This window comes from Amblyomma mixtum, chromosome 10 (genome assembly GCF_055824585.1).
Source record: "Amblyomma mixtum isolate Tamu chromosome 10, ASM5582458v1, whole genome shotgun sequence".
In the NCBI taxonomy this organism is placed as follows: domain Eukaryota; kingdom Metazoa; phylum Arthropoda; class Arachnida; order Ixodida; family Ixodidae; genus Amblyomma; species Amblyomma mixtum.
The window spans coordinates 84,326,107-84,470,285 of record NC_143021.1 but is presented as its reverse complement, the minus strand read 5'-3'; the positions used below and the strand labels follow the sequence as shown (position 1 = coordinate 84,470,285).

The window sequence follows — 144,179 nt, the reverse complement described above, 5'->3', positions numbered from 1 at the left end:
TTTGCCCGAGGTGCCAAAGTTGCAAAACTTCTCTCAAAGCATCCAGTTCAGCCATTAAATGACGGCAGCATCACCTACCTCGAGGCCCGACGACTACCAGCAGCATCGACGTGACATTTGTTAGAAGTTCATTCGCCCACAACTTTGGTTGGTGCACTGATTTGGAGACACGCGGAAGCGACCATTACCCAATCCTCATATCGGTTTTCCATGCGCATAGGAACCCAAAGAAATTCCTTATAAAATCTACAGACTGGGACGCATACAAGGACGCTGTGAGCAGAGGAGTTACTGCGGCAACTGGCAATGAGGAATTAGCATCGACAATGGCGTATTGCCTGAGAGCGAGTACAGAAATTACAGCTAAAAATGATAGCCTACCTTCAAATGATGACACATTTCAAAGGCTTTGCGCTATACGCAGGCGAACTGAAAGGAAAGCTCTGCGCACAAAAAGCCTCGATGACCTACATGAATGCCGACGGGCACAACGTCACATTCGACGTTACATGGATAAACTGAGTCGGCAAAAGTGGCGTGACTTCTGTTCTAATTAAGCTGGATGTGCGCCAACCAGTGACCAATATTTGGCGGATAGTTAGAGGTGTGCGCACGCCACTTCAGCAACTTCACCCCTTCGCTGCACTCTCCCTTCACGAACAAAAATCTATAAAAAGTCTCAGAAGAATACTGCAGGCTACTGTCGGCAGGGTCAGGGCATTCGACACTCTCCGCAGATGGTCAAACAGGCATCCCAAAGGCGGCAGTGCCAGCGTTAGACCTGCCTTTCACAATGGAAGAACTATCCACAGCTATCGCGGAGACAAACAGACACACGTCTCCGGGTCATGATGAGGTGACCTATGACGCCATTGCAAAGCTACCCCACACCTCCCGTCTTCGACTCCTGGAGTATTACAATTCTTCCTGGATGGCTGGTGAGGTCCCCACGGAATGGAAGCTGGCGAAAATTGTGCCCGTTTTGAAATCCTGTAAGCAGCCAAAAAGCTACGCATCATTCCGGTCCATTGCCCTACTGAGCTGCGTAGGTAAGCTCATGGAGCGCATGATCTGCAAACGCATAACTTGGTTCCTAGAAAGCCGAAATGAGTTCCCCCAAGATATGAACGGGTTCCGTCAAAACAGGTCTGCGACTGACAATATCATCGCCCTCGTCTCATCACTTGAGGAGTACCTTCATGCTGGGTACATCCCGACAGCCGTTTTGGATACAACTTAAGTCTGTAGTGAAGCTCCGCCCACATTCAGCCTTCGCGCACATAATTCCTCCACGACGAAAAAGTAGTCCGCTGCTTAAACGCTTCTTGTTATGTAAACAAGAAGCTTGTGACAAGAAAAAATAATGAGTTCTAAAATTTTTATACACGGATGGTTTGATGTAGTCAAACATTAAAAAGCTGATTTCGTTTGCAGTTGCGTTTGGCCAGCGGAGTGATACAGGACGTCGCGGACCGCCGCCCAGTGTTAGCAACTGATGTTTTTTTTTAAGTTGCACCGGAAGTCCGCTCTCCATCTTGGTTGCGGCGAGTGTTGAGAGTTTGCATTTGAGCGAAAGTTTTTACGATGGCAAGTCCTCTCGTCGCATACCAGCCGCTATGCATTCCGAGTCGGAGCAGCTCAGGTTGGACGACGGATTTGACCGTCGTTCCGCATATTTCGGAGCGCACATTAGGATGGCTGTGCGACCAGAAAGGCCCCTCTGCTCGACAACGCAAGAAAGCGTACAGCTTTGCCATCGAGGCCTACTGTTCGCCGTCATCGCTTCGCACGAACGCGTGTGACTTGGGGTAAGCAACTTTTTGCTGTAGTGTTGCTATAGCGCTCTAGGCGTACTCTGCGAACGGCAGCCTTGCCCCGGCGCTCTGTACTCTTCCATTACACGCACACCCACATTTGTACCTCGCTCATTTGATATGGAAGTTCCGTCGCAACCGAATAGTGGGGGCTTCTCTTTCTTGGTTTCATGGAGCGTTTCTGGGCGGAAGCAACAAGCTCGAGTAACGTTATGTTGATAAGATGAGACCGGTTTCTATATGTTGAAGGGGCGGACGCCGAATCGCCGCAGAAACATTTTGCGAAACAGACGCACCGATACACAATCGAACGGCCGCGTGCCCAGAGCGGTGCATATTGCCCTGCAAATCGGTTCTCGCAGTTTTCTCTCACCCGCCGCGGTGGGTTAATCAGCTAAGGCTCTCTGTTGCTATGTGCGAGATTGAGGGATCGAGTCTCGCTCGCGGCTGCTTCGTTTCAATAGAGGCGAAATGCAAAAACGCCCTTGTACATTTACTTGCGTTCTAGGGCACGTTAAACAGCCGCAGGCAGTCTAAATTAATCTGGAGCACTCCACTGCGGCGTGCCTTGGTGGTTGCGGTACCCAAAGCCTAGGATTTGTTTTTTTTAGTTTCATCTCGTGATTTTTCATGTGGTTACGTTACCTATATAGAAACACCCAGAAAAGCGTTTATTGATTGCTAGAACCAGTTTTAATTGCAGCTTTAATCATGAAACAAACACTGGCCGTAAGGTCTTTATGCAAGAGTTGTATCTTACATGCATTGAGATGTCTTTGTTCTTGGGCACTCTCCCATCAGTGCACATACCAGTGTTATAGGATCACAGCACTGTTCTGTATTTTCTTTTCAGACTTGGTATCGTCTACGTGCATTGCACTTTTTTCCGAAGTCAAAAGAAAAGTGGCCGTCCCTACAATGAGCAGCTGTCTTTTCACATTGCCGCTAGCGTGCCTCGTACCACTACCTGCGAATGCCCCGCAGGAAAGAGTGGAGCCTGCAGTCATGTCCTTGCAGCAGTACGCCTGCTAGCCTTGTTGAAGCAGCAGGGATTTGCAGAGCCACCACCAGAGCTTGCCTGCACAGAGCTGCCTCAGCAGTGGAGACGCCCAAGACAGAAAGGCATCAAGCCTGCCAGTGTCCTTGACGTGGACTGGCCAGCCTCACGGGAAGGCGGTGCGCAGTTGCCAGTGACTGCTCGCCTTTTGGATGCAAGCTTGGACTACCAAGACGAAGCTAGCCAAGTAGCCGCAATCCAGTCACTTGGTACAGAGCGGGAGGCACTGGGCGACCTTCCTTTTGCCGCTGTCTTGCGGGACGTGCAGGTTCCACTGGTGAAGACAAAGGCAGGTCTTGCTCCAGTAGACTCGCCATTGACCTACCAGCTGTCGGACAGTCCGCATGATTTCAAGACTTGGTTGTCATCAACCATAGCCCCTGGTGCAGGCACCAGTTGTGCTGTCCCACGACTGCAGCTTTTCTCTGGTGCAGTGCCGCACACATTTCCTGCTGTCTTCATAGCTGACGAACAACAAATCCTGATGGTTAGCACATTAGTTGCTGCTTTCGTTCACTGCATTTACAGGGTGCTTTTGCAGGTTCGCCATGTGTTTATGGTAGCAAAAGTGTTATTTATTTGTCCAGCATATAGCGAGTGCTTTTTACATATGACAGTAAGCATGCTTGTTGAAATGCTTCTGCTGTCCTAACTGTGCATTAGTGCTTACTGTCTATTTACATTCAGGTCTGAGTGATTAAGAGCACATATTGAGCACCATGTCTGGTAAATATTTAACATTCGTTGACGAGGCCTTGCTGGCACTTACACACCATCTACATGCCAGGTCATGGAAAGTGTTGCTACTGATATTGTTAAAAGGTTTAAAATGTAACCTCCAAAAGTTCACTGGCTGTGATAGCACCATCCAGGCTGCAAGGCCATTTAGTCTGGCGATCGGCATGTGCTTTGACAGTGTTCAAAGCATGCATGTCTGACTATACCATACATTTAGACCTGCTGCTCTTAATCGGTGGGGCATAAAGTGCTCTTTATCTCATGAACTGGTTCACGGGAACGATTACTGTTTAAAATATTCTTGCCTCCTATATGCACAGCTAAAACTGCTCACTTTATTGACTGATTCACAGCCAGCTGCATGTTCTTGCTCTTTTTTTTGTTGTAGTTCCCGGTTTTTTATTGGTGCAATTTGTCATTCATATAATGTGCATTGAAAGTAATGAGCATCGGTCGGAGCTCACCTAGCTGCCATATTACTTTCGACGAGTGCCAGGGGCAGTCGTACAGGGTAAAGAACCAGCATGGGGATCGGAATTTTAATATGCTTATTTACCAACCATAGTAGTAGCCATGTTCAGCCATGCAATCAGCCCTTTGCTAAATGCACTGTAGCTTCATAATTCACCAAAAATACCAGTTGGTGGTGAAAGTGAACCTACATTTCGTAATGAAGCAGCACTTCTCTTTGACTGGTTGTGGGTGTGTACTTTCCCTTTACAGCTAAGATTGACCATCAGTTCATGGCTCGTGTTTTCTCTCAGAATGAAGTGCTTGAGAATACTAAGCCGTGAAGCATGCCGCATGTTTGCACAGACAACAGTTTGAACTTTCTGTTGCCATGGTCATGACCAAATACTGTACAGTGATAATTACGATGCCTGAGACACAGGATGTTTTATTTCTCCTGCCCCACCCCTTGTAGATGGTCTAGTGTAAGGTGGTGTCTTGTTAACACTTCATAAAATAGGCCAAAAATTAAAATAGCTCTGCAGCATGATATAACAACACAAACAGCTGTGCGGCGGCTCACACAAGGCATGAAAGATGTCTAGCTTGCAGCGAATTGTGAAAATTTCAGTTTGGCCATTGAATCGATCAACATTTTGCATGCTCACATTAGCGTCATCTGATGCACTTTTACGAGTAAAAGTCGAAATAGGCTGGATGTGCACCAAGCAGGATTATTGAGAACTGCTGAAAATCAATAAAGTGCAGACTTGCGGGAAATACATAATACTGTTTTTCTTTCCTAGCACCTTCAGCTTGCTCCTGAGGAAGCCCAGGACCTAGAAGCACATACCAGGAGCAGGCCCTGAGCGACAAGTGGCACTCAGCACGACGACACCGCCTCACAGCATCTACCTTTGGCAAGGTCATGAGGCGAAAAGAATGGACAGAGAAAGGTTTAAGGAATCTCTTGGACCCAAAAGATCTGTCCCGGGTACGGGCTATACAGTATGGAAAAAAAACGAGTCTGCTGCAGCGGAGCGGTATGCCACTACAATGAGAGCTGCAGGACACAACGTGACCCTGCAATATTGTGGCCTTGCTGTGCACCCTGGCTCTCCATGGCTGGGTGCAAGCCCGGATAGGTTGGCCTTTGACCCCGAAGAAGGCACCTATGGTGTCATAGAGATTAAATGCCCTTACTCTTTGAAAGACAGCGAAGCTGACACTGTACCTACAAAAAACTTTTGTCTTGAATTTGTTAATGGTACACCTCAGCTCAAGAGAGATGAATATTTTTATCAAGTTTTAGGACAGATGGCTATCACAGAATGCAAATGGGCAGACTTTGTTGTGTTCTCAGAAAAGTGGATGGCTGTGGAGCGCATTTACTTCGATCAAGGGAAGTGGGGCAATGTTAAGTCACAGTTGGATGAGTTCTTTTTCAGTACTGCTCTGCGTTACTTTGCTGCTCGCGATACTGCTGTGGTGTGAGAATTCTGAGAACATGTTGTACTGAAATTGCATTCATCTATGGTTTGACCATTCGTTTTTCTTCATTGTAGTGATCTACACATATTGCAGCTAGTGATTTTTTGTATGTATGGCTTCCTTTATATAACTGTCCATTCCTTATCTTGTCTGTTGATCACCCATTGTATATTTTTGCATTTCCTGAATAAATAAAATAAAGTCCCACGAAAGCTAATTTTAAGAAGTAACTCTTGTTGAAAGCAGGTTTTGTGGTATAGAATAAAACGGTTGGTTTTTGGGCTAGTTGGTGAAACATATATTGTAGTGCTGAATAGGGGCAAGAAAAAAAATGGACAGATGCTCACTTATTGATTTCTTGAAATTTCATCAAACTAACAGAGGCATGCCTGCATAGTCTGCAAGCCTAGATTTTATGGCCACTTGCCAAACAAAACGAGCCGAAATTCCCAACGCCATGATGGCACCAGCCCTTTTTAAGAAGCAAAATTTTGGTCATTCTTCTCGGTGCTAAGTGATCGCTTTCATGAGTGTGACCCATCAGTAAAGCACGGTAAATTTAGTGCATCTCTGTAGTTTCTCTTTATTACACTTGTGTTTCGTACAGGATTGCACAGAATCTGTTGCCATAATACTCTAGTCCTTGTGCCCTCTCCTGATTGCTGGGGTGAGGGAAGTTTCTGCACCTGTGCTATCTTGCTGCATGGTTTGAGGCAGCATTTATAGAAGTCATCCTCTAAGTTATTCACACATTAGCTATGGTGCAAGTTCCAGCTGTTGCGTGCTTGGTTGTGAAGGTTTGCTCAAAGGGCTTTGAAAGTTTGTGAGAATAGCAGCCACAGTCCAGATTTGATTGATTATGGGAGCCAGTGTGAGTGGGATCGGCTGGTCAAATATATGGAATGATTTGGCCCTTCTTATCCTCCTTTCTACATGGATCCTCAATGAAGCAATATCCTTTGTTTCCCTGACTTGTTGTTCAGAGAGGGCATTCCAGTGCAGAAATGGTGGAATGTTCAGCTTCACATTTTTGCTTGCCAAAAGGTCCTCAATCAAGAACCCCTTGTCTGCCATGACGGAATCATTTCTGTCAAACTTGAAGTTCAGAAATCCACTTTTCAGTACGGCCTCCCTGTCTGAAGTAGAACCTGTGTAGAGCTCTGACACAAAGCTCACTAAGCCGTTTGGTGAAACACCAATGAGGCCTTTAAAAGTACTTGAAGACTTGTAAGTAGAGTAGGAGCTTGATTGGAGAGAAAGTGAGGAGGGCACCTCACACTATATCTCTGTTGCATCCAAAATAACTCTTGTTGTTGGATACGTGCTGAATGCTGCCCAGAGTGGTAGTTTGCAGAGTCTTATGTACATGAAGTTAATCCATGACACACATGCGTGACACTGTTGACTGAGTGATCCCATATCTGTGTGCCAGGTCATGCTCGAAGAGGCCGAGACGAAGCCTTACAAGTATGAGTGACAGCTCATTCTCTGCTGTCAGCTTCCGCGGTCGGCCTCCGCTGGCTTTGATGCCAGCATTTCTCAAAACATTACTCCCATTCTTTCCGGGGTTGATGTAAGTCATCAATGCCAGGAAGTGCTGGTATGATGGTATTCCTGTGTAAGCAAGAAAGTCCTCATTTGAGTGTTTAAAACGGTCAATGCAAAAGCTTGTTCTAATTTCTTTTTCTTCAAGATGTGCAGCGAGGCGGCGATTTTCTTGCAGACATAGGTGCATATCCGTCTTCGTCTGGAGCAGCTGCTCCTGGAGGACTTCACATTTATACTTCAGACTGTCTATTTCATTCGGTGCGGGCAGGGCACTTTTTTTTCTTATTTATTTTTTAAGCCCACACTAATATCTGTCTATTTCATTGCCCTGTGTGGCAACCACACCTTTGAGACGTTCCACTTCATTGACAGGCTCACCACTACTTAATAAACAGGTTGTACCAGAAGCAGGTGGACAGCTGGCAGTGCCTCCCTCTTTTTCATGTGCTTCAAACTCTAAAGCTGCTGCAGATGATCGATCAGTAGACTGGTCACCAAAAAATCCTGCTTCACTGTCTTCTACAGCCGGTGCTTGAGCAACAGATAGATATGAAATCTCACGGGCCTGTGGAGAGGCACTCAGTGTCCGCTTCTTGGGTGAATTGCGAAGCTGTTGCTTTTTGCCAAAGCTGTACACACTGGGGCAGGCTGTTTCTCGCAGTAAGTTGCTGCCGCTGAATACACCGGGAATAAAGTCTGATGGCAGGAAATGCCTTGAACACACTCTTGTGCATTTTGTAACTTTGAAGTGTTTCCCTTCGTCACGCTTGATGACGATGATCCACTTTTTGTATAATGTGGCATCGCTTGGGAAGCGATGATATGAAACCTGCAAGTTTCAAAAGATTTACATGTAAGTACCCAAGCAACCACCGACGTCCGTCGGACGTCCGAACTAAAGCCGAACGTCCTTCGCCGAAATTGGACATCCGTCGGACATACATACGACATCTGGTTTCGGACATACGTATCTGTATGTCCATCGGAGGTACGGACTACGTCCGCTTTTGTATATCCACATGAGAGACGAGATGTACATCCGATGTATGTACGGACAAGTATGTTTCCAGGACTTATGTATGAGTAACTATTGCTGACAAAATTCTCAGTTTCCACATGTACAGAGCTGATCTCACTTGTCTTGAGTGCTCAAGCTGTGTCCTGGAGGTACATAAAACCTTGCCGCAACTGGTTTGCAAGGGGCAAGGTGGTTCTCGTGTATTCGGCTGCATTTCAGAGCAAGCGTAAGTGAAAGTCAGTACTTGCTTTATTTCCCAGAGCATTACTCGAGCACCTGAGATAAATATGATTGGGTCTGTCACCATGGGCAAAAGCTTTCACGCTGGTGACTTGCAGAAAAGAATTTGGTCCTGTGTTTGCTCTCTAATCGTTGGGTGGTATTCTTCCTGTGGAGGATGCACATTCTTTTTGCACTTCAATGCCTTGCCCAGCCACACTAAAAAATGTTTTTCCTCGAAATCACATCACACAAATTGTTATTCATGACTACTGTTTGCAGCTGTTTTACCAGGGAAAGATTCCCATTTTTTTCTTTTTTTTAGGGGGGGGGGGCAGTGGGTAATTGACATAGCCTATCGCATATACCTTTAGAAAATTATATAAAACTCATTCAAAGGGCAGCTCTGCTCCTGAGAACTTGTGCATCAGCTGCAGTAAAGATGTTTCTGGACTGGGGTAATTCAACAGTCTGATCAACAACGGCAGACGAGAGCATACATAAGCTGTGCGTAACTAATTTGTTTTAAAGAGCATTACATTAACAAAATTGTGTGGAGATTTCCACTTTTTCTTAAAACGTGCCATTGAAACCAGGATTTCAAGTAAATGTCATGTGGTTTCATCTCATGCATGCAATTGGCCTGGGCTGTGAACTGACATGTTATTGCATATGTGCCAGGAAGCTCACCATTCAACTGCTGTATTCATGACAAATTCAGCAGGAAATACAGAAGAAATCAATTTATTTATTGCATGTAGCAATTTACAGTGGTCCCTTGCCGCAGCGTTCCTTTGCACGCCGTAACCATTCACCAATTTGAATGTCCACGTCCTCATGGGTGGCACTGGAGTGGGACCTCGTCCTTTTCACAGCACCTAAAAGCATAACAGCATACAAAAATGTATGTGAGAAGTTCTTGGCACTGTCTTTACACATCGGCTTTGCACTGTCAAACCTGAAAGAATAGCAACATTAAAAAATGTATACGTGCCAAAAATGACCTTCCGCAGTCTAAGATCACGGAAGACCTCTTTCCCCTTTCTGCCATGCATACTGAATTGCGCAGCGGTGTGGTCATCCATGATGTGAGCAAGCATTGAGCTCACGGTGGCCTTTATGGTGCGAGCCCCATATGAACTTAGTTCAACAACCTAGAAAGAGAAATGATTTGGAGGTCAGTTCATTGTGAAGAAATGATACCAAATTAAGCTACTTGAATTCAGCAACTACGGAAAACAAGACAAAATAGAAAACAGAACAAGAATTTGAATGCCTATCACCTGAAAGGTTATACAATATGCAGTCTTTGTGGCTACACTTGCACTCTAGAATGCTGCACAGCTACAGTTAAAGTCAACAGCCCGAACATATAACTGCTTAATGTAGGCTGGCACTTACCAAGGCTTCACTCATCTGATCAGTTAGTTGAGTGTCAAAAGTCTGCACAGCCGCTGCTGAACCAAGTGGGCTCTCGAGGACTAGCTCCAGGTTTTCCGCCGTGTTGTCAGACTGCCTCCTCTCCAGCAGTTTTCCGACGCAATCCAAGATTTCGGATTGAGTATGCCGTAAAATATTTAATGAATTAAGCACCCGGCGCTGAAAATCTGCAAGAAAAATAATGTCACAAGCTTTGATAATTTACTGCAAGCAAAGCAGAACTCACCAGCACAGCTGAGACTTGTGTTGCAGCACTGCTGTGCACCTGAAAGTAAACGAATCATTTTTAGTGCTCTGGGAGCTCAAAGCACATTTCTGACAAAAAAAAATTTCTTACAACCACTTTTTTCCAGTGAAGGCTGAGTGCCCAGAAGTGCTGAAACAAAAAATAAATGTACTGTAAGCATACTCTACAGTTAGAAAACAATTATCTAAAGACCCAGGAGTGCTTACCCTGACTATCCAAAGCGCTCACGTGGGTTCCACTTTGCTCCATACAGGCAACATCACTTGTGCCTTAAGAAATATACAACATAAACAATTAATACAGTGAGATATGAAAGCAATTTGGCAAGCACAGAAGAAGAGCAATCGTGTCGAGACAACGCAAAAGGAGGACATGCTGTTTCCATATGCTTTATATTTAAAGCACCCTGTGAAAGAACAGTAAAGAACAAAACTTACAACGAAGTGTAGGAAGCAGTGACAGAAAAAATGACAAAAACAGCCATGCAAAGCTTGTTTCCAAGCTAACTGCCAAGTCCTGACCACTTTGGAGACTTGACACACATAGCACTAGGCATGCTTTGCATTAAGGTTAAAACATTTATCAAAATAATACAATGAAGAAGTGGCTTCCACACTTACTTGCCATCGCTGCCAGACCCTGCACCGTTTGACCGCCAGCTGCAGTGCAGCATTTTAAAATATTGATACTCGTACTACACAACATAAACAATAACTTGAATGCAATTGCTTAAGAAGAGCATATACCTTCTGTGGGTGCCACACGAGAGGAGGTTGCTAAAGGCGTACTCAGTTGAGTCTTTTGTCTTATTTGACTGTGAACTGTGGAGGAAAAGAATTTGACAAACGTGATGACCAGCACTCTACCAAGTCAGTGAAAAAGGAGAAAACTGACCACCTTAAAATCTGTCAATGTTTAATGCAGGAAAGAAAGCATATAACAATACACAGCACAAAAAAGTAATTGACCAGAACACATGTATTTTAGAAGACTAAGTAACGCAGAGTCCGGTTTCTGAAGCTGTGGTTGGCACCAGAGGCTTCCCTATTATAATATTCTGAGAACGTTGAAACCAATCGTCATATAACGTTTCAAAGCACTTTATCTGCATGCATCAAGGTGTTGTAAGATTACAAAGAAACGAAGCCGCCGACACGAATGGTATGTTCACAAACACGTGTGAATGCCACGCGTTATGAAAGTACGACAATGAAAAAAAAAGATACGTTACGTCGGTTCAGTTTGTTTGACAGAAGAGCCGGCGCTTCTGGAAAATCGTTGGAGTCGGAGTCCGAAGAGCTCCACCAGGTAGGCCGCATTCTTTTCCTCTTTTGACTACTGCCTTCGTCGTCGGACAAATCAGATGTAAACCGGGCCCGGTCTAGCATCTTTCGGCCCTCATCGTATGAGCCTAGCAAAAAAGAAATACATGTAAACGTTCAGCGCTCTTATATAAAAGTTGCATCGATTCTTACGGAATGTCCGCTTTACTGTCGCTCTGTATTCGACGTAATTTTGACCCGGCGGTCCGCCTTTCCTGACAAGCCTAGTGGCTTTGTCAGCTGGCACATTTGGCCATGAGCACGTGGAGCCATTCATCCACGTTAATGGGATGAGCTCCACTTCACGCGTCTCGTTAAATTCTACAATCGCGTACATCTGAAAAAAAAAAACACGGCTTGTGCAAGCGGAAATTCAACACTCCAAAACTCAAAAGCAACAGCCAGGATGCAAGCAATTACCTCCAGATGCGTCCTGCTGCTTGAAGGAGATTGCGATGGACTGCTATCGCTTTGGATTTGCGTCCTATCCACTTCGCAACACGTGCTGCATCTGTCAGCACTCTCCGCAGCTCCGTGGTTGAACATTTCACGTGACAATGGCCAAACAAACGTAGTCACGTGTTACCTACAGCGCCGACGGCTCCAGCTGCAATAGCGCTAAGATCGACATTAATGTCTTTAGAAGTGCAACTCTTTAAATAATTTTTTGTCGTTATTTTTGCCCATAAAGTTTATATTACTAAAACTGAAGTCGTACATTTGTTGCCGTTATCGGCGCAGTGCCATCGCAAGCCAAGCTCGTTCCATAGTCAAGTCAAAACAGGTTTATGGCGGGGCGGCGCAGTGCCCAGTCTGATAAGTTTTTCTTCCTCCATGCTGATAAATTCGGCTGTCGTTGAGCATCTTGAACAGCTTCCGACCAGCCCGAAACTTCACGTCATTCAACACTCAGCACCAGTTCGCAGGTCAGCTTTTCTTTTCGTTTTGGGGAAAGCGCGCCACATTGGTTGGAAAACAGGTCTGACTAGACATTCGAAGCGTGTCGGCGTTTGTCTAGTCTTTCTTTTGTGTGTGCTTTCATTTTTTCGCGACCAGTCTGCCGCATTTTTCTTTAAATTGAGTTCCCAACTAGCCCTATTGACGTTTTGGAGCCTTTTGGTAACGCCCATGCCCTTAAATCGCAGGTCATCATGCCGTACAAGGAAAAGTTGCATATACGCAAGAAGGCTTACAAGTTGACAAAGGCGACCATTGAAATCATTGGGCGACCGTGCCATAGCAGGGCAGAGGAGCAGGAAATGTTGGATCCAGCTCAGCATGATCTGGATTCTTCCGATGACAGGGACAGTGCCTCTAATTTTGACAGCTTGGATGCTGGTCACATCGATGTTGAGCTGTCACATGCATCTGATGGGGGCCACACAATGCCCTCCATGACAAATAGGCCTCCAGAAACATTAAATGACGTTTCAGGGAGTTCAGAATATGCTCCTAAAGGTTTGCCTGCATCGCCGCTAGCAAGTTTCCAAGTTTCCGAGGCTGATGGCGCGAATCCAGATTCATCTGCCGAATCCAGTGATGGAGTTGCAGCTTTAAGGCGTTGGGCACTTGATGAGAATATACCGCACAGTTCTTTGACGTCGCTGTTAAAGGTTCTAAAATCTAGCCCACTGGACCCAGCTACTCTTCCAAGTGATGCTCGCACTTTGCTGAAAACACCCCGCGACACGCACCGTACCTCGCAAGTAATTGAGATGCCCCCTGGCAGTTACTGTCATTTTGGTCTCGAGCATCAGTTGAAGCTCATTCTTGGTCAAGCAGCTCCCAAAATCTCATCAATCACCCTTTCTTTTAACATTGATGGACTGCCTATTTCGAAAAGCTCTAGAATGCAGCTTTGGCCGATTCAGTGCACGATTGTTGAGTTTGAGAAGATGACCCCTTTTGTTATTGGGGTCTTTGCTGGGCCGTCAAAGCCAGCTTCGGCTAAAGATTTCTTGACCCCATTTGTGGCCGAACTAAAGCACCTGATGTTACACGGGATGGGCATGCAAGGGAAAATAATCCAGGTATCTGTGAAAAGCTTCATTTGTGACGCACCAGCACGTTCTTTCGTGTTTCGCATTAAGGGTCACATGGGCTATTCCGGGTGCCCAAAGTGCATTGCGGAAGGAGCATACATAAACAGGCGGCTTGTTTTCCCTCCAAAAAGTTCAGTATTACGGACAGATGATTCCTTTCGGCAGCAAACTGACCCGGATCACCATAACGAGACTTCAGTATTAACAACACTTCCGATCGACTGTGTCAACACTGCTCCTCTTGATTATATGCACCTTCTCTGTCTTGGAGTCACCAAGAAATTGATACATCTCTGGCTATGTGGGCCCTTGCATGTGCGCCTCGGACCTCAGAAGAGGAGGAGGTTGTCAGCACAAAATGTTGCATTTGCTGCATATGTTCCAAGTGAATTTGTGCGGAAGACAAGGAGCGTCGCAGAATTTGAGAGGTGGAAGGCGACTGAGTTTAGGTTTTTTTTGTTCTATGCTGGGGTGGTGGCTCTTAGATCGGTCTTGCCCCGAGCACTGTACAAGAATTTCCTCAGCCTGCACTGTGGTGCTGTTCTTGTTGCAGCTTCAAATCGCTGGGAAGAACATGCTGACTATGCAGAACACCTTTTTTGCCACTTTGTGAAGATGTTTGCTTCAATTTACGGAGAAGACCAAGTATCGTACAATGTACACTGTGTTTTGCATCTCGCAAACGATGTCCGAAGTCAGGGGCCACTTGACTGCTTCAGTGCTTTTCGATACGAAAACAACATGCAATTCTTCAAACGCCTTCTGAGAAGCCACAACACCCCGCTTGCCCAGCTGTATAATCGCTTGAAGGAACGAGAAGGAAGACATGCACTGACCAAGTCATCTTCACCAGATGTAATCTTCACAAGAGAGCATGCAGATGGCCCTCTTCCGATTGCCTGCAGGCCACCCCAGTATAAACGAGCCCAGTTTTCAAATTTTGTGCTCACTGTTGGGATTCCAGACAACTGTTGTATGGTTAATGATGCAATCGTTGTTATTGACAATTTTGCAAGCCTGGCATCAACATCGGTACCATGCATCATTGGCCGTGAATACAGGGTCACAGAGAACTTCTGTGAAAAGCCATTCGATTCGGGCAATATTGGTGTCTTTGTCGTGTCTGAGCTTTCCGACACAAAGCACTGGCCACTCCACAACATCCAAAAGCTAGTGAGGCTTCCTCTGTCAAAAAATGCAGCCCAGACTCCTTTGTCAGAGAAGATGATAGTTATGCCCCTGCTACACACAGGTTAACTTTTAGAGGTTTGCCTGCCTCATTTCCATTTTGACAAATTTCCGAGACTGGATTCCATTATTGCGTAAACCCAGATTCAGCCCAGTGTCGCTGGAGATAACTTTGGTTTATGGGGTTTAATGTCCTAAAGTGACTCAGGCTAAGTGGAAATCTCCAGATAATTTAGACCACCTGAGGTTCTTTACCATGCACTGAGATCGCACAGTACACGGGCATCTAGAGTTTTGCTCCATCAAAATGCAACTGCTTCCACCTGGATCGTACCCCAGTCTTTCGGGTCAGCAGCTGAGAACCATAACAACGGAGCCACTGCAGCAACTTCTGGCTTGGGATGTCTGTTAGGCGTCTGCCCATACTTTCTGCCTTTGAAGACTGCACAACAACTTACATTATTCCTGCTTCGACTGGAAAACATTTCCTCTACTATGGGCCACTACTGAAGAAACAGGTAGATTGCAATATTTCCTGTAATATCGGCCCTTCTCATACCTTTTCCTCTCTCCCCTAGACGCACAATGTGCAGCACTTCTAGCCACGATGAGAATGACTGAATGCAAGCTAAAGGTGAGTTGCAAGGCTGCCACTTAGGCTGCTGGTCTTGACGTCCCTGTTCTATGTCTGGTTTTGTACAGCACCACTCATGTCGTAGAAGACGGCTGTTACGCCCCTACCACCTATATACTGCTTTTAAAGATGGAACAAAGCTATTCTGGATTGAACTGGGAAACGTTTCCTCAACGATGCCTCACTACTATTGCAAAGGGTAGGTCTCATTACTCTGCAGTGTCCGGCCTTCCTACACCTTTTCCTCTTTCTCCTCTAGACACACAATGTGCAGAACTTCTAGCCATGATGAGAATGACTGAATGCAGGCTAAAGGTGAGTTGCAAGGCTGCCACTTAGGCCACTGGTCTTGACGTCCCTGTTCTATGTCTGGTTTTGTGCAGCACCACTCATGTCGTAGAAGACGGCTGTTACGCCCCTACCACCTATATACTGATTTTAAAGATGGAACAAAGCTATTCTGGATTGAACTGGGAAACGTTTCCTCAACGATGCCTCACTACTATTGCAAAGGGTAGGTCTCATTACTCTGCAGTGTCTGGCCTTCCTACACCTTTTCCTCTTTCTCCTCTAGACACACAATGTGCAGCACTTCTAGCCATGATGAGAATGACTGAATGCAGGCTAAAGGTGAGTTGCAAGGCTGCCACTTAGGCCGCTGGTCTTGACGTCCCTGTTCTATGTCTGGTTTTGTGCAGCACCACTCATGTTGTAGAAGACGGCTGTTACGCTCCTACCACCTATATACTGCCTTTAAAGATGGAACAAAGCTGCCAGTATTCTGGATTGAACTGGGAAACGTTTCCTCAACGGTGCCTCACTACTATTGCAAAGGGTAGGTCTCATTACTCTGCAGTGTCCGGCCTTCCTACACCTTTTCCTCTTTCTCCTCTAGACACACAATGTGCAGAACTTCTAGCCATGATGAGAATGACTGAATGCAGGCTAAAGGTGAGTTGCTAGGCTGCCACTTAGGCCGCTGGTCTTGACGTCCCTATTCTATGTCTGGTTTTGTGCAGCACCACTCATGTCGTAGAAGACGGCTGTTACGCCCCTACCACCTATATACTGCTTTTAAAGATGGAACAAAGCTATTCTGGATTGAACTGGGAAACGTTTCCTCAACGATGCCTCACAACTATTGCAAAGGGTAGGTCTCATTACTCTGCAGTGTCAGGCCTTCCTACACCTTTTCCTCTTTCTCCTCTAGACACACAATGTGCAGCACTTCTAGCCATGATGAGAATGACTGAATGCAGGCTAAAGGTGAGTTGCTAGGCTGCCACTTAGGCCGCTGGTCTTGACGTCCCTGTTCTATGTCTGGTTTTGTGCAGCACCACTCATGTTGTAGAAGACGGCTGTTACGCTCCTACCACCTATATACTGCCTTTAAAGATGGAACAAAGCTGCCAGTATTCTGGATTGAACTGGGAAACGTTTCCTCAACGGTGCCTCACTACTATTGCAAAGGGTAGGTCTCATTACTCTGCAGTGTCTGGCCTTCTCACACCTTTTCCTCTTTCTCCTCTACACACAATGTGCAGCACTTCTAGCCATGATGAGAATGACTGAATGCAGGCTAAAGGTGAGTTGCTAGGCTGCCACTTAGGCCGCTGGTCTTGACGTCCCTGTTCTATGTCTGGTTTTGTGCAGCACCACTCATGTCGTAGAAGACGGCTGTTACGCCCCTACCACCTATATACTGCTTTTAAAGATGGAACAAAGCTGCCAGTATTCTGGATTGAACTGGGAAACGTTTCCTCAACGATGCCTCACTACTATTGCAAAGGGTAGGTCTCATTACTCTGCAGTGTCCGGCCTTCTCACACCTTTTCCTCTTTCTCCTCTAGACACACAATGTGCAGCACTTCTAGCCATGATGAGAACGACTGAATGCGGGCTAAAGGTGAGTTGCAAGGCTGCCACTTAAGCCGCTGGTCTTGACATCTCTGTTCTATGTTTGGTTTTGTGCAGCACCACTCATGTCTTAGAAGATGGCTGTCGTGCTCCTATCACCTATATACTGCTTTCGAAGTGGATCAAAGCTGGCAATATTCTGGCTTGAACTCTGAAACGTTTCCTCAGCAGTGGGCCACTACTATAATGGAAAAGGTAGGTATTACTCGAGCAGGGTACTGCATATAACAAGTGGGTTGTAGGCCTGATATCATCATGAAAAATGCTAAACTTCCTTGTTCTTGGCCTCTTTCAAGCATAGAATACCTTGTCGTGTCAAGGAGGATGACTATGTTGGGTTGCATGAGCTACGGGAATACCAAAACAAAGTTTCCGAGCATTTTTGAAGTTATCATGGTCTACTGGAATAACCTTTTTCTTTTTTTTCCAGAATGCTGTTTGCTTCCGCTTCATCATGGAAGATGGGTGTGCGCTCGAAGTTTTATATAATTCAGTCCTGTGCTGATGTACTACCCAAATAAAATATGCCCGGTGTACAATTCCTTTTACATTTTATTGCCTCGGGGGCGGGAAAAAGCATGCATGCGCCATATATGCAAACATCCGAGAAAGATCCGTTAACGGACGTCCGAAGTCGACGTCTGTTGGCCATACAAACATGTCCCTTTGGACGCCTGTCGGACGGCCGACGGACGTCCACCGGCTGTTTGCGGACGTCCATCGGCCGTACGGAACATCCGAAACGGACGGCCGACGGCCGTCCGATGGACATCTGTGGTTGCTTGGGTAAAACCTACATCAACAAATAATTCATCAGTAACCCATATGTGCAATACATGACTACTGTGACCTGCGCGCGACATTTAAAAATACTTCGGACAACAAACATAGTTTTACTGCAACGGTGCAAGTATTTGTTACCAGGCTGCATATCCGTCAAGCGGGCACCTTCGATCGCGATTTTTCGCGATACGGATATTGCGATCGGCCGCAATCGTAGGCGATCGTGTTGTGCGCTAGAGCTCGGCAAACTCAGTGCGGTTCGGTTAGTTGGACCACAGTGATCACGATCGCAAGTGCCCGTGTGCCACCGGCGCGAGAATGTGCGCCCATCGCTTTATCCGCACTATCCGGCATCTCAACTGCGGCGCGATTCATGCCGAGCGAAGCATTAATGCAGTCCTTGTGACCACGGGCTCACAAGAGCGAGCGCCATGTCCCTCCCAGTCAAAAAAAACCATTGAGATTTCCAATTGGAACCAGTTGATTTTTGGGCACCATTGGAACCAATTGGCTAGAAACCAATTGGAAAGACCAATTGGTTCCAGTTGGCTTTTGAGCCAGTTGGTTCCAATGGTGTCTGAAAACCAATTGGTCCCAATGGTTTTTTTGACTGGGTAGTGCCAATCAACATTTTTCTACGGAATTGAAATTAACATGCTTTTATGGAAATCAAAGCCAACAGACACACATACATCACACACAAGCAACACTGCACATTCAGGCACTAGTAGCATACATTAGCTCAATATGTACATCCAGAGAACACACTTCTGCTCCAACATATATACCCAATTTATTAGGCTCTCATGCTGGGGCCGGTGGTGCAGGTGACGAGTACAAATTATTAGGCTAAGCTGTTGATAGCTCTTATTGTAAGTACCATATTTTTCTACCTTTTTCGTCAAACATGCAAACATTCATTGGATAAATTGGGTGCAGTTCGGCGGACCAAGAGACGATATGCGAAATTGCTTGGCGGTCTGGCAACACCGCGCCCACAACTTCCGATTTCCATCTTGGCGCGGTCGAGCTGGTGCATCGTTTGCTATGCGTACTTTCTTCTTGCGAGTGGAATTTCAACAGGCAAGCTTCAGCTGCTGCGTTGTTTTCACAGCTGATCTTCGACCAAATGTAGGTGCTTTCAATAAGCGCCAGCTTCCTCCTACCGCATCCTCAGCTTCGCTTGAAGTCTGGCGCTGATGATCGTAATAATCCGCACTCGAAAGTGGGTCGGAAAGTCGAACCGTGACCGTGTGCTGTTGTCGTTTTAATGCTCGCATTAAAGCACCAGTTCAAGCATCACGCATTATCATGGCTATTTTATTCCCAGGTGGACGCGAATTCATCTGGTAGAGTAGCGAGCGGTTGTTTTGCGCTGAGTGCGCACGTGTGTTGACAAACTTCTCTGACAGTGCGAACTTTCGTTCGCGCCGACGCCAGGAGCTTCGTGCATTGCAGTATAATCACACAAGACCCCCGACCAGCTGCGTAATTCGATTCCTCTACTGTAATGTGCAATGCGCATCCGCGGTTTTCAACGTCACCGTTTCAGAGCCCGGCGTCGGTTGATTTTCACCACAATTCGTTGAAACCGCGTCCTGCTTAAGACGCAGTCAGTCGACATTAACAAGAGGAAAGTAGGCATGCACATATAATTCAAAATATTGTTAGCAAAGACGCAGCTTCTTTTTTTTTTCAGATAAGCACTGAGCCACCGCGGCGGCTTGATTAGAGAAAGATGTTACAGCTGTAGGTGCATGCACGGACTCGATACGCTGGTAAAGCTGTGTGTGCAGGGGCGAAATTAGCATGTTCGGTTTCTTCCGAATATTAATTAGCTTACTCCCAAACTTGGACAAATGGCTTTGTTGCGAAGCAAGCTGTTGGAGCTTGCCACAACGATAGTAAAATCTGATGGCCTGAAGCGTTTTCAGAACACTGTTGCACGTACTTTCTAGCTTCGAAATGCGTCCCTCCTTCATAATAAAGTAGCTATATTATTCGCTTCTTTATTTTTTTAAAGATTTTCGTCGCCGCAGATATCGAAGGTATAGGAATCCTCAAGAAATAAACCATTCGCACCTCAGTTTTTATACGTAGGGTGTATTGCTTCACAAAGACTCCTTAACGCGCATAACATATGCGTATATGGTCCAGAGAGTTTGCTCGCCCTTCTAAAACTAATTGAACACGGGAAAAACTTAACTGAACACGTAGCAAACTAAGCAGTAATCGGCGTATGGTTCTTCGAGTGAACTTAATCCGCCACGGCACGAGCGATTGGCCCGCTCAAAAAAATTACCTTCTCTATTACGTTGTTCAAGTATGCGTCTATATATATATATATTCACGCCCGACCAGAGAGTTGATAAATGCACGAAATCGGCTTCTAATTTTGATCAGAGACAACAAAGGCTGTGGTCCTTATCTTAATTTAAACGCAAATCACCTCGAGAGATTTGTCACAAATCAGCGCAGAAAGCGAGAGCTGCGCACTGATCCGCGTGCTGACACGATACCTCGCATGGCGTTTTGTGTTACTAAAACGTTAGGACGGAGTAAAAAATAGAAAAGTGAAAAGCTTGAACGCACCTAGTTCTGGCACGCATCGTAGTGTCTTTTCACAGTGGAGAGGGTAGCGCAACACTGCATCGGAATTTTACTTTTCAAACGAAGCGCAGCCGTTTTAACCCAACGCTGGGCAGCGGTTTCGTTTTCTGTACCGTGCCAACATGGAGGACTTAGTTCTCGGAGCGCCGAGAGATGGCGCTGCGCATTTCGCATATCGTCTATTGGTCTCACCAATTGGAAACCCAAATGGTCCATTTGGACCATCCGATTGGAACACGCGGACCTTTTTTGTTTACCCTCAGCCGTGGCAGCAGCCTTGTCGGAGCAAATTCAGATGCTGTGAATGTGCAGAGGCTGTGAATATTAGCCCAGTCAAAAAAAACCATTGGAACCAATTGTATTTCCAATGGGTTCCAACTGGACGAGTTCAGTTTCCATATGGTTCCAATTGGAATGGTGTTCCAATTGGACGGTCCAAATGGACAATCCAATTGGACCATTTGGGTTTCCAATTGGAAACCCAAATGGTCCAATTGGATTGTCCATTTGGACCGTCCAATTGGAACACCATTCCAATTGGAACCATATGGAAACTGAACTCGTCCAGTTGGAACCCATTGGAAATCCAATTGGTTCCAATGGTTTTTTTTTGACTGGGCTAATATTCACAGCCTCTGCACATTCACAGCATCTGAATTTGCTCCGACAAGGCTGCTGCCACGGCTGAGGGTAAACAAAAAAGGTCCGCAGACAAACACCGCGGGGTTGACGTGAAAAAGAAAGGAAGCCTTTCAAAACTTTCACTAACATCAGTTAAGGTACAACACGTTACTTCTCTAACAGGTAAAGTCATTTGTAGTTAACTCGAGGTTATCTTTTTTCAATGAGACGACTATTAACAAGGGTGCGTCCGATGTTTCCCTGCCTCTCGGGCACGGATTACGCGTGTGTGAAAGCAAATACCACGCACCTTGTTACCGCCTGGATCCTTGGGTCCTCGCTGTTTACACCAGGGGACACAGCAGTGTGTCGGCATTTTCGCTATATGATGTGGGTCGACCAGCGGATTGTGAATCCGCGCGGGCCTTGCGCAGTCTCCGCTTCCCATAGAGTAATGCCAGTTATGCCACTTCCTCGCCACAACCAAGATGGCGGACCTAACTCTCAGCTTGTAAACGAGATGGCGCTGCGCATTTCGCATATGTAGGTAGCCTGCATGTACCGGTTTTTAGGGTGGTGACATCTCTGAATATATCGCTGCAGGCCGCCCCCAAATCTGGCGGACAAACCGCCGTGAGACTATGGTGGCCAACATAGTGAGACGTATCCCAGTCAAAAAAAACCATTGGAACCAATTGGATTTCCAATGGGTTCCAATTGGACGAGTTCAGTTTCCAATTGGAATGGTGTTCTAATTGGACGGTCCAAATGGGCTACCCAATTGGATCATGTGGGTTTCCAATTGGTGAGCCCAATTGATCTTACCCATTGCACCCAATTTATCCAATGAATGTTTGCATGTTTGACGAAAAAGGTAGAACTAATATGGTACTTACAATAAGAGCTATCAGCAGCTTAGCCTAATAAATTGTACTCATCACCTACACCACCACTGGAGCTGAAATTAAATTAAATAACTGCGCTCAGTGGGCAAGCACCACCGGCCCCAGCATGACAGCCTAATAAATTGGGTATATAAGTTGGAGCAGAAGTGTGTTCTCTGGATGTACATATTGAGATAATGTATGCTACTAGTGCCTGAATGTGCAGTGTTGCTTGTGTGTGATGTATGTGTGTCTGTTGGCTTTGATTTCCATAAGAGCATGTTAATTTCAATTCCGTAGAAAAATGTTGATTGGCACTACCCAGTCAAAAAAACCATTGGGACCAATTGGTTTTCAGACACCATTGGAACCAATTGGCTCAAAAGCCAACTGGAACCAATTGGTCTTTCCAATTGGTTTCTAGCCAATTGGTTCCAATGGTGCCCAAAAATCAACTGGTTCCAATTGGAAATCTCAATTGTTTTTTTTTACTGGGATCGGCCGCTAAATTTGGCGCGCAGCCATTTTGATTCTCTGCAGGTGTTCAGGAGCGCTGGTACCGCTTGCATGTGCATGCATTTCCACACTCGAAACCGAGAGCTGTTACCGCAGTTCAATATGCCGCACGTTGCTACAATTTAACTTCAAAACGATGACGACGGAAGGTAGGAAGGCTGCATTCTCGGCGAAATCTGGTCCCAGCTCATTCGTTCGTATGGGTATTCGATGGGATCGGCACTGTTAATTTAGCGCTGTGTTTGTCTCGCCTCTTCTCGTCCGTCGTTTTTTCCTGCTGTGAGTATGTCCTGTGATCTAGCCTCTTCAGCTCTTTTTGCATGCTCTATTGCACCTGATTGCCGGCAGCCGCCGCGGTGGCTCAGTGGTTATGGCGCTCTACTGCTCATCCGAAGTTTTTTTGCAGCCATTCATGCAACGTGTGCAATGATGAGCAAGGTGCATGACCTCGCCACTATAGAAACACGAAGCCACATATAAAGACCATCACTACAGTATAATCTGCAATTTTGCACTGCCTGTTGCTGCTGTTCTACACTCAGAACGCATGGGGCAGAACATCTGGTAGAGAGAATCAGAATTTTGTTATCATTGTCCGTATTAATGGGACAAAAATGCATGGGTCCCAGTGGGCTCCGTGCATATTCACGCTGTCGATAGTCCGGACAGCGAGTTTCCATATTAATGAGGGGTAAATGCATTGAAAAGTTGGTCCCCAGAAAAGGTGTCCATAATTCGAGTCATCCATATCAACAGAGGTCCTATCAGTGTGGCACAACGGTACACCATTAACACAAAATGTAAGAGATTAGAAAGGAGAGTTAGGATTGTACTGTAAAGCAGCATGATGTGGAGACGTTTACATACAGTGAATGTAACGGTGGCCCATGCACAAATACAGCAGGTAGGTGTGCAGTGTGTTGCTCATCGAAGTCTTCTAACAGGAAGTTCACTTATGAAGTAACATATTTGACCTATTGTCTGGCTGATGGCTTTACACATTAGGCAAAACTTGCTTATGCGGCACAGTGGTCAAGTGCCTACTTTAAAATGTTTTATATTAATAACTACTGCCATGCAAAGTAAAAAAAGGAAAGAAATCAATATGTTGCATCCAGCAGACAACCCAGAAACAGTATGTATTCAGACTATGCCACTTGGTTCAGAATTAGAAAGAGCAGCCTACAAAAACCTTTCCCGATTCTTTTCCTTGACCTATGATAGGTTTATTCCAGCACACGTCTTGCTGGAATGTGCCTCAACACATCGAGCCATTTGCTGGCGAAGATGCATTCGCAAGCGTGAGCGAGCATACTTCTCCAAAAGCAACCTTTCAACTTTTTCTTTGTGACAACTACACACTCCTTCGAGATTAACCTCCACGTTTTCAGCCAGGAACCTTGATATGGTTCTGAATGGAGCCTTCATGTCCAAGATGGTATCAGCTGTGACAAAGGCCTTGAAATGTTCCTCAAAGTGAACCAGAACGGACGGCGCGAAAACAACAAAGACAAAGGAGACACGAACACAACAGGACGGGTGCCATTGTTCGTGTTCGTGTCTCCTTTGTCTTTGTTGTTTTCGCGCCGTCCGAACTACTTTCAAGATATGAACCAATTAGCCCAACTCAAAGTACTTCTTGAACCAGAACACCCATCACAGCATTGCTTGGCCTGATTAGGTTGTGAGCCCCCTTTACGCACTCCTTTAAGTTGATGAGGGCGTTGTAGCTTTCCTTTTCTCCAACTAATACTGCTCTGCATGGCTCGCAATTCCCAGTTGCTTTCAATACAGCCTTGAGAAGAAATCCTCCAAAGTAAGCGAGAATGTCACATTCAGTTGAAGAAACTTCCTCAATAATAAGGTCCTCTAGCTGCTCCTCGTCACCCTCAAACTCCACAAGCTGCATTCGAAGAGTTGGTCCAAGAAGGTCGGCGAGGTGCAGGCTGTCGTCAGTGTCATAGCTAGATGATTTCGGTGTATGCAGAAACTGCCCTACACAAACTAGCTTCAAAGCACATTTCACATCGTATGCACTTGGGGTAGGCTTTTTCATCCGCACGATTGAGAAACTGTTTTCCAGGCAGTCCTGGCTCAATCGATCAGGATGTATGTGTACCCACGGTGGTACAGAAGTTCTTCTGCAAGGCTAAGTACAACAGATGTGGAGATCAGAAGGCCTGCCTGGGACGGCTTCCAGTGTGCCGTTCCCATCTTCACATGTCGCAACGTATGTCGGGCAAGGTGAAGCGTTGCTATCGCGTCTTCATACTTGGCAACATCTATCTTGCTCAGAGCAAGCACAGGATGACGGGACGACATTAAACTATACCATCTCCAAAGTAGCTCCAAAAACCAAGCCGTTGCCTCTGCTTCTACTGGAAGCTTTCCTTTCTGGATTAGGTAGCGAAAACCAGCAGGGGCTTCTCGAAAAAGCTGTACAGCAATGCTTACTTTCATTTTGGTAAAATGTCCACTGCTCACATGGACAACAGACAAGCCATTTGCTATCTTAAGGTCGTTATCAGAGTCATGCTGGAGTACTTCCTCTACATCCTTAATGTCGACTTTGTTGCCAGGAAGACCCTGCTGGGTCACTGTGTTAGTGCTCAAGTAGAAAGAGCTGACCCGCAGAAGCTGAGCCCAAAGGTTTTTTTATAACATATGCTGGGTCTGCCATAAAATGAAGCAGCCTACCTTCAAGGTGAGGGTGAGGTATGCTGCTGTTTCAGAGCTTCGGTGGCTAGAAAGCCCTAGCAACCGCCACACTGCACGATTTGCTGATCCCATATCACTGGTTACAGCAAGGACTCGTAGTGATATGCTGTGGAGCCTTTCAGCAGCCGTCCATCAGTAGATCTGCCTGTGAGGTGGTATGCAACCACATGCTTATAGCGTTTATTTAGGCCACCTACCATAAACACTAACGCGTGATTTGCAACATTGTCTGGCATGTCGGGCAGGGTTGTGCTGCCAAAAAGGTACTCTAAAGCATGGTCATGCTCGTACCCTTGAGCGATTTCCATTTCATCCATGAAAAGGACACAGTCCTTTTCAATATCTTACATGGCCTCCACTTTCCGTTTTAATACATCGAACACTTCATCGAGGACGCCTGGAAGGAAGTGAATGTTTTGTAACCTCCTGATCAGGGTTCTGTTTGAAGGCAGGGGATACAATAATGAGCGCAGAAGTTCATAACCAGCTGCACCACATGCATGCTTGATTTGCAGCGATGTTCTGATTGTTTTTTCAGACCAAACGCATCCTGTTTGTTTTTCTGGTCATTACCTTCTTTTGGTCTTCATTTAGGAATGTCATCTTGGACATGGAGTCATGTTTTTGGCGTTCAGACTTAACTTGTCGTTTGAGGCTTCGAGTAGAGGCCTTTGCCTGGTTGTGCAGCATTTCTAGCCTCTTGTACTTCCGTGTTAAGTCGCTGTACCTTTTCTTCAGCTCTGCAGTGATATATTGCGTGCAGATTCTAGTTTTTTGCTGGTGTCGTTTCCAGACAAAGCGAACAAGACGGGACTGGAAGTTTCGGGGTTGGCACAGGACTCTGCCATTTCTTCTGGTGGCAGTTCTGGCACCAATATGCCATTGCACTCTGAATTAATGTCGTTCAGCTGTAGTGAAGGGAGCATGTTCTGAGAAGTGCTACCACTGAGGTTACCCAAAGTGTGGCTAGAGGGCTCAGTGGATGCATGGGGGAGGGATGAGGAGCTGCACTTATTTCCATAATCTAGACTGCTGGCAACAGAAATTTCCGGAGTGATGGTAGTGGCAGCATAAATGCTGCTTAACTTACTACACGCGGCAGTAGTAGTCCTCTGTGAAGGCTCCTCGTCCTCATCACTGTCAACACTGCAGCTGACAACTACACACCTTGGCAGGCGAGTGTTTTCCTCTAATGGTATCGAAGTTGGTGAACGCATGCAGGGCTGCAAAGTTGGTGAGCATGCAGAGCTGCTTGTTCTACAGCTGCCTGGCATATGACACACATTCGAGTTGTCATGCTGGTGCGGTGAGTGGACCTCATGACTGTCACAATTCTCAGAAAGCTGATCTTCTACATGTTCAGCTGCCATCTCATCAGGGCACAGGTTTGGTACGCCACCACACTGGCTTGTAGGTCCATTATTAGCAGCCAGTTCAGTTGCCTCCGCGTTGCCGAGGCTGCTTCTTGGAAGAGACGATTTGGTGGCTTGCGGCGTTTTGGCACAGCTGCAAAAAATTGTTAACAAGTAAGAATTTGGTTTCAGGTGCTTATGCATAAGTTGGTCGCTCGTGTCAAGGAACTCCCTCACCATATTTATTTATTTTGCCAGGGCTCTCACCATGACATGTGTCGCCCAGTCTGTGCGCTATATGTGAGTGAGTCTTAGATCAACTGACCCATCTGCTTTGGGGCCGAAAAAAAGTGGCAGCACTGCACTTCTCATCCGCAAATCCGAGTACACTTGTATTATTCAATTTGTTTGCATCAAGTGTAGAAAACAGCCAAACGCTGTAGCCAGTGCTCAAAACGTCCACTAAGGGCCAGCAGCCTACATTTGGTACAGCATTGCATGAACCTCGGAGACACTCAGAAAAATGTGATAACTTGTGTCAGCATATTTAGGGGGTGATAAATAAACCTCCTGTGTCAAACAGATAAAGTTAGGGTAATGCCAGGGCAATCAACAAGCAAAATGACCAGAATTTGGAACGGGTCGTGATTTTTCTCAGAGTCAATGCAGAACTGTTAACGCTGTTCAGTGACTCTGCCCTACTGTTCCTCATTGGTATGATAACATCTCACTCCATGTTAATGGCTTGAGTGCATGCCGATCTGAGGAAGGTACAGCCGACCTGCCTGTGAGTTAGCTAAAACTTGTCTTATGGCGTTGGTGTCGTGATATGTGAAGCAGATAGTAAGATTGCACACTATAAGCTCTGTAATAAAATGGAATGAAGCAGCAACATATTTGCAGTTTCCCCTAGCACAGCACAAGAGCCAGCCATCAACACAACATGCTGACTGTGCATATACTATAATAAGTGGAGAAAATACTGCCCTTTGGTGAATTAAAAAGGCGGTTGTTCTGTACGAGATTGTCAGCAAACTGCTACCAACCCTCGATTCTAGTGACGTGTTTTGCAGTTCTTGACGTACCCAATAACAGCAGCTTTATATTGTGTTTGTTGTTAACTCGGAAATCAAGTGGCAGTTTTTATGTTGAGGACTTAAAGGAATAGAAACCAACTGCTCGGCCATTCAGCAGTGGGATGGGCTAAATTATGGCATTCCAAGGAATTGTAAAGAATGCGATTGTGGCAACTTCTAATACCCTGAAATGGAATGGGCAACACTAGAATAAGATCATGATGCTGGTCCTCATTCTAGCGCAGAATGGTATGTCCTTCATGAGGAGCAAATCGCACTCCTCATGACCGTGAATGGTGCGAATAAGTGCACTCAGAACACATTAGCTGGCTTTCTGCAAAGTAGTACGAAGAATCATGGTTTTTTTCCCTACTGCAGCATATGAAAATATCACGGAAGACATAAGGTTTTACATATGTAATGGTGCCATGAAGACAACACACATCCTTATGTTATTTGGACTGGCTCTTGAAAGAACTTGCCCTTAGGCCTTCAATCAAAAGGTGACAGTATATTAAGTTTCCAGAAACTCTAAGTAATATCAGCAATTACGTAATTGATGCGGCCACAAAAACATAACAATCTGTACATTAACTTGATGTAAGCATCGAACGTACGAGCCGACAAGAATTGAAGGCACACTATTTTACAATCTGCCTTCCAGCAGTAACTTTAGTCGCCAGCAGCCCATCACACAAACTAGCCCCCGTGAAGTCCCAGGTGCAAAGTGGGAAAGCGCCTGGCAAGTCATTACCTATTTTCGCATGTCAATCTTTCAAAGGAACCAGAGCTGTAAGTTGTCTCTGCGGCACATATAATGCACACTGATGCATGGTTACTTAATTTTAGCCTGGTAAAAAATCTGCAGCTCTTTTTTGGTCGCCGAGAGAGGCCTAAAGCTTGGAATTGCTGCTACGTGAAGAAGTCGTGGCCAAATTTTGAACTGTACATTGTGGCAACCAGCATGTATTTTTTATGCATTAGTCATCCTCACCACCTGTACAAGAGTTGTGGTTTGGGCTTGGTTGGGTTGCATTGCCAGAGGAAGCAGTGCGAAAAGACGAGGACGAACACACAAGTTGACAGGACAGGTTTCAAACTGCCAATGATTTATTGAGAGCAATAAGCAGCTTTTTAAATACCAGCCAAGGCCCACGTGACACCAGAAAAAAAGAGTAAAACAAACAAAGCACAGATATCTGCATATCAAAACACCATCCATTGATAAGGGTCTTGATGGATCATGTTTTGATTTCAGTATTTTTTTTGCTTTGTTTGCTTTTACTGTTTTTGCGATGTCAGGTAGGTACTGGCTGGCATTTAAAAAGGCGCTCGTTGCTCTCAATAAACTGTTGATAGTTCAGCGCCTGTCCTGTCAGCTTCTGTGTTCGTCGTGTTTTCGTGCTGCTTTTTCCAGCCATGCTTCCTCACCATTGCTTTGGAGGCAATCCGCAGAGCGCAGCAAAACCGTCATGTTCCATGGGGTGCTGCCATCTCTGTTATCTTCATTTAATTGTTTTTATTCCTCATTTCACTTTTTCACACCTGCATAAGTGGCCTTATTACCAAAAGGTAGTGCCTGACAGTATGCATAAGCATATTTAGGCTGCAATGAGCTTGAATTAAAATTAAATATGGTGCAGACTTATATTTATTTGTCTAAAGTGATCGTCATTGCCACGTGCCCGATATGTTCACTTCTGTGGTGCACATTCACTGTACACCACTCTCTCTCCCACCAATGCACGTACACATGCACGCATACGCATGAATCCACACACGCAAAACACACGCACACACCTCCCGAATACCCATTATGCGTCGGGTTAAATTCTACATATATCCTTTCTGCCAATTGTGGAGGCCTGCTAAAGCTGTGATAAGCACCAACAAGCATGAATTTTCAAAAGAATTGAAAACCCACAATCCTACATCGATATTGGCATAAACACTCACGACGAAAAGCAAACAAACTTGGGATGGCATTTCTTGTTAGCTTCTTCCAGTTATCCTTCCTTTTCTGTTCAAAGCTGCAGTCCTCAAAGTGGGCCTGCAACACAGAAATTTAGTAAATATCACCAGTGTATCACCAATCCTTCGATTCTCATAGCACGTTGTGCCAAGCAGCTACAAGTGTAAGCGTGTAGAGTCTGAAAATATATTGTTACGCAGAAGACAACGAAGAAGCAGGCAGTGGCGCGGGACGGAGCGCTCGCGCTAGGCCTGCAGCCATTAAAATAATCTTTCACCTACCATCAAGTCGCCTGTATTCATCGGCTTGCCGCCACGTATCAATATCACTACTTATGCATCATGAAGGGGAAAGCTGTTTTTCATAGGCATCCTATCTATGCAGGAATGATAGCAGTGTGTACGACAGCCCTCCACTAGAGCACATAACATGTCAAATAGTAACCCCAAAATAAATTAGAGTTACTCGTAACTACGCTGGCATTAGCAAGGAAGTCGAACTTGTTTAAAAGGCCTGGAAATGCACCCACTGTAAATAAATGCACTGCTCAATATCTACAGCCTGCTGCAGCCGTTGCCTATTCCCTTTCACATGGCCTCTTGCAACATTTTGTATCGACAAATTTCTTGCTCTGGCCATGGGAGCACGACCATTTTCAGAATAACAGCAATCAAGCTATATCACTATGAATATAGTGCCATAATATCACACTATATTATTCCTAAAGCAGCCAACATGAACCCGGCCGAAGGTTCCGTTTTTTATTTATTCTGCGTCTGCGCGCGGTTTCCAGATTCACTTTTCCTCCTCTTTTGAACTTGATTATTGTGCTTGAATAAGTGCATGAGAACGTTTGCGCAGACATAGAATGCCAGCGAGATATATTTCAGGTTAGTGCCGTCGCCGCAACGTTCAAGGTGCAAACAGCAACAATTCCAAACCTTGCTGTGCGGGGCTCGTGCAGTTAAAATCGTTTTCATCTTTATGTGCTGCTTCTGCTGCTGCAGGCAATTATTGAGGCTAGGCAGTGCTGTTTACGAGGGCATTACGTACGCAAAATTCAGTGTGCTGTAGCACGAATCCCGACACACATTCGCTCGTTAGGCCGCCGCGGTGGCTGAATGGTGAAATGCTCGGCTGCTGGCCCGAAATACGCGGGTCTGATCCCGCCGCGGCGGTCGCCTTTCGATGAAGACGAAATGCTAGAGGCCCGTGTACTTGTGCAATGCCTGCGCAGGCTACAGAACTACAGGTGGCCGAAATTATACAAAGCGCTACACTATGTCATCCCTCATAGCCAGAGTCCCTTCGGGACGTTAAACCCTCATAAACCAAACCAAACACTGACTTGTCAGTCGACTGTTGATATTCTTGATGTAAGCATGCAACAAGACTTCATACTGTATGCCAAAAATCACTCTGGACCCGCATAAGGATTGGAGCAATATTCACACTGCATACGTACGTATGCCAAGGCGGTCGGTGTCCATCGGTCTCGCTTGATTTGTGCAAGCCAGCGTTTTCTTCTGGTAGGGCTGGCCAGAAAACGGAACATTCGCACGCCGTTGCGGCTGTTGTTCGAGCACTGTGGTACGCAGCAGCTGGTCATGATTCTCGTCGTTGTGGGAGCATCCCACACAACACAGAATTCAATTCTTTGCGAAACACGAAAGCAGACTGGCTGCCAGCTTCTTCACGTCGCTGTAGCGCCGACCGATCCACACAAAATAGGGAACGTCAGGCTTGGCAATGCGAGGAGTACCTATCGCACTCGCTGCGTCGCGTTGGACTGGCGGGTGGCAGTGGCCTATCTGAGAATCAAAATGGCGGCAGGGGGAGCTGGCAACAGCGCCGTCCGCGACCAACCGCGACATTCAGCGGAATTCTGGCGACCGGCGGCATGAACGCCTACAAAGGCTGGCACCACCCTAAAAACCGGTACATGCAGGCTCCCTAGCCCGATGTAGCATATACAGGAACTCTAGCTCGATGCGGCATCCAGCTCCCGTGGAGATCAGTGGAGAATACTGATGGTGCATCTAGATTGTTTCATTCGCGCTGCATTTGCTGAAAGCATAAATTAATTTCTTGTCTTTTTCCTCGAATGCCAAATACAATACTTATCCGGCAATCCCTGAACGTGGTAACGTTTGCGCGGTATCAGTGTTCGATGTGAGAAAACCCATGTCGCCGCAACGAATAATTCAAACAAGGTGCACAGATCAGTGCAATAGAAACATCCAGTAAACAAACGAAAACGGGAAAATACGACAACCACGCTCTTAGAGCGGAGGAGGAGAGGCGGCGCTGCGAGGAGGGTTATGCAACGCCAACGAGGAAAGAGCCCCAACTTACGCCCCAACGAAGCCGCCTACAGCACTGGGACCGTGACATGTGACGAGCATTGGCCACCGACGCACTCGCCTTACAATGATTTACTGAGAAAGCAAACAGCTACAAGCATTTCAGGAGACCGTGTTATGCTGTGAAAAAAAAGTGGCTGTCAAATTCTGATTCAGCGTCAGGAAAGTCTCCATGCAGACAAATCCGCCAGCTATTTTCGGCAGAAGCTGGCGCTGCCCTTGTAAACTGCATCGTTACTTGCTCTGCAGGTAGTGATAAGGTAATCTAACGTTTTCAGTGGGAAAAAAGAAACTGACTGCTGCTGCTGCTGCTGAAAAAAAAAAAAAGCAACAGCGAGGCGCGATCACTGTTCGGACCCACACGTATTTATCTTTCCGGCCGCAAAAAGAAATGCGTTCACAGGCGTGCAGGGAACCTTATCTTGCAGTAACAGTCGATACTCGTCTCAGGTAAGAAGCTAGTTCGAATAAATAAAGAATGCGAACAGCCACTTACGCTCCAAAGAGTGAGACGTCCATCTTGCTAACGTTGTTTATGAAAGGGGTTTCTTATGGCATATTCGATAAACAGCACTGGTGCGCACCGGTGCGCACCGGTGCGCACCGGTGCGAAGTGTTATGTTCGATAAATTGCACCGGTGCGCACCGGACATCTTCGATAAATGGGGCGCACCGTCTGGGGGCACTTTTTTGTTGCCCCAAGGCGCACCGACAAAATCGGCGGTGCGCATGGGAGCAATCCCAGCAGGCGTTGCAGACAAGCAGACGACAAATGGCGTCCGCACGAAAAAAGCCTGATCTGCTTGCCGCGATCCTTGATGATTGCCTTTCAAGAACTTCTGACAGCGAAGATGAAGATATACTGGCATTGATAAAAGATAATGAAGGCAATGAATGGCCAAACTTTGTGCACTTTATGGACAAATAAAATTAGGATGCAAAACCTCATTTCAAACTTGTACGACTAGGCAGCTGCGACCGCGGTCTATTGGAATATCGGCCCGCTGCAAGTAAAGCACATATACGCTCGAGATGCGCGGCTTGCAGTTGCTGCAGCGCGTTAAAGCATTATATGGTGTTGCCGTATGTAATCTATATCATTTCCTTAACATCATGAAATCTGGGTGCACTTGCATGCATATGCTGGATAGCAGATTTCAGTTGTCTTGTGACCACACATTGCCCAGAACCGGAATACGAGCGTGCCGACCTAGGGCGTACTGCGATTTTCTTGGGCCAAAAGCGACTCACCAGCCATCAGCTCTTTTAAAAGCTCATTTGACATGGTAAGACGGCGCTCCTTGCCGTCCATAGCGATATTAACGGTTACCGCTGACATTTCAGAACAAAAAGTTGCCACGGGCTGTCGCTGCATGCAAAAGCGCCAAGAATGCAGACGACGGTATTCGCAGCTCCGGGCCAACGCCACCTACGCACGCAAGGCGGCGCTCGGAACGGGCTCCGGCGCGATGCAGTTTATATTCGATGTTGCCCCGGCTTGGAGCTCCACTACCGCGGGTCCTTGAGCACCGCAGTGGTTTTGGGGCAATTCTGGTGCGAGTTTATCGAATATGCCATTATAAAGTCAACAGGTGGCGCCAGAGTGCAAATGCATTTTGTTATACAACTGACAGGTGGCGCCACAGGGCATCATACTGTAGAATAGTAGGAAACCATAGGCAAAGTTGATGGAGAATCTTAATGAGAATTGCCAACACAGTAAACAAAAAAAATAATAAATAAAGAAAAGCTGAGCATGGTGGCAATTGCCACCACCCCGTTTCAAAGGGGGCGCTCCTATCCATCCATCCATCCATCCATCCATCCATCCATCCATCCTGTCCACCATTCATACTAGGGCCATTTTTTTACCTACACTGGCTACACTAGTGTAGCCAGTGTTCATTGATTTCATTATACACTTGCTACACCAGTGTAGCCAGTGTAGGTAAAAAAAATGATCCTACTGTCCCGGTCTCCACGCGTGGCATAGAGTTTCTTACTATTACTATAGTGTACTAGAATATGGGGTAGTGTGTTCAGGGAGGACTCGCGGCTGTCGCTGTTGATGTCGAAAGCCACGAGATGGCGCCACCAGAGCATGGGCTGTCACTGCATGCATTCCTCCCGATACGCGGCGGTGCGTTCTGTACATCGCACAGTGTATTTTTGGTCCTTTCAAAAGCCAACACTTCAATAACGTGTCCTGTAAATGTTTGTCATTGTACATGCACGACAAATAAAATTAAATGCGATAGGACAAGTCGCACACGGAAGAAAAAAAAAAGAGCAGTGACTAGCAGATGGCCGCAAAACAGCCAAAATTTCGGAAAAGCAGCTCCAAATTCTTTTCCAATAGCTGCATTGTGTACAGGCGCAGATAACTTACAGCGGGTACTGCTGCCGAGGAAAGTTTGAACACAAGGTTGATGAACGAACTATTGTGCATACTGCAGCGAGCAGGAAACGCGACCTCGAAATCGTGACCAATTCATGATCAGACGGCCGCGGTGGCATACTTATGAACATCGTCTGATTTTCGCATGCAGTTTTTCCTTTTCGCCCTGCCTCTCGCAACTGTTTGATGCCCTTGACAAAAAATGTAGCTCGGGTCATTGGGAAGCAACGTCGGCACGGCGTCCGGCGTCAACTCTGGTTTCCCGCGTGGTATGCGGACTCCTCCGTTTATAACGTGAACGCAATCTCTGAGAATGCACGATGGCTCGAAGTGCAGTTTTCATACCGAGTACGTTTCATCCAGGGTCTTGTCTTTCCGGTGCAAATTCCGCTCGCGCGCTTCATCTTTTGGAACAGCGAAAAGCGACGGCTGCTCACCCTTAGTCCAATGGTAGCCTGTTGTGCACACAGGTGTAAAGCAGTGCCGTTGCCGCCGATGATCGGCGGCCGCCGATGATCGGCATTTCTTCACTGTCGGACGGCCAGCGGCAATTATAACACGAGAAAGGGATCACATGAAAAACTTTCTGTGAGCCGCGTACCGCGCAACCGCGTCAATGCACGCGTACGCGTCACTGACTAGCAGACGACAACGAAAAGCGCGCCTTTTCCCGGCAGCCCATGCTACAGCAGCGCCGACGCATGGCGGCGCTGCTGTAGCATGGGCTGTCGGGTAGCATGTCGGCTGTCGACGCGCGCTGCGACACGCCAATGCATGGTGAGCGGCGGCGCCTGAACACACTACCCCATATTCTAGTACACTATACTATTACCTAGAGGGAAAGCTGGCAAGCCGTCTATGCTGAGGTGGTCACGTGGGGTCTCCATGCAAAGTCCCATAGACGCATGGAGGAAGGAAAGAACAACCGCATATTACCCACCCGAGGAATATTATCAACATAAACTACGAGGAGGCAAGCGGTACGCCATGTTTCTCTAAACCGCGGAAAGAAGGGCTTCCAGTTTTTTCCGATACTTACAGCCAAGAGTTCAACCTCGAGCATCCTGCCTCCACGTACCCCAGACGTAGAGCGCACGCGGACTTCGCAGTTCGTAGAAGCAGCCGCCCCCGGCGCAGACGATGCGAGGCGCGAGCTAACGTTAATCATTCGCGCAGCAAACTGTGACCAAGCGCAGCCAATGGGCGCCGCGGCGTTGAAGACAAAATCGTGGCCTCTGAGATCAAGCGCGATGTTAAATTACCGATTGGCAAGCTGGTCACGGAGGCCATAGGAAAACAAACGCGGTACTCCCACCACTCGAGAGATGGCGCTCGCATCTCTTTACTTGCCGCATCTCTTTGGCTTGCCTCCTCGTAGTTTATGTTGATAATATTCCTCGGGTGGGTAATATGCGGTTGTTCTTTCCTTCCTCCATCGATTCTGGAAAAGGCAGATCAGGAAAGAATTTTTCTATGATAACTCAAGAGGCAGTGCCCTACTTTTTGAAGCTAGATCAGGGTGTCTTAGAACGCGCAGCTACAAAAAGAAATTTAACGAAGTAGATGACACATGTGCAGTGTGTGGTAGATCTGTGGAAACAATTGAACACCTCATAATCAAATGTGATGGTATCCATCCGGATGTCGATGCAGGCACAGTCACTCTTTCTGAGGCCCTAGGGTTTAAAGATAACAATGGTCATGTAAATAAATCTGCAGTGGAAGTCAGCAAAAAGCGATTGGAGGATTGGTGGCTGAAAAGCAGAGATGTGGCATAAGGTTAGAATAGTAGGAAACCGTAGGCAAAGTTGATGGAGAATCTTAATGAGAATTGCCAACACAGTAAACAAAAAAAATAATAAATAAAGAAAAGCTGAGCATGGTGGCAATTGCCACCACCCCGTTTCAAAGGGGCGCTCCTATCCATCCATCCATCCATCCATGAAATCGGCGACAGAAAGGGGCCCCATACCCGGAGCAAGTTTTCCAACTGTCTTTATCTAGAAACGTTGTCATGGGGCGGTGAGCTACTTGTTGCGGAACTGCAACTTTTGGCCAAAAAATAATAAAAAAATAAAGCTGTTTGGTGACTACAAACGTCCTAACATTCAATATCTTGTCTAATGATTGCAACAAACGAGCAGAAAAGCATTTAAGTGCAAAGTTTGCCTAAAATAAGAGAGGACTAGCTTTCCTATTGGCCAAGTGATGAACACTAAAAAAACTAATATTTCGTACTTAACAGGCGCACTTTTAAAAGTAAATATGTTTTAAAAAAATGTTGTTGTTTAGATACTTTAAGACGTTTTTTAATGGCATTTCGGAAGACTAAAACCTTTTATTGGCGTCGTGTGTCGTCGAGTTTTCACTACTATGGCTTTTGCACACTGCGCTCGCGCGAAAGTCGTCTGCGCACACACAAACAGCGTTTTCGCAATGAAACATCTTAGTAAAGCCACTCCGTGTTCCTAAAAAAATACAACTGTTCCGCAACAAGTAGCTCACCGCCCCATGATGCTTTGGGCGTCCATGGTGGCTGAAGTGCAGCGCCGCCAGCTTTCCCTCTAGGTAACAGTAAGAAACTCCATGACGCGTGGAGAATCGGGCCCCCGGGACCGGACCGACTGCGAGAGCGACTGCGTAAAATAGATGAGTACTTTCCTTTAATATTTTTAAAAGTGTGTCAAGTTTTTTTTTAGGCTATTAGGTGAAGTGCAGGTTAAGGAATAGAATTTAGGTCAGTGGCCTATATTCGGCCGGGACTATTTGGCCGCCAGTTTTTTTTTCAGTGCTTTTTTGTGCGTTAACTTTTAAAGAGATAGCTATTTTTTTCTAGCTGATCGATCGGCATTTGCGGTAGACAGAATTTTATTTTATTTGTGCACGTGTTTTCAAGTGTTTTTTTGTCTCGAGCCTGTAGATATCTTAGCATTTGGTGGAAGCAATAATCGAGTGTTCTACTGAAGGTTCGATGTATGGAGTGTGAGGCGTCGGTGAATTTAAAAGAAACGCGGTTCGATTCGGTGGAGGAGGCTGAAGGAGCAGATTTTATGTGCAAATTCTGCTTCTGCATATTAGGTGCACGCCTGGACAGGGCTGAACAGGCGAACAGCAAACTAGTGCGAAGGATGGATGCTCTAGAAACAGAGTTACAGATAGAGAGGGTAGAGAAGCGCAAGCTTCAAGAACAGCTTTGTCAGTTGGAGTCAAAAACGGCTGACATCGCCATTGGAAGCCACAATGGCGGGCATTCCAGCGCCAGCCACGTGGATGGGGCTTGCACTGGCATGGACAGCTAGAAGCCAGTAGGTCAGACATGTTCAGGCAGGAACAGCTACGCACAGGTGGCAGCTGGGAAGTCGAGAGGCGATGCTGAGAAGGGGAACAAGCTAATTCCAAGAAATGAGGTCACAGTCGCTGATAAGAGGCAGCAAGATCCTGAAGATAGGAGGGAGGGGCAGGGTACCCTAGTGCTTATCGCTGGTGACTCAAACATGAGGCGCTGCAAAAGAGCTATTTTAGACAGTGTGAAGGGTGATAGGCGGGTAGCAGTAGGGGTGTTTCCAGGAAGGACATTGGACGATGCTCTGAGAGTGACAAAAAGTGAACTTTCCGAGAAGGTTACAAGGCGTAACTTGGTAGTGGTAGCGGCGGGGCTAAATGATGTCCTGAATGGTAACGCCGCACAAGTAGGGAAAAGCTTAGCTGAGGGAATTGACGGTATAAGGGCGATAGCACAGCAAGCGCAGATCGTGGTGTGTACAGTGCCGGAGGTACAAGGAAGGAATGTAGAGGTTGCTAAAAACGTTGTGAATCTTAATCGAGAGATAAAGCAGTTAAGCCTCAAGAAAGTCTTTGAGGTGGTAGACATAAACAAGGAAGTGCACAGAGCAGGTTTGGGCAGAGACTTTGGACGAGATGGCATCAATTTCAGTGGAAAGGTAGGAGAAGAGCTAGGCTGGCGCCTGGGAGGCCGAGTGGTAGCTTTTTCAGGGGGTCCACGGTGGCTCAGGGCGTAGGGATAGGTAGAAGCGATGTAGTAAATGTAACAATGGCGGCTGAGCCCAACAAAATGGCCACTAGGAGGCCCAGAAAGAAAACTGCGAAAAAAAAATTTAACGCCAGGATCAGTTACATAAACATGCAAGGGGGTAGAAAGAGAGCGAAATGGCTAGAAAAGAACAGCAGTTAAAGGACGAAGCAGTAGGTGTGTACTCTCTATGCGAGACACATCTGAGGGATCTAGAAGATCCACCTTTAATTGATGGCTATGTCTGGGAAGGGTGCAACAGAACAACAACGCAGAAGAAGGGAGGAGGAGTAGGTATGCTGATAAATCAAGGAACAAATTGGCAAAGAATAAAATCAACTTGCAAAGAACATGTCTGGTTATCAGGTACAATTGCTGGCAAAAGGGCATGGCTAGGGGTAGTTTATTTAGGGACCGGGGACAAATGCAGGCAAGAAAACAAGGAGCTAGTTAAGTGCCTCAATGACGATATAAAGCAGGTTGGAGACGGTGTCGATATTATTTTGCTTGGAGACATGAACGGCCACATCGAGGATCTGGATAGATACACAGATTGTAATGGGAGGTTAATAAGTACAGAAAGTTGGGCTAGTTGGTGTGGATTCATACTTAGCAGTGAAAAAAAACGAGGACCAAAGCGAACGAGGAGACACAACACAAGCGCCTGCGCTTGTGTTGTGTCTCCTCGTTCGCTTTGGTCCTTGTTTTTTTTGCGCTGCTAAGTATGAATGGGAAGTTAATGCTAGACTTCTGTGAGCGGCACAACCTAGTTATTGTCAACAGAGAAACTAAATGTGAGGGACAAATCACGTGGGAGTCCCGTAACAGGCAAACAACCATTGACTACTGTCTAATGTCGCAGGGCATCTATAGCAAGCTCGCAATAATGGAAATAGACGAAGAGGGGAAGTACAGCCTAGGAAGTGATCATAAACGTATTAGTCTACAGTTGGGAGCCCTAGTCAAAAGAGAAATGCAGCGAAGTCAAAAAGACAACGCAAAATTAAACTATGAATAAATAGCGCTCATATCAGCTGATATAGACGAAGTAATCGAAAAACGCCCCATGGAAAAGGGGGATTATAATCAGTTAGAACTGCTCATCGCTACAAAAATGAAACAAGTGAAAGGAGTAAACCGATGGAGAGGAAAGAGGAAGCCTCGAAGCTGGTGGAATATGGAAATTAAGGAGGCCATCGAACAACGACGGGTGGCTTCAAGGGAACGCAGAGAAGCAAAGAGGGCGCAGTTATCTGATGAGGAAATAGGCGAAAAATGGGAATCTTATCGACAAAAGAAACAGCAAGTTCAGGTCCTAGTCCAGGCTAAAATGAAGCAGTCCTCTGATAAATGGCTAGCTGAACTTCGCTAGGCAAATAAAGGGGGGCCAAGAAAATTCTGGAACCATATAAGCTGGTTGGGAAAAACAAATCAAAGAACACAGGAACAGATTATAGATGCTGAGGGAAAATGTTTAGAGGGAGACGATGCTGTGAACAACATTACGTCATTTATAGCTGCGTCTTTTAGCAACGACAATGGGGTAATCTCCCCAAGTGAGGCGGCAACACATGACAGCACAATAGAGAACAGCTTACAATTGACTAGTCTTAACTGAGAAAAGGCGGAAGCGAATATTCCTAGAACCACATCCGCAGGTATAGACGAAATTCCAATTAAGCTGATTAATGAACTTGGCCCAAGAAGCAAGGAAGTGCTGATAAAAGCTTTGGAGTCAGTTATAACAAATCAGCAAATTCCGCACAGCTAGAGACAGAGTAAAATGAAATTGATTTATAAAGGGAAAGGAGATAAGATGAACATAAAATCCTTCCGTCCGATAACGATAACATCTGTTATGTACAGGCTGGCAATGCAGGCGGTGAAATTAAAAATGCAGTCATGGGTAGAAGGTAATCGGATACTCGGAAAAGTTCAGAATGGGTTCAGAAGGGGTAGGCGCTTAGATGATAGCCCTTTCGTGTTTACCCAATGCATAGAAATAGCTAAGGCGGAAAATAGACCTCTGTTTTTAGCCTTTCTGGACATAAGCGGTGCATACGATAACGTGAACAGGGAACTCCTGTGGAGCATATTGAAAGATTTAGGTATCGGTCATGAGGTAATTGATTTTCTACAGGAAATCTACTGAGATAATGAAGTTGAAATACATGGGAAGGGAAAAAAAGTACCACAACTGTGGGGGTGCACAAAGGATTAAGGCAAGAGTTGTCCTCTATCACCGCTGCTGTTCATGCTCTACGTGATAAATATGGAAAGAAGACTAGAAGAAAGTAATCTAGGTTATAATCCGTTGTACAGATTAGGCGGAAATGTAGTTGAGCAGCGACTCCCGGGTTTAATGTATGTGGACAATATTGTACTGTTAGCAGATAGCCAGGAAGGTTTACAAACTTTCGTTAATTGCTGTGGAGACGAAGGAGACGCTCTAGGATTCAGTTTTAGCGCAACTAAATCAGGTGTGATGATTTTTAACGATACAACTGATTAGGTGCTTACAATACAAAGCCACGAAATACCCAAAGTGGCCGAATACAAATACCTCGGGATATGGCTAAACGAAGGGCAGATATACACGGAAAAGCATGAACAGGCTCTTAGGGCAAAAGGACGAAGAGACGCCGGGATAATGAAACATAGGGCATTATGGGGGTACAACAAATATGATGTACTAAGAGGTATTTGGAAAGGAATAATTGTGCTGGGACTTACTTTCGGCAATGCGGTTCTGTGCTTAAGGGCAGAAGTTCAGTCGAGATTAGACGCAAATCAGAGAGCTGTTGGAAGATTAGCACTAGGTGCCCACGGCGAAACCACAAACGAGGCAGTGCAAGGGGATATGGGCTGGGCATCGTTCGAAGCACGGGAAGCTAATAGTAAGATACTATATGAAGAACGCCTGAGGAAATTGGACGATAACAGGTGGGCAGCTAAGGTATTTAAATATTTATACAGAAAGAGCGTTGACTCAAAGTGGCGGAAAAGAACTAGAAAACTAACCAGTAAGTATGCCGGTCATGAGGACAGAGAAAAAAAGAGCATTAAACGACAGGTTAAAAACGCGGAAGTTAAAAATTGGATGAATTCAATGGAAAAGAAACATAGTGTGGAACTATATCGATACTGGAAAAGGCAGATCAGGAAAGAATTTTTCTATGATAACTCCAGAGGCAGTGCCCTACTTTTTGAAGCTAGGTCAGGGTGTCTTAGAACGCGCAGCTACAAAAAGAAATTTAACGAAGAAGATGACACATGTGCAGTGTGTGGTAGATCTGTGGAAACAATTGAACACCTCATACTAAAATGTGATGGTATCCATCCGGATGTCGATGCAGGCACAGTCACTCTTCCTGAGGCCCTAGGGTTTAAAGATAACAACGGTCATGTAAATAGATCTGCAGTGGAAGTTAGCAAAAAGCGATTGGAGGATTGGTGGCTGAAAAGCAGAGATGTGGCATAAGGGTAGAATTTGTAGTAACATAGCATAGTGGGCGAGTTGGTATTGCATCTTTAAAGAATGAAACAGCGCAACTAAAACGAAGGACCAAGAAAAAGAGAGACACGAACACGCGCTGACTTACAACTGGCTGTATTAATCGGAAAACTACATATAAATAATCTCTAATCGCTGCGTCACAGCCTCACGTCGTCATCGCAAACTACTAACATAAAAAGAACGGAAAACCATTGGCGAAAAGTAAGCACCTACAGGCTCCCGCGCTTTTCCAACAGATATATCTCATGCTTAGACAAGGCCATCGAAGTGCTGCTCACACATGAGTCAACTTCTGTGCAGATATGATACGCCTCTACTACTTCCCGTACTAGTTGCTCTTTTTGTGGCGATACAGCACAACAGTGTTGTCAAAGTACGGAGTGCATAGGCAGCGCGTGTTCGTGTCTCTCTTTTTCTTGGTCCTTCGTTTTAGTTGCGCTGTTTCGTTCTTTAAAGGTTAGAATTGTAGGAAACCGTAGGAAAAGGTGATGGCGAATCTTAATGAGAATTGCCAACACAGTAAACAAAAAAAATTGTAAAGAAAGAAAAGCTGAGCATGGTGGCAATTGCCACCACCCCGTTTCAAAGGGGGCGCTCCTATCCACCCTTCCATCCATCCATCGTGATGCTTATAGTATTATTATGATATGCCAACTATTTTCATTTGTTCACAACAAAGCTCGAATTTTTCTCAGAACGTTTAAATGCGTAAACTCCCCATACGTGCGCGCCGCGCCTGAACGGGTATGTAAGGTTGTAACAAGTGCATTCCATGTCGTACATAGGATAATAATACGTGTCAGCATAAATTATTTTCAGCATCATGCATCATTTCTGGCTTCCCACAAGGTATAATTGGTAAAATTAAGCTGGTATCTGGACTACACCAGGTCCTGTCTTGTCCGCATGACTGTCCAACCAGGTTTAATAAAAATGTTTTACTGAATGACGCAGCCATGTATTGCAAAATTAGGTTCCCACAGCACTGAGCAGTGCGAAATTCCTCTCTTCATAAAGTTCCTGTCACTCGGTGCAGCAGTTCCTCGCCATTCATTGCGCTTTGCAGCTGCAGGCTGAAGTGTAATGTGCAGATGAATAAAAATAATGGTAACTATTAGCAACGAACAGTGCTGTACAAGAAGCATTGTACTGCTGTCTCTTTTAGCACATTTCTGGAAGTATGCACTAGTTTCAGTCAGAAGTCGCACAGCAATGGGCCTTTGGTAATGTATTTAACAGCAGTGCCCATGTTAACTTTTCACATTTTTACAAGTAAGCAATGCCTTTCGCAACAGCTTTAAGGAACACAAAGCAGCCTTTGTCTGTAGTTGCTCACAGCTAGCATACCACTGCAGTAGCTAATCACTGAGGAGTCTACACAGTATCTCAAAATCAGAACTGTTTATTTTCCAACTCCATGTAGCCCGGTTCCCCAGCAGCTGACAGCCGTCAATAGCTCAGGGGCACCAGGAGGATTTTATGAAAATCAGCACAAAACACTTCCAGGGCCTTGCACATGTGGGGAATGGGCATCGTTACAAATGGTAAGACCACAGCATGGAGCAGAGGAGCAAAAAAAACTGCAACAAAACATGTGTCTAGCAGTAAACTAAAATGAATGGTACCAGGCAATAGTACTGGGGGATGTGTAGTGATGGAAAAGTCAGCAAGGACCACAGCTTCGCAACACAAAACCATAGTCATGATTTCTTTACCACTGCACACATTGACATTTTCCACATCTCTATCTTTCAAATTCATTAAAGCACAAAAATCTAGGGCCTTTGGGCACAATGAACTTGCCATTTTGATGCTGAATTATCACACACAATAAAAGATGATAGTGAATTTTTATGGTGCAAGGGCATCTGTGGCCAAAGAGTGCCATGGCACAAGGTATTTTTCGTTTGCTCAAGGTGGGGCCAGAGACCCATTTCCCAAGCATTTCACCCTGATTAAGCCGAGCACTGGGCCAGGGGAAGCTTGAACCCATTGCATCACCGGTGGGTACCCGGGAGCACAGGGGATTGAAACCGGCACCTCCCGCATGTGAGGTGGATCCTGAACCACTAGGCCACCGCTGCGGTACAATAAAAGAATCATAACTATGTAAATGCAGCACTAGTAGTGCAGTTACAGACATGGAAGCATATGTATGTAAGATGTGCATGGGTGTAATCCCCATGTGGCAGAGGTTGAGACCCTGAAAAAGTGACCAGTTTCTCGATGTCATCGATTCAGCTACTTGCATACTTGCCAACAGCGCTGTAAATGCGTACTAAGTGCATGCCAATTCTGACTTGGGTGCCAACATCACAGATGTCGTAGGGGGATTTTGTTTTGAAACCGGAAGGCCTCAAGACAGCCGAAGGACTGAAGGGGCGAACGGAGGGAACAGAGGAAATTTGCTCTATATGGGTAGAGCAAATTCTATGCAACTATTACGTGCAAAGGAAAATGGTTGTCACCGACGTTCATGTCGTGAAAGCTCCAAGGGCTCCCCTATTGGGACAGGAGTTCTGGTAGTTAAAGCGCTGGTCATCACGCACTTTTTGGTCATCACACACAAAGACAACAATGCAAAAATGTTCCCAGGACTGCCTAGGAACTATGTGTGGAAAGTATACACGTTCGTCTGAAAAAGAAGGTGACCTCATGCAGAGTTTTGTTCCCCATGGGGCCAGCAATTGATAAGGAACTCCACTGGCTCAGAGCTCGGGGCTTATTATAAAAGCAGACAGTCATACATACTGGTACGCACCAATTGTTCTTGTGCAAAAGCCACCAGAAGGCATATGGCTCTGCATAAACCTGACCAAACTAAACCAGTCAATTCAAAGAGAATTACACGTCCTCCATTCAAGTTGCCGAGTATCTCTCCAAGCTTGATGCCAACTTTGGTTTCTACCAGATAAAGATAAGTGCTGACAGCCAGGAGTTTACTTTAAGACCATGTCCATGCCTTCCATACTAACAGAATGGGCTGACATATCAGAGACTGCTGGTTAGGTGTCAACGGACCAGTAGCCAATTGGCAATCCTTTTTAACTTGAGAAGCAACAACCACACAGAACCAAGGTCAACATCCTTGCAACTGCCATGAACAAGTGCCTTTAGCAGCACTGCATCTAATGCTTTCATATTTCTTCCCCGTATAAATTAACTTGACAGAACTCTTGACCAATAAACTTTACAGAACTCTTCACCATTACTGAGACCAGTCATGCAGAAGGCATCAACTGAACACTCTTAAAGGGGTCATGATGTGGTCTACCAACAAGTCATGCTTTTACATTGCACCCACGACATTATTATGCACACTTCAAAAAAGAAGTATGGCCCTACATACGCATTTCAGCTAGAACAGCCATATTGAAGCAGCCAGAGTGATATCATAAACTGACAGCACCGTCGTCTGCTGTAAAACTGCCGTGCGCTCGGTCAGTGAGGTGAGATGCTGCTCGCTTCTTGTGCAGTGGCTTCTTGGTCTATCTAAGAACTGTTTCTCGCCACTGCACTCTCTGCTGCACTCTCGGATGTCCGCGCAATCCTGAGGTCCCCCAGAAGGTGCTGGATTACTGGAGAGCACAGCCAAGAGCAGTGCAACAGGAAACAATTCTTCAGTGCCACTGAAAAGCCACTGCACAACAGACGAGTTACAGCTCGTACTTTCTCAAATGACGATGAGATGGTGAGTTCTTCTCCATCTCAAAAGAATCAGGAGAGACAACAATGACTACTGCATGCCAGACAATGCCATCAGGGAGGCCAAATTCACTTACAAGGTTCAGGTTAGGATTCAATGAACTGTTAACAGTTCACTGAAACTGTTCAAAGAACTATTAGAACCCAAATCTGAATCCTTCACATTCTCCACGGGGGTGTCTCTTGGCCCGATATAAAACACAAAACAGTGCTTGAAACCGGGCTGCAGCTTCCTCAGTCCTGCCATGATGCTCAGAACCAAAGAGGGCAGCCACTCCCCGGCTCTAAACAAAAGCCAGTGCTTGTATACTGCGAACACGGCATGCATGGTACCGGTCCAAAGCAAGCATTTCCAGGTTTGGCTCTTGCTGAGCTGTCAGGAAGAGGTGCTAGAAAAATAGGCATAATTTCGATCAGGTGGGCTATACAGGCCATTACCATTCAACAGTACCATTACATATATTTTGTATGAGCTATGTAATTTTTTAACGAAAGAGGCTTACAGAAAAATGGCAAGGTTTTTTAGGCCACAGGCATGCACCCATCATGCATCAGTAGCCAGAGACAAAGCAGGTGCAGTTTCATCACATGCAGATGAAAAGAGGAACTTCATTGAAAGAAATATTCCAAATAGTAATTGCGGGGGTGCAAAACTAAAGGGCGCAATCTTTCGCCCACACAATGCCTTATAAAGACTGCTGATGCATACAGCTGCAGACATAAGAATGTGAACAGAGTTAAAAGAACACCAAGGTAAAAGTGAAGTATGCCTATATCGAATGATTGCTGTGTTCTAATAACAAAACAGCAACTTCGACTGAATAGAGCTTTCATAAGCTGGAAATGGCCAAGAAACTAAATACAGCTGTCACTGCCACAGGCCATTTCTACCAGCCAACTGCAATGATATCGATCCTTCTTTTTTAAATCTTCTTCAGGCACTGTGTCCACATATGCAAACATGACCGCAATGCTATCAAATCTCGTCTATACAAGCAAAAATTTCCACAAACACGGAGGATGTAATTAAATGTGCTGAAGTCATTTGCGTAGAGAGATACCACGACATGTATACGAAACAAATGCCAGAATTCATTTATTTTCTTAATGGATGCCTTTGGTTACAATAGCCCTGCGGCTTTTCTGGTGAGTGGCAATTTTAGTTTGCTGGTTTTGCAAGCATAATAGCTATAACATGCCTAAAATGCATCGATTTGTTTACATAATCACGGCTGGGTTTACTTCTAATCTATGTGAAAGCAAGAAAGCATGGAGTGGTGCCACAGCACATTCACAAAACCAACCAGGTTGCACATGGAGTGATCTGCAGGCAAATTGATGTTGACTTTATTCTCGGTACACAAGGGCCTGATATTAAAACAACACATGCTTAGAGGAGGCAGTGTGACTATCTACACTCAGCTCAGGGTCAGGGTCAACTCGAGCCTGCTATTCGCTGGAAATGGCACTGGCTGCCAACAACAGTCTCCGTCGCGACTATTCTACGCCAAAAACTGCTTCACAAACTGGGTCAACTATCGAGGAAGTGCAGTTTTGGGGCATCCCACATCCATCGTATTCGACCAACCTCACCTTCACCTACACCTACACCTTCACAACATCATGTACCAACTAGGCCCAACCCAAGTTTTATTGAAGTTCACACCACCAAGTTTGCTTGTGTTTGTCCTGCTTCGAAATGTGTAAAGCGTAATAGGTCCCACAACAACAAAGCTCACTCAGGTGCTAACCAATTGCTAACCAATGAACGGTGCTAACCAATTTGAAATAATGATTTTTCCTCACAATATATGGGCACTTGCCAAGAACTGGCAAAAAAAACTTAAAAGAGGGCTGTGTTGAGTACTAGCAGTGTAATTATTTTAGTACCTTGATTAAACCTTCTGTAAAAGAAATTTAAAAATCCAGCTCCAGCTTACCACTGAATGCACCTCATATCTACGTGCACAAAGGAAGCGAAAGTGTCAGAGGTGCTCCTAGAATCGAAGGTTAGGTACGCAATACTGCCGAGAAGAAGCAGAGGTATGTAAAAATGATGACATGTATGGAGACTAGAAACCAGTGGCTATCAGATGATTTCTAGGACAAGCAACATAAAACAAAAACGACCAGAACAACTCGGTAAAAGTCATGCAAGCTGTCCAGCTTCATTGCTGTCTGCTGGCAGTACACTGCATTGGTAGATCTGCAACACTGCTTTGAGAACATGAACCATCCTAGGCTATACATAGCTTGGGCATGACGTCACATCATTGAGATCGCTGCTACGGCAGCCATGTTTACGAACCACTTGGCTGCCACGCATGTTTCAAGACGCGGATAAACAAATGCGTTTTGTGCTGCAACCAGCTCCTTTGCTCTCTGTGCATGAAAATGCCTGCTCTTCTGAATGCACAGTCCTTTCACAAGGGCTCAAAATTGCAACTGATCGTGTCAGTGCACGTTCAGTGCGAGGAAAAAGTTCGACAGTGTAAGAAAATTGGCCCCTTATGACTGGAAGCCGAGAAGAGCGCAGGCATTAGCCTGTTTGCGGACATCAAATACACACATTGTCAGCTACTTTGCGACTGTCGATTGAAAGTACACAAATCACCATAATCGCACAATTCCTATGTTAGTGCATAGGTGAGAGCTTGTCAGCAATGCAAGCTCAAGGAAGGCGAAGTTCTACTTTAGATGTCAGTGGAAAACCTTCTTTACTTTTAGGCTCTTTGAGCTGGGTTAACTCATATCGAGGCGCTAATGTTGCATTGCCAGTAAATGTTAGTTCCTTTTTTTGCTGCAAAAAGAAAAGACTTCACGAAAACATGTATTTGTGCCGTCAGCTGTGGGCGGGATGAAAAAAGATCAGCGCATAGCTAGGGTGCCTCAATATTGTTGCGGGAAAGAATATATTTACAGTTATTTATGCAAGCGAAGGAAACAGCTCCAAGCGGCACCAAGAACACAGCCAGAACTTCGTTATTGTCTTCGTCTCCTTCCACTTGTTCAATTGCTCATTGTCATCACCTACCTGCTTCAATATGGAACGATGCATTAAGGCACCCTACGCACGGCTTAATTGGCGTCCCTGCTACGTGTTCCTGCCATGCGGCGGCGCTGCCGGCGAGGGCGCATCTTCAGTGGCAGTTGACAGCCGCGCTGAGCGGACGCATGTTTAGATGTTTAGGTGCTCTTCGGATCATGCGTGGAGACCGGGACTGACTGACGACTGCGATAGCGGCTGCGTAAAATAGATGAGTACTTTCCTTTAATATTTTTAATGTAGGGTGTGTTTAGTTTTTAGGCTGTTAGGGCAAGTGCAGGATAAAGAATAGAATTTAGGGTCAGTGACCTATATTTGGCCGGGTCTATTTGGCCGGCAGTTTTTCAGTGCTTATTTTACTTTTACTTATTTTACTTTTTAGAGAGGTACTTATTTTTTTCCAAGTGATCGATCGGCATTTGCTGTAGGCAGAATTTTATTTTATTTTATTTGTGCACGTGTTTTTCAAGTGTTTTTTTTTTTTGTTTTGAGCCTGTATATTTCTTAGCATTTGGTGGTAGCAATAATCGAGTACTGCTAAGATGGTTAATCTACTGAAGGTTAAATGAAAGGAGTGTGAGGCGTCGGTGAATTTAAAAAAAACGCGGTTCGAATCGCTGCAGGAGGCCGAAGGCGCAGATTTTATGTGCAAATACTGTGTATTAGGTGCACGCCTGGACAGGGCTGAACAGGCAAACAGCAAACTAGCTCTAAGGATGGATGCTCTAGAAAGAGAGTTACAGGTAGAGAGGGAAGAGAAGTGCAAACTTCAAGAACAGCTTGGTCAGTTGGAGTCAAAAATGGCTGACACCGCCATTGGAAGCCACAATGGCAGACATTCCAGTGCCAGCCACGTGGATGGGGTTTTCACTGACATGGACAGCGATAAGCCAGTAGGTCAGACATGTTCAGGCAGGAACAGCTACGCACAGATGGCAGCTAGGAAGCCTAGAGGCTATACTGAGAAGGGGAACGAGCTAATTCCAGGGAATGAGGTCACAGTCGCTGATAAGAGGCAGCAAGATCCGGAAGATAGGAGGGAGGGGCAGAGTACGCTAGTGCTTATCGCTGGTGACTCAAACATGAGGCACTGCAAAAGAGCTATAATGGACCGTGTGAAGGGTGATAGGTGGGTAGCAGTTGGGGTGTTCCCAGGAAGGACAATGGACGATGTTCTGAGAAAGACAAAAAGTGAACTTTCCGAGAATGTGGCAAGGCGTAACTTGCTAGTGGTAGTGGCGTGGCTAAATGATGTCCTGAATGGTGACGCCGCACAAGTAGTGAAAAGATTAGTGGGGGGAGTTGACGGTATAAGGGCGATAGCACAGCAAGCGCAGATCATGGTGTGTACAGTGCCAGAAGTACAAGGAAGGAATGGAGAGGTTGCTAACGACGTTGTGAATCTTAATAGAGAGATAAGGCAGTTAAGCCTCGAGAAAGGCTTTGAGGAGGTAGACATAAACAAGGAAGTGCACAGAGCAGGTTCGGGCAGAGACTTTGGACGAGATGGCATTCATTTCTGTGGAAGGGTAGGAGAAGAGATAGGCGGGCGCCTGGGAGGCCAAGCGGTAGCTTTTTTAGGAGGTCCACGGTGGCTCATGGCGTAGGGATAGGTAGAAGCGAAGTAGTAAATGTAACAATGGCAGCTGAGCCCAACAAAATGGCTACTAGAAGGCCCAGAAAGAAAACTATGAAAAAGAAATTCAAAGCCAGGATCAGTTACATAAACATGCAAGGGGGTAGAAAGAGAGCGAAATGGCTAGAAATAGAACAGCAGTTAAAGGACGAAGAAGTAGGTGTGTACGCTCTATGCGAGACACATCTGAGAGATCTAGAAGATCCACCTTTAATTGATGGCTATGTCTGGGAAGGGTGCAACAGAACAACAACGTAGAAGAAAGGAGGAGGAGTAGGTATACTGATACATCAAGGAACAAATTCGGAAAGAATAAAACCAACTTGCAAAGAACATGTCTGTGTATCAGGTACAATTGCTGGTAAAAGGACAAGGCTAGGAGTAGTTTATTTAGGGACCGGGGACAAATGTAGACAAGAAAACAAGGATCTAGTTAAGTGCCTCAATGACGATATAAAGCAGTTTGGAGGTGGTGCCGATATTATTCTGCTTGGAGACATGAACGGCCACATCGAGGATCTGGATGGATACACAGATTGTAACGGGAAGTTAATGCTAGACTTCTGTGAGTGGCACAACCTAGTTATTGTCAATATAGAGAAACTAAATGTGAGGGATGAATCACATGGGAATCCCGTAACAGGCAAACAACCATTGACTACTGTTTAATGTCGCAGGGCATCTATAGCAAGCTCGCAATAATGGAAATAGATGAAGAGGGGAAGTACAGCCTAGGAAGTGATCATAAACGTATTAGTCTACAGTTGGGAACCCTAGTCAAAAGAGAAATGCAGCGAAGTCAAAAAGGCAATGCAAAATTAAGCGATGAACAAATAGCGCTCATATCAGCCGATATAGAAGAAGTAATCGAGAAATGCCCCATGCAAAAGTGGGATTATAATCAGTTAGAACTACTCATCGCTACAAAAATGAAACAAGTGAAAGGAGTAAACCATTGGAGAGGAAAGAGGAAGCCACGAAGCTGGTGGAATATGGAAATTAAGGAGGCCATCGAACAACGACGGGTGGCTTCAAGGGAACACAGAGAAGCAAAGAGGGCGCAGTTATCTGAAGAGGAAATAGGCGAAAAATGGGAATCTTATCGACAAAAGAAACAGCAAGTTCAGGTCCTAGTCCAGGCTAAAATAAAGCATTCCTCTGATAAATGGCTGGCTGAAGTTCACGAGGCAAATAAAGGAAGGCCAAGAAAATTCTGGAACCATATAAGCTGGTTGGGAAAAACAAATCAAAGAACGCAGGAACAGATTATAGATGCTGAGAGAAAATGTTTAGAGGGAGACGACGCCTTGAACTACATTACGTCAGTTATAGCTGTGTCATTTAACAACGGCGATAGGGTAATCTCCCCAAGTAAGGTGGCAACACAGGGCAGCACAATTAATAGAGAACAGCTTAGAACTGACTAATCTTGACTGGGAAAAGGCGGAAGCAAATATTCCTAAAACCACATCCGCAGGTATAGACGAAATTCCAATTAAGCTGATTAATGAACTTGGCCCAAGAAGCAAGGAAGCGCTGATAAAAGCATTGGAGATAGTCATAACAAATAAGCAAATTCCGCACAGCTGGAGACAGAGTAAAATGAATTTGATTTATAAAAGGAAAGGAGATAAGATGAACATAAAACCATTCCATCCGATTACGATAACGTCTGTTATGTACAGGCTGGCAATGCAGGCGGTGAAATTAAAAATGCAGTCATGGGTAGAAGGTAATCGGATACTCGGGGAACTTCAGAATGGGTTCAAAAGGGGTAGGCGCTTAGATGATAGCCTGTTCATGCTTACCCAATGCATAGAAATAGCTAAGGCGGAAAACAGACCTCTGTATTTAGCCTTTCTAGACATAAGCGGTGCATACGATAACTTGAACAGGGAACTCCTGTGGAGCATATTGAAAGATTTAGGTATCGGTCATGAGGTAATTGATTTTCTACAGGAAATCTACTGAGATAATGAAGTTGAAATACATGGGAAGGGAAAAAAAGTACCACAACTGTGGGGGTGCACAAAGGATTAAGGCAAGAGTTGTCCTCTATCACCGCTGCTGTTCATGCTTTACGTGATAAATATGGAAGAAGGCTAGAAGAAAGTAATCTGGGTTATAATCTGTCGTACAGATTAGGTGGAAACGTAGTTGAGCAGCAACTCCCAGGTTTTATGTATGCATATGATATTGTACTGTTAGCTGATAGCCAGGAAGATTTACAAACTTTGGTTAATTGTTGTGGAGATGAAGAAGATGCTCTAGGATTCAGTTTTAGTGCAATGATTTTCAACAATACAACTGATCAGGTGCTTACAATACAAGGCCACGAAATACCCAAAGTGGCCGAATACAAATACCTCGGGATATGGCCAAACGAAGGGTAGATATACACGGAAAAGCATGAACAGGCTCTTAGGGCAAAAGGACAGAGAGACGCCGGGATAATGAAACATAGGGCATTATGGGGGTACAATAAATATGATGTACTGAGAGGTATTTGGAAAGGAATGTTGGTGCTGGGGCTTACTTTCGGCAATGCGGTTCTGTGCTTAAAGGCAGAAGTTCAGTCGAGATTAGACGTAAATCAGAGAGGTGTTGGAAGATTAGCACTGGGTGCCCACCCCAAAACCACAAACGAGGCAGTACAAGGGGATATGGGCTAGGCATTGTTCAAAGCACGGGAAGCTAAGAGTAAAATACTATATGGAGAACGCCTGAGGAAATTGGGCAATAACAGGTGGGCAGCTAAGGTATTCTTATACATTAAGAGCATTGACTCACAGTGGCGGAAAAGAACTAGAAAACTAACCAGTAAGTATGCCGGTCAGGAGGATGGAGAAAGAAAGAGCATGAAACGACAGGTTAAAAACGCGGAAGTTAAAAATTGGATGAATTAATTCAATGAAAAAGAAACATAGTGTAGAACTATATCGATCTAGATCTGAAACAATTGAACAGGTCATACTCAAATGTGATGGTATCCATCCGTATGTCGATGCAGGCACAGTCACTCTTCCTGGGGCCCTAGGGTTTAAAGATAACAATGGTCACATAAATAAATCTGCAGTGGAAGTTAGCAAAAAGCGATTGGAGGATTGGTGGGTGAAAAGCAGAGATGTGACATGAGGTTAGAAGTGTAGAAAACCGTAGGTAAAGGAGATGGGAAATCTTAATGAGAACTGAAAACACAGTTGAACAAAATTAAAAAAAAAAAAGCTGAGCATGGGGGCAATTGCCACCACCCCGTTTCAAATGGGGTGCTCCTATCCATCCATCCATCCATCCGTCGTTTCGCGCAGCGTCTGCATTGCTTGAGCCCGGCGAAATGATTTGGTCGCGCGTATTTTTATCTGCTTGAATGCTTTAGATACTGACAAGTATCTTTTTTCAGCAATGTAGACACTAAGATAATTTAATTTAGTGCTTTACTGCTCTCATTCCACGTGAGAAACTGGCAGCACCGACCACACAGCTGATACAGCGAGGGGCTTGATCTTCAACGCTTACCGCCAGCGCTCTTAATGCGGGCACCATTGCCGAGGCTGGCGCACTTACGCTTTGCCGAGAGTACAGTTCGTCATAGGAATTACTGTGGAAAGGTCAGCGCGCTGGAACTTCCAGACCTTGAACATGTCCCCCGCGCATTTGTCACATATTTGGGATTGTGATAGACATATTTGGGATTGTGATAGTACTTTAAAGGGACGAAGAGATTGGTGCAATATATACATTCATTATGGTACAGTCGTTAAAAAGATTATAAAGTACAAAACGTTGCAGGCTCAACACAAGTTTATTACAAATAGTGCAATTATTGCAGAGCACATTTTTACAGAGCACAGGGCTTCACCTTATTGACTTTGTTGTGATTATCCTGGTTTACACCTTTGAGTAAAAAGTGAACACGCGTGATGCAATAAAATCTAGCCACCGATTCTGTTAAAGTAGTGGAATTCTCCCTGCAGCCAATCTGTGCCACATTCGCTGCTAGACTCAAGAATTCCTTAACCACTTTTGCATGAAGCCTTGTAGTGCTAAATGCACGACTGAGTCTGTCTTCAAGGGTCTGTATGAGCTTGTACAGGGACTCTGATGGGTACAGAAGCCCCTCCATGTCCCACTGTTTTGCAAGCTTCTGCTGGCAGTTTTTCAGGCACACCTTCTCTTGTCACAAGGCAGGCATGCCTGCACGCCTTACAACCAGTTAACAGGATGCGCTTCCTGGCAACATAGCCTGAGGTATAATAAACCAGGCGGGCATCACTGTGTCGTTCCACATAGTCTGCATGGTCTATGGCCACTTCTGCTGCCTCGTCAGGTAGTGCGATGTCGTCCAAGACTGCTTCTTGATTTTCCTGGAGTAGCTGCTCCTCGGACAGGAGGGACTCCAAAAGTCCAGGAGACACATTTCCTGCCTTGGAGCTCTTCGCCAAGCTGTAAAAGCTTATACACCTGCATGTATACAAGCAAGTTAGAAGAATTTGCACTTTGGATTACATACTTTGTATATCAAAGGGCAGTACTGAAATGGAAGAGCATACTTCACGATTATGATGAATTGTGCAGGAGTTGGGTGGTCATCAAGAACCTGAACCCAACCTTTTGAGTAAGGTACCTCAAGAGGTCCTTAGTGGAATGAATGGACACACGCAGACCTTCTGATGTGCTTTTGCTCAAGAAGCCGAGCCCTCTTGTATAGGTCTCCCATTCATCTAGAAATGTCAGCATGCTGTCGAGTGCAGTTTCTTCAGCACTGCCAAGTTTGAAACAACACAAAAAGAAATTTACTACCGGCACATGAAAATGAGCACAGTTGCTGTATACATACCTCAAAGCTTCTGCAGGATGCCGCGATGTCATGGCTTCAATTGCTTGAGCCATCATTTCAATGAACACCCTTGTTGATGCCAGATTCGAGTATTCTTGCTCAATTTTTTCCTTGTGGAGATCCATCGCATGTACAGCTGCACTGTTGAAAATATTTAAGGCCAAGTTGACTTGCATCTTTTCAAATCCACTTGGATATATGTGTGAACGTGTCATCTTGGGCGCAACTTTCAAAGTGATGGCACTGCTGTCAACCTTCCATGTCGTTGCAACATGTTCCCAATGAGCCTGCAAGATTTCATAATGGTTGTTAAACTGGCTGCTTACCAGGTGCTCAACAAAATAATAAAGAAAATAAAGTAGCATGCGTACTCGGCCCTTGTGTGTGTTGAAGCCGTGACGCATCATAGTGTTTCGCACACATTTCACAAGATGTGGGAAATCTGAGATGAAATGCAGCAACCGCTGCTTGTCGCATGAATGGGGAGCCTTGCATCGCATGTGTTTAGCATTTCTGTGCACACCCATGGTATGTCACATGGCACGGTTCCATGATGCATCATCAGTACAGATCTAGTCCACATGTAGACTAGCTTGCTCGCACAGAAGAGATGCCTCCAAAATTATCTTTGTCAGTGTCGGTGCCTTGACCTTCCCATTGGAAGCAAAGACACCTGAAAAAAAAATCGAGAAAGCAGGTATGAGTGTGGTTACAAAAATACATTAGTGCTTTGATGAGTGCTAATTACCTATGACCTGCATCCATTTTCTGACGAAAGGTTGAAACATGACAACCAGGCCATGATCAGCTTTTTAATGCTTGTCTTGTGCTCCGGTGAGCTGCCCTCAATATCCGTTGAAGATTTGAGATCCAGGTGTGCAGAAAGTTTCATTTCATCTAAAACTAGCCTGCCATGCCTGTTCATTTCATCCATTTCACTTGCCTTCTCCTTGACACACTCCAGAAGTTTATGGCTAAAACCATAAGATGCTTTGAATGCCTGCAAATGTAAGGTAGGAATTATTAAACTATATTCAATAAGAAAAAAGCGTAGTCTCGTGCCTTGATGTACTTTTGGAGGCAAACACGGCTGGGAAGTACAAGGATTTTACGACCCCTCAAATGCTCATATAAGCGTGGGCTCTTCATCTTTAAGATCATGCACTCCAAGAGCCATGCTTTCTCATATTGATATCCCCGCAGGGATCGCCACTGGGATGCCTCGAAGCATGCTCGGACTGCACACTGCTGCTTTTTCGGAAGCTGCTTGATCTGAAACAAAAGCACAAAGAGCAATGCTTATTTACGGTCTCAGTTGTGAAGAAGTACAGTACCTAACCTTTGCCTTAAAACCAGTTTTCTTTATAGACGAATTCTTTTCTCTTAACTTCCGGACGACTTTATGTAGGGAGAGCATTTTCCTGTTCCGCTGTCTCAAAGTGCGACCAGCACACTTCAGTCGCCTTCCTGCAGTTAGCACCAGTGGGCGTCGTGTTTTATTCTTCAAACGCAGCAAGCGGGCCATTAGGATTAACCTCACTTTTCTGCACGTCAAACAACGCTGAGGCATCTGGGTCGACATATCTACAAAACAAATGAGAAATAGGTCAAGCATGAAGCACCTAATGTAAGTTCTCATACTTGTGATGTTTGAGTGAGTGCCATGTGCCCAAAAACCACATAACCTGTGACATTGATCCATCACATTCAGTGGAATGCAGGCCATGTCGAGATAATGTTGTGCAGTCAGACATCTATTAACTTGAACTCGCTCGTCTCTCCAACTCCATAACACACAGAGACTTTCCCCGCATACACCAGCAGCTCTTGGGCCTTTTGCTCAGATTCAATAGTACGCTGGCAGTGAAGCTGACCAGCCAGGAAAATGGTGCAGCTTGGTGCGGTTTCTTCCTGCACTTCAAACAGCTACCTTGTGGAAGGCAACTGAGGGTATTTTGTTTTTATTATATTGAGCTGTTTGGTAGCACACTACATTTTTGTGATGAAACGTCTGGCGTGACCAGTATTCTGATGATAGCTGAAGGCCAAAAATGAAGTGCTCCGCAGGTACTTCATCAATCGTTCTGTCCAGTTCGTCATCTGGAGCTCAACCGATTCGCATGCCAAATTGTCAGGATCTCTGCAGCACTTTTTTGCAGGCAGGGAAGGGTACTGTCCCACTCTCCTCTTCCTTTCTTTCGGCAGACTTTTGATCATATATTTAGGAAGGTTAGGAAAAATTGTTGGAACAGCGCCATCTCTCAGGGCAGGTACATCGCGTGGCATGAAGACTTCTTCTCCGTTCACGACGTGCACGAAGTGTCTCATGATGAACCTGCAGAAATATAAAAAAGTGAGCATAGCCCCTGTTACAGGAAAATTGCCGGATTTAAGCACAACGACACAACAGCGCAACTGCTACTCGCCGCGGTAGGGAGTACCTGGGTTCCATTCCGGACACGTTTCGATGGTGGCGAAACACAAAATGCCCTCGTGTGCTGTGCGATGTAAGTTCACGTTAAAGAACCTTAGATCGTCCGAATTAATCCGGAACTCTCCACGACAGCTACCGTGATGGCCTGTTCATCGCATCGGGTTGTTAAAACTTCAACTTTTGACAGGAGCTTAAACATGTACCTTGCGTCGAAGTGCCTTTCACAAACCGCAGAATTGTCTTGCAGCAGCTTGTCGGCCCTTGGGATAGCATGTGCCCACTTTTCATATTCACCTTTGCAGGAAGGCGCGCGGAACAGAGCCAGCTTTTCGCTGCACGACTTGCAGCTGGCATCGCAACCTGGCACAAAATACAACGTTTGCGTTTTTTGTTAGTAGTGTAATGGCCAGTCACGAGATGGCGCCATGTATTTGTTGGTGCACCGTAGCTGTTTCACCTTTTTCTTTGCTCTGTGTGTGTGTTAATAAAAAAAGTGGGAGCTTGACAGTGTGTGTCGTTTCGTTAGCTTCATGTCAAAACCACTCAATCCGCGACTCCCAAAGATCTGGTCACCCTGCGTACTCAACAAAACCAACAGGTAATGGGCCCAGGACGATGCATCGACAGCATTTTTGGAGGAAATGAGACAGATTGCTTTGATTGAGTGATGAAAGGGTGCGACCACGTTGAAGAAGAGAACGTCAAGCTACACCACCTTCACTACATCGTGCCGATGTCTTCGGAAGTTTTAGACAGGCGTGAGCGTCGTGAAATTGTCAGGAAGAAGTGACTGACAAGTGGTGTGTGGCCGTGAAGTGAGAAGTGCATTTTTTTTTTGCAAGAAATACTGACCGTCACGCGACATCGGCATTGCTGCAGACTCCATGTTGGATCTGTACGGAAGACGCTTCGACTCATCCGGCGTGAGTACAGCAAAATTTTCAGGAAGAAGTGACTGACAAAATGTTTTCAGTGGATGTTAGTGGCGAAATTTTTCGGGAAGAAGTGACCGACAAATGGTTTTCGCGTACACTAACTGAGAAACAGCTATGAAAAAGAAGTGCATTGTCCCTCTTGCATTCAAGGATCAGTGAACATGTCGGCATTAGACGAGTTTAGACTGCCGAAGTTGTCGTCAGATAACTATCACACATGGTCGATAAGGGCAAGAGCAGCTCTCGTTCAGCAGGGATGCTGGGAAGCGATCGACCCCGGATTCTCGAAAAGAGAAATGAACGAGCGAGAAAAGCAGACTGACAACAAGGCCCTGACCTTTCTGTTTCTTATCGTCCAGGACAACTACCTGGATGACATCGGGACTTGCAGAACTGCAAAAGAAGCCTGGAATACGCTATAGGAAATGCACTCAAAGTTTGGACTCTTGCATATACTCCAGTTGATGCGCGTTTTTTCAATGTAAAAATGAAGAGAGACGAGTCAATGCAAGATTACCTAGGAAGATTGATGTTGCTGCATATATGCAGGCTATGCATTAACAGACAGAGAGGTTGCCATAGTGATGCTAATGGGGCTTCCTGACTCATATGAACTGCTAATTCTGAACTTGGAGCAAGAGGAACAAACCATTTCTACCAAAGCAGTGAAGACAAGGCTGCTGATCGAAGAAAAGAGAAAGCTGCATCGTGATAAAGATCAGTTAAGCAACGAAGGGAGTCAGACAAGGGCTCTGGTTACTAAAGCTCGATTAAGGACTGACAGCAAGCAACCCAGTGAGAAGGTGCATCATCAACTCACTGTCAAGAAGGACGACAAAGTTCGTCAGTGTACCTCAAGTATGCAAAAGAAGAAGGTGCGATGCTTTGCTTGTGGCAAAATTGGTCATATAGCCACAGAGTGTGACCAGCTTCAAGATGAAGGGGATGACCAGAAGAAGAGAAACTCATCACAGGCAAAGATTGCAACACAGATGGCTTTATGTGCCAAAAATGTGATAACACCGCCTCCCCATGTGTGGCATCCTGATAGCAGAGCTACAGATCACATGACATCGCACAAGGCAAAAATCACTGACTTCAAGCCATGTGAGTCAGGAGTGGAAACGGCAAACAAAAAAGAATCCATGAGTGTCATGGGGAAAGGAAGAGTTCAGGTTCAACTATCTGAAGAGTGTGGTGGGTCATTCATCACGCTAGAAGATGTCCTTTATGTGCCCGAGTTGAATGGCAACCTACTATCAGTCGGAAGAATTGAAGAGCGAGGTTTGCACATGACGTTCGACGGGGGCAAAGCCGAAGTTACAAAGGACACTGGTGAACTGATTCTCACTGCAACTCGAGAAGGACGACTGTACTCTGTTAAGGAAGAAACAATGTCAACAAAGATGGAAAACACCAAGGACACAGCTCTGTGGCACAGACGACTAGGCCACCTTCACCAGGATGCTGCTCGACGTCTCTGCGGAGCTAGTGAAGACCCTGTGAAGGACAAATGTGACACATGTTGTCTGGGGAAGCTAAGGTGAAGCAGTTTCCCAAAGGGCAAGACAACACAGGTTAAGGTTCCACTGGAGCTGGTGCATTCAAATGTGGTTGGAAAGATCACACCAACGACCAAAGGAGGCTCCAATTACTTTGTTACCTTCACAGACGACTACTCCAGATACACTGTTGTGTGCCCCATGAAGGCCAAGAGCGAAGTGCTTGATAAGTTTGACCAGTACAGATGCATGGCGGAAAATCTGCACAACACGAAGGTGAAGACCTTGCGCAGTGACAATGGAGGAGAGTACACAAGCAAAGAGTTCAACGAGTACCTGGCCAAACGGAAAAAAACCAGTCACACAAGATGACGGACAAGAAGAGTGTACACACCACAACGACTGGACTAACAACTTGTTGTTAGTCCAGTCGAAACAGTTGTTAGTCCAGTCGTTGTGGTGTGTACACTCTTCTTGTCCGTCGTCTTGTGTGACTGGTTTTTTTCCGTTTACAATGTACCAACTGGCCCGCATTTCAACCCTTTTGCATACCTGGCCAAGCATGGCATAAGGCACCAGCTGACCATTCCTGGCACACCTCAGCTGAATGGCATAGGGAATGAACCAAACGTTGCTTGACATGACGAGGTGCCTTCTGATCGAATCAGGTGTCACCAAAAGGCTCTGGGCTGATGCTGTTGTCACTGCAGGTCACATGAGAAACAAGTGATCATCGAAGCCGATTGGAGGAGAGTCACCAGAAGCTCTGTGGACAGGGGGAGAAGTGAAACTGGACAACCTAAGAGTGTTTGGGTGCAGAGCATGGAGTGTGCGAAACAGACGGTGCAAGGGGAGCAAGTTGCACCCGAAAGCAGAAGAGTGCATATTGGTCGGCTACCCAGAAGGAGTGAAGGGGTACAAGCTGTGGAACCAGAAGGAAGGTCTCTTCATTGTAAGTCGAGACGTTACCTTTGAAGAAGAGTCCTTCCCATGCAAGCTTACCCAAGTTTCAAGTAGCAAGACTGAAGAAGCACATAGCGACACTGATTGCACAGTCATGTTACAAGTTGAAGACAGCTTGAGCGAGCCACATGATGTTGGTAGTTCAGATCGCAATGATACTGATTACAACTATGCTGAAGTTGGCTCATCAGCTGATGAAGACGAGGCAACTACACAGGACGAAGGAGCTACGCAGCAACTGTCCAGCGTGGCAGATTGTGGTACACAGGCACTAAGACGGTCGGAGAGACTAGCAAACAAGAAACCACGTCAAAAGGAATATCACGGCTGCTGCATAGCCAGGCAAAACAGCCAAAGAGATCCAGAAACTCTACATGAAGCCTTATTTATTTTATTATTTATTTAAAGATACTGTCAATCCACTGGGGATTTTAACAGGAAGGGCGCTGGAACAAGGCCCATCAAAGTAAAAACTACAACAACGTCATGAATAATGGACACAAAGAGTGAACAAGAAGAAGGATTGAAGGGCAATATAAACGACTACAGTGTCGCACTTAATTAAGGTTCAATACATAAAAGTCACGGGTACAGCAATAGGATCGTCGGATTGTACAGTTAGTTCAAGACAAGATAACATAATCAAAACATGGGATATATATAACATTATAAATGAACAAGCACTGGTAAGAAAAATAGCAAGGCAAAAAAGGAAGTTGTCAACAAAGGTTCAGAATTCAAGTGTGTTTACGAGTGAAGATAATTTTCTACTGACTGAGTGAAGATATCTAGTGATGTGCTGCGGGTAATAGAGTGGTCAAGGGTGTTCCATTCTCTTATTGTGAGTGGAAAAAAGGAGTATTTCAGGCAGTCAGTACAAAATGTGTGCTCTTTTAATGTTTCTGAATGTCTGTGACGTGTAGGTCGTCTCTGGGGCCATAAGGTACCTAGTTTTATCAAGGTTAAGCTGGTTATGGAGTAACTGGTAAAGTATTTTTAGTCGTGCAAGTTTAGCTCTATTTTCCAGAGTGAGAATGCCGGCTGTCTTGAGTAGTTCGGTGGGTGAGTCAGTAGGCCTGTATTTATTAAACAAAAATCTTACTGCCTTTCTTTGGATTGCTTCTAATTTTCCTATGAGATATTTAGTATGCGGAAACCATGCAACGTTCGCATATTCGAGTACCGATCGTACGAAAGCGTTGTATGCAATTAGTTTTGTTGGAGGAGGAGCTTGTTGAAGATGCCTTTTGAGGAACAGGAGTCTTTTAACGGCGGCTGATGTGACATAGGTAATATGTGAATCCCATCTGAGATCATGGGATATTATTATACCGAGGTATTTATAGCTGTTAACTCGAGTGAGGGGGGCATTGTTGACAACGTAAGTGTAGGACGACTGATGTTTTTTTCTGGTTATTGTGAGGAGAGCGGAGGAATGCACCAGACAAGGAGGAATGGAAAGCAGCTCTACAGAGTGAACTGGACAGCCTCGAAGCTTCCAATACATGGGAGCTAGTGCCACGACCGAAAGACAGACAAGTCGTAAAATGCAAGTGGGTGTTCCGCAAGAAGTACAGCGAAAATGGTGACCTAGAGCGATACAAAGCACGGTTGGTTGCATGCGGATATTCACAAGTGAAAGGTACCAATTAAGAGAAAACCTTCTCTCCTGTAGTGAAGCTGAAGTCCATCAGGACACTGCTGGCCATAGCAGTGTAGAGAAATTGGAAGATCCACCAGATGGACATCACGGCAGCATACTTAAATGGTATTCTGAAGGAGATCGTCTACATGGTACTACCACAGCCTTTGAATGACTGTAAGAAGGATGAAGTCTGCCTTCTGAAGAAGAGCCTTTACGGGCTACGACAGTCTTGAAGGGAGTGGAACCTTGCTTTCGACAAAATGCTCAAGTCAGAAGGGATGACAAGGTCAAAAGCAGAACCCTGTGTTTATGTAAACAAGAAGAAGAACCTCATCGTAGGAGTCTACATTGATGACTCGCAGAAGATGAGAAAGAGATTGCCGACTTCAAGAGCCGCTTGGGTCAAGTATTTGATGCAAAAGACTTGGGTGAGGCTAGCCACATTCTTTCCATACGACTGAAGAAAGAAAGAGATGGAAAACTAACACTGGACCAGACGGCCTACGCTAATGGCATACTGGAGGCGTTTGGCATGTCAGACGCAAAGGCAGCATCGTCCCCTTTGGATTCTGGAAGCAAGTACCAAAGAGGAGACAACAGTGATCCATCAAGTGAGGACCTACCTCGCAAATACAGACAAGCAATTGGTGCGTTGCTTTACCTCGCTGGAGGCACAAGGCCGGACTTGGCTTTTGCGACTACTTACATGAGCTAGTTCAATGAACATCCCACAGAAGAACATTGGAATGGGATAAAGCATATTCTTCGCTACGTGAAACATACAAAGAATAATGCACTAGTCTACCAGAGAACTGGGAAGTGCATACAAGCCTTTTGCGACGCAGACTGGGCTAGTGAAAAGGCTGACAGGAATTCAACGGGCACTTGTTCACGCTAGCTGGTGCTGCGATTTCCTGGAGTAGCAATAAGCAGCAAAGCAATGCATTGTCAACAGTCGCAGAATATGTAGCAATGTGTCACGCTACAAAGGAAGTAATGTAGTTCCAAAATTTCATGAAGGAACTTAATGTGCACGAATTCATGCACGAACCACAGATTTTAATGGCTGACAACCAGGGTGCAATTACGCTTGCGAAAAGCCAAGTTACTTCAGAAAGAAGCAAACACATTGACCTCAAGTATTATTTCGATCCTGAGAGAAAAGGTCACAGAGGGAAAGTTACAACTCCAGTACGTCGAGTCGTCGAACAACTGTGTTGACCTCTTCAGGCCTTAAATGGAAGAATGACTCTCAAGCACTGTGAATGTTTGGGCATCAAAAATGTGGGTGCAATGACTGTTCATTAAGGGGGAGTGTTAGTAGTGTAATGGCCAGCCACGAGATGGCGCCATGTATCCATTGGTGCTAGAGTTACTGTATATGCTACCAAAGGTAGCTCTAGTTGGTGCGCCGTCACCGTTTCACCTTTTTCTTTGCTCTGTGTGTGTGTTAATAAAAAAAAATGGCAGCTTGACAGTGTGTGTCGTTTCATTAGCTTCGTGCCAAATCCACTCAATCCGCGACTCCCAAAGATCTGGTCACCCTGCATGCTCGACAAACCCTCCCCCCCCCCCCCCCCGTGGCAGGAACGCGCAGCGGAGTCTAGCTAGTCACTGGTGGCGGCGCCGCGGTCTTCACACCTCATATTCTAGCCACCCTACCGTTGGCGTGGACCGCTTTGCTAGCTCAGCATTGCCCCCCTGCGCAAAATAATTTATGATTGAATTTCTTGTTCATGCTGTTTCGATTTCAACGACCAAGCGATGGCTGTGAGCTGCGGCGGCGCGCCGAGAGAAAACGTCGTCGGCGGCGGCAGCGCGCCGACGTCTCGGCGCATGTTCCCGAAAAAATCCGACCGTAGCTCACCGGCCCTTGATAGGGTGCCTCGATGCCAGCGAAAAGCAGCGCTGGCTTCGAGGCACCCTAGCCCTTGATGCTTTGAGCGCCCATGGTGGCTGAAGTGGTCTTGAGGGAGCTCCATGCCAGCTTTCCCTTAGTAAGAAACTCTATGCTTAGTACACTACTAGGGCCATTTTTTTTTTACCTGCTACACTAGTGTAGGTAAAAAAAATGGCCCTACTGTCAGAAACATGGTTGCTGCTTGTGAAGCCTGTGTAACATGGAGGAATGCTGTGTAAACATGGATGTGTGGAAACAATTGAGCATCTGAAGGTACCGGTCATGGCAAAAATCGATAATCGAAACCGAAACGCGAGCAGAAAGCTCAAACAAAAATATTGAGGAAAGAAGCAAATAAATATCAATTGTTGGTTGCTTTTAAAACTGAGTTCATAAATTTAATAGTAAAGAAAAAATTTTAAATATTGGTGAAATTAAAATATATTTACACGCAAGTATTTGCTACTTTTGACCATCGGCCTTGTCAATTTGTCGTCTTGTGTAGCTGCTAGCCAATACAAGCTAGAAAATTTGGGAAGGAGCGTGTTGGTGGCGGTTGTCATGCGTGAGCGTCTCTATATCTTTCAACCACGCTTTTGGCTGTCGTTGGCAATGGTCCACATTCTTATCAAATCGACGGAGAAAGAAAAATGGTTAGTGTATCCTAGCGTAATGCACAATGCGAACCAGCTGCTCCCGCAGAGGTCCTCGATATCGGTAAGTGGTGATGAATTTCCTGATGCTAACGGCTTTTGAATCATTTTGCTTGTCGTCGGTATTTACACTTCTATTTGTTACAGGCAAATCGCGCGTACTCGAGAGCAAGCAAGCGCGGCTGGCCTCAGCTGGTTTGAATGGCGAAGACGACGTTGTGAGCGAGTCGCCAGAGTGCAGCGCTAATGAAGAGGTTAGTGGCATGGCGCTCTGCCTTGTATTTAGTAAATGAATTGTTTCGATGGCTGTCAACCTATCAAGCAGAGCGTTCAAAAAGTATCGGTTATTGGAGATTTATGGCGCACTTGATCGGGCTGCATGGTTTTTATGGCGCTGTTTTGCGAGGGATGTAAAAACTGGTACTTGCGATGCCAGTGTTATTTCTGTCTCGAATGTGCACGCGATGCATACCGAGTGCGCACGTGATTTCATTGACAAGTGCCCATGCGTGCACATTTGCAGGCAGTGCATGGGACGGTCGTGGTACGAATGGTTACTGTATGGTATGTGGAGTTTAATCTTTCCAGACCAGCATGGGCGTTGAGGAACGCCGTAGTGGAGGGCTCCGTCTTAATTCTGACTTCGTGGGGCTCTTTAACTCGCAGTGATATCGCACACTACACGGGCGCCTTGTGTTTTACCTCCAAATGCGGCCGCTGTGTACATGGTTGCTCCCAGGGGTGCGATTACGAGTCGCTTTCAATTTTCGTCTCAATTTTCGTCTCAATTTTTGTCTCAATTTTTGAGACTGTGGCGTCAAAATGACGACGCTGCGAGGCGCTGACCGCGGAATCAACCAATTAGCAGCGAGGTTGCGGTGGGCAGGGCTCTGCCCCAGAAGCATTTATTTGCACGATAAGGGACCGTATGCTAGTGTTTTGCTGTAAACACGCCGTTAATGAAATGAACAATCTTTTATTTTGTTAACAAACTATGTTTCAAACTCAACAACATGAACAAGAAGCGTCCCCAGTTTTGCAATTAAGTTTGCTCTTCACTCACTTTTGCTGCCACGAGGGTACGCTGACGCTGGAAAAGCATCGGCTAGGTGGCGTGAGCTGCCACCCGATTCAAAGGATTCAGCCTTATCCATCCACCCACATGTTCAGCCATCTAAACATGGCAGCTAGAAAAAAATCAGCTGATTCGATGGCTGCCTTTTTTTTTTTTTACTCATTATGTAGAATCAAGGTACTGTTCAGATGCCTTAAGTGCGCGGAAAAATCTGTTTGAAGGCAGTGATTGCTACAGGTCTGCCGAGATCAATTTGCAAGGAGCACTCGGCTCGAAAACCGACGAAGGCAAGTTCGCACTGGCGAGTCGCAAACGTCGCGCGACGGATTTCGGTCAGTTAGTTACGGTTTCCAAAGCACTTTTAAAGCGGGGAGGGAGCGTAATAAATCGATTTAAACCTGTGAACCTGCTTTCAAAAGTTATATCCCAGTGTCTGATTCATGCCATTTTCCAGTAGGGCACCATAATAGGTAGACAATTGTTACAGTATAGAAAACAGCTGGCAAAATGTGTAGTTATGCTGTCACTGCAGTTCTTTAGATTTTTGTAAACTGCTCTTTCAGAGTCTCACTAGGTTCTAAAGAAACAAAAAAAAAATTGTTGAAGACTGAAAGGGATTAACATAAGCTGCACAGTGCGGCCGTGCCACCAGGTAAGGCCTTCTTTCCCTTACAGGTTTGGCATCTGGATGGGAACAGGGTTTTACCATACACACATGTATAAGGGCTGCTTTCCTGAACAGTTGATAATTAAAAAATAAACTCAGGAAAGAGCAATTACTTTCCACTTGTGTATGGTTTGCCTTGCACGGCATGTTCCATGGGGCGATACCGGACCCATGCCGAGAGTATATTTCATTTAGGCTCCACCCAGAATTGCTATTGGGTGGTGGCTTTGCAACCATGCAGCAATATCTCTGTGCTTTTGAACTTGTCTTGCCTAATATGTGTTTGCCCCAAAAAAAGATAAAAATGCGAGCATAACTTTCACACCTGATACCAAGGCCAGGGTGAAGTGCAGCCATGCTAGCAGAAGTATCTCCTGTAGTGGCATGCTTGCTATCAGTGCGTTAGGCAACGGTGGTCTGTTAGCTCGCCTGGTGTCGCTTTTCCTGTCATGCTTCGCATCAGTGCCACTGTGGAAGGTGCTTTGAAGCTAGTTGCCCCTTTGGCAGTGAAGCTAGTGGATATCCGTTCCAGGCGAGAGCCACCTTGCACTGGTTGCTGTGGGTTACGTGCGCTAAGTGTAGCTTCAAACCATCACCCAAACCGCTGCAGTCAAACTTCAGTAAAGCTAACATGGATGTTACCAATTGTTGGCTATATTGAACTGTTCCTAGATATTTTGAAAAAACTAGCAATTCTTGCTTGACATATTGAATTCAGTTTGCCATAAAACTGATGTATTGAACTGTCAAGCACCAAGCTGTGCCCGCTTGGTTGACTGGTGGCAGGTTTTGCCCTGCTAAACGAGTGACTGGTGGTGTCGGTGCGGCAAGCGGCACAGTTCATGCACTTTATCATGCACTTTTTAACAGCACCACAAAAGCTTAGTGGCGGGAACTGTTGGTAGCCTAGTGGTCAGCATGCTTTTGCAGCTCTTGTACCCATCAATATTGTCCCGGAACTAGCGGCATGGCAGTTTGTAGCCTTCCAGTAGCCATTCCATCTTCACGTCAGCTTTCATGGCAGCGGCGAAAACTGCGATAGCTTTCATTCTGTCGTTTCAATTTTCACACGACACTGCTGTAATGTAGGGACGCCACCCTAACTGGCGTTTCACCTGCCACTACTATGTGCTGGTAATGCTCTGTGCGGATGCCTAACTGGTATTTGGCATGGTTTGAGACAGTGCTACAGCTTCGGGAAAGGTCTCTCCCAGTTGCCATTCATCCACTGACGCATTGCACTTCTCCTGCACGAGTTTTTAGCGAAATTTTCTATCTCAGTTGCATTGAACTATTCAACGATTTTGAACTGTTTGTATAATGAGGTTTCATTGTATTATGGTTCATAGAAATCACTTTGCTTTTCACATGGGACTCTGCCTTAATTCTTACTTCGAGTAACTTCGATCTCCTACCAGTCTGTTTTCGTGCAGGCAGTTCTTGCCAGCCGTCCAGACTTTGTGTGTTTGCTCAATGAAGAGTCTTCACGCTCTTTGCACAAATGGGGCACATAATCAAGGTTTGACAGTGGTAAGAGAATACGAGCAGAAAACTGCCGCTCTCTTGTAATGGCCACACCCTGTCTAAATGTTGCAAAACAAAAGTGTGGCTTACAGGGGTGTATACGGTAAGTCTTATTGCGAAATAATGCTTGGAAATGAGTGTGCTGTTGAAATAAACATTTAGCTTTCGTTCATGTTAGCAACCCATACAGTTGCACTATTCTGTTACAGAAGTTTCAAAAGCTATGTGTAATTTCTCTGCTACTGTGAACAACTGTTAGTTGTCTGAAATTCTTAGTTCTGTGGTAACAATGTCATGCATGTTGGAGGTGCTGGCTGTGTAATAAAGATTATGAGAAATACGAGATAAAATCTAAAGTACTTACTATGTTTACATCTTAAAGCTTAAGCTTTCAGTTTGTGCTGTCCACATAGAGCTTTAAGGAAAGCCACTGTGGAGTTGTGTTGTGTATTGCTGATTTGTGCATGCATTGAGCTGTGCTAATAAAAATTTTGGGTGTGGAAGCTGTAAGTTGAACTTAGTTTTGAGTAGATTTTTGCATACCCAATGCAGATCTGGGCTATAGGTCATGTCATAATGTAGGTGCACAGCATTTTCTTGCACTTAACATTGGTGGGTTGTTATGTATACTATTCGTTAGAAAGAATTAGTGCACTGAGGGTGCAATATTATTACGGGTTAATTCCATTTCACGGAAGCACTTGCATTTCACCTGTCGTGTCAACCAGTATGAGGCCGGGATGGAGCAAACATTGGGTGATTTATTGGCAGTAGTGCCAGGGTTCGATGCGCTGCCTTTAGCCAGCCGGTGTAGAATCGCAAGAGGCTCTTGCGCGAGGAGGGGGGCCAACCAGGATGCTCCTGGGTGTTGTCTGTCGGCGGCTGCTGCCACCTCTGTGCTGTGTGAGGCTGGTGGTGCTGCTACAGCAGGCACCCCCCCCCCCCCCCCCCTGCTAGTGAAGGAGCCCAGCGGAGTTGGGAGCCGGAACGAGACATGTCGGAACGAGGCATGTCGCTCCTGTGGAGTAGCATGGGGAAGATGGCGCAGATGGGCAGCCGGCCGTTTGCGGCAGAGAAACCGCACAGGAAGATGTACTGGGGAGAACGGCCTCTATGAAGGCTGGCTTCAGGCAGTCAATAGAAGTGGAATCAGGGCGTCCATGAATGTCCATGATAAAAAAAACTTCGAATGTCATTCGACTACTAGCAACGGGCCATTGTATGGTCGCTGAAGCGGTCTGCGGACGCAGTCTCACCAAATTAAAGCGTGAGTGCAAGTTGAAAGCTCAGGAGGAATGTGCGTAGATGGACGAGTCTGGTTGGTGTCGAGGTGCAGGAGCTTGAAGATGACTTCAAAATCTGCAAAGCTGCATCATAATCTTTGGGATCGGGGCCTGAAGAGGAAACACTGACGTCGAAAAATACACCAGGAAGACGGAGGGGTTTCTTGAAGAAGTTTTTTCAGCACTACAAAAACGAGGACATGGAAAAAAAGAAGTACACAGGACGGGCGCTGTTCTCCATGCTTTGGCACGGAGGGGTGTGCCAAAGACAAGCTTTGCCGGAATGCAGCGCAGATCTTGTTTCAAAGTAGTCCGGAAGCTGAGCAGAACAAGTAGTAGGAATGTCGTCCAGTGAGTAGTATCCAGTTCTGTTTTGAGGGCTGTCTTTAGCAAGCAGTGGAACCTTTCAGTCATGCCGTTGGCAATAGGATGGTAAGCGGTAGTACAAATTCGGGACGTTCCGAGCAGATCCATAAGATTCTTGAAGAGGGAAGATTCAAACTGGGGACCACAGTCAGTGGTGACAGTCTAGGTAACCCCGTACCGAGACACCCAGCTGGCGACGAACGTTCTGGCGATGGTGTCATGGACCAGCGAGTGAAGCGGTCGATGCACGTAAATATATAGGAATATTCAGCAGAAGGTGGGCAAGGGCCCAAGATATTGATGTGGACATTGTTGAAACGTGCTGATGGCAGAGGGACCAAGCCGAAAGGAGATGCTGTGTGTCGCTGTGTTTTAGACTGACATGCCAGGCAGGTACGGGCCTAGGAGCGCTAGTCTTTGTTGATGCCAGGCCATATGTAACGCTGCGTAATGAGATGCTGCGGGGCACGAATTCCAGGATGGGAGAGACCGTGGAGGGCATTGAAAACAAGGCAACGAAACATAGAGGGAACCAAAGGGTGGGGAGTACCTGTCGCTGTGTCGCAAATGATGGGGACAGGGAACGAAGGGAGGAGAACATCCCTGAGAACCAATGAGCTGGGGACCTTGAGAAGGTACTTGATTTCCGCGTTCTTGTGCTGTGCTGTGGTGAGGGCGGCGAAGTCGTGGTTGGCTGACGAGGCGGCAGAAGTGAGGGAAGCAGTGACACGTGACAGTGCATAAGCCCGGGTGTTGTCAACGCCTTGCACAGGTCTGATGTCTGTTGTGAATTCCGCCACGTACGAGAGATGACGGATTTCACGTGGCGAAAAATTACTGCTCCTCGACTTGATGGCTTTGATCGGTGACAATGTGGAACTGCCGACCTTCAAGGAGGTGCTTGAAATGTCGAACGAACATGTAGATGGCTAAAAGCTCACTGCCAAATGTACTGTAGCGGCTTTCAACAGGGGAAAACTTCAGAGAGAAAAAGGAAAGAGGGCTCCAGTCGCCATCCATGAGCTGGTGAAGTACGGCTCCAACGCCGGTGTCTAGAAACATCGGTCAAGGGGCGTAGAGGTGCATTAGGACGCGGATAGGCCAGGAGGGCGACATCGGATAGCTTCTTTGGTACCTTCGAAAGACTCCAGAGCGACGGGAGACCATGTAAGTTGTGCACAGTTGGCTTTCTTTTCTTGTAGTATGTCCGTTAATGGTTTCAGGAGGGCTGCACAGTGCAGGATAAATCGGCAATAAAAATAGATGAGGTCAAAAAATTCGCGGTGTTTGCAGATTGAAGAAGGCTGCCGAAATTCTTGAATGGCCTTTACTTTGGATGGAAGAGGATGGCTACCCGAACTGTCAATGCAGTGGCCGAGGAAGTCGAGCTCCGACTTACGGAAGTCTCACTTGGCTCTGTTGATGAGGCTATATTCAGAGAGATGCTCGAAAAGTTGCAGAAGGTGTTGCAAGTGCTGTTGAGCATCGCTGCTGAAGGCAAGGAGATCATCGATGTACGCCATGCAGAACAGACGGGTAGACCCTGAATCACGGTGTCCACAAACCGTTAAAATGTTTGTCCGGAGTTACGGAGCCCGAAGCGCATGCGGATGTATTCGAAGAGGCTGAAGGGTGTAATGATGGCAGTTTTGGGTACGTCAAATGGCTCCATGGGGATTTGGTGTTAGGCTTTGACGAAGTCAGTTTTCGGGAAAACGGTGGCGCCATACAGCGATGATGTGAAATCCACGATGTGAGGTAGGGGATTACGGTTCAGAACTGTTGCATTGTTGAGAGCGTGGTAATCGCCACATGGGCGCCAGTCCCCTGGGGATTTCTTCGGTACCTTGTGGAGAGGTGACGCCCAGGGGCTAGAGCAGGGTCAGATATTGCCAAGCTCAAGCATGTGCTTGAACTCATTGCGGGCAATCTCGAACTGGTCTGGAGCAAGACGGCGAGGTTTAGCGTATGTGGGTGGGCCAGTGGTCACAGTGTGGTGTGTCACCTGGTGCTCGATGGAAGAAGTAGGATGGGTGGAGCATGGACGGGTATTTGTTCAGGAGGGCCTCAAAGGCAGACTTGGGTATGCTGGGTATAGAGGCAAGCGGTACTCGGAGAGGCCCTGAACAGCGAGGTTCATCGTGGCGTCCACGAGATGCAGCGCATGTCGACCAGCAGGTTGTAGTGGCGTAGGAAATTGGCTCCTAGGATCGGAGAGCGTACGTCCACGACGAGGGAAACCCACAGAAATACATGTCAGTGGCCCAAATATAGCGTGAGGGCATGCTCGCTGTATGTAGCGATGGGGGTGAGATTGGCAGCTAGGAGTTGTGTGCCAGAGCGGTGAGGGGGTGTCGATGTAAGTGTGCGGGGTAAGACGCTCACTTCTGCCCCGGTGTCCACAAGAAATCGGAGGCCGAAGGTGCGGTCGCGAATGAATAAGCGGCTGGCCTCCGTTCCGACAATCGCCGCTTCTAGTGGTGCCCGTGGGAGTTTCCCTGGAAACGACAGGGTGGAGCATAGCGACGCGCCTCGTCCCCGAAGGTGCAATGGTACCAGCACTGGATGGCTAGAGTAGGTGCTGGTGGGCTACGCCAGTGAGGTGACGGCCGGCAGCAAGAAGGAGAGCGAGTGTGGGCAGTGGACAGTGTGGTGAGCTGATTGGACAGACGGTTAATCTGGCTGTGGAACTTGTCATAAAGGCGTTGGAGGTCCTATCGGGGGAGGGGAAAAGATGACGGCGGGGTGAGGGGTTGTGACATAGTGCCGAGAGAAACCGGGGTACAGGATATGTCCATGTCGGAATCCGCACGCTTGGCGAGCTGCTCCAAAGAGCGACGAGGCAGCGACGAGCACCATGCGAAATGATGAGGGCAAGGGCTGCATGCAGGAAGGCTTGGTCAAAAGTGGCAGTAAAGAGCTGCTGAAGCCACCATAACAGCTGTGTAGATTTGTGATCACCCAGTTCTTTGGAGGAGATGAGCTGTTGCAGGCGACAGTGGTCTGGCACTGTTTGCTTGATGAGCGCAGCAGTCACCGTTTTAAAGGACGCCGAGGCGGGGGGTGTTATGAGAAGATCACGTACCTCGGCAGCAAGCTCGGGTGGGAGTGATGCAGCAACGTAGTGAAACTTCTGCGTCTGGGAGGTGATGCGCGCCACAGAGAACTGGCTGCGTACTTGAGTGAGCCACGGCAGCCTAGAATATGGGAAGGCGAAGAGACAGCGTAGAAATATGGCCAGAGGCGCCATCACCGGACAGGGCGGTGTTGACCATCCTGCGTGCAGGTGTTCAAGCTGTTGTCCGGAGCCACCAGTCTGTTGTGTTAACCAGAATATGAGGCCGGGATGAGGCAAACATGGCTGGTTTATTAATGCGTAAACATTGTATGGCTGTGTTGGCATGAGCTTGTCCGCATGATGAGTGGGCATGGCAGCAGCCTCAGCGGCAACATGCTAAGGAACCCTTTCTGTTTCGTACTGCAGGTTAGTCGGTACTTACCTACTAAATGCTATCGAAGTGGTAACCGCTTCTTAGTGCTGCTGCCTTGCCCACTACCTTTGAAGAATGTTTTCAATTATGTCATTTTTATACCAAGAGACCTATTGGTATGTGGCGATGTGGAGGCAAATCCGGGCCCTACAGAAAAAGAAATGCTTTCGGAATTACTGGACGGCCAGGGAAAATTAGCCTCAGCTGTGGAAGCTTTACGTTGTTCTCAAACCGACATTGAGCAGAACATTTCAGCTCTGACCGAACGCATAGAAGGTCTTGAAAAGCAGCTGGTAGGTTTGAACACTGAGCAACCGTGTGAATGTAATAGAGGACACTATCGAGAAGGTTGATAAGCAGTTATCAGCACTCATCTCCAAAGTCGATGGCTTGGAAAATAGGAGTCGCAGAAACAATTTAGTTATATACGAATTAGCTGAGGATGATGAAGAGACAGCAGCTGAACTTGAAACAAAACTTATTACTGAGGTCTTTCAAGAGAAATTAAAGTTAACTGTCACTGGCATTGAGAGGTGTCATAGACTTGGTTGCAAAATTGGAGATAAAAACCGGCCCCTGATAGTGAAATTCGTAGATTACCGAGAAAAGGTGTCGGCATTGAAGTCAGCCTACAAGCTAAAGGGATCTGCAATTTCAATCTCAGAAGACTTTTCTGCCAGAATGCGGGAAATACGAAAGCACCTGCGGAAGAGTGCCGCACAGGAAAAAGATAATGGGGCCAAAGTGAAATTGGTGCACAATAAATTGTCCATTGACAGTGTAATGTACGGCTGGGATGAAGTGAAGGGTGCCCGTTTCAAATTAAACAGTAAAAATAACTGACAGTACAAGCACGTTCCTAAATCACTAAAAATATTAAATGTGAACTGCAGAAGCATATTAAGTAAAATTAGCGAGTTACAAGGAATTCTACTTTGCGAAGATCCAGATATTGCGGTTTTAACGGAGACATGGTTAAATGAAACCGTTTACGATAGCGAATTTGCACCAGCTGACTACAGTGTACTTAGGAAAGACCACGGTAGCAAAGAAAAATCTTTAAAAGTTATTTAAATATATTGAGCATGCCTGAAGTGCCTAATATTGAATGCATTTTCTGTAAGGCATACCACAACAATGTCCAATATATTGTAGGGCGCTTTGTATAGACCGCCTAGATCACCGGTCAGTGTTCTAAATAACCTAGGAGATTATATGAGAACTTTTATTAAGCCAAACGATCGGATTATTGTAGCAGGCGATTTCAATTTACCAGATATTGGCTGGCCAACTTTCGAGATCAAATCTCATAGCGATGAATCAAGTGAGGCCATGCTTGATATAGCGTTCTCATATGACTTGACGCAAACTGTAGAGCACCCGACCCGAATACAAAGGAATTCAAAATCCATACTAGACCTTTTCTTTGTTTCTGGCACAATTTTAGATAAAACTAAATGTGTAGTGATACCCGGTATCTCTGATCACAAGGCCGTTCTACTAACTCTTTCCGGCCTGACTATTGATAAAAATTGCTCTGAAATGCATTTTAGAAACTTCTCTCGAGCTGATGATCTTTCCATTGTCGACATTCTTTCCTTCAATTTCGATATATTTTGTAATAACAATGACAGTGTTGACAAACTTTGGGACTGGTTTACAGCTATGATACATGAATGCATTGAATGTCATGTGCTGGTTATTGTTAAAAAGAGAGCAAAAAACCCATGGATTTCTCGGGCGACACTGCAGTTAAAAAGAAAACTGAAACGGATGGAAAATAACAAAGCAAAGTGTCATTCTCGAGAATTGGAACAAAAAATCATTTTGCTTACTTCTCAACTAAAACAGAACACTGTCACTGACAAACAGCGTTACTTTAATGAATGTTTGCCCAACTTTATATCACAGTACCCCGAGAAATTGTGGGGTTTGGTCTCCCCAACCTCAAGGATCAATAATGAGTTTGAAATCAAAGGTGTTCTGGTCAGTGATGCACAAGCGATATCTAATGTATTCAATGAACACTTTAAGCCCGTATTTACTGATGACATATCTTTCCAAAATTTGAAGCTTCCCTGCCGCCTCTGGATGACCTTGTAATTAGTGAGCATGGCATTTTAAACATGTTACTTAACCTTGATATAAAGAAATCACCTGGACCAGAGAACATACCTAATGCCTGTTGGTCAAATGTTTTAGGGGAATCCCCCAAGGTGGAGTAGATTTGTAATAAGGGAGTAATTACTCATTGGCATCCACCCAAGCGCAGCCATACGGCTACAAAGGAAAGCTATACACCTTTCTCAGAAACTTCGTAGTTAAAGAAAAATTCGTCCTGGTCCGGGGTTCGAACCCGGAACCACCGCCACACCGGAGCAGTCGCTCTACCAATTGAGCTAACCGGGACGGCAAGCTTATGGTAGGGCGAGAGCGAATTGATCAGTAACTCGAAGTGGGAAGAGTGTTGGTCAAATGTTTTAGGGGAATCCCCCAAGGTGGAGTAGATTTGTAATAAGGGAGTAATTACTCATTGGCATCCACCCAAGCGCAGCCATACGGCTACAAACTACGAAACTACGAAGTTTCTGAGAAAGCTGTATAGCTTTCTCAGAAAATGTCAAAAAGTGGGCGGTGCCGGAGCAAAAGTGGTGTCAAATTCGAAAACTCCGCAAGTGTGGCACCACGTGAGTGGAAGTGTTCACGGAGTCAACGCGTGGGCCAAATTTGAAAACAGAGCGTGGCTTGAAGTTTGAAAACTGAGATGGGCAATTGATGAAGCTTTAGTAAGTAAGACAAATAATTGTGATATCGATAAGGTATTGATAAGTGATCGACTTCCGGTCACGAGTCTCAGTTGACATGAAAAGTGTAGAAGTGTTGCGTTGACGTCTTGGTGTGACGTCATAAAGTGAGACGTCATGTTTGCATATTCCTCCAATGCGGGTGCCACAGTGATCTCTTAAGGTTTTAGTGAAGAAGGGCAGTAGGAAATTTGTATATGGGTATGCACGCAGTGCATAAGAAAGGGTATTTTCTGCCGCATAGAATATCCTCGCCGATGAATCTGCTTGTCCCTCTATTCCTTAACTCCAGGTTTACGAGTCTTCATTGCCGTGGAAGGAACGCAACATTTCCGAGACCTACACGATTTGCTGTACCCGAGCTCGAGCCACCATTGCCATGGGACTCGCCGCCTTCCCATTGGATGCTGGTTGGGCAATGAAGGTGGCCGCCTGTTGTTCACCAGCAGCAACCAGAAATCTACGCCAGACGAGGATCTCGGATGCCATGGTCTCCAGATTTGGAGCCTTCGATACCTCGGAGTAGGAGATATGCATCATCTACAACAGGGTAGGTGATGCATGATGAGTGCAAGCTCATTCGCATGTTCCCCAACACCAGGGTACTCGCCCTACCTCACGACCTCGTCAGGCACGCTGTGGAGATTGACGAGCCTTGCAGGTACGAGTGGGCACCACTGGTGGAATCCTCTCAGTGCTTCGGGGGTCAGCGTGACGGATGTCTTCTCTTCTCCAAGAGAATGGTTCAAGCAATCCTGCTGACTTGTCCACAGGTATGTCGCCAGTGGCCTCGCTATTGTGCGCGTACCATCTTGGTTCGTATTGGAGAGGTGTTGAATGTGCAACTGAAGTGTAAATGCTGTGAAAGGGACAAGTTGCGTTCCGGGAAAGCGGCTTGAACATGCTTGCGCTGGGCATTGCAGGAGGAAGAGGGGGAGGAAATGACTTCTATTACCATTGCAGGACTTGCTATGGACCGCAGTACATAGGTGTGGCACGCTGGAGAACTCGAGGATATTTGGCGAGGCTAGTAATTGCTTAGAGTACGTCTGCACAGTACTCAAAGACCACAGTACAATTTCAATGAGCTAGCTGCCTTATTGCAACCTTTGGTGTGGTCCGTAGTGGCCAGAGCATGCGTGCAGTACCATGAGGGTGCGCAAGCAGTAAATCATCAATGCGAAAGCATTATATGGCTATTTACGCGTCAACAAAGTCTGTCCGTAAAACGTGTCCGTAATTTTGTCTGCACCTTCCTGTTGTTCTATAAAGAGATATGGAAAAATGTTTGATTGTATATCAGATAGAGGAAAAAAATTCGCTATGGGGAAAGTTCGGTTCATTTGAAGTAATTAATTAATGAAAGCCAAAAAACCCACTGGGACATTGAAATAGATGTAAAAACAGTCACAGACGTCAAAATGGCACCAGAAACGAACAAGGACAAGGGACAAAGAGTGTTGAGGTGTCAGTGCTTTCTCATTCCTCTAATGCGGTCTGCCGGAGTGATCTCAAATTTTCTTGGCAGTAGTCCCAGGGTTCGATGCGCTGCCTTGAGTCAGCCGGAACAGCATCGCGAGAGGGTCCAGTGCAAGAGGGGGGCGGGGCCAATCAGGATGCCCCTTGGTGTCGTCTTCGTCAGCAGCTACTGCCACCTGTGCTGTGTGAGGCCGGTGGTGCTGCTACACACCTGCTGGGCCACACTAAGGGATTAACCACATCATGACAATCAGCTGTTGCCATCGGCTGGAAGGGCTCTTCTGAGGAGTGTTTGCCGCTTCATTATTGAGTTGTATCGGACTGTAGAGTGTGCATTATTATGCACTTGTTCGTTGAACAAGTTTTTGGCTTACATTGCACTGATGGGAAGCTAAACAAAGGTCCTGCACTACACTGCTTGTCAGAGAATGTCTTTCTAATGAACGTTTTGTAATGGTGCTGCATTTGTGCAAGATAAGTAGCTGTCTTGCTATACCGGGTTCTCAATCTCGAGCCTCTGGGAACCTCAAACAGCTTTCAAAAGGTACTGAGGGACTCTGTTTTGACTTTATGCCTTCCTGCCTTATCAAAAAAAAAAACAATACAAGGAACCCAGTATTAAAGCCCCTGTTCTAAGAAATGCTTTATCTTGAAATAGTGCCTTTTTTAACTGACTTTCTTGTACAGTTTTTGCAACCCTGGTTCTATAAATTCTTCCCACCAGCCATACCTGCAATGCATTGCACTGTAGCTTTTAATTTACTTTAATTGAATTTAATTTACAAAAATGCTTGCTTTGTATTGGTGATTGTGATTTACAGCAGCAAGGCTATAACTATCTTTCTCAATACTGCTAAACATTTGAGACAACTCGTACCTAACTGAGTGTTGTCTGTGCCGAGCTGTTTGTGTGCACATGCATGTGTGTAGTGAGCGGCACACAGAATGCGGTGAACTTCATAATGTTATTAAATTTGCTGTCTACCATAAAAACCGGAATATAGGTCGAACTTTTTTTCAAAAAACCATTGCAAAAAGTCGACTCCCGTCTTATATACCGGTCATTGGCGGAAAAACTACAAAAGTCTTGCAACAATGTGCAGCTGAAGTCAACAGCTTCCATCACCATCAGCAGCAGCAGCAGCGCAGTATAGTGATGTTGTGGCATTGCATTTCCGTTGTCACAAAGATGTTTTGGTTTGTGGCTGGGTGTTGTCGGCATGGAAATCTCTCCCCGCAGAGATGATGCACAAGTCTTTTGGAAAATTCAGCATATGCAATGCGCTGACGGCACAGAGGATGATATTCTATGGGACGTGGGCAGCGAGAAGCAATTGTCATCCGACTCGAGCTCGGACGACTCTATTGACTCGGAGTAATGCTTGCGCACTTTGTGCCCTTCTCTGTACGGTACACCCAGCCAATTCTTTAGCAGTATTGCACGACCATTGCCTCACGTGTTTGTCAGCACCTTATCACGAAGCGGCGAAAGAAGTGCGAGTAAGCGCATGTGTACACATGTGCGCATCTCGCTTGTTTCGTCACTAAGTGCCGTTAATAAGGCGCTGAAAAGCACGCGAGTCGATGGTCGTGCGATAGTGTTAAAGAATTACCCGGGTGTGCATATGAGGAGCATCTAAATGAAAATAAATACTGTCACCATTGTGCAGTCGGTTGAATCGCATTTGTTTGAAGGTGAGGGTGTCTTTGGGTGCTTTTGCCGTTGAAAAAGTGTAGTGGTCCGCGAAGAACGAGGCAGCGCCTGGGTCCGCTCACACAGAATGCCCCCTCCCGCACTTTTTATTGCGTGCTTTATACAGTCCAACCTCGTTATAACGAAGTCGCATTTTGCGTGGAAATTCGTTTGTTATATCCAATATTCGTTATAAGAATATGCACTCAAATTCCCACAGAAAAGGTCGCTAATAAACCCAAGTAAAGAGTACTTTAAGATGGACAGCACAGGGTTGAAAAAATGCACTATTTTTTAATTTAACGCGTGGTACAAGCATATCAAACCTCACCTTGCATTTCGTACTGGAAAGCAAGAGTGAACTCACAAATGGGGATGCATGGCCAGGTGCAAAAACTAATTTATTGAAAAAACGACGTAATTTCCGTTCGGCGGCACTATTTGACAGGTTATATTTCTCGACGAAATCAACACAGAGCAGCGCTTTCCCGATGTCAGCTGATTTGGCCACAGGTAGGTTCTCGAGGTACCCCCTCAACTTCCTGGCCATGTCAGCAGCCTCGGCGCTGCTCAGAGCTCGCACTTCGCCATCTTCACATACATCGCTGTTTCTAGCATCATCTGCAGAAACCACCTGATCAGCAATTTCTTGGTCGGTCAGTTCGGGCCCCACAGCCAAGTTGTCATCTGCACAGATGAATTCCTCGAGCGTAACATTCGGAACCGCCAGCTGACGCCATGTCGTCTCGTCGAAACTGTCCGCTTGCCTCTTAGTTGCATGCGGAAGCTTTCTGCCTACTTCTCGCAGTTCTCGGCGCCAACGGCTGCTTCTTCGCCAGACTAGACGTGGCAAACAATCCGATGGCGGTCATTAAATCGCTGCAACCAGCCACTGCTTGCATGAAAGTCATTGTGGCCTCAGACGGAAGTGAGACTTCTCGCCTTCATTTGAAGGATGGCACCAGACACAGGCAGGTTACGCTCTATAACGTCCTTGAACCATGCAAACAAGGCATCTTCAACATCCTGTCTTGCTGTCATTCTTCACAGCGCCTGCAGAGTGGGCGTTTGCAATCTTCTGCCTTGCGCTCAAGATGGTTGATAGAGTGCTAGGCGCAACAGCGAAGTCCACGGCAATGACTTTTCCTTGCGCCCGCTGTCAACTGCCCTGAATATCTTTATCTTAGTTTCAAGCGAAACTGCTGTTTGTTAAGACGCATTCCGTGACAGCGTCTACAGATTGAACTGCAGAGATAGCGCGCGCGGGTCGGAAATTGCGACGGCGGGGGTGGCCGGGGAGCGGGTGTTGGTTTGATCACGTGCTAGGCAGCCGTTTGATGCTAGATTTTTTTGCTCTCCCTAGATGGCGTGGCGTGCGGAAGCGTGGGTGATTCAAACACATTTTAGGTGCGGGCGCTTCAAAAGATCAAAATTTAGCGTGTTTTGAAATTTTCTCCTACTTGTTTGCGCATTTTGAGCCCCGTGAATACAAAAACTGCTTCGTTATAACCGATACAGTGTCAAATTTTGAATTTTTCGTTTCGTTATACAGATAGAACTCCCATAGAAATAAAGCATGTCCAACCAAACTTTTCGTTCACTTCGTTATATCTGATAATTCATTGTATCCGTGTTCGTTATAACGAGGTTCGACTGTATATAAAACACGTAACACAAAGGTAGCGCCCTCTGGTAGTCTGTTAGTATTCTTAATCGTGTTAGTAGCGTCACATCGCGACATCACTACTGTTTCACTGCCGTTGAAACAGATTTTTTTCATTTTTAAAATTGGTTAGTTGGGGGGTCAACCTATATTCCGGGTTTTAGAAGCGGCTTTACACAGCACAACACAGAAGAGACAAGAAAGAAGTGACACGACAAGCGCTGACTATCAGCTTAGGTTTTTTTAGCTTTACACGAAATATATAAGGAAGGAAGTGGTACAAAATGAGATCAAATGAGACCCGGAAGCACATGCAACAGTGAACACCCACTTCCACGCCGTTACAGAGACAAATAATCAATTTCTTTTTCAAGCAATCTAACAGATGGTTTGCTGACACAACCCTGACCCCTAAGTCTGATAGCCGTTGCCTCGAACACCTCCCCTGCTTTCTGAGATCTGTATTTTTTTTATTGCGTGTGCGTTGCGCAACAAAGGTGCCCATTTCCTCGATTCGCAATTCTTGCAATGAAAGGCTAAATTGCTGCCCGTTCTGGACTGTAGTGATCTAGTGTGTTCACTCATTCTTGTGCTTACCTGCCGGCACAAAGCGCTCAGCCTATTCCGCACAGAAAAAACAATGAGAATACCTGTTTTTTTTGTTGCATTTTAGTTTATAGCAAGCCCCTGTAATACACTGGGCCCTTAAGGCGAGACGCTCCTTGGAAACAGTTTTCTTTTAATTTCTTTTAATATTGATGCCAAATAAATAAAAATTGCACCAGTTATGGAGATTAATCTCTTCTTTCTAAATCTTTTTATTTCCAAGATAGCTTGATGCTTTCATGCTCTAAGTACCACGCACAAGCGAAAAACTGCAGGCTAATACACCTGCTGTACATTCCAGTGAGCACGAGAAGACGGTGTAAAATAGTTTTTCTTGTTCTTAATACGCCACTAAGTGCAAATAGGCAAGGAAAAGGTGCACCTGTGTCCTGCACCATTTCAACAGAATTTTGAAGCTCATGCTTCCTTTTCAGAAGACAGTGCATAAATATTTTGGGACCTTTGATACTTATAAGCATTACCAATTGTATTGAAACCTATATACTTGCATTCTACCTACCAAATTTGGTCTTGATCCGAGTACAACAAATACATAAAAGGTTGCGACCAATGCCATTTTTGGTCCAAAATAAGGGGTTGAGAAAAACGCAATTGAAAGTTGCAAATGTTGTTGAATACTTTTCTAGTTAGTATATCTGCATGAAAATTGGAGACAATACTGGCCAAGGCATTCTCCTAGAGCGTACAGTTTAGAATAGGCCTCCACCACATATTGGTCCCTCAGAGCTTTTCTTGGCAGCATCCAGAAGACAAGCCTTCTTGGGTAGACGGTGGCGATGAGCCCTTGCCTCAGCTGTCTGCTTTGTGGACATTCTTGGAATTCTGCGCTTGTTCTTGCTCAGAGTGAGAAGTTCTCTTGAGGGAAGAACACCCAGTTCCTCCAGTACATTCTCAAAGGCCTTGTGTCCTTGATTAAACTATAAGACAAGTGATGTTGCCATCTCCACAGCTGTGCACGAGGCGAACCTCGTCTTGGGGCACAGCAGCCAAATTTTGCTATTGAGTGATTCAGTTGCAGTTTGCGTTTCCCCCTTCACACGAGAGAGCAGTTGTAAGCCTCTTGTATGTGGGCAGCATTGCCTTGCCCTGGCTGTTGGTGAGAATGGGGGTGTGTGCTGAAGCTGTCTGACTCAACGCTTCTGCCCTCTTGAGCTGGCACCATGAGTCCTCTCCATCTGGGCAAAATTTGTGGCTCTTGGCTGCATCCGTCGAGCATGAGTGGAAGAAGGATGCCCAAATTGCACAATACACGCCATGCACACTTCCTGTGTTGGCGGTGATGGCTACTTGAAAGTAGGTTTGCAGCTTCTGGATGACTACCTCTGTGAGCTTCTGGCCTCTTGGCATTTTGAGCTTTCGCAGTGCGCTCCCAATCCGCTTGGAAACATGGTTAGTGCAGTGCTCTTTTGTGATGGGCACATCGTCGTACACACTTGGCGCTGAAACAGCTGGAAAGGCCTTGCTGTCTGTTGCTTTGGAAGGTTGTGAATTTCAGGGGAGTGCTGTAGGACTCGGTCCTATTCAATATCCTCAGAAAGCCCGTTGTGCTCTAAGCAGTGCGGGCCGTGTGCTATTATTTTTCATTCCTTTTTTACTCGCCCACTGTAATTTTTGTCCATATCCTCAGAGCAGCATTTGCCTCCATGGCGTGTGCTGAGCAATCAACATTTTTTTACACAGTGGCATGTGGAAGGCTTGCCATATTTCCTCTTCCCCTTTATCTTCAAATTCCATGTGGGAGCTCTAACAGTAATTAGAGAAAACTTCAGTCTAGGCAAAGCCCTGTTTCTACAGAAATGGCTGTGTCTACATCATTATGGCTCTTATGGCCTCTTTTTTGCGAACTGCCATCAAACAAATCAGCTTTATCGGCAGATCCAACTTCCTGGGCTGTCACTTTGCGAGCCAACTCAAAGTTCTCGGCCACTGCCTTCGTAGCCGCGAGGTGTACCTTCTTCGTGATGGCGTTGAACGATTTCTGATGCATTGGCTTTGGTAATCCAAGAATTGTGCAAAATCGAACGAGTTGGTTGTGTCCTGCTCCAACAGCGCGCGCCACAACCACGGTCGTGATGTTCATGGCGAAGCTCTCCCTAACGCTGACAGATGGATGCGCTTCACCATTGTAGTTGCACGCCGCAATGAATACGTTGACGAAATAACGGATGTCGGATATGCTTCATTGTTGCAACGTAACTCCAGAAACGACGCGAGTCCTTTCCGCTTCCCAGCCAGCTCTTTGATCGTAAGTTCGCATCGTCTGCACTCCGGGCATGCTGCGCCGCTCACAAGGTCATTCACGGTGCCAATCTCGCAGATAAAAGCACTCGCTGACTCTTCACCACCCGTATTTTCATTTTTGAAGAACCTTCCTTTTCTTTTCCGACGTGCTAACGAAATTGTCAACACTTTTGATGAAGTCCGAACATCCAGCTGGCCCCAAAGCGTCAGAGCATTGCCTCGGCCGAGGTTAGGCTTAGCTGCCGTGGGCATCACCGTCACACGCCGCTTTACTTTGCTGCGAGTTCCCTTGAATCCATGCTTCGCTTGGAACTTGACATGTTTCTTCTCGGCATCCATGCTAACAATAAGCAGAAATATTTGCAATAGCTTGTGAAGTACAGTAGCCGACGGGTAATTCGGACTCCAATAATTCGGACTTGTAGGATATTTCGGACTTCAGTGAGGCACCGTCAGTCACCCCATAGAAGCGCATACATATTCGCGACGGATATTTCGGACTTTAAAAGTCCGAAAGTTCGATTTTTCGGACTAATTTCAGTCGCCTGCAGGCCAAAATCTGCCATCTTATCGGCTTTTCGCCGGCACAACAGGCGCCATCTTGGATTGAGGTGGATTGGCTCTGCAGTTGGATTGGCTTGACATGGTTTCGGTGCCCCATTTTTGCCAGTAGAGGTCCCTGCAATTTCTGCCACTTCGAGGTGGCAGTCGGATTGTCATCGCCGTCAACCTGCTTTTGTCGCCAACGCTGACGCGGGTAGCTATCCCTTTGTGCTTTGTCTCATACGTTCGCCATTCGCCGTGTTGTCACACGAGTTTCTCCGACCGCGTCAACCGAGTGGCGCGCCGTCAATCCTTTGGCCGTTTTGTGATTGCGTCCGGCGGTTCCTTGCGTCCGGCGGTTCCACCGCTCTGAACGAAAAGTGCCTCATTTTTGCGTGTTTGACGAGCGGTGTGGTGCGCACTCGGGCTGTGGACATGGCCCCGCCGGTGCTGCCGGGTCCGTCAAAGAAGCGTGGGAGCTATTCTACCATGACCCTTGAGAAAAAGGCAGCGATCATAAAGCTAGTGCTGAGTGGGCGAACGCAAGCTGACGTGGCCAAGGAGTTCGCACTGTCGAAGCAAACTATTTCGGATTACGTGAAAAATAAGGAGAAGATTTTTTCCGCCTTTGAGGCGTCCCACAGCAGCAGCCAGAAGAACGACAGGAAAGGCGACCACCCCGAATTGGAGAAGGCCTTGCTACTCTGGCTTAAAGCTGCTTTAGCGAAAAACCTTCCAGTGTCGGGCGACACGTTGAAGGAAAAGGCAGAGACCCTGGCCGTGAGAATGAGAATTGAAAAATTCAAGTTCACGGACGGATGGCTCCGCGGTTTCAAGAAGAGACACGGTGTGTCTTTTAAGAAGATGTGCGGGGAGAGCGGAGCCGCCAACCCAGCCACGGTAGCAGACCACCGTCAGACGAAGTTGAAGCCCTTGTTGAGCCAGTACAGCCCAGAGGACACCTTCAACTGTGACGAGACCGGCCTCTTCTTCAAGATGTTGCCTGACCGCACCCTCTCTTTTTCGGGTGACTCCTGTTCAGGGGGCCGCCACAGCAAGGAAAGGATAACAGTAATGGTAGGTGCAAATGCCACTGGCACTGAGAAGCTGCCACTTATTGTGATAGGCAAATCAAAAAATCCTAGGTGTTTTAAGGGCGCGAAGAACCTTCCCGTGTGGTACTGCAGCAACTCCAAGGCATGGATCACTCATGCTTTGTTTGAAGATTACGTGCGTCGACTCGACCGAAGTTTCGAGCGGCAGGGGCGACAAGTTATTATTTTTGTTGATAACTGTGCGGCTCACGGCACCATCGACAACCTGAAAGCCATTCGGCTCGAATACCTGCCACCAAACACCACCAGCGTGCTCCAACCAATGGACCAGGGGGTGATCAAAAACCTGAAGGTGCATTATCGGACCCGTCTTCTGCGGCGCACAGTCCTTTGTTTTGACAACGGGAAAAAGTACGCCACGGATCTTTTTGCGGCGGTTAGCATGCTGGCTGACGCGTGGAAGGCAGTGAGAGCGGAAACAATTGCTAATTGCTTCAGGCACGCTGGATTCTCCGCCGATGAAGTCGATGACGTAGAAGACTGCAACGATTCTGAGGATTTGACTGCAGACAGTGGCGAAGACCTCATCGTTGACCTTCGCGGGAACGGAATGGACATTCCAACGGGCTCCACGTTCCGCGAGTTTGTTGAAGTGGACGACGGCCTCGATATGTGTGCGGACCTCACGGACGACGAACTTGTACGCCAGGTTCTTCAACCTGAAGACGAGTCGGACTCCGACGACGACTCGGGCGGCCTACCACAGCCATCGCTTGCACAAATTACGAACGCTGTGAACTTGCTGTCCAGCGTGTACAGCGAAACGACAACTTTGGCGCAAATACAAGCGCAAATCGTCGCCAGCAAAAGAAATTTGCCGCAAGGTAAAATCAGCGACTTTTTTAAGCCGATTTCCTCTGAATAAAGTGATTTTTTGTGCTTCACGGATTTTTCGGACTGTTCGATTATTCGGACCATTTTTCGGGTCCCTTCTAGTCCGAAAAAACGGTCGGCGACTGTACATAGAAGAATGTGCGCATTGCAGAACAGCAGACGATGTATTGCCGCTTTGTGAGCTAGGAGCCAATGGCGTGGCCACGATCGAACCATGTGATGTGGAACCTCTCGGTTTTGGCGGTAGACAATGCTGTTTTTATTATTATTTCTTGGAAGTTTGCACAGTGGCAAAGTCTGCCTCTGGGAGAAAAAGTGTAGGCCTAGGTCCTCACGCAGGCCCAGCACAGTAAGATTCCGCAATTTGTCGCCTCACATGCTTGAAAATGGGTCAGATCTGCACCTTTTCTAGCCACTGCGAGTACTTTAACAGGGGTTTTCGATAATTTCCAGATCACTTATGGCTCTGATTTTTGCATGCATGAAAGAGGAATGTTCAAGTTTACTAAAGCACTCAAAAACACAAGTGATTTTTTTACTGAAAATTGTCCTTTTTCGACCCGCGTCTCCCCTTAACGAAATTGAGGCACGATTATGCCGCCGTCACTTAGCCCTACTGATCTCTGTCTGCCTATTGCATTGATGAACACTTTTATGAAAGGCATTCATACTAGCATGAAGTTAATGTAGAGAAGGTAACAAGGTTAGACATTTCTATTGTCACCAGTGGCTAACTCGAGAGCGCTTTCCGCTGTGGCTGCAGTGTTGTGCATGTTAGGCCTAGCGACATCGTGCGAGTCAGGAGTGAGCAGCGCGCTGTCACCCGGCGGGGTGCGTATCGCAGCAGCAAGCGTGTTGCAGGCAAACCTTTATGTTGCAAATTTATACAGACAGGGCAGAAGTCTAAACAGAAAGCTGTAGTGTGTGCTACACTGTTAGCAAAAAAACACCCAAAAGGGAGTAAATGGCTTGTTTTCTAACGCACAACCAAAAGGAGTTTTTACTCCTATGTATGGTGTATTTTATTTACTCCTTTATAGAAGGGAGCTATTAAGGAGTGAAAGGGAGTAACAACTTAGCCCCCCATAAAAATGGTGGTTTTTGGGTGTTTTGTGGTAGTTTTTTTATAACCACCTGGGTGTTTTGCGATCAGCATAGGGAGTATTTTTTGCTGATTTTGAGTTTTTATGAGTACAGAAGGGATTATTTCTGCCATTATGGAGTTTTTTTGGGAGCGTATGGCATTTTTGCGGTGGTTTGAAGCCTTTTTCTGGCAGCTTGTAATGGTTAATGGGTTCTGGTTTAATGCTTCATTTGGAACAAAGCCTCTGTTTTCACATTTAGAGGAAACAACATGAGTAATGTTGTTAAAATGACTGTATTGCTTCAAAGAAGTCAAGATGACACAAAACGAAATGTACAGATTGAATCGATGTTGTTCTCATTTAATATATATATATATATATATATATATATATATATATATATATATATATTGTTACGGGGAAATACTATTTACATTTATTTACAAGTGGTAGGATAATAGTTCCTAGCGGCGATCATCAGGAAGCACCAACGCCAGCAGGAAGCACCAACAACCTCTTCTTCTTCGTGCGACCCTTTCACGCGGGAGGCCACTTCGACTTCCTCTTCGTCGTAGCATGACCCCCGGCGCCATGAGCGCCGTCCCGGCGTTAGGCCGGTGATAGAGGAGCGGCGTGGTAGGGCTTGAGGCGCATAACGTGATCAATGTCGGTGGGTGGTGTACATGAAGAGGAGGCAGGTGTATGAGGAGCAACTTCATACGTGACATCGGTGACCTGACGCACAACACGATAAGGACCATGGTAGGGAGACAAAAGTTTTTCAGAGAGACCGACGCGACGGGAAGGGGACCACAGAAGAACGAGCGACCCCAGTTCGTAGGTGACATGACGATGGCGATTATCGTACAATGACTTCTGCGCTTGTTGGGACGCTTGGAGCCGAGTTCGGGCGATTTGGCGAGCGTCTTCAGCTTGAGCAATGGCGTCCCGGGCGAAGGCGGTGACGGGACGGTCAGCGGATGGCACGAGTGTGTCCAATGGCAGGACGGCGTGTCTGCCGTATAAGAGATAGAACGGAGAGTAACCAGTTGTGTCATGCCTGGAGGTGTTGTAAGCGAACGTCACGTAGGGCAAGGCGAGATCCCAGTCTTTGTGGTCGGGGGAGACGTACATAGACAACATGTCTGTTAATGTTCGATTCAAACGCTCGGTTAGCCCGTTTGTCTGTGGGTGGTATGCTGTGGCAATCTTATGCTTGGTAGAACACGAACGCAGGATGTCGTCGACAACTCTGGACAGGAAATAGCGTCCGCGGTCTGTGAGCAATTGACGAGGGGCACCATGTTGTAGAATAAGACTGTGCAAAAGAAAGTCAGCGACATCAGTCGCGCAGCTCGTAGGCAGCGCACGGGTGATCGCATACCGAGTGGCATAGTCCGTGGCTACTGCGATCCACCTATTTCCGGAATCCGAGGTCGGGAATGGTCCGAGGAGATCGAGCCCTACACGGTGGAACGGCTCCACAGGCACGTCTATAGGATGCAGAAGACCAGGAGGTGGTGCCGAAGGCTTCTTTCTGCGCTGACAAAGGTCGCAATTGGTGACGTAATGCCGGACTGTACGGTATAATCCAGGCCAAAAGAAACGGCGCCGTATGCGGTCGTAAGTTCGTGCCACACCAAGGTGGCCAGCTGCAGGCAGTTCATGGAGTTCTGCAATTATAGAAGACCGCAGCTGCTGGGGAATGACTAGGAGGAGTGAGGGCCCGTCAGGACGGAAGTTGCGGCGATAGAGAATGTCTTTTTTAGTAACGAAGAGCTGCAGGGAGCGCTTCAAGCTTCCAGAGCTGAGGCCCTCGATGATGGTTTGCAAATATGGGTCTTTGCGCTGCTCCTCGGCGATGTTGTGTAGATTAGAAATGCCAAACAGGGAAGGGATATCGTCAGTGTCACTGAGAGCAGGTGGCTCGACAGGGTACCGAGACAGGCAATCAGCGTCTTGATGGAGACATCCAGACTTGTACACGACAGTGTACGAATATTCCTGAAGGCGTAGCGCCCAGCGGCCAAGACGCCCAGAAGGGTCTTTCAGCGAGGACAGCCAGCATAGGGCGTGGTGGTCCGTGACAACAGAAAAAACACGCCCGAACAAGTATGGCTGGAATTTAGCTACAGCCCAAACCAGAGCGAGGCACTCACGTTCCGTAATGGAGTAATTTCGCTCGGCAGGTGAAAGCAGGCGGCTAGCATACGCAACCACGTGGTGTGGGCCCCGGGAGCGTTGAGCCAGCACGGCTCCGATCCCGTAGCCACAGGCGTCCGTGCGGAGTTCAGTAGGGGCCGCGGGATCAAAATGTGCCAGAATCGGGGATGATGTCAGCAGGCGGACAAGCGTGGAAAACGCATTTTGTTGATCAGAGCCCCAGGTAAAGTCTGTGTCCGTCTTCAGGAGGTCAGTGAGGGGACGAGCGATAAGGGCAAAATCTTGAATAAAACGGCGAAAGTAGGAGCACAGCCCAAGAAAACTGCGCACGTCTTTCTGAGAATTTGGGCGAGGGAACTGTTGCACCGCTGCAATTTTAGCTGGATCAGGACGTACACCGGAGGCATCGACGAGATGTCCCAGAATGGTGAGTTGCCGGCGGCCGAATTGGCATTTGGACGAGTTGAGCTGGAGCCCAGCCGTACGAAAGACAGTCAGGATACTCCTGACACGTTCAAGGTGCGAGGCAAATGTGGGCGAGAAGACAACAACATCGTCAAGGTAGCACAGACACGTAGTCCACTTAAATCCGGGAGGCCACTTCGACTTCCACTTCCTCTTCGTCGTAGCAATATATATATATATATATAAATACTCTCAAACATTGAAGTCTACCTAGGTACGTTACGAATAGCAGCATTGTTATTTAAAACATAACGTAAATGGGGAAAAAGGTAGGCAGCAATAATGTGGAAAACATAAAATCAGCAGGTAAGTGAATATGCCTCTAGGCATGTGCATAACACAGTAAGTTAAGAGGGGAAGAGGATGTAGACAAAGACAAATATACTGGGAACTACAATATGACAGGTAAAAGTGAGGAATAATAACTGGAAAAGTTTGGGCGACTACTAGGTGCTTCTGCTCTGTTCACAAAGCCTGGAACACCACTTAAAGGGCTCATGCAGCAGGTAAGCTTCATAAATTGCTTATGAAAGGCTGGAGATGCGAAATATTGTTTCCTTTGGAATTGTGCCTGAAACATCAATAAATACAGATGTCTGCATGAAATCACCCACATGTTATGCTTTTGTCTAAGCAGTCGAATAGTAGCTGTGGTGCCACAAGTATGTATAAGGTCACATGAAACATACAAAGAGTGCAATGTGACAGCTGTTCATACACTCGCCATCAATCCAGCTTAGAGCGTTTGGGAATTGTTGGAGCAAAATGAAACAACTAAGCAGCAATTGTAGTTTTTGTGTGCGTCACATGGTCTCATACCAGCTCTGACATCGAAACCATCACTCGCTTGCTGGAACTGAAACTGCATGAAGGGTATCACTGTTTTGTATTTACTAGGCACAGGCGGATTCCACGTGCTGGTCCATGTTCACTGATGTCACATTCAAAATTGTGAGGAGAAGTGAAACAAAAAAGTGATGTCCGCGCCTTTGTAAAACAGCAAAGATAGAACAGCGCCAACAGGCCTCTTTGCGGGTTTCTGCACATCTTGTATGAGGGAATGACAGATTATGAAAAAGGGGTCAGAGACTGGGAGCACCAGCTTTAAAAAATTTAATAAATTCAAGTGCCTTTACACATGGTTTTGTGTTTGCAAGGTTTAAGAAAGCATGCTCATAAAATGTAAGCATTCAATGAGCCTTTCTGGCGTAGGCAGTGTGGAAAACCCACAAAGCTGCAAAAAGGCATGACATGGCAGATAATGTACTTGACACATCAAAAAGTGGCTGTCTGTCGACACAGAGAACCATCATGTTCTCAGAAACCACCAAGCATGGAGTCAAGCAGGGGTCCTCCTGTAAATGCAATAATAGACCAGAAATAAACCACCAAATTAAAAAATATAGAAAGTGGAGACAGTAGCAGAGAAGCATTCATACTGAGTTAGTGCAAAAATGCACATGGACACTACAGAAGGCACAGCCTTGTCATGCCTTGTTCTCCCTTTGCATCCTTGTACATTTTTGTGGTGGTAACAGTTGATACAAATACGGTGAAATATTTTTCTATGCAGTGTGAATTTTAAATGTTGCGTGTGTCATTGTTGGACACCTGTTCTAGGCAGTCAGTATGATTTACTTCCAAGAAAAGGCAAGCACAGCAGGGGGCGGCAGAAAGTTAGGTGGGCAGATGAGATGATACCCCTGTCACACGGCCGACTCTGAACTCCCTTGAACTTCCTTGACCTAAAGGAGTGCAAGGGAGTTTCGCCTCGAAGGAGTTGTCTCCGTTTCACACGGCCTGTAACGAGCTTCTCAGACGATCCGCCAGGGGCGCATTAGGCGCTGTTTATTTAGTGCAAACACATAAAAGAATAACGTTAAAAAACAACTGAAATGTTATTAATACTTCATTTTTCTTCCCAAAGTGCTATTACCTAAGCGTATTGTTTGAGGAATCTAATTTTTTTCACACAATAAAACGCGCATGCCCTCATCATTGCTTCTATAGCGATTTTGCTATGTGCTTACTCGCTCTTTATCCTACCAGTTCTCAACGTGCTTGCACTGTCGTTCTGCTGTATGCACTGTCTTCAAGAAATGTGTTGTGTGAAAAACTTTTTTCCTTGGGTGCGTGTTCGTTCGTTGAGCCATGAGTGACAAGAGCGAGTGCGTCAAAAAGAAGTGCGAAATCGCCCTTACTGTAGCAGCGATTTTGTCAATGTACGTAGAAATTGACGCAGCATCGGAAAGGATGCGCTTGATCAAGCAGCAGTTGTTGATCAACAACAGCACACTCATCGCACTGTCGTCATCACTGTGCCGTGCACGAAAGCAAGTGTGGGCTTACCATTGTGATGGGTGATGGTTCGAGAACGTACTGCCCAACTTGGGATCACAGTCCTACAGACAATCGTTCCGGGTGTCGGAAACGACTTTTTCGATACATTTTTGATGCCTGCCGACCAACGATGACGCAACAGGCAACGAATATGCGGGAGCCTGTTCCCATAGAAAAGCGAGTGGCCGTGGCCCTTTATAAACTATGTTCCTCAGCTGAGGATTGGACAATTGCCCACCTGTTTTACCTGGGAAGGTCTACGGTCAACACCATATAGAGGGAGTTTTGTGAGACTGTTGTGGCCGTTCTCGAGGAAAAGTGGGTGAGATTGAGGCCGGCTACTGTAATCGCTGACCATATGAGGGAATTTCAAGCGGTTTGTGGTTTCCCACATGTGATAGGTGCATTAGACGGGTGTCATTAACCGGTTTCCCCGCCGAAGGAGCACGCCAGCAACTAGTATAATTAGAAGGACTGGTAAGTAAACTAAGAGATGAATATTAATGCTTGCTGAATGTATGCTGCATGCGTAATTTTCACCTAGTCAAGGTTGGAAGTGTGTACAAAAGGTGCACAATGCACTTCAGCTGTGAGATTCCATGCGGGGCAAGAAATGTATTTTTAAGAGAATTGGCATTGCAGCCATGTTTAGCAGAATAAAAAAATATGCATGGGTATTCATGAATTCCATTACAGCCATCATCTGCTCAATAAAAAAAAAATGAAAGCTGATTTTGTTTGCATGTAAACTAAAATCCAGGTTGTCACTGGTCGTGCCTAGAGGTGTGGAAAATGGTATACATGCAATTAGGCTACACTGATAATGAAAGTAAACAATTGCTTTGTAATTTTGTTGACGGTCACTGTGTGTCAGATAAGAACACCCCCACCAAACACATTTATGCAATCGATTTCTGCGAATAGATGAGCACAGCCTATAGTCAACAATAGAGGCGGGCACATATGGCAGATCTGCGTCGCGTTTCGGTCCTGTTTGCAGTCATCATGTTGGGCCATGCACAGTAATTGACTATGCACATTTTAAGAAGCTCAACTTATAGAATCCCTAACTAACCCGTCAAAAAGTTCTATTATAGAATCCTTGTGGCTCTTCGGTACGCAGTGCACATCCTACTACATATTGTAACGTAAGGTTACAAAGAAGTCACTCTTATACCATGGAACACCAGGAGCCAGTCAGGTTGAAGCAGTGTCGCTTCGTCTTTTTCCAATCGCCCGTGTCGTTCTTCCTCATCTTCTAAGGAAGGCATGTGTCATTGCCCCCCTTGTTTGCAGCATTGCCACGATGCAGCCGACTAGGAGCATACTGGTGAGCTATGGGCTGACAGATAGTGTGCTAGGTTGGTACAGGAGGACCACAACACAAAACGGGGCACCATCAGTCTCGAGATCAGTCAACAGGGCGGCCGTGGTAGGGTTTCATTTGGACGACGTGTAGAACATCATCTGCGGCTTGAGGGGTCTTGGGTTGCGGATTCAACTTCGTAAGTAACGTCACTGATGTGGCGGACGACACGGTATGGTCCGAAGTACCGGCGCAGTAATTTTTCAGACAGTCCGCGATGACGAACAGGTGTCCAAATCCAGACATAGTCTCCAGGCTCGTAGGAAACGAAGCGCCGTCCCTGGTTGTAGCGGTCAGCGTCTAGTTGCTGTTGTAGACATATGTGCTGCCTTGCCAGCTGCCGCGCTCCTTCTGCACGCTGATCAAAACTAGCGACGTGCAGATCAAGTTCACGTTCGCGGTCGGGGTATGCGGGCAACATTGTATCCAGGGGAGTGGTCACTCGATGGCCGAAGACAAGCTCGAAGAGAGTAGGCCATGTCGTCTCTTGAATGCGAACGTGGCGTATGGGAGAATTTGATCCCAGGTCTTATGCTCTATATCCACGTACATGGGCAGCATGTCGGCCAGAGTTCTGTTTAGCCGTTCCACCAGGCCGTTAATCTGCGGGTGGTACGCTGTGGCCCGTCTATGGCTAGTGTGTGTAAGCTTCAGCACAGGCTTAGTCAGGCGGGCCGTGAAAGCTGCCCCACAGTCGGTAATAATAATAGCCGGGGCGCCATGACGCACTACGATGTCGTGGACAAAAAATTCTGCGACTTCGGTGGCAGTTCCATTTGTGAGCGATGCGGTTTCAGAATACCGGGTCAGGTAATCCGTCGCGACAACAATCCAACGCTTTCCATTAGTTGACTTTGGAAAAGGGCCAAAAGATCCATTCCCACTTGTTGGAAAGGAGTTTTGGGTGGAGCAATAGGTTGAAGAAATCTGGCTGGTTTCATGGGTGGAGATTTTCGGCATTGACAGTCACGGCAGGTTTTAACGTAAGATCGTACTGAAGGTAATAATTTCGGCCAATAATACTTCGCCTGAATTCTGGCAAGCGTACGACTAACTCCCAAGTGGCCGGCGGACGGTTCGTCGTGACAAGTGCTCAAGATGTCAGGGCGTAGGTCCATAGGTACTACGAGCAGGAATGTCTCTTGTGATCGTTCAAAATTGCACTTGTAGAGAACCGCACTTCGTAAAGTGTATCACTGCAAGCCACGGCGAAAAACAGGCGGTACCCGACCACCGCGGCCTTCTAGATACTCGATGAGCAGCGGCAGCTCCGGGTCCTTGCATTGAAGGTCAGCCATATGGGATTGAGTAATGGGCCCAATGAAGGGAAAATCGTCAGCGTTTTCCACTGCAGCGGAGTCCAAGGGCGCGCGTGACAAGCAATCTGTGTCTTGGTGTTTATGTCCCGGCTTATAAACAACGGTAACGTCATACTTTTGAAGACGGAGGCTCCATCGAGCCAAGCGTCCAGGCGGGTCTTTAAAGCTTGCCAGCCAGCACAGCGAATGATGTTCGCTGACAATACTGAAAGGTCGTCCATACAGATATGGTCGAAACTTGTTTATGGCTCAGATTATCGCTAGACACTCCTTCTCCGTCGTTGAATACCTCGCCTCTGATCATGATAGTGTTCAGCTCGCATAAGCGATAACCCGTTCTACTCCATCTTGCCACTGGATAAGCAGAGCCCCAAGGCCGACATTGCTGGCATCAGTGTGGACGTCGTTTGCTGCGTTTTCATCGAAATGGGCGAGTATGGGGGGACTGTGGAGGCGGCTTCAGAGCTGTTGGAAGCCTTGTTCTTAGTTGCCTTTAGTTGCCTCCCCGCAGGAAGGCTATGTCTTCTCTCGTTAGTGCTGTCAACGGTTCAGCTATCTTGGAGAAATCTTGGACGGAGCGTCGGTAGTTAGAACAAAGACCCAAAAAAATCGCCGAAGTGCCTTTGTGTCGCTGGGACGTGGAAAACTTGACACTGCGGTAGTCTTGTCGGGATCAGGGAGAACGCCCTGTGCACTGACAACATGGCCGAGAAAGCGAAGTTCCTTGAAAGCGAAATGGCATTTCTCTGGCTTGATCGTTAATTATGCGCCTTTGCATGCTTGAAGCCCAATGCGCAGCCGGTCCAGCTGTTGCTCGAAAGTAGGTGGGAAAACGACATCATCTAAGTACACTAAGCACAACTGCCACTTCAGACCTAAAAAAACCGTGTGCATCATACGTTGGAACGTGGCCAGCGCAGAGCAAAGAAGAAACGGAAGCACCTTAAATTCGTATAGGCCGTCGGGCGTCACAAATGCAGTCTTCTCTCGGCCTCTCTGATCTACCTCGATTTGCCAGTATCTGCTTTCGAGGTCTAATGAGGAGAAGTACCTGGCGTTGCGTAGACGGTCGAGGGCATCATCAATCCTGGGCAGCGGATAGACGTCCTTTTTGGTCACGTTTAGTTTCCGGTAATCGACACAGAATCTCGGGGTGCCATCTGTCTTTTTGACAAGGACTACTGGCGATGCCCATGGGCTCGTCGAACGCTGGATTACATTGTCCGCAAGCATCGCATCCACTTGCGTTTGAATGGCTTCACGTTCCTTAGGAGAAACCCGGTATGGGCATTGGCACACCGGCAACATGGTCTCATCGGTGATGATGCGGTGCTTGGCGACAGGAGTACGACCGACCTTAGAGCCAATGGCGAAGCAGTCTGTGAAATCGGTCAGAAGAGCCGAAAGAAGATTCCTTTGATCGGGCGTCAAGTCCGGGCTAATTCTAACTGTTTGAAGGAGATGGCAAGATGTAGCCTCTTCTTGAGGGTTGGCCCCGGCGGTGCATAAACGAGGCGAGGCAGTAACATCGTGAAGGAAGGCAGCAGCTGTTTCCTTGGCGAGGTGCCGCATCTCCTTAGCAAAATTCGTCAGGAGGACAGTAGCACAACCGTTATGGGGTTGAACGAGTCCTCGAGCAACGGCTATCTTCTTCTCGAGAAGTAGCGGGAGGTGCCCATCCGCGATGCCCTCGTAGTCGTGAAACAAGTCATGCCAGACAAGAACCAGCACACTAGACCGTGCTGGCACCCTCACGTCATTATCGACAATACGCAGAACGTTGAGTCCCGGATCCTCGTTTTCAATGCGCGCCACGGCGCGTTTCGTCGAGAACATCACACGCGCTTCTTTTAGGTCAATGATTGCGTCGTTAGTTTGCAGGAAGTCTAGGCCAAGGATCAGACAGACAGATTTATTTGACATCATGTGTACACAATGTCGGGAACATGGGCAAAAAGCCGGAAAAAGCGCGGCTTGACAGGGCCCATGTTCCCTAATAATAAAGGCTACATATGTTATGAATTCTGGTAACAAACACAATTTGACAACAGCAACGATTAGGAAATGGTACAAAGATCACCTTTAAAAAAATAGTTTAGTATTCGACATAGGAGTATGAAGTAGCAATGAAGGTTATTAAGAAAGTCAATTTGGAATACAAGTGATTAAGATATGTTACAATAATAATGCTTATTAATAGTTTACTATACAATTCAACATAGCAATATGAAGTAGCAATCAAAAATGCAAAATAGAATTTGGAAAATACAAAACTATCACAAATTATCACAGTTCAAATCAAACAGTATGAAAAAGTTTGCCACACAGACATTTATCGCTGGACACAAATGATCATGTAATGTTGCCGAGTGAGTTGAGTAATGATGGCAGTCTGTAACTTAGTGCCTGGGTTCCGTAGTTCCTGTTTTTGGAATGTACCATGTTTCGTTATGCCGGGTATCGTAAACGTTAGTATTTCTTGTGAGGTTAGATAGCTCTTGAAATAAAGGGTTACCCTGTTTTTTGCTTCCTATAAATCGCCTAAGGAGTAAGTCATTGTATATGGAATTCATGGTGGCTATGGAAAGTCTGTTAAAAATGTGGTTCTGTGTGAGCGAGGCGCGGTGCGTTAGCAATTGCACGGACAGCTTTCTTTTGTAATAATAACAGCTTAGTAATGTTAGTTGCGTTGGTGGTACCTCAGACCAGGTGGCAATAGTTAAATGCGATAAAAATAGTGAATTATATATTAGCACCTTAATGGCCCGTGGTAAGAAAAAGCGTAATCTTGTTAATATGCCAACGGCTTTCGCAAGTTTTTTAAGAATGAGTTGGATGTGATTATTCCATGTTAGGTGTGCGTCAAATATACCTCCAAGACTTTTTATGTACGGAACAAGTTCAATGGTCGATGTACCTATAACGAGGTCACTGTTAATGAAGGTGTTTTTATTTTTCACTTGAAATAACACGGCCTTGGTTTTAGTGCTATTAATAGAAAGTGAGTTGAATGTGCTCCATTCGTGTAATTTACTTAGGAAATTATTGCAGCGTGGCACAAGATCATTAGGATCGGAAGAAGTAAAAAACAGGCTAGCATCGTCAGCATATGCAATGAATTTCGCAGTATTATCAATGTTTGTGATGTCGTTAATGTACAGATTAAACAGTAAGGGCCCAAGAATACTTCCTTGTGGTATCCCAGATCAATTTCCATGATGTCAGAGATGTAAGTGTTGATGATAACCCGCTGGCTGCAATGCTGTAGGTATGATCTCAGTAGATCTAGAAATACTCCTCTAAACCCATAAAGCTCAAGTTTCTTTAATAATGTTTTATGATTAATGCTATTGAATGCTTTTGAAAAGTCAACAAAAGTACCTAGAGTTAAAAGTTTGTTTTCTATTGCCTTCAAAATTAGTTTTTTTGGGGTTAAAAGTGCCAACTGCTGAACCACCTTTGCAGAATCCAAATTGAGAATTCGTCAGTATATTATGTTTATCACAAAATGTAGTCATCCTGTCATTAATTAACTTTCCTATGCCTTTTGAGAATACTGGAAGGATACATATTGGTCTGTAGTTGGCCATTTCTTTTTTATCGCCACCTTTAAAAAGAACGCTTACTTTTGCTAGCTGCATTGCTTCAGGAAATATGCCTTGCGTAAAGCAGATATTATAGATATGCGTAAGGATGGGAGCTAGGATATGTATGACGTACTTGGCTGGTCCGATTTGTAGATCATCGGAATCTCGGGACCTGCTGTTACGGAACGTTAGGAACGTGTTTTGGATTTCATCGGCACAGGGAGGCTCCAAAAATGCGCTATCACAAGTTGTATCTCTGATATGTCTTAGGCTATGTGAATCATGTCGACTGTCATTTGATGTTGTGAAAAAGGAATTAAACGAGTTAGCTAAAGATGTTCCTCATTTTAAGATAGCATTCACAGCTATATCTGGAATGTGGTCTTGGTTTGTGTTATTCCTGCCGAGTACCATGTTAAGTCTCTTCCAAAGGATGTCGCTACGTTTTACTACTTCCGTGTTAAAAAGATTGTGAAGGTGATGCGTTTTCGCTTGCCTAAGAACTGTAGTCAGTTTATTTCTAAATTTTTTAAATGTCTTTAAATCATCTAGTTCCCGCATTTGCAAGAAATGCCTGTAAAGTGAGTCTTTCCGTTTGATCATTTTTAACATGCTTTTGGTAATCCAGGGCTTTCTCGATTTCTTGGCCTGTATCTTTTTGTGTTTAAAGCATTTGTTGTAGCAAGATTTGAACAAAGTTATGAAGGCGGCATAAGCGTGATCAGGGTCACATATTTCGTATACCACTCCCCAATCAATCTGCATCAATTCCTTCTGAAATTCTTCTAACGTAAATGGGTTTATATCTTGAAATATTACAGACTGACGGTCATTAAAGGGTTTGGTTTCAATACCTGCCTCAGTAAAAAGAAAAATTGGCAAGTGGTCGCTTATTTGTGCACCCATAACTCCTGAGGTAGCATTGTCAGGGCATAGATTAGTGATAAAAACATCTATCAGTGTACTAGAATCATTTTGTATTCGAGTAGGTGCTGTAATTAGATTAGTACAGGCATTTGACTCCAAGAGTGTTAATAATACACTGGGACCCTGATTCCTGTAGCATATTAATGTTTATATCTCCCCCTACTACTATGTTGTACCTATTTTCATTTGCCCAGCTCAAAAACTCATCCAGAAATTAAAAAAAAGCGGATGTGCAACCAGTTGGCGGACAGTATACAAAGGCGAAAAGGTTACTATTAGACACTACGGTTAGTATTTCAAAATCAGTGCTACTTCGAGTGTAGGGCTGACAGACATCACCATCAAAAAAATTTTTTAACATCAGCAGAACACCACCACCTTTCTTCTCAGAGCGGTTTAAATAAAATGTGCGATAACCAGAAATATTGAGTATGTCGTAGTCGTCCTGATACCAAGTTTCGGTAAGCATGATGACGTCATATGAAAAACCAAAACAAGAAAATAATGCATGCAGTTCATCTTGCTTGTTCCTGGCGGATTGAGTGTTCAAGTGAAAGAATGACATGACATTTCTTTTAGTTGAATAAAGATCTGTTACGGCTGATGGTGCTAGTGCAATGTTACTCATAGCCATATTTGATGATAGGGATGATAGCCAGAATCAGATATGCTGATTATTGCATTTTATCTAGGTCCTCGGGGCAAGCCACAGGAAGCACGTTCGATGTCTCGGTTTTCCTAGCAAGTATTTTGCCTTCCTTTACCCACGCATACGTCCTACCTATTTCCTTCTTTTTCGCAACGGTCTGTCCCAGAAGCTTTTTAAGGGCCGAACACAGGTGCTCGTTAACATAGATGGGTGATCTGCCCGAAAGACCAATGTCAGAGGTAAGGATGTGCTTTGTGCGGGATTTTCGAACACTCGTGAAGTACGACGAATTCTTCCGACACACACAAAACCACGGATGCCGACACGCGCTGTGCGCTTGCCCGCAGAGGTAATCAAGTGACTCCCCGCCGTGCGAATTTTCGGGCCGGACCAGTGCATCAAAACTTTCTTCAATTCGCGAGCGACGCCATGGGAGTAATCAGCACCGGTGTCGAGTAATGCGGTGACATCGGCTACATCATCTTTACGCCAAATCGGAGGTAGTGTGTTGGGTGCTGTCGCTACCTGTCCCAAGCGGAATGTCATCATATCGGTCGGAGGTAGCCCGTCGGATGCTGTTGCTACCTGACCCCAGCGAAATCTCGTCGTATCGGCTTGACGAGGACGGAGGATCTTCACAATGCCGGACATCAGTGACCCTGCCTCTGAAGGCCGCTGGTATTAGTTTTCCTGATGGGGGCTGGAAGAGTGGCGGCGTCGGGGATAGCTTGGACTTGAGGAACGGTAACTTGTCGGGGACGTAGACCGACGCTCTTGGTAGCCAGACGTGATAGGATACTGTTGCGCAGCAAGGTGGCTTGCAATTCCTGTAGGCAGTTGGCCATTTCGAGGGCAGGGGTCGTCCGGTGCGAAACCCCGCAGGCCGACGCGGAGGTACGAGCACGCCTGGTAGAGGTGGCCTGCTTCACCGCTATGGTAGCAGAGGGGCCGATGGTCGTGGGCCCGCCATACTTGACTCTTACGTTGGCGCTGATAGGTTGGCAGAGGGTAGTAGCGAGGAGGACCCTGTGGCTCCATTGCTGGAGCTGCGGTGTTGATACTATGGTCCTGTGTGGGAGCCCTATGTAGGACGGATGCGTAGGTGGGTCTCGCGTTGACCTGGTTGGGAACATCAGGCACTTTCTCAGCTGCCATACGCACCTCGTCCCTGCCGACTTCAGCCAGTGATGCAAAAGATGGCATGTTGCAAGGCATCTGGAGGGCTTGCAGTTCTTATTGCACGACAGAACGGACGAGGTTGCGTAGTGCATCCATATCGCTACCGGCCTGCATAGGGAGTGCGTCGGACCCAATGAAGTTCATGTCACGATTGTATTGACATGCTCGGTGTTGGAGTGTCGTCTCCATGGTGGTAGCCTCACTGAGAAACTCCGCAACAGTGCGTGGTGGGCTGCGCACTAGTCCTGCGAAAAGTTCTTGCTTCACGCCCCGCATCAGGCGCAGTTTCTTGTCTTCTGGCATTTGTGGGTCTGCGTGCTTGAAAAGACGTGTCATGTCCTCAAAAAACATGCACACGCTCTCGTTTTGGTGCTGGTTGCGCGAGTGCAGTGTAGCTTCTGCTCGCTTCCGGCGGTCGGCACTCAGAAAAGTGGCCTTCAAGTCACAACAGAAGGCTTCCCAGGATGGAAAAGAAGCCTCATTGTTTTCAAACCATGTCCGTGCCGACTTTTCAAGAGTGAAGTACATGTGATGGAGCTTACGCTCATCGGTCCACCCGTTGTAACGTGCCACACGCTTGAAGGCCTCAAGCCAGTCCTCGGCGTCCTCAAACACGTCGCCATGAAAAGACGGTGGTGTTCGCCGCTGATGGCACAGGATGTTTGCGGGAAGCCCGCTCTCAGGTGTCATTGCCGCAGGTGCTAAGGGGTCTGAGGCTGCGGTGTTCTGGTAGCGGCCGGAAGGGGTCCGAATTCCGGGGGCTCTCCGCGTAGGTGGCGGCCGAGGCGCTGATGTACCGGAGTAAGCTCCGTAGTGAAAGGCAGATTATGCAGCACTGGAAGTGTACCCAGCACTGTCTCCACCAGAATTGTAACGTAACGTTACGAAGAAGTCACTCTTGCACCGCCGAACACCAGCAGCCAGTCAGGTCAGCACGAGACGGAGCAGTGTCGCTTCGTATTTTTCCTTTCGCCCGTGGCGTTCTTCCTCATCTTCTAAGGAAGGTATTTGTCAATATCAAGCAATTGTCGGCATGTTGAACAATGATGTATCTCGCTTCAAACAATGATCAACATCAGTTTGTTTGTGCAGGCTTGTTTGAAGCATTTTGTCAGTATTGTAGAATTGACTTCAGTGGAGTTAAGGCCGTTGTACGATCGCTTTTAAGCGGATCCGCCAGGCAGGCGGACTGGCGGACCGAACGACCAGACAATAGGCATTCGCCCCGTTCGGCAGGCGAAAGGAAAGTTGGTGAATTTCAACTTTGGGGCGGACGAGCGAACCGCCCGGCGACCGAATTGCAGCGATTGGCTGCTTTTTACGTGACGTAGGCATCCGCTCCTGCCGGGGCAAGATGGCCGTCCGTCGACTGAACTGGGGAGCGAGGGATAGGTCGTGGCTGTAGAGATGGCACCTATGCCGCGAGGCATACTATATTGACCACATGTTGATATTACGAGTGTTCAGAGCGAACTTCTCCGCGTGCAGCAGCGGCGAGCAGCGACAGTTTCCCGAGTTGAAATCGACGCTGATGTAGTTGACAGAGCACCTCTTCAAACCGACGCAAGACCTACGTGTTGGCGGTGTCACGAAGTGTTTATATGGAGCTGTTTGTGGTTGCTGCAAGCGTTCCTAATTCCTGCGAGGATCATCACGCACAGCGGCGAGCCACAGCTGCTCACGGTGAACTTCTGTGCGTGCATGAGCTGCCTAGCACAGTGACTAGTGTCCGCGTAGTGAAAGTGATTGCGATCGAAGCGAGTGCTTTTACGTCAAGGCAGTGAAATGTGCATCTTCGAGAGCTCACTACGCACGCCGTGCTTTCCGAATGCTGAAATGAACGTGGCGTTGTGCAGCTAGTCGCATTCGTTGCGATGGTTGCAGTCATCGCGACCGAAGCGTGCACACAACGTTGTTGCTGGCTACGCATTCGTTACCATTTTGTTCGCGATTCGTGTTGGCACTGTGCTTGAGAATTGCCGTGTGTGCGACGTGACGCGACGCGAGCTTGGCTGCACGGCCGTAGGACTGTTTTGCGGCGACAACAGCGATGTCGCCATCCTCTGCGCTTTGGTGCTCCATTCAGTACGTTTTGTGATGATGGGTGCTCGGGTTACGACTCGCCGGAGAAACTGTGCAACCTGTGTTAAAACATCGGTGCAGTGCAAATGTATCTTCGGGAGCGTCATTTCTTTTTATTTCCTGCCGGCTGTGCGCACATTTGCCTGCAATAAACATATCGGCGTGATGAATGGGTGACTGAACACTTCCGCTAGCCATTTCGGTTTAGGTTGTAACAACATGGAAACAAGAATCATTGCCGCTTTTGAATCACGACCAAGGGCGTCCGCAGAACTTTTTCCAGGGGGGTGCACCCGATGTCTAGGGATGAGGGAGGCGGTAGGTTTGTAGTTGTTTTCTGGTAGGGCATAAATAATATCCGTAATTCCAAGGGGGGGCAACCGCCCCCCCTTGCCCCCCCTTCCGGACGCCCATGATCACGACTGATTGACAGTGTACAAATGTCTAATATGTGCCAACTCATAAGTCTGTTTTTCATGAGCATTTCATTTGATGTAGCGCAGAAAAAAAAAAAAAAGTGTGGCAGCAGCTTATGCAATCAAAACTGACCACAGAGCAAGTTGAGCATAACGAGTCTTGATGAAAAAGAAAAAATATTGAGAAAACCTTTGCCATTGCTTTTTTTCTCTTTTTGCATAGCAGTGTTAAGTCAATATTGACAAATACTTGGCAGTATTCAGTTCAAGTGGGATGTTGGTTTCCACTGCAATCAGAAAAATACAGTGGTCTTGAAGCACCTCATAGGCAATGACAGTGTCTGTTGTTGATTTTGCTCATGGTCCTTTTCGATCCGGGGATCAGTGGTACGAAACTGGATGTGTTCGCAATGCTATTGTTGCAGAGCTGCTTGCGAAATCGGCCTTATTGGTGTTAAGTGGTTGTTCAGCGGTGCTTCCTGGGTCAGCCGCAGCACTTTGTTTAACAAGCCATTCTCAAAGCTTTGAGAAGATCTCGTCGATGCACTTGCATATGTCTGTCTGCTACCACCTTCATTTGCCTGTGACTGCTTGCTACAGACATGACTACTTGCAGACTGCAAAATAAGCCCTGTGGAGCTGGTAAAGCTGCGCTAGGAACAAAGACGATGGTAACAACATCACTGCACAGGGTAGCAATTCTTGCTCTGTCGTCGTCCCTTAGCACAGTTTCGACATGCCAACTTGCCACCGGTGCACCCCACAGTACGCTATGATCAAGTTCTGTGAAATTTACAGAAAGCAACAACGGGAGAGGAAGTAGGTTGTATAGGCATATCTAGTGCATGCTGTACAGATAGCTTCCTGCCTTATTATAGCCTGGCCCCTCTGTTTATAATCCTTCATCACCCAGCACCTATGGCCCTATTTGTGTTATTGGCATGTGCTGCAAATCACCAAACACATTTCATACTCTTGACCCTGCTAGATTGTTTTGGCCCATTAAGTTGTTTGATTCAAATCGGCAAGCTTTTAGAAGACATTTCTGCAATAGCCAACTTTTTCTTGTTCTTCACGACATGCACCGTGACTGCAACATCCCCCTATGATGCTTTTGTTCTTTGCTTTGAAAAAGCATGCATTTCCCCTATTTATGTGAGGCTGGTTTTCTCGTGCTTTAACTTGCATCCAATAGCTCTAAACTGGATCCAAGCTTAAACAGCCAGCCTTCGGCAAATTTCCCTTGCCAATTCTTATGTATCTTGCCTTTTCCTGCAATCTTGGACGTCCGCCAAGGCACTCCTTTGGGCCTCAGCTTTTCATTACTTGCATTATTACCATCCCTTCAGTGTTTTGTCATATGCCTTCACTGACAGCCATATGGTGTGTGCCATATTGCAATCAATACCAGCATTTCAGTTGTTCAAAACAACAATTAGCATGCCCTGGATTGTCCTGTTTGCTAATGTTACTAAGAATGCCGTAATATTGTTTTTTATTGTCAGCATTACATTTTGCCAACTTATAAGGCCTTCCGATAAAGGTATATTCACTGTATACTGGTTCAAATACCTAATAATCCTCATACACCCACCCACAACCTAGGATATTTACACCATGACGTGTTGTTAGTATCACCGTCTTCCAAGTTACTTGCATTCAATTCCCCTGTGTGTCATCAACTTGGGTATTCTAATGGCACATGGCACAAATCTAACTTAACTAGAATCCTTGAATTAGTTCAGTCTTCAGTCCTGAGCCGCTTGTTTTATTTTCTCAGGCCATTTTTGAAGGTCCAGTGTGACAGCACCAAAAGTGCATATTTGAATGTCTTCATCTTATGCAGGTTTTTTTTGCTCCCTACCAACACGTCCCCAACTAATCAGTCCCAACTTGTAGTCTCTCGTGCACTAGGTGCACTAACACTCTTGTGCCTCGTTTAGCTCATATGCCACTGAATTTCAAGATTCGTTTTTGTTCGTGCCACAGAAGGCTGTAACGGTCTTGCATCCCACAAGGCTGTGTATCTTACTGTCCTGCGAAGTGGTTACTACAGAAATCATGCTATAAATTACGAACTCACTGAGCTCCTACCTGGCACACCATTTTAAAGCTCGCTACTAAAGTAACGTCATTTAGGACCATTGAGGTGTGATAAATATGAAAACAAATAGATCTGATATAGTGCTCAGTCACTCGGTCACCTCGGCAAACCAGTACAATGCTCTCTTATGCATAACGTGTTCATTGAGAACTATCGGGGCAGATTTACACAATAGTAGCATTTGGGCTAACTTTGCGCAAGCTAGCTCTAGCTACCTACATTCGCTCACTGCAAAGCTAAACATGCATTAGTGCACCCACCTGTTGTTGACCAGGCTTCTCTTTGTGCTTGTCTGTTCTGCTCAGCTGAGCAACACACTGACTTCATGATGTGGCTCAGTGAGAATTCTACATCTGTATGCTTATGCATGTAACTTGTATATAGTCACATGTACTAAGGATAGTATTAACTGGGCAATTGGTTCAGTTTAAAAGCTCTCATCATCAGAATGCAGCAAAGAGATAGCAATAAAAGACAAAAGTCATCACTGCCTTTCTGTTTTTCTTCGTCATCCTTCAGCCGGACTTCAACTTGGTTTTTTTCCAACTTCCTTATGACTACTGATGGCTCAGTTAATTCGTTTCCTTGCAACCCAGACTGGCAGTGGAATAAGGATATTTTGCTAAGAAATTGGTAATTAGTAACTAGTACGACATCATTCTATATATAACAAGTGGTGCGGATATCGATTAACAAATACAGATTCTCTCTTTTGCTTGCTGCTTTGGGAATCATAGTTGCCCTTAAAATTTCTCATATTATTTTTTACTGATCAGAAAGGACGTACCTTCAAGATTGCTGTAGAGCTTTACTGGAGAACTTAAGCATCTATGGCCCACACATACTTCAATGGCTTATTTTTCAATTCATTCTGTCCTGAGACATCATAGCTCTTATTTCTGAAAATTAACTTTTTCGCATTCTGCTTGATATGATTGTGTTTGTTTGAGGTAACTGCAAAATATGAAGCAGTTCCCGTTCCCTTGACTATACAACGCATTCTATCCTAGTCTCCGCCAATATTTGCTATGTAAACTTTCCAAATCGGTTCTTGCATTTCCTTAACCTCTAGGCCAGTGTACTTACTCCCTTATCTAATTATGTATGGATTAATGAGGATGGCACGTGTATACTTTTCTGAAATATGAAGCAACCACTTTGTTTTAAATTCATGGGACAGTTATGAATGCTTTGTGGTCGTACGCACGATACGCCACCTTGTTTCTGTGCATGTCAACATTGATTGGCTCTCAACAGAACTTTCCACACTTGTTTACTATGCTGCATACTGGTTTGCACAATGTTCACTGCAATGTCACCTCAGGAAGCACTGGTAAAAGGAAGCGGCCTGCCCACTGTCACTGCAGAACAAAAGCGTGCACTTTAGTACAGTGATGCGCACCATATCCGCTTTGAAGCCACTGAGCGGTATTTCTATTTCGATTTTCGTAATGGTGTGAAAAACATGACGAAAAAAAATCAGAAAAGAAATCAGTATTATTGCGTCGTCATTTTTCTGTGATATTGTAAACACCTGCAGTTAACACTGATCTTCCATATTAGTAAAGGTTGGGAACATTGTAATTTCCTCATGTATAGATGCATTCATATCTGATGGTAACATGCTAAAATATGCTGATTTTTTCATGCATGCATAATACACACATACACCTTTTCTTTAATGAGAGACAGTGGCGTGTTTGATGTCATTTGACCACACATACTATGATGTGGATAGAGTTGAAGTGCGGCAGGAGTGAACAGGGACACAAGAAGAATGATATACAGGTGATGCTGGATTTCCCACAGCTGAAGAACCAAGCTGGGCAAAAATGATCTGGTTTGGTTTGGTTTATGGGGTTTAACGTCCCAAAGCGACTGAGGCTATGAGAGACGCCGTAGTGGAGGGCTCCGGAAATTTCGACCACCTGGGGTTCTTTAACGTGCTATGACAGAGCATTGTTAAAGGCTGTGAACAAGCAGTCCACATCAGCAGCAGCAGATGCCCTCTCTACAGATGCAACAACCAATCTTGTCAAGGTCACCTTGACGTCAGAAGCAGTAGCATGGACTAAGCCTCGGTACTATTCCCTTTTATCTAAGAGCACACAGAGGCATCTGCTCTACGTCACCTCTTGTGTAGGACAGTCCAGCATACACTGTTCGTGATATCGCTTTGGACAGTTGGCAGTATCAGTGAGGTGTTTGTTGCGGGTTGTCTCTTTTTGTTTCATGTTAACTATGCGTATCTATTCCTACAACAAATATTTTTGTTTGCATTGAATTGGCATCTAAGCTCAGTCAACAACCAATGTTCAGTTTTGGTTTTTGGCTGTCAGAACATGTTATCACCGAACACAATAGTCAGATTCAATTTAAGTCTGCAGTGAAGCTCTGCCATCTGGACCGCCGCACAGAATTCTTCTGCGCCAAAAAAAGTAGTCCGCTGTCAAAACTTTTATTGTATACTACCATAAGAAGCTTATTACAAGAAAAAATGATAACTTCTAGAATTCTGATACCTGGATAGATTAATAAAGTCAAGCATCGAACAACTAATTTTGTTTACTGTTATTGGTTAGTGGAGTAATACAGGATGCCTCGGGCCATGACCGAGTGCTAACAACTGCTGTTTCTTTTAAGTTTTATCCTACTATACATGAGGTACGCGGTATGTGAACCAGAATCATAAAATTTCAGTCACAGCAATTTCATCTTGCTCAGATGTTTGATGTGTGTTCCACAAGGTCACCATCCTCAAATCCAGCAAACCATTGTCATGAAATGCACCATTATTTTTTTACTTGCAGTTATGTTGTAGGTAGGTAGCCAACGTCTGTGTTAAGGTACTCCACTCAGGATGTCGGTTTGCTTCTGCAAACAATGGAAACTCACTAAAAGCATGTGTTTGATTTCACAGACGGTTACCAGTTGAAAATAATAAGTCATATTCACCCGACATCACTGCTATCATTCAGCAGCACAGAGAACCCTATGCAACAATTTTGTGGCAACAAACGACAGAGTGCAGGAACCACTGTGTATACACATGTATGGAGTGCATGCTGCACGTACTGTTTCTTACTTCAGAATGCTGGCCTTTGCCAGTTACCACCCAGCAGCTATTGCCCCATTTCCATCACTATGCAAGATCAATGCTCAAATGCATGTGCGGTAATTAGTATCCAACTGTACAGCACTGCATACAAGAATTCCCAGTAAGTGTCAGTTCACCCATGATGGCTATCATTAATCCTGCTTTTCAATTATAACCTCAGGAATGCCTTCAGGTACTTTCCCTGGGCCTTTTCACACCTCTGTCCCATTATGGGGACAGTGCTTCTAATTAGCCCCATCAGTTCATCCATCAATAACTGTTCCCTCTTGAGGCTGTTCACTGGTACATATGTTCCTCCATAATGTCATTTTCCGCCTGTCTTAGTTGTTTTTTGGGCTTCTCCCAATAAATGCAGACTTCATAATCTCTTTTGTCAGTTAAATTGTTATCCTTTGTCATTGTATGACCGTCGCAGCATTCCTTTCTGAAAATTTGACATCCTTCATTTTAAATACCCCTAGTATGCGGTTTTGACATTGCGCGCATCCATCCCGGCATCCGTGGGATTGGTACGCGTTACAGATTCCGCAAATATGTGCTTCCGAATTCGCTCACGCGGATATGTACAGGTCACAGCCTGCCTTAATTTCGAGTGCTACCATACTGTACATGCGCCCGTTTCTTCGCCCTCCATCACGTGCCCCAGTAGTACGGAAGCTCTTTCCAGCGGCTCAATGCGCGGGCACAGCGGGGAAGCAAGGCATCAACCCACAAGACGATTCACTTTGAAACCGGTTCGCATCTCCGTGGTTCGCCGCGTGGCGTCACCTTTGCGTGTGCAAAGTTCTTCGCCCTGTTGCCGGCTGAACTTCGGCACGCCATGGCTATGCCGAAGTTCAGCCTAGGTGCCGGTCGCCGAGGAGCAAAAAAAGACCACGTTTTCGCGCCGTCTAGGTTGCCAACAGGAGCATGCTATTGGACAGACGGCAATCCCAGGCGCGCCAATCGGAACGCTTTAAACCATCCGCCTCGTCCGCCAGCTCCAAAATGATCGTACAACACCCATTCCGCCCCACGCACGAGCGAAGGCCGAAAGCGAGCGGTTCGCTCGCTGGCGGATCCGCCCAAAAACGATCGTACAACGGCCTTTAGGTGGTAACACTGCATTCATTTCCAGAGTAGCACACAACAGCAATAAAATGCGGGCTAAACTGAGAGGCACAAACTATCACCTGCTGCTGGAGTGTGTATTCCCAGACAAAAGAATGTCAAATGATCAAGTTTTGCACTCTGTGTTTCAGAGCTCAGACCTGGCGAAAATTATTGCGGGCCCTAAATTTTGGCAGCCAAGCCTTAAAGTTGGTGGTATTGATGTGCTGCCACTGGTCCTGTGCGACCAAGCGTTCCCCTTGACACTGAAACCTCATGAAGCCCATTGCTAACCCAAGCAGAGGAGACCTTCAATTATGAGCTCTCGAAGTCAAGAAGGGTTGTTGAGAATGCCTTTGGAACACTGAAAGCGCATTTCAGATTTCTCATGAAGCGCATGAAGTGTGATATCAAGAACATGCCCATTATTGTGCGTGCATGCTGTGTTTTGAATAATATCCACTAACACTTCAATGACTGCATACGCAACAGTGGGTAAATGAAGCAGAGCAGCAAAACTTGGTGTATGAGCAACCATTGCATTCTGCGGACGTGAAAGTTGCAAGTGGGAAAGAGGTGTGAGCTGCTGCTGTTCAGTGTTTTGATCAAACTGAAGTGCACCAAATGGAGCCAAGACTGCACAATGGAAGCAGACACATAAGGTTTATTTAAAAACTCTCCCAGCAGGCGCACTAATTCTTCGAGTTCTCACTTGCCTCTCTCGTAGTGCACACTCATGTTGTGAGGCTTCATTAAGAGCTCAGATCAGCTGCTTTTGATTTTCTAAAATTGCCTCCTGAAACTTTTCTTGCTGGGAAATCCTTTTCTTTTTCCTTGGACATATTTCCTGGCTACCACAGCGTCTGTTGTGTTCCGACTGGGGAGGTCAGGGGAGCCTCCCCGGGCCCGCTCTCTTGGCTGTGGGTCGCTACAGTAGCTTTTCCCTTTTATTTTACTTTTCCACCCACGGGTGGTAAAATTACAACTTGCCTACGGGCTTATTTTTTTGTTTTACTATTGGATTAAGCCTGTTGTACGTACGTGGTGCAGGCAGGGGCCTATTATTTTTATTTCCTTTTCGGTTGCCCCAACCTATTCAATGTGGGGACGCTGCTTCAGGGGACGTCGGGCCTTCGGGATTAACGTTTTCTTGAGCTGTCGAGGGTTCGGAAAGGCTGGCCGGCTCATGTGATGGTGATGGTGATAGCTGGCTGCCCGACTCCATGTTATAAATGATCTGAAATAAATACATCACAGAACTATTTTGCCATTTCACTTTAGGTACATAAGGGCGACAAAGGTTTGACTGTACACAAAGCTTGCTTTTAGTAGGAAACACTTGCATGGACTTTGCACACGTTAGTGTTCACAACACTCCAAGTTGTTTAAACAGCAGGGAGTATGCTGTAATGCGCTCTAACGCTTAACAGAGCGACCCACTTAATTTTACAGATTTTCGAATGAGATCACCTAATTCGGTCGTTCCAGTGACGGTAGCGGCTCCATGCGGCCTCTTCCTGAAGCAGAGAGCGGGTGATCGCTCTGCGCGGCGCATCAGACCTGAGTGGTTTCCAGCGTGAAGATACACGTCAAAAATGAATATATTCTGCTATTCTACAATGTGCGAACATTCGAAAAAGCAGACATGTTGTTTCTGCCAACACGTAAAGAGTGCAAAGAGCAGTGAATAAGTGCGTTCGGCAGACTGGCAAGGCGTTTCAGCCGCATGACCAGTGTGTTCCTCAGCGACATACTTTGTTGCATTCCTGTTTAGAGCTGCATGAAAGCAGTGCACTGCTTAAGCTCTGAGCTGATGGGAAACATATTAGTTATATTTTCAAGCGGACGTTTGCTGCAAACGAATATTTTTCATCAAGCTTCAGTCCATTCAGGTATAGCTTAAACACGGCGTTCTGGGCCACAACGTGATTGAGAAATGGCAATATGAATGGCAAGAATTTCATAATGGTTTCTTCATTTTTCGGATATGCGCAAAGTGGCTGAATAATCACAAGCGTTTCTTGACGGGTGTAGGAAGAAACATCCCCGGAAAAAAAAGGCCCCGGAACATAGATCTCCAGAAAAAAGGTCCCTGAAAAAAAGGTCCACCGAGGAAGCACCTTCTAGGAAAAAATGTCCCCAATGGAGAAAAAAATTTCTTCTAGAACCCACTTGACAGAAAATTGCAGTCTTTTTTAGACCCTTCTTTGGATTGGAGAATAGATGTAAGCATGAAGTATTTTGTAGTACCAGACCACGCCATGGTCGTGCATGCAGTCCAGGTCATACAAAGGAAGACTTCTTCAGGTGAGCGGTTTCTTTTATTTTTTGCTTTGTTTTTGCGATATTTACAGCAGCATCATCTACAGGTTGATTGTGGGGAACACTTAGGCGGTACTCTGAGGAATTCTCCACAATTAGATCACTTTTGCAGCTCTTGCGTTTAACACAGCACCAGGTGCCAGAGGCAATATCTTTTTGTCTTCTGTACATAAAGTCGTCAAGACATAGCTTTACCCCTTCGTTGCTCGACTTGATGGCCTCCATCCTGAAATTAAAGATAGCATTAAATAAATACTGGGACAAGTATCCAACTTTTAGCACTCTGCACACCGTTACATTACATCTGCTAAGTCGTGCACTTATCTTGCAAGAGCTGGTGCAAGTGCGAAGCTGCCGTCTCCAGGTGCAGTGCATAGGCTCTGAACTACCGTCCCCTAAATACTGCATCAGTGTCATGTGATAGCTCGATGATAGTGTAAAGGACACGCGCCATCCTTGTGCCTACAAACACGATGCCCAGCAAGAAACTTTCGGTCATGATGACAAGTGCCCTCGTTATGATCTGATGATAGATATGTTTTTTACACTTGCTTTCTGCAGTCCACGATATTTGCTTGTATTTAGCTTGTGTGTCGAGATGTCCTTCTCATCATGTGTTTTGTTGCAAACCTTCCAAGCGATGAGCGATAAACCACTACCACACTGGCGTTGCGCTGACCATGCCGCTGCGTTTATGGGTCAGTGACTCATTCCACCGGCAAACAACTGGTATCCGCCCCATGCGAGCCGTACATGCATGCGAGTTGCATGCATGTACACATGCGAGGCAGCCAGATGCTCAAATTACGGCGGCTTACGATACGTTTGATGTCACCCGTTTGGGGACATTTTTTTCTACTTCGCAAATCGGGACGTTTTTACCGGGGATGTATGTTCCGGGGACGTTTTTTCCGCGGACGTATCCTTCGGGGACGTTTTTTCCGGCTCCCTTTCTTGACAGCTGTGGTCTGCTCACTCGATCACAGCGCTTTTATGCGTAGCATACTGCAATCACTCAGTTCAGCCCTTGGGCACGGCCGGGCAGCCACCAAACCACGTGACGTCACGTCACGTGGTGACGTGATGTCACCAAACCACGTGAAAAAAATAAAAAATAAAGAAACAAAAGAAAAAAAAGGCGGCTGAGCATGGTGGCGGTTGCCACCGCCCCATTTCAAAGGGGGCGCTCCTATCCATCCATCCATACGTCACGGAGGAAAAGCTGCTGAGAAAATCGAGTGCCGCCAAGCAATACCTCGCGCAAAAAGACCGCGCAATATGCAACTAATTCTTGGCTTAACCAAGCTAAGCCTGGGCATCTTTTTTATTCCTCTTGTCGAAAACACATTTGAGCGCAAGAATTGGCCGTCTGGCTGCCGCTTCGAACAACAGTATACACTGCATTTTCTATTACCGTATATGTGAAGAAAGCACGCTGTAGATAAACTATAGTCTGATATAACTCAGTCTGCAGAGAAGCTCTGTCCACATTAAGGTCCGCTGAACAGACGAAATTGTAGGCTCAAGGATTTTGATGTATCTTGCTTGTTTGATACCGCCAAACATTAGAAAACTGATTTTGTTCTCAACTGTATTTGGTAAGTGAAGTAGAACAGGACGCCGCGGACCGTATCCACTGTTACGGACTGCTGTTTTTTTTTTCTTCAGTTGTGTCCTTAAATAGCAGCACGAAATAAATATACATACCACATTTATGCGTGTAAAGGCTGCACTCGTGTAGGCACGAAAAATAGCGTCAGTCTGTCTGTGTCATTGAGACACTAGTTTAAAACGTGGACTGTAGAATTCTGCTTTTGGATTAGCGCCAAAAACAACCAAAACTGCGAATAGAAGTCAGGCCTTTACCCATGTATAGACGGTAATCGCCGCGCAGAAATGTGCCAAATTAAAAAAAGAAGTGAAAGTGCGAAAACATTAGTTCAAAGTGTCTGTCACACTTTACTGTGCAGAGTTTGGTCCATGTGTCAACGCCGATGAAGTTTTTGCGGCACCTGCGAACTAGCAATTCCATGCTTATATAGAAATTTATTTCTAGCCTGTAATGCACCCAAACACAAGCATGAGCTCTTATTATTGTCTGAAAATTACTTACGGCTGCTTATCTAGTAAATAAATCTCGCACGAAAGATGCCACAGTGTCAAGAAGCCGCTTTGCTTCAACTATGTGAACACCGTGTAAGCGGCGCCATCACCGCCTCGTCCGCCATGTCGTACTGCCGTCACGCCACCTATAGGAGCTGGAATGGTCGAATAGAGAGCGGTTAGAAACGCGCAGTGTGCTACGACTGAAGTTTTTTTGTTCTTTTTTTGCTGCCCAATAACATTACGATGATGGGGAGAAAATGCATCCCACCTGTTCAACCGTCCCTTCTGAGAAACGCATTCTCTCCTGAACAAGTGAACGGTCGTTCGTGGGCTGGCTGCCCAAAAATAGACGGAAGTTCTCGGGAATAAATCACTCCGGAGCCCGTCGTGTTTCCACGCGCTTCTTTTGTGAAAAAACGAAGAAACTGAGCTGTTGATGCATACTGATATATTAGCACGATGTAAATAGTTCCCACTACACCATGATGACAAATCACTCATGCTTGTCAACACCCGCGAGCGTCCGATCTATATAGTGTCGGTCATCGCGGTTAAAACGGTGTGGACATGAACGCTGAATGCAAGCAGCACAAAAAAAAATGGGAATTTTGCCGGGGGAACTGAAATTAACAGGCCATCTGCCCTTTGCCATTGTCAACTTTTGTAAACAGAACTGGCGTTTGCATTCTCCATTCTCAGCTCCCTTCTCTGAATGGTAGCATATATGTAAAAAGATTATGCTTACTTGTACTTTTGGGTTAGGTTGCCAATTTTCGCAACTTTCTTGCATGACCTCACTATGCCGTCTGCATGGAGCGCCTGCACGATGGCATCGTACACTTTGGCATTGTGCTTCTCGCCTCGCAGTGAGTCCAGATTATCCTCCCATAATCTCATAAGAGCCCAGTCCTCTGCCTCGTTCGAAGTCGTTAGTGGCTGGAGAGGCGGCTGACGCTTCGCTGGCGGAGGCAGCGCGGGTTGCACGAATGCCTCGTCCATCGGGGAGGTAGCACACGTGCGAGGTGCGAGCATTTGTGCGCGACCACAGATCACAACAAATGTGGCGCAGTCAAGGCAAGCTGTCAAGCAAGCGCCTAGCTTGAGAGTGCAATGTTGCCACTAAAATTAAACATAACTAACCGAGCTGTAGTGCTTGTTTTATGATGTAATAACTAATATGGTCACTATTAAAAACATATTTATTGAAGACAAAGGTTGTTTACTTACTCGGAAGTAAAGCGCGCGTGAAGCGAGAGTACTCCCTTCACTCTTCGAGGGAGACGGCCGATCTCCTTTCTCAAGGAACTTCTTTAAACTTCCTTCCCTTAAGCACTACTGTCTGACATGGCATGCATCTCCCTCGAGATAAAGACTACCTTGGCTGAAGGGAGTTGAAAGGAGTTCAAACGGGCCCGTGTGATAGGGCTACGAGTTTGTGCGGATATGGTGGCCACAGCTGGCGAAGGGCAAGGTTCATTGGAGAGACATGGGAGAGGCCTTTGCCCTGGAGTGGGTGTAGTCAGGCTGATGCTGGTGATAGTGGTGAATTATGCATATTCACAGAGAAGCTGTCCTTATGCATATCCAGTAATAGATAAATTGAGAACTCAACTTAGTGACAATGACTTGAAGTGGCTGATTACCCCTTCAGGCCACAACTTTCATCAGCCCAAGTACTACAATGTCTGCAAGGCAGAAGGAATTGGCGTTTTTTTTTTAAATGCAGTTGTTTGTGAACAAAATTCCTCTGGAAGCACTCATGTGTGATTTAGGCGTGCCTGTGAAATTCCAACGCAACTAGGGGAGGTTAATTTCAGAACCGTTAACATGGAACAAATGGTTCAGTACAGACTGACTAGTTGCAGCAGCTGCAATGCAAGTAAAGGTGTGGTGTGCTTGTAACTGCATGGAACAGAACAAAACAGAAGAGTGGTTTTTGGAGGCAAAGGGTGGAAGGGAAGGATTAGGAAATTAAATATGTGCAGCCGTTGAATTGTGTGTACAGCAAACGAGAATGCAGTCAGGTTTTACAAACCCTGGAAGTGGGCGCAGATAAATTTCAGTGTACAACAAATACACATGAGATACAAAAAAGGGTTTGCAAAGTTTGTCAATGAGTCCAGCGTTCTGCAATAGGCAAAGATTTTCAAGGCAGAGCATTGCTGCACAGGTGGGAAGGGGAACCTAAAACACAGCTCTTTGTCAATGGACTAGTGTGCGAGTCTCCAGTCGATGCTCATAACACACTCGTTCGTCTGCATCACCTGACCATCCTAGGGGAACGAGTTGCACTTTGAACTGAACAACAGATGCCAAAGCAGTGCAAATGCTGAGCACCAAGTCTGATGCATGCATGTGAGCTGTGCACATCAGGCAGTGGTTTGGAAGCAACCAATCAGGCTAGCACGACCACTTCGAGGTTTCACCGTACACCACGTATGTACTGCAGGACAAAGACTTGCCTCAGTTATGCTCACTTAACCCTGGCCTATACTTGCTGTTCCCAAGGTATATGTGATAACTTCCTAATTGCATACACCCAGAAGAGTCTGAAGCCCCCTGCTATATGTTTGCCTTCTCCTGAAATTCACTCCATTACCGGTAACTAAGGCACCCTAGAACAGTTTGCCCATTCCATTATATGCCCTGTGTGATGGACCGGTTTCTTAAAATGGCCCTGGGTCCACACTGGGCATGAGGAGATTGATGCACGGACTCCAAGAATGGTTTTAGAATATGATTTAATGAATGGATCTGGCTTGTTGCCGCTTACGGGAAATGCAGTAGGGCTCGTCCACGTCGGGGCTGAGTCAGCTTGTTGTGGCACGGGCTCAGCGAATGGCTGGATGTCTGCTGCGGCCGGGCTGGGGGTTCTTCGCGGCTGTGCGGCTTTCGTTCTCGGCCAGGCGTTGGATGAGCTGCCAGGTATCGAAGCTTGCTGTCGGAGGCCGAACGCGAGCGAAGGCTAGACCCCGGGCTCCCTGGTCCATGCGCCGCCCTGGCCTTCTGCCTTCCTCCATCTCCTCCGCCCGCTTGAATCGTCCCTGTCTGCCCATTCCTCCCGTCGGCCCCCCTTTTAAGCCTTTTGCTTCTTTCTGCCACCTCCCCTTCGCCGTAGCCGCTGGCTGCTTCTCGCCGCCCCCGCGGCGCCGCCCGCTCGGCGGTTCCTTTTGTTCACTCCGCGCAGATCTCTCTCCTCGTGACAGCGTCGAGCCCCCCTCGGTGGCGACACGACGCCAGGATGGCGCGGTCTGCCGCTTCCCGGGAAAGTCGCTGACCAGGTTCACTCCGTGCAGCTCTTCTCTGGAATCTTCGTGACAGGCTTAATCCCCACCGTAGGAGTCGTCGACGGCCATCCTATGCGCTATGTGGCCTTGTCTCTCCGTGGTGACACGGCGCCAGGATGGCGCAGTTGGCCGCTTCCCGGGAAAGTCACTGACTGGGTTTGTGCAGGCACTGGTGCACGCACACGAATCGTCACAACTGTACACATACATTTACTTTTTTCAGTTTAGGCTAGGATATCATTATTTCAAGTTTGTTCCCTGAGCAACTCTGTTCAACTGCATTGCTTTGTTTCCACAGCTCGCTGCCCTAATCTGCTGCCTTTCGGTGTAGTGTTAAAGGTTCTGCCCAGTAGTGAGTAAGAAGATACAGCTATTACGCTGAATGCTTAAGCGCAGCCTGCCACTAGTTTGACTTTTGTATATGTATGTATGTATGCGTGTATGTATGAACGGCTTATATATATATGGCTCAGCAGTCATGGGCAATAGAAATCAGCTATAGTAGTATACAAGTTTGTAAAAAAAAGTTAAGTAGAGTAAATTGCTAGGCTAGTTGGTTCATAATGCGCAAAGGTGGGACCAGTGAAAAGGGCAAGAACCAGGAGGTACGCACACAACACCACTGGACTTAGAACGGAGTGTTGTGTGTGTGCCTCCTTGTTCTTGTCCTGCATCTGTTTCGCTGGTTCCACCTTTGTGCATTGCAAAAAATACAGTCAAGGGTCACAGTTTTCAGCGTCCTGTATTACTTCAGTTGGCAATGAGACGTGAGACATGAAACTGTTAAACTTATTTCGTCTTGAGATTACAGCTCCTTATTTAGGTATCACTGAGAACTGTTACAACAGATTACTTTTTCTCGCAGTTGTGGCGATCCTGATCGTGGCTGAACCTTCACTACAGACTTAGGTTGTGTTCGACTCTAAGTAACACTGCAACTAGGAAGGGTAATGAATGTAAATGTAACATAATAAATGGTGTAACAAGAATAGCTTAGATGCTTCAAGACGACAAAAAATTTTTAAAAATAGGTTTTTTGAAACTAAATTTTGTGGCATAGTAATACCACTCCTGTCACGTGTCAGAAAACTGCTGAGCCATGCCTATCACCTGGACAGCCAACTTGTAGCAGTACAATTTTTAACTGTTACAGAAAACCATCTGATCGCAATTACAGATTGGTAGCTGGCCATCAGCAGAAGCTATTACAGTTTTCAGAATTTCGAAGACTCGATTACCCCAGTGTACACAATGTTCAAGTATTTCACATGAAATGCAAACATTGTGCGCTGGCAATGTGTGCAAGGCGACACCCATCTGCACACGTCACTGGGGCATACGTTCCATGTGACCGCCTTTGCCCCGTCTGCTGTGCTGCAACCTAGGCAGGACAGGGCAAGTGACGTCAGTGGGCGCATTTGTTTTTCAGTCCCGGACTGTCCGGGACTACTTGCGGACTCGAGTCCGGTATTTGTTTTTCTCGGGCAGCCCGAAAGCTCCGCCCACCTGCTTGCATCGCCATAGCAACGCGTTCGTTTTTAGCCTATGGCAGTCCGCGGGCTGCTTGGGGCTGCTGAGAAGGCAGCAGACGATAGCTGCGCGCCGCGCTGGCAGCCATATTAAGTTAGACTCCGTGTGCATTTTGAGTGCTTTTCGTGTTCCTGGAGGTCGATATCATGCATTAAACCTTCACATGAGCTCCGTAGCTCCTCTCCGAGCCATCGCAAGACTTTTTGTTCTTGCATCTTCGTTTATTTTCTTGAAATCCACCGCACACGGACGCGCGTTCGGAGCTGCGAGCGCGTATTGTTTGCTCGTGTCGTCAAGAGGTTCTTGTTCGCTTGTTTTGCCACATGCTGTCTGTACGCTTACCTGAAAGCATCGCAGGTGAACCACTCGTATACTGGAGCCGCTATAGAGCTTGTTGTCAACATTTTTGCGGAGGCTTTCGTCTATTCGTCTATCCGCCTTTCCGCAACGAGTTGGGCTACTTTGTGCGAACTTCGCCGCAAGCAGTAGCGGCGAGCATACCTCCGAAGCTGAGTTCTGTAATGCACCTACGCTAAGCTGACAGTACAGTCTTTAAATCGACTCAGTATCATGATCGAGCGCACGGCGTTGCTTCGGCGTCGTAGTGGCCGTGGCTTGCATCGTCTGCTAGCAGATGACAGCGTCCTTGTACGGTAACCGAGGGGGAGCCCGGCTCTGGCGCCGTGTTCGAAAGCACCCTATGGCAAGTAGGTCATGTGACCATGACGCTTTTCCTGTCCGAGCGGAAGCCGAGACCTGCCAGCAAGTAGTCCGGGACTGGAAAAACAAATGCGGCCAGTGAGGCATGAAGCAAAAAGTGCAAGTGGATGTCACCTTAAGCTCAACGTCGGCACGCGGTGCTTGAACTGTGCACGGAACAGCCTAAATGTGTGAAGCTATCGCAGCGATGGTAACTGCATTGTGCAAACCATAAAAGCAACAGTTGCTGTTGCTAATGGCCATGTAAAAAAGGTAAACGCAACCAGGCAATTATCTGTGAATTCAGTATTACAATTCTGCTAATCAGGTTACCAGGCTAATCTTTTTTTCTGATGTCCGGATACTGGTATGCCGCTATCCCTTTATCTCAAAGGGCCTTTTTTTTTAAAAATTTAGTGGCGTGCTTTCCTGAAACGTGGTATAACTAGTTCTATAACCATATAACTATTTCAACACCTGCTTGTCAACTGACAAGGGTACTATTACTGAAATGAGCTATGCATATGCCATGTATCCCAGCCATGTGTCGGTTTGTATAATTTTGTGTTCTGTTGGGTTTTATGGCACACAGGCAGCAGTTTGTATATTAAAAAAAACACGATTAAGCTGGGTACTTTGATACTTCTGATGTTTCGTCACGCTTTGAGTTTCACCATCCCAATGCAGCTAAGGCTATGAGGGAAGCTGTAATGGAGGTCTCCATACAATTTTTACCACCAGTGATTGATTAATATGCAGCGACATCGCTCAGTACTCAGGCCTCTAGTATATTGCCTGCAGTGAAATGTGACCACCGTGGCTGGAATCGAACCTGTGTCTTTCGTGGCGGCTGCTGTCACCATTTCGCCGAGCCATCGCAACAGCGGTACCTCTCATGTGTACTTGTAAATACACATCACTCAGTGCCCACGTGCCACGAGATCTTCTCTGTCCTATAGCCTGTCGTGCTTGGTTCCAGTCTTGCACATGTTGCAGAAAGGAACTCATTGCAATACCAAATACTTCATCTCAAATGTAAGTGCTTTGGGTTGTCAATTACAGGCCCCGCAAAGAAAATGAACCACTACGAAAGATGGTAACCAACAGCTATCACATTGCTTTCATTTCCACATTTAAATCTGGGAAAAGTCCATTTGTTTTAAACTTGGAGTGAATCCCTTCCAATTGAAATGTAATGTAACCAAATGTAACTGTCCCGTTTTGGATTTAACCGAATGGTTCCAACTGGTTCTAGTTAATGGAGGTTGGCATTCCAGTTGAATTAAGAATTATCAGCTGCATGCAATTTCTTCCAGTTAGCACTGTTTGGAATTCTAATTACAACAAGAGGAATTAAAGGACTATAGAGATCTAATTTTAGTTGCATGTTTTATGCTTTCAAATGATTGGTTAGAAATTAGAATACATTGATCACAGTGTTGTATTCGCCTCCGACTGGTAAATAATTTATTTATTTATTTATTCAAAATGCCCCAAAGGCCCTCATTTGGGGGTATTACATGGGGGGGAGTAAGTACAAAGCATTGGTACAAGGTTAAAATATTGCACTAAAATAATATGGAAATCACAAAATATTAATCAAAAATAGGCAACCACAGAAAGAGTCTCAACAATGCACATAGTATCAAAATTTGATGAATAAATAACAGCACCGCAAGAAAAAGACATCGGAAAAAGTGCGCTGAAGTAGAGATGAAAAAATATAAAATAAAAAGTAGACAAGGCGGAAGAAAGAACGCTGAAAAAAAAAACCTTTTTAGTTTTGAAACATGAGTGAATAAGGCGTTGGAACTTATTTAGGTCAGATTCTGTGGCCTACCTGAAATTCTTCTTTCATGTAATTTTCATTTCAGTTTCATCAACCTAACAATGCCTGTGATGTACAGTTAACATATGTCACGTGAGGTCCGAAAATACCTGCGATATAAATGCCATGTAGCTTTAGTTCACTGGAACACTTAAACCAGCCTGCTTAAAGGGCCACTGCCCAGAGTCCGGACATTTTTGAAAAACAAGCCCACTGCATAGATGAGGCATCGAAGATAACCTCTGCAAAATGCTAGAGCCATGCGCGCCCCGAAAAGCTGCGAAAATTCAAATCAAAGCCCGCTCGTTCTTTCCTTCAACAAAAACGGCCCGCCCCACTACTCTGAACCCCGTTGACATCATGGGGGGTTACTTTCGCTAAAGGCACTCCATTGGTGCATCGTTCTGACTGACGGGAGAAGGTTGGGCGTAGCCTTGGCGTCGCGTCGTCTGCACAACGCTTTCCGCAGCGCCTTCTGTTCTGGCTCATGCCTACAAACCCGCATGAAGGAACAAAAAAAAAAGAAACTGCGGAGGGAGCGTGCGGCGACAGCCTTGAACCCTAGCCATAAAAAGTAACAAAATAGTAAAACTGAGGGAGTTAGTTCGCCCCCCCCCCCCCCCCCCCCCCCCCCGCCGTGATCACGTCACAAGACGCTCTGCGTGCGCGACAAGAAACTGCAGTAATCAAGTATGGTGGATATGGTGCAATCATTGAATCAAAAAGCAGTGGGCAGCATAATAAGGCAAGCAGTGGAGGCCATTTACCGTATAAATGCACAAATTGTCGTTATGTGGCTTAAAATAGCGTCTAACAGCAAGGAAGAGACAATAAGATACAAACACCACCTCTTATTTGTATTTAGTCTATGATGCACGCATGAAGTATTAACTGCAAGCTGGGGTCTGAAGAAGCAGTGGCCGCATTAGCATTGGCTGCAGTAAAAAACTTATTCATGTTAATACCGAAGATTCATTTGTATTCATATGTATTATATCGCGTTGAATGCAATCAGGACATGGCAGACCGTGAGCAAGGGGAACAACAACGAGAGTGTTTATTCATCGGTCACTTACATATGGTAACTGGGAGAGGGTGTGCTTTGCTTTAGCTGAAAGCATGCATACTTTTGACGTCATCCATGCATGCATGTTATCGCACGGCCTGTGCCACGCTCAATACGATACATCCTCCTTGCTTGCAAAAGAAACCATACACATCGCACTGCAAAAGACCCAACTGATCAGAGCTCATGCTATGGAATTAGTGCAAAGTTGCGGTCATAGGTCAATCTCTGTGGTGGTCTTCGCGGTTGCAATGACCTCCTTGGTGCAAGTGAAGGTTGAGTGTGTTGGTAAACTCTGGCAGGTGCGTTGTTGGCAATAGGCATGCTGTCAGGTGTAGGCGGAAACCCTGCATGGCTGCATGGTGCTGAAGAAACGCTTAGGTCAGCTTCCTGGCTGGCATCGTCACCGATGTCACAAGGGCTTCTTTGGAAAACCTCCTTTGTTGGCAGCAGGTGCCGTCAATTGCGCTGTAGGAACGTTCCGTCTTCTGTAATGACTCTGTACGATCTAGGATACCTTGAAGTTTGAAGGACCTGTGCTTTGGTAGCCCATGCTCTTTTCTTGACGCGAACAATGTTGAGTGGCGGAAGTTGTCGGCTGAAACGACTTGTCTGTCGACGCTTTTGCACCTTGCGGACAGGACCGGGCCGTACATCAGGCAACGTTGTTCGTAGTCTCCTTCCTTGCAGTAGTTCTCCAGGTGAGTGCCCGGACTCCAGAGGCATAGACCTGTAGGCAAGCAGACCCAGCCAAAAGTCTTGGTTCAATGCCGTAGTTTTGTTTAAAATCTTTTTAACCACTTGAACCCCTTTTTCTGGCAGGCCATTGGATTGGGGGTATGTAGGGCTGGAAGTTGTATGGTTGAAATCATAAGTTCAGGCGAAAGCTGCAAAAGCATGGCTCGCGAATTGTGGGTCATTTTCCGAGCAGACTTCAACCGGTATCCCATATGTAGCAAAAATTGCACTTGCTGCTTCGATGACAGCCTTTCAGGAAGTGTCTTAGAGCAATTGCTCTTCAGTAAAGTTAGATAGAGTGTCGTAGACGCAGAACTATACCCTTCCGCCGTGCTTAAAGATATCGATACCAACACGATGCCAGGGGTCTTCCGGCGTTGGGCGCAACTTCAAGAGTTCTGGAGGCTGTTGGTATGCGTACTTCCATGCAGAGCACGCCTGAGCAAAGGCTTCTATGTCGGAACTGATCCCTGGCCAGAATACGAGGTGTCTTGCCCTTGATTTGCATTTGTTAACTCCCAGGTGTCCTTGATGGATTCTCTCCAGAATTTCTTTTCTCATGCTGGTCGGAATTACGATTTTTCACCCCTTTAACAAGACTCCCTTCACGTGAGAAAGCTCTCCTTGAAGTCACTTCAATCGGCCTGTAAGCGCTCATGTACCTCTTTCAGCTGCGCTGCGCAGTATTCGTCAAATTTCTGCACGACAGTTTCGTAGTCGCTCTTGCTCTCACCATCACCGAAGCTGGACTTATTGAATATCTCGATGGCTTCATCGCCCGCGACACTCAGCAGAAGCGCTGTCTTTGCTGTTTTCGTGCGCGGCTTGTCGTCGGCTTCTGATGAGGTCAAGAAAAATTCAAACCTTTGTTTGAATGCCTGCCAATTGGCAGTTTTACCATCAGTTGTCAGCGGTCCATTCCGATGGAAATCGTTGGCTAGCAAGAAGGGGCGTTGAAGGCGATCCCACTTCTGACACCATGTATCGCGTTGAATGCAATCAGGACATGGCAGACCGTGAGCAAGGGGAACAACAACGAGAGCGTTTATTCATCGGTCACTTATATATGGTAACTGGGAGAGGGTGTGCTTTCCTTTAGCTGAAAGCATGCTTACTGTTGACGTCATGCATTCATGCATGTTATCGCGCGGACCGTGCCGCGCTCAGTACGATACATGTATGCTAAAAGGACACACATCTTGTGCTACCTGAAATAATAACATACCCTCACTAATTCCTGAAATTCCCACATGCGTCACTGCCAGAATTATACATAATACAAAATTCTGTCGCAGCGCGAACGAAACGGGGACAAGAGAGAACACACACGACAGGACGAGCGCTGCACTTCCAACTGATAGTTTATTGAAAAACTGAAGCTTATGTAGAGTCCTACTGATCATCTTGTGGAAATCAATCAGTTTTCCAAAAATGCTATTTCATGATCATGCAAAACTAAAGATGGTGCGCTGGTACATTGACTGCCTGCTAATCTAATATGGTACGCCTCCACAATCTCTCTTTCGACTTGGTCTTTCCTGCGCCCAAGAAATTTGGTTTTCCGAAATATGGGTTTGCATTTGCAGTCACGACAATGTATGGCAAGATGCCCACTCTTCCCTTCCTTGACCAAATTGTAGTGCTCCCTAGCTCTTTCATAAAAACAACGTCCTGTTTGCCCGATGTATACTGTATTACAGGTAAGGGGAATGCTATAAACTACGTTAGTTGTGCACTGCGTGAAACAAAGTTGGTGCTTGATTGTGCATACCTGCTTTTTCTTTTTTACCATCATTGGACATATTTTTGAAAGCTTGCTGGGACCTGTGAAAAGCACATCTACATTGTATCTTCTTGCTGTCTTCTTTAAGTTGTGGGATACCTTATGAACATACGGTATCACTTGAGTGGGCTTCCTGTGATCTTGATCGACCTGTTTTTTGCTACTCTTCTTCTTTTGCAGCAAGTTTTCCGCAGCTGATGTTATAGTATCTGCCGGGAACCCTGACATGCGCAGTCGCTCTATTTGCAGATTAACGCTTTCTTGCATTTGATGCGGACATGATTTTTCCAAAGCTGCGTTGAGGCAATTCATTGCGATACCTCTCTTGATTAACTTCGAGTGAGCACTGCTATGCGGGAGAAGTGCTTTCTTCGATCTGGGATTGAACATCCAGCAGATATGGTCTTCCAAAAAAGAAAGTCTTAGATCGAGAAACTGTATGCTGTTATTGGACGGGAGTTCGAAAGTAAAATTCAGGCCTTTTGAAGCCTCTTTGAAAGATGCAAGAATATCAGCGACTGCTTCGTCAATAGTTAAATCTTTTGGCTTGTCCATTATCACCAAAAAGTCGTCTACATATCTAAATATGCGCAGGTGAGGAAGTGAGCTTCGCAAACCTTTGTCAACGGCGGAAAGAAAAATGTCAGTAAGAACAGCTGCAATACAAAAGCCGATGCAAATTCCAGCCTTTTGTGAGTAGAAATGGTCGTTAAAATTGATGGCGGTTGACTGAAGATAAAATTCTAAACGGGCTAAAAAACTGTCGCTGCTCACACCCGACCTGTTTTGAAAGGGCACTTCTCCCGTCTCTTCAATTACACTTTTAACAGCTCATGCATTCCTTTAGTTCAGCACTATGCAGACTCAGTGTGCCTGCTGTAGGCGTGTGGTACGGAAAAATGAAACGTTAAAGGTCGCAAGCTGAGTATAGAATAAGAAATCAGAAAAGTAACAGCAAACATTTGTGGCCAAAAAAATCATCAGTGGTTATTGAGGGGACGCTGTTTGTGTTAATCCGAAAGCGCTGAAGTCGATGCAGGGGAGCTACGTGTACACATGTCAGTACAGTACTAATCAGGGGTATGGTCAAAGCTTTGTGACTCCTCGCTCTGCAAGGCCGTTGACATAACTCTTTAGTGATTCAAAGTGCTTACGATGAAGAATGTGTGTGGTAATATCATTTATGCGGTGACAGGGAGACAGTGTCTAGAGATCTGTACATGTGGGGAGACATGCAGAAAAGCTCTGCCTCAAGTGGGTAAAACGAAGCATGGCCACATCTCCTGGACTGATTGCAATAATTGAATATCGAAGTTTTCACATTTCACAGCATTACCAAAGAAAGTCACATTTGCCAGCCTATATCCTTATTGCTTTACTGTTTTATGGTAGGCCTGAATGTGTAAAACAGTACCCACATCTGTTGGGGGATTTAACTTTTTTGTTAGCCTCACTTTTCCCTTGTTCTTTATCAGAGCTCCTGGTTCGAGATCGATGAAGTCATCCTACTCGGGATCATGAACCTGAATCTGGGAGGGATTGTCAAGTTCTTGCTTAGCTGCAATTCCAGTCTTAGTTCGCCAACACGGCTATGATAAGCTTAATACATATCACTTTGCTTTCCCAGCCACACGGACAGACTTCTGCACACCTTCGGAAAACTCTTCAGCACAAAACCTTATAACCATAAGCCGTGCCCCTTATTCTATAGGGCACATTATAGGCGCACCACTACACTGCACTGCTGAACTGTAATCACGTAGGCACGCCTGCCGACAGGTAGGTTGGGAGTGCCGGTTCACTGCTCCGTCGTGAATATGTAAAGTGGGCCAGGGGTATGCAAATGCGAAGGGAGCGCTTCGCGTATGCATTCACGTCATATTTGGCCCCATGTGCACAATAGCTGCACTGAATTTCTCCGCCGCTACTGCAACACGTCTGAATCAAGTACAATGCGTGGCGCTGTGAAATGTTCAGTGCCGCACCTTATTTCTGTCTGAGGTAGACGCTGCACCGCCATAGAGAAGTGCTGTGCAGGAAAACTGCCTCACAGGTTATAAATAACTTAGGGAAAGAGGTGCGATGGATGGTACGCTCTGCATATCAGCGGAAAACGTGGTAATACAAAGCAGACAACACTGCTTTCACGCACGAAGGGGTCGCTCCCACGCCGGAGCAAATTCAAGCTTCGCGCCGAGTTCGATGTTGTCGACAAGGAACTTTAAGGGATTCGATCACTGGGATCACTTTTGAGTGTAAACAAGGACATATCTGCTAAACATGCTGCAGGCTGGCCAGCATATTTGATTCGTGCACCAAGAGACAAACAATACTCACCAAAGTGTTGTCGCCATTCGTAGTGACTGCAGACAAAGCTGATAGCAGCTCGCGGTACGTCCCTGCAGACAGTGAAAGCTTCTTTCGCTCTCCAGTCGCAAGAATGACGAGGCACACTACAGTCGAAGCCATTGTGCACTGCAAGAAAGGGACACCAGCACTGAAAGATGGAGACTGCAACCTGGCAACGCGAATTTCGGAACAAAATGTCCTGTGGGCACATGAAACAACAAAGAACGCTGTGGGGGATACACAATGGCCTGCCGTGAAGCTGTACTGCCGACTGCTTTCTGCGCGTGTTTGCAGAAGTTAGTTTTTGCTCTGAGCAGACGTGCAGTTTTTGTTTATGCATCATCATTACGAAACTCTGCAAGCTGCAAGAATAAAAAATGTGTAATTTACAACAGAACAAAGCAAAATAATACACTGCTATGTACAGCTGCGCTTCTTCGTACAGATCGCTGCGATGCGCATAGGAACAGACGATCGCGAAAAAAGCACCTACCACTCCCATCAGCGCATGTTTTCATGTGCATTTTGTGGACGAGGTGCTTATAATAACAGTAATAATAAAAATATATTTTTTTTCCTGCCTGTTTGTGGTGCTGCGCTCAGCCGCCTCCGTGCACGTCCCTACACGATCTGTCATATAAACGACCTTTGCTTTACACAAGCCGTTTCAGGCATGGAAACAGTCACATGAAGCAATTGTCTGATCGCATGCCCGCACAGCAAGCAGATAATTTTTTTTGAAATGGAAACGTCTGTAACCGGCTTTTGATGAATGCCGTGCTGGTACTCATGCCCTCTCTAGAACTTGCACGGCAGTGCACATATTTTGCGAACCATATGTACATGCTTGCAACTAGATCTGCATCAAATTTTTCCCGAAACTGAACGTAAATGCAGCAGTTACTAAAGACAATTTTCAAATATAGCATTTGAGGATAGCTTTTTGTTTGAAACCATGCTCATGTAACCTTGATCACACCGTGGCATTGTTAAATGTTGCTAGTGCGCAGAAGGTCGTGACCAAACACACGATGGGCCATGGTATGGCCTCTGGCCTGCTAGCGCAGATTTCTCTGGGGTTTGATTGGGGTGCACCTGGGCCCGAACATGGTCCGGGCCCCAAAGAAGAAACAATCCTTTTCGTAGCGTTTGAGCGTGCGCGCTTGAAATTGCTCATCACATCGGGACCTACACCTGGCCAGCCTCCTACTGTGCAGTGGCGGCAGTGGCTTGACAATCCCCGCCACTGCGCATTACTTTTATGGATTGTCTCCACTCTCAGTTCCTTGCTTCCAAATTATCACGATCATCACATTATTTATGGTATTCAATCAGTGGGTGGAGCCTCTCTGGCCCAGCGAGGTGGATGCGATGTGTCCGCCCCACCCCAGGTTGAGTATACTGCATGCTTCACTATTTTAATTATCTTTTTATCATTATATTATTTATTTCCCTTTACACATTACCATTTTCAGTGTTCAGTCTTCCTGCGCACTTAACTTTTTCACGCACTTCACCTTTTCTTCAGGACATCCATCCTTTTTGTATGTCTGTTTTCTCCTCTGTTTTCGGTTTCCTTTTATTTCCGCCTTTTAACTTCATTTCAGACTCAACCTTGACCGTCATCTGCTCTGCACTACCTGGGAAGCCTGGATTCAATTTTCTTTTCTTACACATTTCCTTCAATACATCATATCCATTATTATCTGCATCTAGTGCATCTGTCACCCTGTTCATTTTAATCCTAAAATACTGATTTTTATTTATCATTTATATATTTCTTTATTCATATTAAATTTCTTTTTGTCCTTTTGTCACCTTCATCGCATCATTATTTCTATTTTTCACAATAAAATAGCTCGCCGAGGCAGTCACCCTCTGTGCTCGCTGAGCCCTTAGGCCACTAATGTTACCGTGCCCACTTTTATTTTTGCCATTCTCTTTTTCCACTAAATTTGACTTCTGGCCACATGGGCGCTGTTTTCCGCTGTTCTCTGCAGGTGCAGCCTCTTTCTCATTCCGATTTATTTTTGCCTTTTCTTTCGATTTTAGCTTGGAATGAGACTCCGATTGGGGCGCACCTGGGCCCGAACATGGTCCGGGCCCCGGAGAAGAAACAATTCTTTTCCTAGCGTTTGAGTATGCGCGCTTGAAATTGCTAGGTAGTGCACGCTTCCAGTGTGTGAAATTCTCTGACTGCCAACTGCCTAAAAAAAACATTGAACAGCTCATACATTCTAATTTGACTTATTACCTTCTCCTCTTTTTTTACTCATTTTTAAATCTATAATCTTTCCTTATTGGTTACTATTATTTCTGGGTACACAGTTTTTGACTGGAATTTTTTCGCTTTGTCTAAGCAATTACTTCAGAGCGATGCCCAACGCCTCAACTGCATTGACTGGAGTAAATTTCAGGTTCTCTATCTTCCTCGCACCAGAGGTGCCCCGCCAGAGACGGTTTGTTCACTTGAAGACTGAAGCGTTCCTTCGCACCAGGGATGCCCCGTCAGAGACGGTCTCGTGAGGAGTTGAGACGCAGGGGTAAGGCGAACACTTGAAGTTTTATATGCAAATATTTACAGCATATACAAGTTAAGGCACTAGAGAAATATTATGCAGCAAAAGAACAAACAACAAAAAGGTGGATCTGGCTAACACTAGGGGAGGCCCCTACTCGGCATAGCCGAAGATGCATAGCACCTCACCTTAGCACAGAACCCTTTTTCCGGCTCCGGGGCCCGGTTTTAAAGCCCTAAAGGCCCGGCCCACATTTCGTAGCTTCCAATCATGTTGTGCTCTTAACATGATTGGTTCTTCAAGGGCATGGCCAGCCCTCCGGCTTCAACAAGGTAAACCACCCTCTCTACCACTAAATAAACATAAAAACAAACACCAATACACATTCGTGGCAGTACTTGCGCGAATCGGTACCGCGGGGCGGGGGACACCCGTACTTCCTGGCGCGTTCGCGAGCGGCCGCGTTCCGAGAAAGGAGACGCTTTGCTTTGAGCGCCCCAGCCGCGTTCCGATGACCCCGCGTACACTGCCGATCCCTTACACGCCCTTCCCAAGATTCTACAAAGGGCTCAAATGCCACTTTTAGAATTACAGCAACAAGGGATCGGTACAACTCATGAAATCGCCGCGAGGGCGACCTACATAGAGCAGTTACATATCGTGTCATCACAGGCAAACAAAACCTGACGCAAAATGCACACGCGCACCAACAAAACAAGCGAAATGCACAAATTCAAGTACGCGTTTCACACAATCAAATACAGCGCCTTGACTGAAGTCCATGTTGTCGCGCTGCGACCAGTTGCACCTGCATGCACACACTCGTCCTCGCGAATGAGCACACATGCACACAGACACTGACAACCAGAGCGTTCATTGGCACTCATATGGGGTCCGTAAGCGGCCACGTGAGCCTCCTTTGTCGTACCACGCGTCCATGTGTGCGTTCGAGCCACCACGTGTCTCAATCGACACGATTAACGCCTAATGGCCGCTACGCTCATTAGACTGGTGCCACAGCGGGCCAAGAACATCAACAGCTGGTGCCCGCCAGGATCAAACACGTCCCGGCCCTCGATGGGTCCAAATCCTTGGCCACGCGACGCCCTTGAGGGCCCGCTCTCTCTGGCGCGCCGGTACGAACCGCATCTTGCATAAGGAGCATAGCCCTTGCCCCGTCTAACCATACCAATGCGGCTGGTCTCGCTACGCTTGATTTGGCGACCTGCAGCACGGAACGTAATGTTCCACGTACCGACTTTCAAAATGAAAGCCGCGCACCTGCCTTCTGGCACTTCGCCTCGCTTAGAGCCATTTGCCCCGTTCCTGCTCGGGCAAACACTGACGTTGCCGTTCCCTGCTTGATAGGCATTTGCCGGCTTCGTGGCATTGTCTAACTCTGAGGCTCCATGAGCTCCCTCGCAGTCACATGACCTGAGCTTGCCTTGCGGCAAGTGGCCACTCATTTCCGGGTCCTCAAATGACCTGGCTGGACACACACCGGGTGCGTTCAACAACTTCGCGGCGCTCTGCCGGTCGGCCCAGCAGGCCCACCTCCACTCTCTGCCTCGGATGAAGGGCTCTTGCTACCAGTAACGCTACGGGGCACTTCATGCCCTATGGCCAACACAGTGTACGGTTCCAGCAACGTTACACTTTCTCCTGTCACAAGCTCTCCGATCGTACATCGGTAGTCACTGGCCGCTTCATGCTGAACGAACGGACCTTTTCCGCGGCTTCCTTGATATCTCGTTTTTGGAATTGTCAGAGTGACTTCCAACAATCCTGAACTCGCGTCCGCGTCCCTGGTATCATTTGGGGTAGAGCTAACCTGTGCAGCTGGATCGCCGCAGTGCGCGTTCACCACCTCTAGTACCGCGACGCTGCGTTCCGTCACTATACTATCTCCAAATGCGATTCCAGCTTCGCAGAAATCTGGCTCACCGTTTACTTCTGCCTGGCTATTTTCTTGACCTGTGCTTGACAGGCCTTTGCCTTCCAGCATTGGCGGCCTTTCCACTCGGGACTCGCAGCAGTTCTCCCTGGCTAGTTGACTAGCTCTCCAAGACTCCTTGAGCTAAGCCAGCTGGAGCTCTAGCTGCTGGCGCCTTTCTTCTAACGCCTGCAAATCCGGAGGTTTTTCCTCGCATAGCGGCGCCTTTCCTCCATTCACTTTTGCAAGCTCAGCCTGATAATAAGCTAAGCGCGCCTTCGCCAATTCCACTCGATACCTCACATCGAGTGAGGGCCGGCATGGATAACCTTCCATACCGCCGTATGTACCCCTCAACTGTCCTACCGGCTCAAACACACGCACAGGGACGTGAGCAATGCGACCAAGGAAACTCACGGTTTCGATGCGTCGATCCGCATTGCCAGCTTCCTGGTGTGGGAGTCCACCGCCACTTTCACCGCACGCTGCGATGAGCTGTCGCACGCCGCTGGTCCTGTGCCCGCTGTCGTCACTTGCTGCGACCCGCCGGTGACCGTCGAGTTCTCGACGCGCTGCTTTCCTTGACCGGACGCAGTCCCGCGTCGCTGGACTACTGCCGTGGTCCTTACGTCCTTGCCGCCGTCTCTCCGCAGGTCCTTTCTCGAACGCTGCTGTTGCCTGACCGTCGCCTTTCTCCCTGCCTTCAATCTTCTTCCTGCGCTGTCTTCCGATGGCCGCAGGATCCTGTCGGCTGCGCCAGTAAATTTCACAGGTTCTTCTTCCTTCCTCGCACCAGAGGTGCCCCGCCAGAGACGGTTTGTTCACTTGAAGACTGAAGCGTTCCTCGCACCAGGGGTGCCCCGTCAGAGACGGTCTCGTGAGGACTTGAGACGCAGGGGTAAGGCGAACACTTGAAGTTTTATATGCAAATATTTACAGCATATACAAGTTAAGGCACTGGAGATATATTATGCAGCAAAAGAACAAACAACAAAAAGGTGGATCTGGCTAACACTAGGGGAGGCCCCTACTCGGCATAGCCGAAGATGCATAGCATCTCACCTTAGTGCAGAAACCTTTTTCCGGCTCTGGGGCCCGGTTTTAAAGCCCTAAAGGCCCGGCCCACATTTCGTAGCTTCCAATCATGTTGTGCTCTTAACATGATTGGTTCTTCAAGGGCATGGCCAGCCCTCCGGCTTCAACAAGGTAAACCACCCTCTCTACCACTAAATAAACATAAAAACAAACACAAATACACATTCGTGCCAGTACGTGCGCAAATCGGTACCGCGGGGCGGGGCACACCCGTACTTCCTGGCGCGTTCGCGAGCTGCCGCGTTCCGAGAAAGGAGACGCTTTGCTTTGAGTGCCCCAGCCGCTTTCCGATGACCCCGCGTGCACTACCGATCCCTTACAACTGGGTTAATCGGTTAGAGTGAAGTTATGTTGGGCCAGGTAAGGGTCGCATACGAGGCTAAAAGTCAGCTGCCTCCTACTGGCCGGACCCCAAACAGTATACGCACAGCGATCTAATACAGGGCCCACCTTAAGTTTCGAAAGCAGTACGTTATTTGCATAATCGGAACTCGGGGCGCCTGTTTGGGATTAGTCAAAAGCGGTACTGTTGTGTGCGACTAACTCTGCCTGTGTCACCCCGGCGGCATCCAGAGCAGTTATGTACAGGTGTGTGCATCATGGTATTCTATTTATCGTATTACATAGATCTCAATGCATATTTGGCTGCTCTTGTTGTCTGTAGCCTTGAGAATGCTCTGACTGCACAGTGCTTTGATAACATCTGCGATAAGGCAAACTACCACAATGAGCTCAGTAAGGCACTGCATCATGAAGAGCAAGTCACCTTGTATGCCGTAATGGTGTGATTCAAGTATAGTGTAAAGCAGTCAATCTGACTGCATTAACAAAGAATCAAAGCACTGGTAAAGCAACAAGAAGAAATTTATTCCTACAAGGTGAACCGTGAGGGGAAGCATGACACAATGCGTATATAAAAAACAGGTAGTAATAACAAACCTTAGAAAACCGTATTTTAACCTATGACCTGCAGTAACAGTATGCTGCACTCTAAGGACACCAAGGCTACTTGAACTGAGGATGGAGCTTTCATAAGTTAGGCAACGCCAAACAAACATATACAACAGAATGGAAAGTTGGGTGACTTGGAGGCTGTTGATGATTAAAAAGGTAGGTGGGAACAACACGGAGACAAGGAAAGAAGACAATAGGACGAGCACCTTTTTCATAACTGGTTTATTTGGAAGGAAACGGCTTCTTAAATACCAAACGATACCAAAGGCCGTGACAAAACACATAGCTATCATATCATGGCTAAAAAACAAACAAAGGAGACGAAAAAATCAAACCTGCGCAGGTAGCCTATTTCCTTCCTTGATAGCGAGAGCGAAGGCTTACTCGCGCAGTTTCCATACAAGGCTATGTGAAATGCTTCAATCGCCTCTCTGGTTCTTTGTTGGGGATGACGACACAGCACGTCAGTGGCCTCAAAGAGAGGACGGCAATTGTTTGCATTCACGTAGATGTTCGCTCACCCCTGACGAACAACCTTTTTTTGTGCTCTCTGAGGCGAATGTTCAGACACCACCCGGTTTGGCCTGAGTGCACTAACCCACATAAGAAAGCAATTTTATACACAACAATACCAGTTTGAAATCTCACAAATTTTACTTCATGCTTCACTTTGCAGGCACGGGAACTACCGTCAACGCTTTCCACCTTTGCACAAGAGGGCAAAGTCTTCCTAATCTCAGGGGGACAGATAGGGCTACTCCTACATCATATCTTTTTGCAACATGTCTTAACCCATGGGATAAGCGTTGAATGTAAGGTGTGATAGTGTGTTTCTTCGAGTTCTTCGAGTGTCGGAGCACTCTTATATTGTTACGGGATGGTGGGCCCGTACAGAGAAAGGCAGACAGAAACGCAGGAGACCCGGGCACAACCGGCCGCGGCGATTCTCTTTCGGTCTGTCTCGCGCTATCTCCGCGTGCTCTTCCCTCGCCTCTTCTTTATTCGTATAGCGCAGCGCGCTCTTGGTCAGCGTAGGTCGTGTGCCGTAATATCTTTCTTCCCCGGGGGGAGGGAGGAAGGGGGAGGGGAGGAGGGGGGAGGGGGGGAGTTAGAACGCAGTTCCAACACGGCTGGTGTCCTCTAGCACGTGCTTCGCTTTGCAGGCTTACATCAGGTTGGCTAGGTGCTCCTTGAGCGTGGTCGTGTCCCCGGCGAAAGTGATGGGGATCACATCGCTTGCGAGCGATGTATTGTCGAGCACCTGCAGGTCCTGTGTCGGGTGAGCGAGGTTCCGCAACGTCAGAAAAGCCTTCGACACTGGGTAGGGACGAGGAATCCTGCAACGAAGCGTGTGGGCTAGGTGAATCCGCGCCGCTGTCTCCTGTGACGGCATCCGATAGGGAAGGGAACTGTGGCACTGCTATGAGAAATGCCCGCATATCTTGCACATTTTGCGGCGCTTCCTTGACGGGAGTTCATTTCTTGAGAAGGGCATCGAAGTTGTCCCGTTGAGCCCGGGTTGAGGTTCTTCTCACCGGCGCAGCTTGATTTGCAGGAGGCATCATCATGTTGTGACTACATAGTGTCTTCTGACACCAAACTGTCGCGGTAGGTCTCGGGGCTGCTTGTAGGCCATTCCTCGCCGTACGACAACAGCGAGGGTTTTTGCCCGCCTTCGGAAAGTGGTTCCAGAAAGCTGTTCATCTCAAGCTTAGCCCGACGTTCAGGTCTCAGGCGTAGCAATAGGTGTTGATTGGTCCTCCTTCTCCGAAGCAGCATCACCTAACAGTTGCATCCCGGGCTCGTCTGCTTCAGTGCCTCGCAAGAGACACGTGGTTTCCCCGGGTTGCTGGCACTGATCTGTGCTCCTTTGACGCACTGGAGACCGCCGTCAACCGGTTCCATGACACAGTCACCAAGCTGATTGAGCACCACAAGCGTACGGTTGTCAGTGCTTTGGCACCGAAGCCATGGTCGTCCCCTGAGCTCGCCATCGAGTGGCGCCGTGTTCAAGCCTTACACCGGCACTTCCAGCGTTGCTCATACCTTTTGTTGCTCCCCGTCTATTGCACCGCACTTCAGGCAGCACTTACCTGTTACCGTAACAGCATCAGGGTGGCAAAGGACTCGGTGTTGCACCAGGCCTGTGACGATTCGACTCGTAAAAACCTTTTTGGCGCACCCTTTCAGAAGGCATTCGCCAAACTGCGCGCCCCCGTATTCCTACCACCTCTAGGCACAGGAGGTGGCGTTCTGACGACTTCTGTCATCGAGTCGGCGGCACTTTTGCTCCAGACACAGGTCGCCTTTGAGAATTCTTTGATAGCTTCACCATTACATGTGTTATCCGTGCATCGCTTGAGTTGCCTTCCTGTCCTTCAGTACCGCCGGACGTCCTGTTCTCACGTAACAAGCTTCAGTTGCTCGCAAACGCCCTCGATACGGGCACGGCTCCCAGCCTGAATGGGTTGACTGCGCCCTTGGTTACCGGCCTCTGGTGTGCCTGCCTGTTCTTCTTTCTCTTCCTTTTCAACGGTGCCCTCCGTCTCGGCCACTTTCCTCTGCATAGCATGAGGCTGATCATTTTCCTTCGAAAACCAAACCGTCCCTCTTCTCTCCCTACTTCCTACCGGCAAGTAGTGATGAACTTTTAGAACGCCTACTTCACGGTTGTCTTTACCATTTCTTGCACGCCAGGGGCCATCTCCACCCCAACCAGTTTGGGTTTACCCATTCATGCAGCGCAGCGCAAGCCCTGGCCTCGTTGCGAACAATTCTAATTTCCACGTATCCTGAACGCCCGTGGTTCTCATATCACTTGATTTTCAGGGTGCATTTGATAGTGTGTGTTCGCTTCTTTCGCTGCCGCAGTCTCCCTTCCAACTTCTGTCAACTCTTGCGCGCCTTTCTTTCCCAGCGCACCGTAGTCTACCGTACGTGCACTGGTGAGGAGGTCCCTGCCAACTCTACTCTCGGCAGCGTTCTGGGACCCCCTGTTTTACCCCTTTTGTGGACCATAATAATCGCAGACCATCTCGAGTGTCCAATGCCTCCTGGCGTAACAATACAGGCGTATGCCGACGATACTATTGTGCTGATTCTGGCCCGCACGCGCCACGAGCTGGAGCAGTTGTGTGCGGACATTCTTGACAGAGTAGCCTGTTGGGCCTCACATTCGCGGGTAACGGTCTCGTGGACAAAAACTGCCGACGATTACGTTACTTCCTAATCCGAAATTTGAGCGCAGCTCATCAGCTGTTTCAGCTTTTCGACAGGTTGAGGGAAAGAATTCAAGCGAGACATGTATGTGCAATTACAGACAACTTGTTATTTTTCACACATATTCCTTGTTCAAGAAACACTCCACTAACAGTTCTTGATTGTCGTGAAGGAAGCTTTGTGGGCGGACAAATAGGTGGATATATGCTCGACTTGCTGCACCAATGCCTGGTTGTCAAAGGCGAGGTCTGCGCAAGTATTTCGCGAGGTTGTCACAGCTGTGGGAGCCGTTACGAGCGAGAGGAACGGGATGTTCTCCCGCGCAAGTGGTAAGAAATTCCCTCTTGTCTGTATATCCACACTAAAGTCCCCACCCACCCTGCCACCCTGGCAGGTGGCAGCGTTTCTGGTACAACGTCAATGCCAAAGCATGCAGCGCACATTTGTCACTGCCGCCATGTAGATTAAAGCATGACTGAGGTGTCCACTGTTCCAAGAGGGCAGTTATACGCATTCCCTCTGGTTCAGTTGTCCACAGAGATGTGTGAGACAGATACTGCACATTTCCCTTCCTCAAAAACCAATTTACAAATTTTACCTTCCGCTTTTCAGGCTCCCGCTCTATTGGTTTCGCAGCTGTAGGAGACAGATACTGCGCATTTCCTTTCCTCAAAAAAATACCGAAGACACTTTGGAAATTGTAAAGTGTGCTTGGCAAAAGCCTTGTGGTCAACCCACTGCCACTTCCCTGAACCGCTTGGAGCGGAATCAGTGGGCCGCTTCGGAGTCATGCGTCTCACTGACTCGACTGCAACGAGACGTCTGGCGAAGGAGCGGCGGGGTAGCTGCCACCGCCAACACGCACACGTTCGTTCTACCGCTACTGTGTGAGGTCATGGTTGCTATGCACAGCTGCGCCCCCCACTGACTCGCTGGTTGCTAAGGAGGGGAGGAAGTTGCGCTTTTACCCTCTCCTTTCCAAGCTCCCATTCCATTGCTTTCGCAGCTTAAAGGGTGTCCACTGCTGGTTACAGCGGTGACGACGCCACGAAATGCAGAAACGGGCGCCAAAGAGCTGCGCTTTAAAACATTTTGTATGCTGTTTTCCCATGGCGTGGCCGAAATGGAGAAGCGTAATCCCACCATGCGCTTCTCGGGCCGCCCTTAAGTTTCAAACAGGAACTCAAAATTTTAGGCGTTGTGTTTGACTGCCACCTCACTTTTCCACCTCATGCTCACTTCTTCAGCGACAAGGCAGAGATCCTCACTTCGCGTCTTGTCTCATTTCTATCGTTCCACCATTCCCCCACTCGCTCTTCTCTACGTAGGCTTTATTTCCATGTAGTACAACCCGCTCTTACTTTCGCCGCGCCTGCTTGGTGGTCTCGCAGCGTCAATTCCCGCCTTCGAGAGAAGGTTGTTTCTGTGCAGTGCGTCCCTCTTCTATCTATCACAGGGGCATTCCGCACAACGCGCATGGCTGTGCTTCAGGTACTCTTCTGGGTACCCCCTCCTCCCTTGGAACTGGATCGCCTCTGTGCAGAGTACAACCTTTTAAACAATGTAGATCCTGTAACCTTTGGAGGTCACACTTGTGTACCTTCTGATATCTTGCCCCGCTTTGATCCCTGATGCGACCATCCCTCTCTGGCTTCCTCATTCTCCTTCACCCGTATTCTCCCGTCTCACTTTCCTTCTCAGTCCTCCCTTCCCGGCCTTCCTATATTCACGGACGGTTTTTATACGTCCCACTGCTTACGTCGCATTCTCACCTTCTGGCGCACTGCGGAACGTGGGCCGGTTTCGTCTTGAGACAGCCTCTAGAGCCTTCTGCGCAGAGGCTGTTGCGTTTCACGAGGCTTGTTATGCCTGACGCGCCCCTCTCCCTTGCATATCTACTCTTATTGCCTTTCTCTCCTTCACTCTTTTTTCACGAATGACTTACGCGTCCGAGACGTCAAGCGCACCCTTCCCACCATTTCTCTTCACCGTCCTGTTTTCCTGTATCATGTCTCCGCCCATTGTGGTGTCTAGGGCAACAAGCTTGCTCACTGGGCCGCCTCACTGGCGTCGGGGTGTGGCCTCCTGCGGCCGTCGTGGCTGTCACTCTTGTCAGTGCGCACCCGCATGCATACCACCATACTCAGGCTCTCGTCAGACACCTGGACCACGGAACATTCTGACACCCTCCTGGCTCTTTTTGTCCCCTCTATTAACCGTTGCATAGGTCACACACACATCATCCATAGCCTCTTATTAACGAAAAAAGACAAACCTGTGTGTGAAATGTGTGGTGAGGAGCTCACAGTAAATCACATTTTAATTTCTTGTTCGCATCTCGAAGAACTTAGAAAACTTTTTTACTGCATTTTACAATGAACGCATTCCATTTCATCCCGCATTGCTTTTGGGCAAGCAAACACTCGTCCAGTTTTCACTTGTTTGCAACTTTCTAAAGAAAGCCAATGTTTTAAATCTAATGTAATGTCTCATCTATACACTTAATGTAAAGATGAAATGAACGGCGGCGCAACAAGGACACTTAACAAGAGAGGGGACACCATATGCGTGTTGTGTTTGGCGCATGATAGCCACAGTTGCTTATGTGCCATAAAACTCCATATAACTAAATCTATTAACCGTCTCCTGCTCTCTTTCCCTCCACCGCGATCTCTTGTCCCTGTCCTAGCTGTACGCGGACATAGCAGTGCGGCTCTCCGGCTACCGCATTTGCTTTTCCCCTCGTGACTTCCCGTCTTTATTAGGTTCCCCTCGGTCTCGTGCTTTGCTTATTCACTTTGATGTTTGCGTTTCTTCCTTTCTTTCACCTGTCTCTCGCGTTTAGTCCCGCCCTGATGGCTGGTGGACCTCCCTGCCATTTCTACGCCTCCCCATGTCTCATGTGGTCGGGGGCACCATATGGCCAATTTTGGTGGGCCGTGGCCCTGCCCCTGCCTCACAGGCATGTGGATGGCATGCAGATCTTGCTATTTGCTCACCTTGCGTGCACACACAGTCTTTGTTTTGTCTGCTTTTCGTTTTTTATGTCCATTTTTATTGTTTTGTTTGTTTTCAATTTGTATTTTATTTTTCCATTCTTCTAGCTGATATATTTTTCATTTTTTACTTTAGTTATTTTCAGTTTCGCTTGTTCTTATTCTTTGCTTCTGTACCTGCCTTTTTGTCATTTATCTTGGCTCACTATTCTATTTCCCCTTTTTTTTAATGTACAGTCGCGGTCAAAAATACGCGACCCACGGCTGCAGTTGGCGGAGTGGCTGCGAGCCACAGCGCGGTGCTCGCGTCGGCGCTGCGAGACTTTCCACTCTGACAACAGGTTTCTCCATCGCTCTCGGGCGGATACGTCACACGATTGATAAAGTTCAAGTGCGACCTTCAGCCGTTTCGCAGTTTACGGCCAGTTACCCTGAGTTGCGTCATATTTGGTTATAGTTTAGGTGTACAGCTGGCATGGGCAGGAATTGCTTTCAAGTTCCTGTCCCGTCACCTTGTTGGGCTCCATGGTGGGTGGCTGGCACCATGACTGAAAAACTTGAATTTTTAAGGCTCCCCTTCTTTCCAAACCTGATCGCTCTCTCAAGAGAGGGCGGAACGATGCAGATCATTTTTTCCAGAAATGAAAAGTCAGTTTTCCTAAATACCATGTCATCCATAGTGAAGTACAAGATAAGCAAGCAAGAATCCTGTCTCCCTTCCTATTATCAAAGTGTTTGACAGAAGCCTTGGGCATTGGCTACAAGGTATCAAAAATGGCCAGCGGTGACTTACTGCTTGAACTGCGAGACAACGTCCAGCTCTCAAAATTCGCAAACATTGTGTCTGTTGGAGATATTCCTGTATCAGTGACTTCACACCGATCTTTGAACACTGTCCGGGGCGTAATATCCGAAAATGATTTTGTCCACATCACTGAAAAAGAGATGCTCGAAGGTCTGAGTGACCAAGACGTCATAGACGTTCGCCGAATCAAGATCCGGAAGGATAATAAGCAAATAGACACAAAGCACATGATCCTCACATTCAGCACCAGCACACTCCCCGACACAATCGAAGTAGGATATCTGAAAGTTAACGTAAGACCATACATTCCCAACCCTCGCCGATGTTTCAACTGTCAAAGGTTCGGCCACGGCTCACAAAATTGCCGCGGTCGGAAAACGTGCGCGAAATGCGTCTCGAAGGATCATTCTGATCAATGTGACGAAGCCCCGCACTGCGCAAACTGTGAAGGAGACCATGCAGCATACTCCAGGGAGTGTCCGACCTGGAAAAAAGAAAGAGATAATCACCATAAAGACACAGGAAAATATTTCATATAAAGAAGCGAGAAGGCGTTTTGCACTCACCAACTCATTCTCCTTCACAACAAAACCCAACTTCGCCGATGTGGTGCGTGGGCGCGGCGCTCCACACCAGGCTTCGGCACCCGTCCAGGTCACACGCAGTGAGCCTGTGGCGGGGCCATCCACGCCCCAAGGTGGAGCAGCTAACGGTACTCCGCCAACTCCAAGTCAGGCTGCGCAGACCCCTGGGTCGGCGGGCCTCAAGATTTCTTCCCACGGGTCGAGATCAATCTCGAACGTGAACGTGCCTTCTGCACGGTCGTCCAGTGCCTCCGCAGGGGCGATGGACACGACTCCGGGCAGCCCTGCTCCGTCCCCATGGGAGGGTCGGCGGAGCTCCCTGGATCGGTCAAAAAAAGACAGGCCCCGAGTCACGGGACCATAAACGACTTGGTCTAGTTTTTCACTCGGTACAAACACAAAAATAAGATGGCTTTCATAATACAATGGAACTGTAGAGGACTTCTAAACAACTACAGTGATATAAAAGACATACTAGGAGTGCACGCTCCTGTTGCCTTATGTCTACAAGAGACAAATTTAGGTCCCCAAAAAAAAATAACTTTCTTAAGAATTACACTGTTTTCCGCCGTGATCGGAAACAAGCGAGCAGGCTGTCGGGAGGCGTAGCCATCATAGTGATAAACCGTGTCCCGGCTCGGGAGCTTAAACTAAAAACAAGACTCGAAGCTGTCGCAGCCACTCTGGTTGCCCATAAAACCATTACAGTGTGCTCACTATATATCGATCCGCACTTTAATTTAACACTACATGACTTAGAGGTTCTTTTAGATCAGCTACCAGAGCCATACCTGGTAGTTGGAGACTTTAATGGGCATTCATGTTTTGGGGGAAGCGAGAAAACTGACGCTATAGGCCATCTCATAGACGATTTTGTTCTATGCAATAACGTCTGTTTACTGAACTCGAATAAACCCACATACTGCTCCCCAACCTCGGGGAAAATGAGTGTTTTAGATTTGTCTTTTAGTTCACCGTCTGTTTTTAACGATTTTAACTGGAGTGTTTTAGACAATCCATATGGAAGTGATCATCTCCCTGTCGTAATAAGTCTCTCATCGTCGCCAACAGTCATTTCCACAAAACCACGATGTTGGAAGCTTTATTTAGCTGACTGGCAACTTTTTAGTGCAGAAGCTACATTAGAGAAAATAGTTTCAGAAAATGTTGACATCAATGAGATAAATGAAAAATTCACGAGTTGTAGCTTCGCTGCCGCACATTTAGCTATTCCTCAATCCTCTGGAATAGTGAAACAAAATCACAAATACTGGCACACGAAAGAATGTGAAGATGCAAAAACCAAACAAAACAAAGCCTGGGGCATTTATCGGAGATATGTAACATATGAGAATTTTATAAACATTAAAAAGGGGAGAGCAAAAGCTCGGTATATCTGTCTTAGTGCCGAGAAAGCTTCGTGGCAAGCTTATGTCTCTTCTATAAACAGCTCAACGGCATCAAAACAAATGTGGGAGCAGGTGCGGAAATTCACAGGACATTTTACTCCTTTCACATTTCCAATGCTAACAACACCCGGTACTCAAACAACATTAGAAGAGCAGGCCAACATATTGCGTGAGCATTTTTCCAGTTTCAAGCTCATCCAACTACACACACTCCTTTCAAAAGCACAAAACAATAGTAGAAAAACAAAAACTTCCCTTCAGAACATGCATACATGAAGACTCCAATCAGCTTATTACAATGCAGGAATTAAACACAGTACTAACATCCGGTGAAAAGACAGCACCAGGCCCAGACAATATACATTGTGTCATGCTTGCTCACCTCTCTGAGACTGCCATAGAGGCTCTCCTAAAATTTTTCAATAAAATATGGATGAGTGGA

General features: G+C 46.5%; 1 protein-coding gene, 1 long non-coding RNA gene and 5 pseudogenes across 2 annotated transcripts; 2 read left to right on the top strand and 5 right to left on the bottom strand.

The window, feature by feature from the left end:
• The first annotated feature begins 1,616 nt into the window (after positions 1 to 1,616).
• LOC149326329 (uncharacterized) lies at positions 1,617 to 5,553 on the top strand (annotated as a pseudogene).
• Positions 5,554 to 6,353: 800 nt separating this feature from the next.
• LOC149326328 (uncharacterized) lies at positions 6,354 to 6,918 on the bottom strand (annotated as a pseudogene).
• Positions 6,919 to 8,992: 2,074 nt separating this feature from the next.
• On the bottom strand, positions 8,993 to 11,681 carry LOC149326327 (uncharacterized). The gene is made up of 9 exons (XM_089564538.1): positions 11,498 to 11,681; positions 11,254 to 11,433; positions 10,769 to 10,843; positions 10,643 to 10,681; positions 10,229 to 10,291; positions 10,002 to 10,040; positions 9,737 to 9,942; positions 9,330 to 9,489; positions 8,993 to 9,213 (listed from the first exon to the last, which is right to left on the bottom strand). The coding sequence occupies exons 1-9, from the start codon at positions 11,679 to 11,681 to the stop codon at positions 9,101 to 9,103; spliced, it is 1,059 nt and encodes a 352-aa protein (XP_089420664.1). The 3' UTR covers positions 8,993 to 9,100.
• Positions 11,682 to 54,190: 42,509 nt separating this feature from the next.
• LOC149326325 (uncharacterized) lies at positions 54,191 to 76,920 on the bottom strand (annotated as a pseudogene).
• Positions 54,570 to 55,954, bottom strand: LOC149326326 (uncharacterized; annotated as a pseudogene).
• LOC149326323 (uncharacterized) lies at positions 65,368 to 117,764 on the top strand. Its single transcript, XR_016285973.1, has 3 exons — positions 65,368 to 65,475; positions 76,724 to 77,204; positions 117,221 to 117,764. It is a non-coding gene; the product is annotated as an uncharacterized LOC149326323 (long non-coding RNA).
• LOC149326324 (uncharacterized) lies at positions 82,583 to 83,538 on the bottom strand (annotated as a pseudogene).
• Positions 117,765 to 144,179: the final 26,415 nt, after the last annotated feature.

Bases quoted from the DNA above. Each gene is read 5' to 3' on its own strand.
- LOC149326327 (XM_089564538.1), bottom strand. From the start codon at position 11,681: ATGTACGCGATTGTAGAATTTAACGAGACGCGTGAAGTGGAGCTCATC. The intron at 10,682-10,768 runs GTATATGCTCTT...GCTGCACTGCAG, and splicing joins TCGTGTGGCACCCACAGAAG to CTGGCGGTCAAACGGTGCAG. The intron at 10,292-10,642 runs GTAAGTGTGGAA...ATATTTCTTAAG, and splicing joins GGGTCTGGCAGCGATGGCAA to GCACAAGTGATGTTGCCTGT.